This window comes from Pseudophryne corroboree, chromosome 10, assembly GCF_028390025.1.
Source record: "Pseudophryne corroboree isolate aPseCor3 chromosome 10, aPseCor3.hap2, whole genome shotgun sequence".
Taxonomy (NCBI): domain Eukaryota; kingdom Metazoa; phylum Chordata; class Amphibia; order Anura; family Myobatrachidae; genus Pseudophryne; species Pseudophryne corroboree.
The window spans coordinates 352442947-352587125 of NC_086453.1; the positions used below are offsets into that span (position 1 = coordinate 352442947).

General features: G+C 44.8%; 1 protein-coding gene across 1 annotated transcript; it reads right to left on the reverse strand.

Annotated features, from left to right (window-relative positions):
- Nucleotides 1-20335: 20335 nt before the first annotated feature.
- LOC134965629 (indolethylamine N-methyltransferase-like) lies at nt 20336-73388 on the reverse strand. The gene is made up of 3 exons (XM_063941968.1): nt 73201-73388; nt 57284-57491; nt 20336-21045 (listed from the first exon to the last, which is right to left on the reverse strand). Exons 1-3 carry the CDS (start codon nt 73349-73351, stop codon nt 20625-20627), a joined length of 780 nt encoding a protein of 259 aa, XP_063798038.1. The 5' UTR covers nt 73352-73388; the 3' UTR covers nt 20336-20624.
- Between the last annotated feature and the right edge of the window lie 70791 nt (nt 73389-144179).

A 144179-nucleotide genomic window follows, 5' to 3' on the forward strand; every position in this document is an offset into this window, starting at 1 on the left:
GAACATCTCCTGTGCTTCCAGCATTTCAGTTTGTCTCTAAGTGGAACGTCTCCTGTGCTTCCAGCATTTCAGTTTGTCTCTAAGTGGAACGTCTCCTGTGCTTCCAGCATTTCAGTTTGTCTCTAAGTGGAACGTCTCCTGTGCTTCCAGCATTTCAGTATGTCTCTAAGTGGAACGTCTCCTGTGCTTCCAGCATTTCAGTTTGTCTCTAAGTGGAACGTCTCCTGTGCTTCCAGCATTTCAGTTTGTCTCTAAGTGGAACGTCTCCTGTGCTTCCAGCATTTCAGTTTGTCTCAAAGCTGAACATTTCCTGTGCTTCCAGCATTCAGTTAGTCTCAAAGCTGAACATCTCCTGTGCTTCCAGCATTCAGTTAGTCTCAAAGCTGAACATCTCCAGTGCTTCCAGTGTTCAGTGTGCTTCTCCGTCGAACAGTGTTCTTCAGCATCGCTCTCAAGTCTTTTGCCATTCAGTGTGCTTCAGCATCGCTCACAAGCCTCACACCATTCCGTGTGCATTAGCATCGCTCACAAGCCTTTCACCACTCAGTGTTCTTCAGCATCACTCTCAAGTTCTGGTCAGTCTGTGAATCTCTAGCATCAATCACGAACCTTGGTTGCTGCTTAGTTCTGCATGAGGAAGACCTATATCCGGTCATCTCTATTCCGGCCAAGCAGTGGTTCCTCTTCCCGATCACCGGAAGAACCCCCGAGTTCTCAACACTCCCATCCCAGGTCAGTGACAGTATACTCAGGCCTAATGAACCCGGGGGATCGGAACACAGAGTCAAGTGCCATCCAAAATTTGGCGTTCAGAGTCAGGAGGCGGCACAGGACCAGGTGATGCAGTATCTCCAGGAATTGTCTAGTCGTCTGGATCAAATTCAAGCATCTCTGGCTTCAGTAGTTCCGGCTCCTGCTCCGGTATCCGCTCCTGTAGCCGTTTCCAGTAATGTCCAACCCTCGGCTGGAATTAGGTCATGCCTTCAACTCCCTACTCCCTCTCGCTATAATGGGAATCCAAAGAATTGCCGCGGTTTTCTAAATCAGTGCGAGGTGCACTTTGAACTTCTCTCACACAATTTCCCCACGGAACGATCCAAAGTGACATAAATTATTTCCTTACTTGAAGGTTCTGCGTTGGATTGGGTGTCTCCGTTATGGGAACGATCAGACCCATTGGTTTCCAATTACACCAATTTCATCATGTCCTTCCGAAGAATCTTCGATGAGCCCGGCAGGGCGACCGCCGCCTCTTCAGTCTTGCTCCGTGTCCGTCAAGGCTCCCGTCCCATGGGACAGTACGTTGTTCACTTCCCGACCATTGCCTCAGAACTTCGCTGGAATAATGACGCCCTCAGGGCTGCCTTCTGGAACGGGCTCTCTGATCGTCTAAAGCAGCCTTTTTCAACCAGTGTGCCGTGGCACACTAGTGTGCCGCGACCAGTTGCAAGGTGTGCCGTGGAGCCAGAGCAGCTTCCTGCACCTTCAGAGTGAACTGTTGCCCCAGGCTCCTCTTAGAGCAGCCTTTTTCAACCAGTGTGCCGTGGCACACTAGTGTGCCGCGACCAGTTGCAAGGTGTGCCGTGGAGCCAGAGCAGCTTCCTGCACCTTCAGAGTGAACTGTTGCCCCAGGCTCCTCTTAGAGGATCACTCGTGCTCCGGACGTGACCTATGCCTTGAAAACGGTGTGATATCATAGGTCACGGCCGCCGCGTCTCACCACCCAGCCAGCCCACCTGCCTGCATACACATCTTCCAGTTCCCACCTGCATACACATCTTTCCTTGCCAACCCACATCCACACCTGCCCGCCCACCCACTGCTCAGTATTCGCAGAACTCCACTATGAACAACCCCCGCCACTGAGGGACAGGGAGGAGGATAGCTGATAATATTTATTTTAATTCTCCTGTGGGAACAATAGGATTTCAATAGGATTTATGTGGGGAGAATAAGAATTTATGGATTTATGGGAGGAACAATGTGAATAATTCATGTGGGGAGCAATAGGATTTATGTGTGGAGAAATGTGATTGATTTATGTGTGGAGCAATAGGAATTATGTAGGGAGCAACATGATTTATGTGGGGAGCAATGTGATTGTTTTTTCTGTGTAGGCCAATGTATGTGTGGATTTTTTTTTTACTGTGATGTCCAATGTGTGTGTTTTTTTCTGTGGGGAACTGATGGTGTGCCTTGGCAATTTTAAAATATTGTTCGGTGTGCCGCGAGTAAAAAAGGTTGAAAATCACTGTCTTAGAGGATCACTCGTGCTCCGGACGTGACCTATGCCTTGAAAACGGTGTGATATCATAGGTCACGGCCGCCGCGTCTCACCACCCAGCCAGCCCACCTGCCTGCATACACATCTTCCAGTTCCCACCTGCATACACATCTTTCCTTGCCAACCCACATCCACACCTGCCCGCCCACCCACTGCTCAGTATTCGCAGAACTCCACTATGAACAACCCCCGCCACTGAGGGACAGGGAGGAGGATAGCTGATATTTATTTTAATTCTCCTGTGGGAACAATAGGATTTCAATAGGATTTATGTGGGGAGAATAAGAATTTATGGATTTATGGGAGGAACAATGTGAATAATTCATGTGGGGAGCAATAGGATTTATGTGTGGAGAAATGTGATTGATTTATGTGTGGAGCAATAGGAATTATGTAGGGAGCAACATGATTTATGTGGGGAGCAATGTGATTGTTTTTTCTGTGTAGGCCAATGTATGTGTGGATATTTTTTTTACTGTGATGTCCAATGTGTGTGTTTTTTTCTGTGGGGAACTGATGGTGTGCCTTGGCAATTTTAAAATATTGTTCGGTGTGCCGCGAGTAAAAAAGGTTGAAAATCACTGGTCTAAAGGATGAGTTGGTCACTAGGGATCTGCCGCCCCCACTAGAAGAGTTGATCTCACTCTGCGTCAAAGTGGATCTTTTCATGCAGGAGCGTGGTGGCGAACGTAGTTGGTTGGATCGATCTAGGTTCCAGCTCCCTTCTCCTAAGCAAGCGGCTGTGCCGAGTCCGGATGAACCTATGCAAATTAACCGATCCCGGCTGTCTCCGGAGGAACGACAGCGCCGTCGTGAGGGTAAACTTTGCCTCTACTGTGGAGCCGCGGATCACTTTATCAAGTTCCATAAATCTCGTCCGGGAAACGGGCAGGCCTAGCTTCTTCCGGAGGAGTCAAGTTGGGGTTCACAGCCAAATCTTCTCCGACTGTGGATTGTCTACTCTCCGTGTCTCTGTTTTCCGAGTCAGTTGCCAAACCTCTTAATGCCCTACTGGACTCTGGGGCTGCAGGGAATTTTGTCTCTCTTTCTTGTGTTCAGAGGCTGGGTTTAAAGCTGCAGCCTATCAAACGACCTATTACATTGACTGCTATCAACGGTACCAAAATAACCAATGGTCTTATTACAAGTCGCACAAAGGCCATCAAACTTCATGTTGGAGCTCTACATCAAGAGCACTTTGAGTTCTTAGTGATTCCGGAGATGCCACACGATCTTGTCCTCGGGTTGCCTTGGCTCAAAACTCATAATCCTCACGTCGACTGGAAATCGTTGCAAATATTGTTCTGGAGTTCGTTTTGTCACTCTAGCTGCATCACACCCGTTTATCCGCTCCGTGCATCTTCCAGGTCGGATGAAGAGCTCATTCCTGAGATCTATCGGGAGTTCACAGATGTCTTCTCTGAGCAGGCGGCTGATCAGTTACCACCCCATAGACCCTGGACTGTCCCATTGAGCTTATCCCAGGGAAGATGCCACCCCGGGGTTGCACGTATCCCTTATCATTACCTGAGACCCAGGCTATGTCGGAATATATTAAAACTAATCTTCTTAAGGGGTTCATCCGTCCCTCTACCTCCCCGGCTGCAGCAGGTTTCTTTTTCGTGAAGAAGGAGGATGGGGGGTTAAGACCATGTATCGATTATCGAGGCTTAAACGATATCACCATTAAGAATAAATATCCCTTGCGGAGCTATTTGATAGGGTTCGCAGAGCCCTCATTTTCACGAAACTCGACTTGAGAGGAGCCTATAATCGTATTCGCATCCGACAAGGGGACGAATGAAAGACTGTCTTCAATACCAGGGACGGGCATTATGAATATCTGGTAATGCCGTTCGGCCTCAGTAATGCTCCTGCCGTTTTCCAGGGATTCGTAAACAAAATCTTCCGAGATATGTTGTACCAAAGTGTAGTGGTGTATTTGGATGACATTCTGATATTTTCCAAGAATCTTGCGGAACACAGAGTACAGGTCAAAGAGGTACTTCTCCATCTACGAAGGAATCGTCTCTACGGCAAAATTTCCAAATGTACCTTTGTGGTCCCTTCAATTCCGTTTCTCGGTTATGTCATCTCGGGTACGGAACTTCGCATGGATCCGGAAAAACTCACGGCCATTCGGGATTGGACTCAGCCTCTTTCTCTGAAAGCAGTACAAAGATTCCTGGGCTTTGCAAATTACTACCGGAAATTCATTAAGGGATTCTCCACCATTGTTGCACCCATTACTGCGTTGACCAAAAAGGGGTTCGATCCAAGTCTCTGGTCTTCCGATGCCGTTGTAGCGTTTGCCCAGTTGAAATCAGCTTTTATGTCAGCCCTGGTACTCCAACAGCCAAATTTCACAGAACCATTCTTCTTGGAAGTCGATGCCTCCTCAGTCGGCATCGGAGCCGTTCTTTCACAGTACGCTTCTGATGGAAAGTTGCATCCATGCGGTTTCCATTCTCGTAAGTTCTCCCCTGCTGAATGGAACTACACTTTTGGAGATCAGGAACTTTTGGCAATAAAATCCGCCTTGGAAGAATGGAGATATTTATTGGAAGGTTCTAAACATCTAATTACTATTTACACCGGTCACAAGAACTTGTTGTACATCAAAACTGCCCAATGCTTGAACCCCCGTCAAGCTAGATGGGCGCTCTTCTTTACTCGGTTCTCGTTTGTTATTAAGTACCGGGCTGGGACTCTCAATGCCAAAGCTGATGCTCTGTCCTGTTCTCTAACGGCTTCAGATGAAGAGAATTCCTTTGAGAAGAGATTAATTCTCAGTCCAGTTTCCATTTCCGCAGCTCCCACTTCTCTAGGTCCTCCTCCTGGAAGAATGTCTGTACCAGTTGAATTTCGACCAAAGATACTGCAGTGGGCCCATATCTCCAAGTTCTCCGGTCACCCGGGAGTCCAAAAAATGTTCGAATTTCTGCGAAGGTCATATTGGTGGAACACCATGAAGAGGGATATACAAGATTATGCTAACTCTTGTCCTCAATGTGCCTAGCACAAAACTCCTCGTCTGCCTCCTGTTGGTTTGCTTCGTCCACTGTCCATTCCTAGGAAACCTTGGGCCCATATTTTTATGGACTTCATTACCAAGTTACCCCTCTCCAAGGGTTGCAATACCATCTGGGTGATTATTGACCGCTTTTCAAAAATGGCACATTTCGTTCCGTTGACAGGTCTACCAACGGCTCCCAAATTGGCTATACTATTTATCCGAGAACATTTTCGACTGCACGGGTTACCTCAGGAAGTAGTCTCTGATCGAGGGGTACAGTTCACTGCAAGGTTTTGGAAGGCTCTCTGCTCGGCCTTACAAATAAAACTCAAGTTCTCGTCTGCTTACCATCCACAAACCAATGGGCAGACCGAACGTGTCAACCAGGATTTAGAGACTTTTTTCTGCGTTTATCTCTCTCCGTCAAAGGACGACTGGGTGGAACTGTTACCCTGGGCTGAGTTTGCCCATAACCATCTGTATCACTCCTCCACTGGCGAGTCCCCATTCTTCATCAACTATGGATTCTATCCACGAGTTTCAGAATTACCACTCCTTCCTTCTGAGAATGTTCCTGCTGTAACTTCCTCTCTACGGCACTTCAGTCAAATCTGGAGTAGGATTCATGCTAACCTCAAGAAAATCTCCGTCCGATACAAATTCTTTGCGGACAAAAAACAGCGGACATCTCCTCAATACAAAGTTGGCGACAGGGTATGGCTCTCCACAAACAACCTTCATCTAAAAGTACCCGCTATGAAATTTGCTCCGAGATTCATCAGCCCTTACCCTGTTTTGCAAGTCCTGAATCCTGTTGTCTGCAAATTGGGTTTGCCCTCTCACTTTCAGGTACCAAATTCTTTCCATGTTTCTCTCCTTCGTCCCCTCATTCTAAATCGTTTCCATTCAGAGTTTCCTAGTCCAACCTCAGTGGAGACCGAGGCTGGAACAGAATTTGAGATTAAAACTATTCTTGACTCTCATTACTATCACAAGAATCTACAATATCTGGTAGAATGGAAGGGTTATGGGCCTGAGGAGAGAAGCTGGGTAAAGGCTTCCGAAGTCACTGCTCCTCGACTAGTTCGGCTCTTCCATTCTAGGCATCCAACGAAACCAGGAAAGTGTCCAGGGGCCACTCCTAGAGGAGGGGGTACTGTCACATCACCGGCGCTGCGGGCGCCACGCTTACCCCTCCGTGTGCGCTGGGTCTCCCGGCGGTCATCACCTCGGGTGGGCTCCGGGTCTCTGCGTCCCGTTGGCGCTGTCCCCGGTGGTCTCCCAGAGTGTGGACGCCGCCATTACACCCGGCGTCCATGGGAATGCAGGGAGCGGGTGACATCATCGGCCTCTTCTGCCAATCAAGCTAGAGCGGGGGATTCAAAAGCAGACGCCAGGCAGAGCCCCGGCGCCTGAGTATCGTCTTTTAAAGTGATCACCAGTGCTACCAGCGTTCAGCGAGTCTCCAAGCTGAACGTCTCCTGTGCTTCCAGCATTTCAGTTTGTCTCTAAGTGGAACGTCTCCTGTGCTTCCAGCATTTCAGTTTGTCTCAAAGCGGAACGTCTCCTGTGCTTCCAGCATTTCAGTTTGTCTCTAAGTGGAACGTCTCCTGTGCTTCCAGCATTTCAGTTTGTCTCAAAGCTGAACATCTCCTGTGCTTCCAGCATTCAGTTAGTCTCAAAGCTGAACGTCTCCAGTGCTTCCAGCGTTCAGTGTGCTTCTCCGTCGAACAATGTTCTTCTGCATCGCTCTCAAGTCTTTTGATATTCAGTGTGCTTCAGCATCGCTCACAAGCCTCACACCATTCCGTGTGCATCAGTATCGCTCACAAGCCTCTCATCACTCAGTGCTCTTCAGCATCGCTCTCAAGCTTTTGCCATTCAGTGTACTTCAGCATCGCTCACAAGCCTCACACCATTCCGTGTGCATCAGCATCGCTCACAAGCCTTTCACCACTCAGTGTTCTTCAGCATCACTCTCAAGTTCTGGTCAGTCTGTGAATCTCTAGCATCAATCACGAACCTTGGTTGCTAGAGTTCTGCATGAGGAAGACCTATATCCGGTCATCTCTATTCCGGCCCAGCTGTGGTTCCTCTTCCCGATCACCGGAAGAACCCCCGAGTTCTCAACACTCCCTACCCAGGTCAGTGACAGGGGGAGTGCGTTCCACTGAAGGGGTGCTGCACGGGCATAGAGGGTCATTCCGAGTAGATCGCACGCTGCCGATTTTCGAAGCGCATCGATCAGGTAAAAAAATGGCAAAACTGCGCATGCGTACCGATATGCGCACATGCATCGTACGGGTACAAAGAGGATTGTTGCTGTGCACTGCTTCTAGCGACGATTCCATTTGCACAGCCGATCGCAAGGAGATTGACAGGAAGAGGGCGTTTATGGGTGTCAACTGACCGTTTTACTGGGAGTGGTAAGGAAAACGCAGGCGTGACCAGGCGTTTGCAGGGCGGGTATCTGACGTCAATTCTGGGACCTCCGTCATTGGAATCATTGCACAGGATAAGTAACTACAGGGCTGGTCTTGTTTTGCACAAAATGTTTTTGTACCTCTCGTCTGCACATGCGATTACACACTTGCAAAGCGAAAATACACTTCCCCGTGGGCGGCGACTGTGCGTCTGTATGGCTTCTAAAAGTAGCTAGTGAGCGATCAACTCGGAATGAGGGCAATATTCTTGAACTCGAGCATGGGAAGCAGTGACCAGGGCGGTGGAGAGGCGACGGTCATTTGTCGACCATAAGGGGTGGGATAGAGTATGAAGGGAGAGGAGGTTGGAGATGTAGGGAGCAGTGGAATTAGAGATGGCCTTGCATGTGAGAGTGAGGAGTTTGAAGAGGATTCTGTAGGGGAATGGGAGCCTGTGTAGATTTAGTCGAAAGGGAGTGGCAGATGTTGAGCGTCAGGAGAGGAAGATAAGCCTCGCTGCGGAGTTCAGAACATACTGGAGGGGAGAAAGATGGGAGCAAGCGAGGCCAGTGAGGAGAACATTGCAGTAATCGATTCATGAGATGACCAGTGAGTGGATGATAAGTTTTCTTGCACTCTGGTAGAGAAATGGCCTGATACGAGCAATGTTGCATAGCTGGAACTGACAGGATTGTGCCATAGCTTGGATGTAAGGTGCAAAGGAGAGGGAGGTGTCAAGAATGACACCCAAGCAGCGGAGTTGAGGAACGGGGGAGATGGTGGTGTTGTCAACAATGATAGAGATATTGGTCCGGGGTGTTGCTCTGGATGGGGGAAAGATGATGAGTTCAGCTTTGTCCATATTGAGCTTCAGAGAGTGCACAGACATCCAGGAGGAGATTGCGAAGAGGCAGCTGGAAACCTGAGAGAGGACGGAGGGGGACAGATCAGGAGAGGAGAGGTAGAGTTGTGTGTCATCAGCAAAGAGGTGGTATTGAAGGCCAAAGGAGTTAATGAGTGCACACAGGGAAGAGGTGTACAGGGAGAACAGAAGGGGGCCATGGACAGAACCCTGAGGGCCACCAACAGGAAGGATGGAAGGGGTGTTAGGTGGTGCTGAAGGCAGACATAGAGAAGGAGCGTTTAGTGAGGTAATAAGAAAACCAGTCAAGGACAGTACTAGAAAAGTCAGCGTTTTGGAGTGTGCGGAAGAGGAGAGGATGATCCACAGTGTGAAAGGCAGCAGAGAGGTCCAGAAGGATGAGCAGAGAGAAGTGGCCCCTGGATTTGACGGAAAGCAGGTCATTGGTGACTTTCACCAGGGCAGTCTCAGTGGAGTGGAGAGAAGTGGGCGAAAGCCAGATTGTAGTGGATTGAGGATGGAGTTGTCAGAGTGGTAGCTTGTGAGACAGCTTTAGACCAGTCATTCAAGTAATTTGTAGGCGAAAGGGAGAAGAGAGATGGGGTCAGTAGAGATAACACCCTAGCTACTCCAAATGACCGAGAGATGAATGTAAAACTGTAAGAACTGCATTCTATTCATGGGTCCTATTCGTGGGGTAGGGTTGGGGCTAAAATGTCATGAACCATGTCATATTAGCCCCAACCCTTCCCTCGACCTACGAATCATGTCATTTTCCAGGTGTGGGGGTGGGGATTGATGATGTAACAGCCCGGACCCACCTCCAAAGTGCCCTGCACAGTAGGTAAGTATGCTATGAGTCTGTCTTTGATAACTGAACAAGATTGTGTACAGTACATACTGATTGCCACTGAGTGTTAGGAATATGCATTACATCAATATATCTGTCCAACCTACATTTTTGCGGCCCTGAAACTTGAACTGTTATGTGGGCCCCTTTGCAACCAGCAACAATAGGGAAACATCTGATGGTGAGAGAGTCTGCAGGGCAGATGTGGTGGGTGACAGGGCAAGAGTGTATCTTCGACTCCCTCCTCACCTTCAAATCATACATTCAGTACCTCTCACAGTCCTGCTGTTTCCATCTCAAAAATATTTCTAGTATTAGACCCTTTCTCACCCTTGATGATACTAAGACACTCATCCTCTCACTGGTCATCTCCAGATTGGACTAGTGTAATCTCCTCCTTTCTGGCCTCCCTGACATACACCTCTCTCCACTGCAATCTATCTTCAATGCTGAAGCCCACCTCCCCTCTCTTACAAGCACTTCACTTGTTCTCCTTCCCCTTCAGAATCCAATTCAAACTTCTCACAATCACCTTCAAAGCCCTTACCCACTATTCTCCCATTTACATTTCTGACCTAATTTCTCTGTACACTCCCACCTGTCCTCTCTGCTAATGCACACTAACTCTCCTGCCAACTGATTACCTCCTCCCACTCCTATCTACAAGATTTTGCACGTGCTCCTCCCTATGTCTACCTCTCCCATTCTAACTCTCCACCTCTCTACAAAACTTCAAACTGGCTCTCAAGACATACTTCTTCACCGAACCCAGCCAACTGTTCTCCTAACCCTCTTGTCCACGCTCATGGTCTACCCCTTATATGTCACCCAGGTCTTTTAGCCTTTCACCTTCTAGATGGTAAGCTTGAAAGAGCAGGGCCTTCTCCCCACATGTGCCTTTCCGTCTTTTACTTACATTATCTTATACTCAATACTCCTTTTGATGGCACCTAACCCCTGGTTTTCTGTATATACCGTATTCTTGTCCTGTATTGTCTCAAACTGTAAGTGCTTTTCTTGTTTTGCATGTTTGTTTATGTACTCTGTAATGTGGCACCATAGAAATAAAAGATAATAATAATAATAATAATAATAATAATAAAAAAATCATTAATTTAATTAATTATGACCGTTGGGATTCTGACTGTCATGATCCTGACAACATCTCATATAGAATAGATGCTATGTAATATATTACACTCTGTAATCACTGTGATCTTTCCTTGCAGGTAACATTAAGGGAGACCTTTTGATTGACATCAGTGCTGGATCCTTCATTCATCATCTCTATACAGCCAGTGGATATTTCAAACAGATCCTTGTGCTGAAGTGCTCTGAGCAATGTATTATGGAGCTGAACAAATGGATTAACACACATACCGGAGCGTTTGATTGGTCTCACATATTGGAATATATTAAATGTCTAGAAGGAAACAGGTAACGTATCTGCCCAGACATTTCTCTATCTAAAAGTAACCCCAGTGTCAGCACACACTAAACTATTCCAAATGTTTTACACACCAAAAACAAAGCATTGAGTTTCCACTTCATTTAGCCTGTGCTAAAAAAATTCTCTCTTTTGTGCACTACATGCCATGGTCTGCTGGTACATGTAGTTCAGCAGACTTAGCTACTATTACTAAACCCATTACTGTTTGATTCTTTTATTAAATCAAGTTTATTAAATTAACTTCCCCAAAACCCTGGGTTTCAATTTAATTCATCACCTAAATCTATATTCTAGATCAGTGATTTTCAACCTTTTTTCACTCGCGGCACACCGGACAATATTTTAAAATTGCCAAGGGCACCATAAGTTCTCCACAGAAAAAAAAAAAAACACATTGGCCCTCACAGTTAAAAGAACAACACACATACATTGGCCTACACAGAAAAAAACAATCCTATTTCTCCCCACATAAATCAATCACATTGCTCCCCATATTAATCATGTTGCTCACACATAAATCAATCACATTTCTCCCCACATAAATCCTATTGCTCCCCACATGAATTATTCACATTATTCCCCCCATAAATCCATAAATCCTTATTCTCCCCACATAAATCCTATTGTTCCCTTCAGGAGAAATAAAATAACAAATATTAGCCCCTACCGGTCAGCTGTCCTCCTCCCTGTCTTTCAGTGGTGGGAGTTGTTCATAGTGGGGTGCTGCAAATACTGAGCAGCGGGCGGTCGGGCAGGTGTGGTTGTGGGTGGGCAAGGAAAGCTGTGTATGCAGGCAGGAACTGAAGATGTGTATGCAGGCAGGTGGGATGACTGGGTGGTGAGACGCAGCATCCGTGACCTGTGATATCACACAGCCACATCTTCAAGGCATAGGTCACGGTCGGAGCAGATCTGATCCTCTAAGAAGAGACTGGGCCAACAGTTCACTCTGAAGGTGCAGGAAGCTGCTCCGGCTCTGCGGCACACCTTGCAACTGGTCGCGGCACACTAGTGTGCCACGGCACACTGGTTGTAAAAGCCTGTTCTAGATTTTTCTCTCGTGAAGTAGAGCCATATCAATAAAAAAAAAAACACTGAATACATTTATATAATGTGATAGTATTAGGGATGTTAGGGACCCATGTGATAAAATCACCTGGTCACGGTACATGGGCCCTCATATTTGCGCAAATGTGTGCTAAGAACTTCAATTATACTCCATGTTAATTGTGAGGGTTTATTTAAATTATTTTTACTATCAGTGTTCTTAGTGCTAGGAGTGTGCATCTGCATCTCTCTTCCTCCAGCATAGCATTAAAAGCCTCAGCATGATAGCTCCCCTTGACATCTGTAGTAATAGGGTTTGGAAAAGCAAGTGTTTGTGAAACTGATACAGCAGAGAAGAGGTTAATAGTACAAAAACTCAGTATGTGGCTGCTGAAGTGTTTGAATCAGTCTCATTTAAGAAGGCTGTGGTTAAAAGCAGGGCCGTAACTATAGTGGTGCGGACAGTGTCCAGCACACAGCACATTTGTCATATGTGCGCATCGTCTGCATTCACCTACGACCGTCCAATTATTTCTGCGCAACTGACCGCTTTAATGTATAATATGAGTGTTGCATTTGACTACTTCTCTGCTGGACACATCGCTGCTAATATACATTACAGTGGGCAGTTCTGAGCAGTTTCTCTCTTGTGTGCTCTCACCCCCCCTCCTCATCGCCTGCAGCAGATGGGAATGAGGGAATTCCTGGCTCTGCTGGTGCCCCGTTTATGAGGAGTCACAAGATTAATCAGCATGGCTGATCAACATGCACTGCAGTGTGTATTGCGGAATGGGGAGGGACTCTGTATGGTCTCAGCAGCTGTGATGATGGGAGAGGCATTGCCTGGATTGATACTGCCTTCAAGTGCTGGATCATCCCTTGACATGGTCTACCCTGTGGGGAGCTCCACCTGGCTGCAGGGAAGGGAGAGCAGACTGGATTCTGGGATCTCCCCAAACCGCTGGCCTGTGGATTGCAAGGAGGAAGCTAGAGGCCTCAGCGGACAGGGCCAGGAATTGCAGCAGCTTCATCCCGGGCACTGATTTGATCATCCAGCTGAATATTGGGAGGACCAGGTGCTGTATCTCCTGGGGTAGTACCCCATTGTTATACCTGTATTACCTTGTCACTGCTGTATTTCACGGTTATTCTTGTATTACACTATCATCCCTGTATTACATCTTGGACAGCACAGATTGTGTAATGGTTAGCATTGCTACCTCCAGGCCCAACGCTACTTGCTCAGCAAAGGGATACAAAGCAGGTATGCACCAGGTAGGAGAGGCATCCCTGCTTTGCATCCCTGTATGTGTCTGGCCTTCCTGCTGCTGCTGCCGGCTGCTGTGCCTGTCACACTGACAGGCAGCGGCGCCGGCAGCATGATGAAGCCTCCTCCTCCCCCTGACAGCATCATGTCACAGTCCACGGGCCAGCCTGAAAAGGGAGTGGAGCTACATGGCACCAAGGGGTGGAGCTACAGAGGGGGACAGACAGAAACTGCTACAGATCATGCCAGCCAGATGGTAAGATTGGGGATAGTGAGTGAGTGAGAAAGCGTGTGTGTGTCTCTGTGTGTGTGTGTGTGTGTGTGTGTGTGTGTGTGTCTACAGTATGTGTCTGTGTGAATCTGTGTATGTGTGTGTGTGTGTATCTATGTGTTTGTATATGTGTATGTGTATGTGTGTATCTACAGTATGTGTATCTATGTGTATGTCATAGGCAGAACTTCTGCCGGTGCACCCGCTGCATAGCACAGAGGCCCACAGCAATTAAGGGACCTGAAGCTGGCACCATTATAATGAGTCATCGTTATAAGCTGCCATTGCTGCGGCATCGCGCTTTCTGTCCATCCCAGACCTAGTATGGGTGTAGTATGGTATGCCGGCGGCCGGGATCCCCGGGGATGATCTGTCTCCACCCCATACAAAGAAAATGTCATCAATTTGACGACTCCAGGACACCAAACTCATGCCCATTCCATATGCACTGCTCCTCTCAATGGGCCATGAAAAGCTTTGCATAGCTTGGTGCCAGTCTGGTGCCCATGGCAGTCCCTGTTAGTTGCAGATAAAAATGATCATCGAACAAAAAAAAATATTTTGGAAAATAAGAGAAATACCATTGAATCTCAGTGATCTTATTGATAGTGATAATAGTATCTTTTAGGTAAGTAGGTGTAGATTTATCAAATGTTTGTAATATATGAGCTTTATACTGTACAAGGATACATTGGATAAGCAGGAATTGGTGCCTGCAACAATGGGCAGACCTGGGGGTTTCTCTTTACACTTATGAATATTAGGTAAAATATATATAATGGGAATAGATGGACTATCAATTACCATAAATAACCATTCCTCCTCGGTTATAACCCTCTTACAGGTATATAATGCCAAAAAGGTTTCACATTTTTTATTACACCCACAGTAAAATTAAGGAATAATGCCTTTTATGTTTCCTTATCCAAAGGTTGTATCATGACTTCCTCATTGTAATCTTCTATACTCATAAACACTATACTCCCGCCCTTGTTCGCTGGCTTTATTACATTATCCTTATTCTTACTCAAGGTTTTAATTGCCTCCTGTTCATCTTTGGTTAGATTTATTTTTCTATTAGGATTAAATTGAATGTACTGTATTCCAAATCTTCCTTTATCAGATTTTCAAAAGCTTCTATAAAACAGCCCTTTTTATATTAGGATAAAAAACGGATTTTCTTTTAAAATTAAAACATCCCATTTCTACCTCTCTACCACAATCCCCAGGAGCATCTTCTAAAAAGCATTTCAATGTTAAGTTCCTTATAACCCTTTCAGTGTCCACAAACACATAACATTTGTCACACTTATTTGAAGGAGCAAATTTTAGACTTGTTTCAAATACACTTTTTTCATGCTCAGTTAGCTAATAGCTACTCAAATTGTAAATTTTCATCTTATGTTCTTTTTCGCTACTTGCATTTGCACTTATAGGATCCCCCCTCTCAGTTTGATCTAAGGGTTCCTTACATTCTCTTGCAAGATTATTCTGTCTCCTTCTTCTGTTTACATTTTTTTCTTTCCTCCCCTAGTCCCTTGTTTTTTATGATGTGGGATTAGATTGGTAACTGAGGCATTCTGATATGTTTCCCTAAAAAATGTTCCTGTGTCTCTAATGCACTATACCTATTGTGCCTATAGTGGTAGGAATATAATAGTTTTTTTCATGCTTTCTTCTGTGCCTTGAGGCTTATAGTGGAAAAAAACCACTTATTAATTTAATTAATAAGGCTATTTTTTGGGAAGTTAATAATAGGGTAGCCTTATTAATACATATATATATATATATATATATATATATATATATATATATATATAATATCAGTATTATTCATATGCATGAGAATAATTTATTTATATGTATGAATCTAATACAATGTTACATGGAGCCTTATGATTAATGTACTGCCGATAGGAATACTTAAGTCTGCAGCACAGAATGCTCTCCATATGAATTAGTAAGATGAATGCTTAACATTACACAATCAAATCACCATACTTATTTTAATACATATTGGTGCACTCTGTGCTTAATAGCTTATGCTTGCTCTTAAGGGGTGTACTCACGGAGCGATATTCTAAGCAATCTGACTAGATTGCTTAGAATATCAGCATGATCGCTCCGTGTGTAGCCCCCTCAGCGATAGCGATGCGCGGCCCCGCACATCGCTATCGCTGCTGCTAGATTGGCCTGCATGCAGGCCAATCTAGCGGGTCGCTCACTTCACCCGCTGGGTGAAGTGAGCGGCACCCCCGTCTCCCTTCGCACGCTCAGCACAGATCGCGCTGTGCTGAGCGGCAGGAGAGATGTGTGCTGAGCGAACCGCTCAGCACACATCTCTCCTGCATCGGCCCGTGGGTACTGGGCTTTAGAGTGATCTGACAAATGCAGCTAGCTATTGAAACACTCTGGTTTATACAATAAATGTAAGCTGGGAGGAAGAAATTCAATCTTTAAGCAGCCTAATGAGTATTTGTAAACCCAGCCGCAGTACGTGTACTCAGTGAATTCACCCAATAGCTACATTTGTATCTACTTGTAGCAGCTGCAGTGCGTGTATTCAGGAAATCCATCTAAATAGCTACATTTGTACTTACTTACAGCAAATATTTATCACTGAACAGAAGACATACTGTATTAAGGAAGCATATGAAGGCTCAATCATTACAAATAGTACAAACTCCTAATATGAATAATCTTCTTATATTAATGAATTCAGTATAATACTATCTAGATTTATATATTGCCATTAGCAGCTAGAGAGCATGCAAGGCTGCAGCATTGCAATACAAATTAACAAGAGAGGGGATTAATACTGTATAATCAAATCACCACATATACTATAAGATCTATTGGTGTACATTACGCTGAAAACCCTGTGACTGTCCCTGGAGTGACGGCTGAATATTAAATCAAGCTACCAAAATCACTCTCTGGTATTATGTAATAGGCAATAACCATGTGGAATATATTCATTTTATGAGCAGCCCAGTGTGTATATAGTAAAATAACTGCAGTGAACATATTCACCTATACTGCATCTGCTAATTATCATATATGAATACCATGAATGCTTAGCTATAGGTATGTCTAGTGGGACTACAATTGCCAGCAAGCTATACTGCATCTGCTAATTATCATATATGAATACCATGAATACTTAGCTATAGGTATGTCTAGTGGGACTACAATTGCCAGCAAGCTACACTGCATCTGCTAATTATCATATATGAATACCATGAATGCTTAGCTATAGGTATGTCTAGTGTATTAATTATTAGCAGATTTAAGCAAGTTTTATTTTTAGTTATTTGGGGAATGTGTGATGGTTTCATACCCACACACCATTTGTTTGTGTAGTTTTCTTGCTTTAAATGGGTGATGGGCTAGGGGAGGGTCCAATCAATCAATGTGCTCACAAACACATGTTTGTTGGTCTTTATATTAGTGTGTAGTCTAGCTGAATCAGTGTGGGTTGAAAGATTTCAAAGGGAGAAAATTTCTAAGGGTGTCGTCTCTGACTTATACTGGACTTCTACTGGATGGAAACTGAAAGGAAACACCAATCAATTGCAAAAAAAAATCACAAAACACCAATACTTGGACTGCAGCTATAAATGTTTGTTCACTCCTAATATTCTCCAATCCTCACTTACTCTGGAAACTTTACATTCACTTTCTGCACAAACACCTGCAATGCAACTTCTACTCTGACCCTGCAAATACCTGGAAAACAAATGTTTCACTGAGAAGCCTATTTAATGAAGTAACACTGACTTGCAGTTTGCCAACACTGTGTAATTTTCCAACTAACATCAGCAAATATTTGAGTTACTGTTAACCTGTAGATACTAACGACAGTTTAAAAATTGAATTTATTTCTGCAAACTTCACTGCTCTCTTATTCAGCCACCACTCCTCCTCCTCCTACTCTCATTTTTCTACCACTATTTACCCCATCCACACTATGGCCAGGCTGGCAACATCCCTCATTAATCCTTGTCTTCCTATTCCTTTTTTCTGTCCCCTGCTACCACCTCTATCCCTCTCTCCCAGTCTCCTACATCTCATGCTCTCTCCTCTCCTCTGTCTGCCTCCCTTCCCCTCCTCTTCTGTTTCCCCATTGCAATTCACTTCTGCCCCTTCACACCATTTATACCCCACCACTCAACCCTGCTCTCTCCCTCCTTTTCCTGTCACCTCACCTCTCCTCCACCAGTATCATACTGCACTCCCTCCCTGCCTCACTCCTGCAGTCTCCCTTCCTAGCCAAGGCCCCAGCACCATCAATACACCCTCTTTATCCCTTCCTTCCACATTAATCTTACCTCAGCGCTACAGCAATCCTGATAATCTCATTCACATCTCTCCCACAAACTCCTACCCCCTAACCTGTGCACTCTGGAATGCCAGGTCTGTTTGCAACAAACTGGCCCCCACTCACTACCTTTTCATTTCCAACTCCCTGTAACCTCCTGGCCATTACTGAAACCTGGATTACTCTCTAAGACACCACTTCTCCTGCTTCTCTCTCTGCTGGGGGCCTCACATTCTCACCCACACCCCGTCCTGGGGGTCATCATGGGGGTGGTGTTGGGATCCTTTTACCCTCAAGCTACACATACCAACTTATACCTCCAGAACCATCTCTTACCATCTCTAAGGGCCACTACTCTCTGCTTATTCTTCTTGACCTCTCTGCTGCTTTTGACACTGTGGACCACCCTCTCCTTCTGCAAATCCTTCACTCTCTTGGTCTACACGATACTGCCCTCTCCTGGCTATCCTCCTACCTCTCTGATCGTTCCTTCTCTGTCTCCTCTCATGATGCTACCTCGCCCCCACTTCCACTAACTGTTGGTGTCCCCCAAGGTTTTGTTCTTGGTCCTCTCCTTTTCTCTATCTATACATCCTCTTTAGGTGAACTCATTAGTTCTTTTAACTTCCAGTATCACCTCTATGCTGATGACACTCAAATCTATCTCTCCGCCCCTGATCTCTCCACGGCTCTCCTCACTCGTACCTCTAACTGTCTTTCTGCTATCTCTTCCTGGATGTCCCAGCACTTTCTTAAACTCAACATGTCTAAGACTGAGCTGATCATCTTCCCACCCTCCCGCACAACCTCACCTCCCACAATCTCATTATCCATTGATGGCATGACTATCTCCTCTAGCCCCCAAGTACGCTGTCTTGGTGTAATCCTTGACTCCTCCCTCTCCTTCAAACCACACATTCAGCACCTCTCACAAACCTGTCATTTTCATCTCAAAAACATTTCCAGGATCAGACCTTTTCTCACCCAGGATGCCACTATGACCATTATTCACTCACTGATTATTTCCAGACTGGACTACTGTAATCTCCTCCTAACTGGCCTCCCTGACAATTACCTCTCTCCACTCCAATCTATCTTCAATGCTGCTGCCTGGCTTATCTTCCTCACCAAACGCACTACGTCCACCTGCCCTCTCCTACAAGCCCTTCACTGGCTTCCCTTCCCTTTTAGAATCCAATTCAAAGTTGTCACACTCACTTACATAGCACTCGCCCACTCCTCTCGCATTTACATCTCTGACCTTATCTCCCATTACTCTCCCACCCGTCCTCTTCGCTCTGCTAATGCACGCCGACAATCCTGTCTTCTGATTACTGCCTCCCACTCCTATCTCCAAGATTTTTCACGTGCTGCTACCTTCCTCTGGAATTCTTTACCTCTCCCACTCAGACTCTCCGCCTCTCTACAAAACTTCAAACGGGCTCTTAAGACCCATTTATTTACCAAACCCAGCCAAATCTCATCCTAACCCTCTGTTCCTCGCTCTCTATGTACCCCATCTGTGTCACCCCTGTCTGTCTACCCCTCCCCTTAGAATGTAAGCTCTCATGAGTAGGGCCCTCTTCCCTCATGTGCTTACCCTTTTCTTACTTTGATAATCCTCAACTGCTCAAATCACAGTTTTTTTGGCCACCTGGAACTTATCTCTGTCATTTACTGGTGTAGTTATGCTTAGTTACCCAGTACTTGTCCTATATTGTCTTCAACTGTAAGTCACTGTTTTCCTGTTTTGATTATGTGCATATGTACTCTGTAATTGGGCGCTGCGGAACCCTTGTGGTGCCATATAAATAAAGGATAATAATAATATTAATAATTTTATTTAATAGTTGCATTTACATACATTTGTAACATTAATAGTGATTGCTGAATAGATGATGCATTAAAGAGCATGTAATTGCTACAGACAACACAAAATCTTACTTGCTCCATACAATAGTTAGAGCCAAGAGCAATAAATGTCATTTACAAGTAGCTCAGTGAGCTTATGAGAATTTAATTGCAATAAACGTATTCAGCGACTCTAATAACTACATTGTTTTGCAATCACTATAGCCACTGTTGAACAAACAACATATTAAAGATCCTATAAAGTATCAATTGCTATAGAAAGCACAACAAGTGTGTTCATTAATTGAATATATGAATGTGATGCTTTGGATATATGAATGAGCTCGGTATAATACAATTTTGAGGTAATTGGGTAGTATTTATCAATATGAATTATAGAGCATATACTGTAGTACTGCAGTATCAGAAGCCATTTTTGAGAACAGATAAGAGATCTGCCTAAATAGCTTCTAATATAATCACCAGATATATTACACTACTTACTGATATATTATATGTGAAAGATTGAATAACTAATCTTGGGGTGATTACGGATTTTACAGCTGATGGCTGATAATAATCTCTTCTATAAATAATGGTTCAATCAGATATTGTTATTTGGACTTTTGATCTGCATCACTATATTCAAATCATTTGATAAATAAAGATACAACACAGGTAGCGTGCCTTGGTTTTAAATGTCACTTTATTGAGCACTTTATTCACAATAAGTGTATTTTTTGTCGTATTGTATTGTCTTTATCTCGTGTTTGGACACTCTTAACGAATATAATAAAAGTTATTTTTTAATTATTTCTTGCGCACCAGTGAAGAGACATTCTTTTTTTCTCTCTCCTTTTGTATTTTGACTCTGAACAAGCACTATCAGGATGCATGCGTATTGCGATTTAGATGCACACGCAGTCAAAATAAAACACTCAACTGCACCTGACACAGCGTGCAACTCAGAATCAGGCCCTTATTACTCTCTATGAGCTGTGATAAATATAGCTGCCTTATAGTCAGAAAGGTCACTCACTGTGGTTCTTTTCTGGACTGCACAGTGGTCAATAATAAACCCCTCATCAGCGAGAACTTTTCTTACAAAGTTCTCATCATATTTGAACATATGTATCTTGTCCTGCCCAATCATCGCATAAGTTGTATTTAAACCCCCCATCAATATCAGGTATCCATCAGGTTTTAGTAGCTTCACAAATTTCCGGAAATTCATTATATAATCATCTTGGTCTCTGCTGATGAAATCCAACATCCCTGTACTGATGACACAGTCTGCTGGTGGGAGCACATCCGGGTCTGTGAGATTCTCTTTGTCAGTGTCACATTTCATGATCTTTGTTATTGCTGTCTTCAATGTCATGTGTTTGTCCTGACACTGGTCACTGAAATATACAAGCACAATACGGTTCATTGGTATCTAGGACTTGCCATATGAGAAAGTAGATATAGAGTACAGTAGTTTTATGGGACAGGATTTTTAATGGAGATTCAATGTGTGGGAAAGTAAAATTTAGGGAGGCATTATTTGTTTTATGGAATGGTTCCTCAAAGGTGGTGGAGATTGGGCATTATTCTATACTGTACTTTCAATCAGACAACCCTTTGAATCTTTCAGGTGCATTTTATATGGCAGGGGCAGTGGCAGAAACTAATTTAAACTTCACGGAGGCCCTAAGCAAGGCACCGATTTGGGGCCCCACTACCTCAAACAATCCATAACAATATATTGTCATTGCTGTCAGTAAGCACCCGGCTTTGTTGTCTAGACATAAATTTGCTACTGCCCATCCAGAGTACATTGGAAGGAAAATTCAAAGTCAACAGTTATTAAATTAATGATCAATCCCTTGGATAAGTGCAGTAACTAAACGTGTGCTAGTTTTACATACTAATACCCCAGTTTTACATTCCCATTAAAGTAGTTCTGTACAGACACACAATGCCAACCACTGGAAACTGTGACTATTGGTCACTGTTTACTGGCCTGTGTGGGGCATTAGTGCTCATTTTTTGGAGCAGGCCACCAGTCCCTATACCTCCTCCCCCATTTGTAGCACGCAGGCAATCCTGTAATGACTGAACAGGGAAAAATAAAAATCATATACTTAGGCACAAAAACATTACATGTATTTATATCTCACATTTTACACACATTTAAAAGTAAATTATTTCAAAACTTACATGCCACAAAGCAAAACTACAGTAACAAATATGTCTTAACCTTTTTCTAAGCCTTGTTAGGATTGCATTATTTAGCACCAGCAAAACAACTTGAAATCTGGATCCAAGCCAAACCCTCCCCCCAACCCATCCTCCAACCTCCCCCCCCCCCCCCCCCCACACACACACACACACACACACACACACACACACACACACACAGATACACACAGCACATGCACACACATACATACATACATTGCATCCATACACAGTCACACATACACACATACATATACACAGATACTATATATATATATATATATATAAAAACACACACACACACACACACACACACACACACACTCACACACACACACACACTGTCACTCACTCACTCTCTTTCCAGACACTTACCTAATGAAGTCTTGCAGCTCATCCTTCTGTGTTGCAATCTGCAGCCTGGTCCTGTGTAGATCTGCCCCTTATTCCTGTGTAGCTCCGCCTCCTTTTAGGTCCGCACACAGCCTGTCACAGGGGAGGTGGAGAGGAGGCTTCACGCTGCCTGTGTTGTAGAGTGTGACAGGCGCAGCAGTTGCTGGCAGCAGGGTCATCAGCTCAGTACAGGGATGTAGAGCAGGGAGAGCACCTCTCCAGCCTGGTGCCTTCCTGCTTTGCATCCATTTGCGGAGCGGGTAATGACAGGCCTGGACCCTCACCTCACATACTCTTCCATCTCCACTTACACCCCAATTCCCCCCCCCCCCATGCCCAGCCGTCGTCGACATTGCCCTCACACACTGATTGTGATGCTCTTTTGCTTCACACGGTGAAGGAAGCTGCACTCAGTAGAATGGAGTTTCTATCCCCCATCTGGCAGCGCACATCTCTATCCTCTCTGCTCCTCTCTCCCTATCTCTGTGTGTGATACATACAGCGCTGTGCAGGAGAGGAGGAGACACTACTAAATGGAAAGAGTGGGCTGTGAGTGTGCCCTTGTGCTTACACCCCCCCGTAGTAGCTGTCCTGTGTAATCGGTGTGTGCTGTCAGCCTGCTGGGGACTGGCCGGCTCAGAAGAATTCTGCAAACACTGAGGTTCTCTGCAGCTCTTTCTGCTGCATCACCTTCGGCAGCCATGGCTGGCCCCCTGCTACTCCATAGGCCATAAGAGGCTGCCTGGGTTGCCTAGTGGTAAATCCACTCCTGGGCAGTGGTGGAGAACAGGTGGCCATTGGGTACCACTATCTAAAACACTCAGCTTCTTCCAGCTTTATTACATTGCACAGACGTATTCTCTGCTTAACACCCAGCTAGAATCAATTCTAAAACAGAGAATAAGATGGAACATGATCAGAGCATCAGATTTCTTAATCGCGTAACCTCTTTCATACAGTACATGTGGGTCTCAGACTTTTGTGTTAGTGGGAGAAATTTGTGTCATGTGCAATTATATGTGGCAAGTGGTCAGGGCTGGTGCGTGGTTTCTAGGTGCACTAAGCAAAGCTTTTCAGTACTGCCCCTAACACCCTAATTCACTCCATCAATCTATATACACAAAACCACACTTATGTCTTTTAGAGATGAGCGGGTTCGGTTTCTCTGAATCCGAACCCGCCAGAACTTCATGTTTTTTTTCACGAGTCCGAGCGACTCGGATCTTCCCGCCTTGCTCGGTTAACCCGAGCGCGCCCGAACGTCATCATGACGCTGTCGGATTCTCGCGAGGCTCGGATTCTATCGCGAGACTCGGATTCTATATAAGGAGCCGCGCGTCGCCGCCATTTTCACACGTGCATTGAGATTGATAGGGAGAGGACGTGGCTGGCGTCCTCTCCGTTTAGACACTTGATTTACTAATTTTGGGGAGCATTAGGAGTACTCAGTAGTGTACAGTGCAGAGTTTTGCTGATAGTGACCAGTGACCACCACTTTTATTTATAATCCGTTCTCTGCCTGAAAAAAGCGATACACAGCACACAGTGACTCAGTCACATACATACCATATCTGTGTGCACTGCTCAGGCTCAGGCTAGTGTGCTGCATCATCTATATATATATTATATATCTGTCTGACTGCTCAGCTCACACAGCTTATAATTGTGGGGGAGACTGGGGAGCACTACTGCTGTGCCAGTTATAGGTTATAGCAGGAGCCAGGAGTACATAATATTATATTAAAATTAAACAGTGCACACTTTTGCTGCAGGAGTGCCACTGCCAGTGTGACTAGTGACCAGTGACCTGACCACCAGTATATAATATTAGTAGTATACTATCTCTTTATCAACCAGTCTATATTAGCAGCAGACACAGTACAGTGCGGTAGTTCACGGCTGTGGCTACCTCTGTGTCGGCACTCGGCAGCCCGTCCATAATTGTATATACCAGTGACCTAACCGTGGTTTTTTTTTCTTTCTTTATACATACATACTAGTTACGAGTATACTATCTCTTTATCAACCAGTCTATATATTAGCAGCAGACACAGTACAGTGCGGTAGTTCACGGCTGTGGCTACCTCTGTGTCGGCACTCGGCAGCCCGTCCATAATTGTATATACCAGTGACCTAACCGTGGTTTTTTTTTCTTTCTTTATACATACATACTAGTTACGAGTATACTATCTCTTTATCAACCAGTCTATATATTAGCAGCAGACACAGTACAGTGCGGTAGTTCACGGCTGTGGCTACCTCTGTGTCGGCACTCGGCAGCCCGTCCATAATTGTATATACCACCTAACCGTGGTTTTTTTTTTTTCTTTATACATACATACTAGTTACGAGTATACTATCTCTTTATCAACCAGTCTATATATTAGCAGCAGACACAGTACAGTGCGGTAGTTCACGGCTGTGGCTACCTCTGTGTCGGCACTCCGCAGCCCGTCCATAATTGTATATACCAGTGACCTAACCGTGGTTTTTTTTTCTTTCTTTATACATACATACTAGTTACGAGTATACTATCTCTTTATCAACCAGTCTATATATTAGCAGCAGACACAGTACAGTGCGGTAGTTCACGGCTGTGGCTACCTCTGTGTCGGCACTCGGCAGCCCGTCCATAATTGTATATACCACCTAACCGTGGTTTTTTTTTCTTTCTTTATACATACATACTAGTTACGAGTATACTATCTCTTTATCAACCAGTCTATATATTAGCAGCAGACACAGTACAGTGCGGTAGTTCACGGCTGTGGCTACCTCTGTGTCGGCACTCGGCAGCCCGTCCATAATTGTATATACCAGTGACCTAACCGTGTTTTTTTTTTCTTTCTTTATACATACATACTAGTTACGAGTATACTATCTCTTTATCAACCAGTCTATATATTAGCAGCAGACACAGTACAGTGCGGTAGTTCACGGCTGTGGCTACCTCTGTGTCGGCACTCGGCAGCCCGTCCATAATTGTATATACCAGTGACCTAACCGTGGTTTTTTTTTCTTTCTTTATACATACATACTAGTTACGAGTATACTATCTCTTTATCAACCAGTCTATATATTAGCAGCAGACACAGTACAGTGCGGTAGTTCACGGCTGTGGCTACCTCTGTGTCGGCACTCGGCAGCCCGTCCATAATTGTATATACTAGTGACCTAACCGTGGTTTTTTTTTCTTTCTTTATACATACATACTAGTTACGAGTATACTATCTCTTTATCAACCAGTCTATATATTAGCAGCAGACACAGTACAGTGCGGTAGTTCACGGCTGTGGCTACCTCTGTGTCGGCACTCGGCAGCCCGTCCATAATTGTATATACCAGTGACCTAACCGTGGTTTTTTTTTCTTTCTTTATACATACATACTAGTTACGAGTATACTATCTCTTTATCAACCAGTCTATATATTAGCAGCAGACACAGTACAGTGCGGTAGTTCACGGCTGTGGCTACCTCTGTGTCGGCACTCGGCAGCCCGTCCATAATTGTATATACCAGTGACCTAACCGTGGTTTTTTTTTCTTTCTTTATACATACATACTAGTTACGAGTATACTATCTCTTTATCAACCAGTCTATATATTAGCAGCAGACACAGTACAGTGCGGTAGTTCACGGCTGTGGCTACCTCTGTGTCGGCACTCGGCAGCCCGTCCATAATTGTATACTAGTATCCAATCCATCCATCTCCATTGTTTACCTGAGGTGCCTTTTAGTTGTGCCTATTAAAATATGGAGAACAAAAATGTTGAGGTTCCAAAATTAGGGAAAGATCAAGATCCACTTCCACCTCGTGCTGAAGCTGCTGCCACTAGTCATGGCCGAGACGATGAAATGCCAGCAACGTCGTCTGCCAAGGCCGATGCCCAATGGCATAGTACAGAGCATGTCAAAACCAAAACACCAAATATCAGTAAAAAAAGGACTCCAAAACCTAAAATAAAATTGTCGGAGGAGAAGCGTAAACTTGCCAATATGCCATTTACCACACGGAGTGGCAAGGAACGGCTGAGGCCCTGGCCTATGTTCATGGCTAGTGGTTCAGCTTCACATGAGGATGGAAGCACTCAGCCTCTCGCTAGAAAAATGAAAAGACTCAAGCTGGCAAAAGCACCGCAAAGAACTGTGCGTTCTTTGAAATCCCAAATCCACAAGGAGAGTCCAATTGTGTCGGTTGCGATGCCTGACCTTCCCAACACTGGACGTGAAGAGCATGCGCCTTCCACCATTTGCACGCCCCCTGCAAGTGCTGGAAGGAGCACCCGCAGTCCAGTTCCTGATAGTCAGATTGAAGATGTCAGTGTTGAAGTACACCAGGATGAGGAGGATATGGGTGTTGCTGGCGCTGGGGAGGAAATTGACCAGGAGGATTCTGATGGTGAGGTGGTTTGTTTAAGTCAGGCACCCGGGGAGACACCTGTTGTCCGTGGGAGGAATATGGCCGTTGACATGCCAGGTGAAAATACCCAAAAAATCAGCTCTTCGGTGTGGAGGTATTTCACCAGAAATGCGGACAACAGGTGTCAAGCCGTGTGTTCCCTTTGTCAAGCTGTAATAAGTAGGGGTAAGGACGTTAACCACCTCGGAACATCCTCCCTTATACGTCACCTGCAGCGCATTCATAATAAGTCAGTGACAAGTTCAAAAACTTTGGGTGACAGCGGAAGCAGTCCACTGACCAGTAAATCCCTTCCTCTTGTAACCAAGCTCACGCAAACCACCCCACCAACTCCCTCAGTGTCAATTTCCTCCTTCCCCAGGAATGCCAATAGTCCTGCAGGCCATGTCACTGGCAATTCTGACGAGTCCTCTCCTGCCTGGGATTCCTCCGATGCATCCTTGCGTGTAACGCCTACTGCTGCTGGCGCTGCTGTTGTTGCCGCTGGGAGTCGATGGTCATCCCAGAGGGGAAGTCGTAAGCCCACTTGTACTACTTCCAGTAAGCAATTGACTGTTCAACAGTCCTTTGCGAGGAAGATGAAATATCACAGCAGTCATCCTACTGCAAAGCGGATAACTGAGTCCTTGACAACTATGTTGGTGTTAGACGTGCGTCCGGTATCCGCCGTTAGTTCACAGGGAACTAGACAATTTATTGAGGCAGTGTGCCCCCGTTACCAAATACCATCTAGGTTCCACTTCTCTAGGCAGGCGATACCGAGAATGTACACGGACGTCAGAAAAAGACTCACCAGTCTCCTAAAAAATGCAGTTGTACCCAATGTCCACTTAACCACGGACATGTGGACAAGTGGAGCAGGGCAGGGTCAGGACTATATGACTGTGACAGCCCACTGGGTAGATGTATGGACTCCCGCCGCAAGAACAGCAGCGGCGGCACCAGTAGCAGCATCTCGCAAACGCCAACTCTTTCCTAGGCAGGCTACGCTTTGTATCACCGCTTTCCAGAATACGCACACAGCTGAAAACCTCTTACGGCAACTGAGGAAGATCATCGCGGAATGGCTTACCCCAATTGGACTCTCCTGTGGATTTGTGGCATCGGACAACGCCAGCAATATTGTGTGTGCATTAAATATGGGCAAATTCCAGCACGTCCCATGTTTTGCACATACCTTGAATTTGGTGGTGCAGAATTTTTTTAAAAACGACAGGGGCGTGCAAGAGATGCTGTCGGTGGCCAGAAAAATTGCGGGACACTTTCGGCGTACAGGCACCACGTACAGAAGACTGGAGCACCACCAAAAACTACTGAACCTGCCCTGCCATCATCTGAAGCAAGAAGTGGTAACGAGGTGGAATTCAACCCTCTATATGCTTCAGAGGTTGGAGGAGCAGCAAAAGGCCATTCAAGCCTATACAATTGAGCACGATATAGGAGATGGAATGCACCTGTCTCAAGTGCAGTGGAGAATGATTTCAACGTTGTGCAAGGTTCTGATGCCCTTTGAACTTGCCACACGTGAAGTCAGTTCAGACACTGCCAGCCTGAGTCAGGTCATTCCCCTCATCAGGCTTTTGCAGAAGAAGCTGGAGGCATTGAAGAAGGAGCTAAAAGGGAGCGATTCCGCTAGGCATGTGGGACTTGTGGATGCAGCCCTTAATTCGCTTAACAAGGATTCACGGGTGGTCAATCTGTTGAAATCAGAGCACTACATTTTGGCCACCGTGCTCGATCCTAGATTTAAAGCCTACCTTGGATCTCTCTTTCCGGCAGACACAGGTCTGCTGGGGTTGAAAGACCTGCTGGTGACAAAATTGTCAAGTCAAGCGGAACGCGACCTGTCAACATCTCCTCCTTCACATTCTCCCGCAACTGGGGGTGCGAGGAAAAGGCTCAGAATTCCGAGCCCACCCGCTGGCGGTGATGCAGGGCAGTCTGGAGCGACTGCTGATGCTGACATCTGGTCCGGACTGAAGGACCTGACAACGATTATGGACATGTCGTCTACTGTCACTGCATATGATTCTCTCAACATTGATAGAATGGTGGAGGATTATATGAGTGACCGCATCCAAGTAGGCACGTCACACAGTCCGTACTTATACTGGCAGGAAAAAGAGGCAATTTGGAGGCCCTTGCACAAACTGGCTTTATTCTACCTAAGTTGCCCTCCCACAAGTGTGTACTCCGAAAGAGTGTTTAGTGCCGCCGCTCACCTTGTCAGCAATCGGCGTACGAGGTTACATCCAGAAAATGTGGAGAAGATGATGTTCATTAAAATGAATTCTAATCAATTCCTCCGCGGAGACATTGACCAGCAGCAATTGCCTCCACAAAGTACACAGGGAGCTGAGATGGTGGATTCCAGTGGGGACGAATTGATAATCTGTGAGGAGGGGGATGTACACGGTGATATATCGGAGGGTGAAGATGAGGTGGACATCTTGCCTCTGTAGAGCCAGTTTGTGCAAGGAGAGATTAATTGCTTCTTTTTTGGGGGGGGTCCAAACCAACCCGTCATATCAGTCACAGTCGTGTGGCAGACCCTGTCACTGAAATGATGGGTTGGTTAAAGTGTGCATGTCCTGTTTTGTTTATACAACATAAGGGTGGGTGGGAGGGCCCAAGGATAATTCCATCTTGCACCTCTTTTTTCTTTTCTTTTTCTTTGCATCATGTGCTGATTGGGGAGGGTTTTTTGGAAGGGACATCCTGCGTGACACTGCAGTGCCACTCCTAGATGGGCCCGGTGTTTGTGTCGGCCACTAGGGTCGCTAATCTTACTCACACAGCTACCTCATTGCGCCTCTTTTTTTCTTTGCGTCATGTGCTGTTTGGGGAGGGTTTTTTGGAAGGGACATCCTGCGTGACACTGCAGTGCCACTCCTAGATGTGCCCGGTGTTTGTGTCGGCCACTAGGGTCGCTAATCTTACTCACACAGCTACCTCATTGCGCCTCTTTTTTTCTTTGCGTCATGTGCTGTTTGGGGAGGGTTTTTTGGAAGGGACATCCTGCGTGACACTGCAGTGCCACTCCTAGATGGGCCCGGTGTTTGTGTCGGCCACTAGGGTCGCTAATCTTACTCACACAGTCAGCTACCTCATTGCGCCTCTTTTTTTCTTTGCGTCATGTGCTGTTTGGGGAGGGTTTTTTGGAAGGGCCATCCTGCGTGACACTGCAGTGCCACTCCTAGATGGGCCCGGTGTTTGTGTCGGCCACTAGGGTCGCTAATCTTACTCACACAGCTACCTCATTGCGCCTCTTTTTTTCTTTGCGTCATGTGCTGTTTGGGGAGGGTTTTTTGGAAGGGCCATCCTGCGTGACACTGCAGTGCCACTCCTAGATGGGCCCGGTGTTTATGTCGGCCACTAGGGTCGCTAATCTTACTCACACAGCTACCTCATTGCGCCTCTTTTTTTCTTTGCGTCATGTGCTGTTTGGGGAGGGTTTTTTGGAAGGGACATCCTGCGTGACACTGCAGTGCCACTCCTAGATGGGCCCGGTGTTTGTGTCGGCCACTAGGGTCGCTTATCTTACTCGCACAGCGACCTCGGTGCAAATTTTAGGACTAAAAATAATATTGTGAGGTGTGAGGTATTCAGAATAGACTGAAAATGAGTGTAAATTATGGTTTTTGAGGTTAATAATACTTTGGGATCAAAATGACCCCCAAATTCTATGATTTAAGCTGTTTTTTAGTGTTTTTGGAAAAAAACACCCGTATCCAAAACACACCCGAATCCGACAAAAATAATTCGGTGAGGTTTTGCCAAAACGCGTTCGAACCCAAAACACGGCCGCGGAACCGAACCCAAAACCAAAACACAAAACCCGAAAAATTTCAGGCGCTCATCTCTAATGTCTTTACCAAAGTCTATGACACTGGGTTGGGAGTCATTTGTGATATGCACATCCATTTATCAATTCACCCTCACCGCACCCATTTACACATTTGTCCACACTGTCAGCACCCATTAATTAATTCACCCTCACAACACCCATTTACACATTTGTCCACACTGCCAGCACCCATTTACACATTATTCCACACTGCAGGCACCCATTAACTTCCCCCAATCCCCAACCATGCATTACCCCTTCACAGCACAAATTACACCCCACCCAGCACCTTTTAATCCATTATCCCCAGGCACTCATTAACCTCATGTGCATGCATGTGGGGGCATGTGTGTCCAGTTGTGATTTGAGAGCATGTGGGGGAGTTTTCTGGTCAGGACAGTGTCTGAGTTTAATATGGAAGAAATAGCAGCATATAGTGGTATTGTGAAATGCAAATGGCTGATGTGGGGGTGCAGAAGTCATCTGGGATATGTTTTTTATTTTATTTTGAGGATTAAGTGTAATAGCTGTGCCAGAGGTGCACATGCAAAGTATACAGGGTGCTCATCCCATTTTTGCCAGAATGCATAATTTTAGACCAATCTTAACACAAACAGAGAAATGTGTTAAGTTAATTATATTTCCAAGTTATGATTACAGCATTTTGGAAATGACTTGAACCAAAATTCTGATAAGAAGGGTCCTGCCATACAGTGAGTGTGGAGCCCTATATGTATACCTGGGAGCAGTAATAACTTATGCAGTTCTTGATTGTTTTTTATACAAAGATTCACTATTAGACAGAAGGGACAGTTTAGGGTTCCAATATAAAAAATACAATTATTGGTGAATTTATGAACATTATGGGCACATCTAATAGTCTCAGGGTTGGAGAGTTTGTGATATCTCAGTGACTTATCCACAGGGGTTTTATCAATAAAATAGTCAAATCCTGAAACTGGACGCTATTACATGTGGCCCTGTGATACTCTTCCTTACACCCACTGCACAAACTGCACCCATTATAAATACGCCAGTGGATTAACCTGTATTGCTTGACCATCTAATGGAAGCTATAACTTGTTTATCTTTCTTAGTTATAATAAAGTGTGAATTGATGTCACTCAGTTCAATTTTCACTTGTAGTATTATTTACTTTGATTAAAAGAAGACCCACTGGTGCATATCAACAGATGTAATCCACTGTAAGAGCGGTGTTTGTTGTATATCCTGATTATGATCCAGAGGGATCGAAACGTCGATTGAACCATTCTTTTGAGATGTTCTGATAAGTATGAATTAAAATCAATGCTTTTTTAAGTGCAAAATTTTCTGGTGAGTGCCCCTTTAATTTGGCTTTCTATATGTGGATGTCTGGACTCAAACCCTGGACTTCTTGGGAGTCAACCCAGTTGATGCCTGACAGTTTTTGTGCGAGTGCGACCCCATATAGACTTATTTATTTATATATATATATATATATATATATATATATATACACACATACACACACACACACACACACACACACACACACACACACACATCATGCAGAGGTGTGGCAGATGCTTGTAATAACAACACTGAAGTCTGTGGACTTTTGATCAATGTTTCAATATTATGACTATTGGGGTTATTCCGATTTGATCGTAGCTATGCTAAATTTAGCACAGCTACGATCAGGCACTCAGACATGTGGGGGGACGCCCAGTACAGGGCTAGTTCGCCCCGCATGTCAGTGCCGCCCCCCCCATTCCCCCCACAGAAATGCAAAAGCATCGGACAGCGGCGATGCTTTTGTATCTCAGGAGTTACTCCCAGCAAGCGCAGCTCCTGCAGCTGGCCGGGAGAACCTCTTCACTGCCCCAGGTTGCAGCGGCAGCGTGTGATGTTATGCAGACGCTGCGGCCCACCCCCCCAATGGTCAGACCACGACTGCGTTGGCTGGCCCGTGACCCCTAAATGGCGGCTTGACGCCGCCATCCAGCCCACTCCCACCCAGTGACAGCCTCTGCCACTGTGGCTCCGGTGCATGCGCAGTTCCAACCAGATCGTAATATTTCAAGTATAATGGAGAGAGATAAAAGCTCCTCCCTAAGTTCCTGGATGCCAAGTCACCGCAATTAGTGTCTCTGTACAGTATGTTCTATTACAGTACAAAATAGAACAAACAGCTTGTAACATACAGCGGCAAGTATAATATTTATAAGTATAATGGAGAGAGATAAAAGCTCCTCCCTAAGTTCCTGGATGCCAAATGACTATCCTTAGTATCTCTGTACAGTATGTTCTATTAGAGTACTAAATAGCATGTACAGCTTGTAACGTTCCAGGATGCCAAATCACCATCCTTAGTACAGTATCTCTGTACAGTATGTTCTATTAGAGTACTAAATAGCACAAACAGCTTGTAACATACAACGGTAAGTGTAATATTTCTTAGTATAATGGAGAGATATAAAAGCTTCTCCCTAAGTTCCTGGATGCCAAATCACCGTCCTTAGTATCTCTGTACAGTATGTTCCATTAGAGTACTAAATAGGATGAAAAGCTTGTAATGTACAGCGGCAGGTGTGATATTTCTAAGTATAATGGAGAGAGATTAAAGCTCCTCCCTAAGTTCCTGGATGCCAAATCACCTTCCTTAGTATCTCTGTACAGTAAGTTCTAATAGAGTACTGAATAGCACAAACAGCTTGTAACGTACAGCGGCAGGTGTAATATTTCTTAGTTTAATGGAGAGAAATAAAAGCTCCTCCCTAAGTTCCTGGATGCCAAATCACCATCCTTAGTATCTCTGTACAGTAAGTTCTATTAGAGTACTAAATAGCACGAACAACTTCTAACGTACTTCGGCAAGTGTAATATTTCTAAGTATAGCGGAGAGAGATAAAAGCTCCTCCCTAAGTTCCTGGATGCCAAATGACCATCCTTAGTATCTCTGAACAGTATGTTCTATTAGAGTACAAAATAGCACTAACAGCTTGTAACGTTCCTGGATGCCAAATCCCAGTACTTAGTATCTCTGTACAGTGTGTTCTATTAGAGTACTAAATAGCACGAACAGCTTGTAACATACAGCGGCAAGTGTAATTTTTCTAAGTATAATGGAGAGAAATAAAAGCTCCTCCCTAAGTTCCTGGATGCCAAATAACCATCCTTAGTATTTCTGTACAGTATGTTCTTTTAGAGTACTAAATAGGATGAAAAGCTTGTAAGGTACAGCGGCAGATGTAATATTTCTAAGTATAATGGAGAGAGATAAAAGCTCCTCCCTAAGTTCCTGGATGCCAAATTACCATGCTTAGCATTTATGCACAGTATTTTCTATCTAGCCAGAAACCCTGCATCCCGTGCAAGCTGGGCGGACAGTTGGAGGGGACCCAACTCATGGTTGCTTGCAGTTTCCCTTTGCAGTGTCACATAAACTTGTGGTCTGCCCCAAAAGCCAAGAGTCTCCTCTTTTGTATGGTACTAGTCCTGAGTCTCTCATCCACCCAGAACCAGAGATTTCAGCATGCAAATTGGACCCATTTTCCCATAGACTATAATAAGTCCATAAATTCAGACCCACTATGGGTTCTGATGCTTGCCATGAGCTTTGTGGGGGTCACAGAAATGTGACGTTTGTATAATATGGTAGCTAATTGTCTCCCCTTCCATAACAACTTGATTCTGATCCGATTGGACCCTCGGAACCGGAATTTTTAAGCTTTATGTCCATTATAATTGAATTCAATTTAATAGCTCACATAAACAGAACATCAATGGACCATTGCTTTAACACGTTCTTTTGTCTGTCCACACTACTTTTAATTATTGATTTGTTGGTTTCTTTTTTTGGGTCACCAACAGACAATTATTTTTTTCAATAGCGTCTCTGACCTCCGCTAGCTATTCCCCACCTCCCCCCTCACCCTTCCCTCTCCCCTTTATGCTGTCAAGGAACTCGGACGCTCATATCGCAAAACACAGTATTTTCCACAGCCTCCCCCTACCCCCATCCCCCTTCCCACTGCCTCGACCTACCTCCATCCCCCATCATTGTGTTATGCCGGACATAACACAATAAAGCCAGGCCGGATCAGTGAGATCCGTGCAGGGCTTCATTGTATACAGTATTAAAAGAGTAAAAAGAGTTAAAAGTCTTAAAAAAAGTTTTGCGTGTGGTCCCCCTCCTAAGCATAACCAGCCTCTGGCTCTTTTAGCCGGCCTTGGTTGTTTAAATACCATGAAAAAAATTGGACAGGGGTTCCCCGTATTTAGCCAGTCAGCACCGGGCTCTGTGTCTGGTCCTGGTTCCAAAAATATGGTGGACAAAAGATGTAGGGGTCCTCCATATTTTTAAAACCAGCACCGTGCTCCACTTGCCAGAGAGGTCTTGCCACAGCTGGGGGACACTTTTGTACTGGTCCCTGCGACCATGGCATTACCCTACCAACTAGCCACCCCTTTCCAGGGTACCCTGGGGGAATGGGGACCCCTTAAATCAAGGGGTCCTCCCCACCAGGTATCCAAGGACCAGGGTGAAGCCCGAGGCTATCCCCCCATCCCTGGGCCGTAAATGGAGGGCTGATAGCCTTTGTTTGTGTAAAATAAAGAATATTGTTTTTTGTCATAGAACTACAGGTTCCAGCAAGCCTGTACTTGTGGAGCCACAATTGCCTGCATGCGGGAAAATAACGGGCCTGCTGATACCTGTAGTTCTACCACAAAAAAATACCCAAATAAAAGCAAAACACAAACACCTTGAAAGTATAATTTTATTTAAACACACTTTTACACTCATACATACTTACCTACATCCCACGCCGAGAACCACGTCCACTTGTCCAGTAGAATCCACGGGGTACCTGTAAGGAATAAAATTATACCTATGGACCATCCAGTGAAGCTCAGTTCTCTTAGGTCATGTAGTAATCCAAAGGGTTGATTAAAAAAAAATCCCACTCCACGCAACTAAAGGGGTTCCATGAATGGGGGGGACAGCCTCGGGATTCACCCCTGGCCCTTGGATGCCTGGAATGTGGGACCCCTTGATTTAAGGGGTCCCCACTCCGCCAGGGTACCTCGACCAGGGGTGACTAGTTGGGGGTGGTAATGCCATGGCCACAGGGACCTATATAAATGTGTCCCCCAGCTGTGGCATTATTTCTCTGGCTAGTGGATCCCGGTGCTGGTTTTAAAAATACGGGGGTTCCCCTACATCTTTTGTCCCCCATATTTTTGGAACCAGGGCCGGCCCAAGAACCCAGTGCTGGTTGTCTAAATACAGGGGGACCCCAGTCAATTTTTCCCGGTATTTAAACTACCAGGACTGGCTCAAGGAGCCTGAGGATGGTTATGCTTAGGAGGGGAAACCCCAGTCATTTTTTCCTTTTTTAAAACTATTTCTGACCCTTTTCCACAGAGAAGCATGCACGGATCTCACTGATCCGTGCATGACTATCTGAACATGTCAGCAAAAAGCAGGTCTATTTGAAAGCTCATTTTTTTTTACGAATTCTATGCTTTCCCGGCAATGTTTGGCTATTGTCGGCAGTGATTGAGAATACAAATTCTTAGTTAATTACTGAGCTGTATAAAGTACAACAGAGATTCTCTAATGCCGACGATCTACAGTACTGTGCTGCTCGAACAGTTAGTTGCGTCAGAATACACTCATTTATATTTACTGGTATGTCTACAGCTGCTCATTACTGCTGTTACATAACGGAATGAGTCGCTCCTGCAGATTTACCCTGATTTATGTGAAACCTGTGTGCACCCTTCCATTGAATTTTTTACAATAAATTACACAGAAAAAAACTGAATAAAGTGAATTTCAGGGGGAAAAAATAGATTGGCACTTTGGGAATCAAACCCGGGACCCTCAGCGTGGGAGGTTGTAGCCTTCACCGCTAGCCTACGGCGCTGCATGGAAGATATACAAGTTCATGTGTAAAAGTAATGCAACAGCGATTCCTTCCCATTGGTGTTCGTTTATGCCGTTAGGGGACTCGGACACTCATTTAGTGCACTGTACATACTAGTGATGAGCGAGGTTCGGTTTTACTCGGTTTTACTCGGTTTTACTCGGTTCTCAAAACGGCATCTTATTGGCTATCCAAAACACGTGACATCCGTGAGCCAATAAGATGCCGTTTTGAGAACCGAGTAAAACCGAGTAAAACCGAGTAAAACCGAACCCGCTCATCACTAGTACATACTGTAAAGTCAATGAGCTACATTATTCCTTTCACACATTAATTGCATCTGCATACACAAGTGTTTTAACACGTTCATTTGCGTCTGTATAAACTATTCACACAGTGATTTGGCATCCAGGAACTTAGAGAGGAGCTTTTATCTCTCATCCATTATACTTAATACTACAGGTTTTGGATGCTCACATATTCCTAACATCAATAGACCATACTGTATCTGTAATACATTTGTTTGCATCTGTATATGCTGTACTACTTGCACCTGAACTGTATATACTGTTATACACTGTATGACATACTGTATCTTAATGTAGCGTAATTAGATGCACCAGTAAAGTAGTTCTTACGTTGTAGTTCAGTATTGTATTTTAATGGAGACCACACGCATGCGCATTGGTGATTTTAAAAAGTGACATCTGGTGGATGATCTTAGGTATGACACTCAAAGGTAACGCCAAATGCTCTGTGTGTCTCCCTTTGACTAGGCACGCCTCCTTGCGCCCAGGCACGCTGCATATGCCCGATCGCAACTAACGTCTCAGTCAGCCAAGATAACGGAGGACCCATTTGTATAAAGGTAGGACCTTTACATGTGTTTTGTGTTGTGTTTCTCCTGTATACACTTTGTTAAAGTCCTGCGTGCTTTAAAACGTTGACGCACCTGATTACTATGTTGATTCTGCATGGCCGCAACTGGGGGGGCTAAAGGGCCATGTGCCCTGGGTGCAGAATCGGAGAGGGCGTAGAGATGGGTACTCTGCCACCCCTCCTTCTTCTCAGCCCTAAGGGGCTACCTTCTGTGGGGTACAAGAACCCTCACTTTCTTGTGTTCCTATCCATTTTCCTAAAAAACGTGTGTTGGATGAACCCTGACGGTGCTGGTTGTCACTTTGTCAACTGTTTATTACTGTGTTTTTGACATGGTTCCAAAGTGTGTGTGTGCGTGCATAGGGGACGCCAAATTACTGACTTGCCCCGGATGGCAAAAATCCTAGTTTAAAGCCCTGGATTCTGTAGTAAACAAATTTTTGGACTTACCTGGGAGTGCTGCCTTGCTCTTCTTCATAAGACATTGATAATTATATATATATATATATATATATATATATATATATATATATATTAGTGATATGCACCGGAAATTTTTCGGGTTTTGTGTTTTGGTTGTGGATTCGGTTCCGCGGCTGTGTTTTGGATTCGGACGCGTTTTGGCAAAACCTCCCTGAAATTTTTTTGTCAGATTCGGGTGTGTTTTGGGTTCGGGTGGTTTTTTTTTTTCAAAAAACCCTCAAAAACAGCTTAAATCATAGAATTTGGGGGTCATTTTGATCCCATAATATTATTAACCTCAATAACCATAATTTCCACTCATTTCCAGTCTATTCTGAACACCTCACAATATTATTTTTAGTCCTAAAATTTGCACTGAGGTCGCTGGATGACTAAGCTAAGTGACCCAAGTGGCTGGCATAAACACCTGGCCCATCTAGGAGTGGCACTGCAGTGTCAGACAGGATGGCACTGAAAAAAATGGCCCCAAACATCACATGATGCAAAGATAAATTAAAGAAAAAAAAGGTGCAAGATGGAATTGTCCTTGGGCCCTCCCAGCCACCCTTATGTTGTATAAACAGGACATGCACACTTTAACAAACCCATCATTTCAGCGACAGGGTCTGCCACACGACTGTGACTGAAATGACTGGTTGGTTTGGGCCCCCACCAAAAAAGAAGCAATCAATCTCTCCTTGCACAAACTGGCTCTACAGAGGCAAGATGTCCACCTCCTCCTCATCGTCAGATTCCTCACCCCTTTCACTGTGTACATCCCCCTCCTCACAGATTATTAATTCGTCCCCACTGGAATCCACCATCTCAGGTCCCTGTGTACTTTCTGGAGGCAATTGCTGGTGAATGTCTCCAAGGAGGAATAGATTATAATTCATTTTGATGAACATCATCTTCTCCACATTTTCTGGAAGTAACCTCGTACGCTGATTGCTGACAAGGCTACCGGCTGCACTAAACAGTCTTTCAGAGTACACACTGGAGGGGGGGCAACTTAGGTAAAATAAAGCCAGTTTGTGCACGGGCCTCCAAATTGCCTCTTTTTCCTGCCAGTATACGTACGGACTGTCTGACGTGCCTACTTGGATGCGGTCACTCATATAATCCTCCACCATTCTTTCAATGGTGAGAGAATCATATGCAGTGACAGTAAACGACATGTCAGTAATCGTTGGCAGGTCCTTCAGTCCAGACCAGATGTCAGCACTCGCTCCAGACTGCCCTGCATCACCGCCAACGGGTGGGCTCGGAATTCTTAGCCTTTTCCTCGCAGCCCCAGTTGCGGGAGAATGTGAAGGAGGAGCTGTAGACAGGTCACGTTCCGTTTGACTTGACAAGTGTCTCTCCAGCAGGTCTTTGCACCTCTGCACACTTGTGTCTGCCGGAAAGAGAGATACAACGTAGGCTTTAAACCTAGGATCGAGCACGGTGGCCAAAATGTAGTGCTCTGATTTCAACAGATTGACCACCCGTGAATCCTGGTTAAGCGAATTAAGGGCTCCATCCACAAATCCCACATGCCTAGCGGAATCGCTCTGTTTTAGCTACTCCTTCAATCGCTCCAGCTACTTCTGCAAAAGCCTGATGAGGGGAATGACCTGACTCAGGCTGGCAGTGTCTGAACTGACTTCACGTGTGGCAAGTTCAAAGGGTTGCAGAACCTTGCACAATGTTGAAATCATTCTCCACTGCGCTTGAGTCAGGTGCATTCCCCCTCCTTTGCCTATATTGTAGGCAGATGTATAGGCTTGAATGGCCCTTTGCTGCTCCTCCATCCTCTGAAGCATATAGAGTGTTGAATTCCACCTCGTTACCACCTCTTTCTTCAGATGATGGTGGGGCAGGTTCAGGAGTGTTTGCTGGTGCTCCAGTCTTCGGCACGCGGTGGCTGCATGCCGAAAGTGGCCCGCAATTCTTCGGACCACCGACAGCATTTATTGCATGCCCCTGTTATTTTTCAAAAAATTCTGCACCACCAAATTCAATGTATGTGCAAAACATGGGACGTGCTGGAATTTGCCCAGATGTAATGCACGCACAATATTGGTGGCGTTGTCCGATGTCACAAATCCCCAGGAGAGTCCAATTGGGGTAAGCCATTCTGCAATGATGTTCCTCAGTTTCCGTAAGAGGTTGTCAGCTGTGTGCCTCTTCTGGAAAGCGGTGATACAAAGCGTAGCCTGCCTAGGAACGAGTTGGTGTTTGCGAGATGCTGATACTGGTGCCGCCGCTGCTGTTCTTACTGCGGGAGGCAATACATCTACCCAGTGGGCTGTCACAGTCATATAGTCCTGAGTCTACCCTGCTGCACTTGTCCACATGTCCATGGTTAAGTGGACATTGGGTACAACTGCATTTTTTAGGACACTGGTGACTCTTTTTCTGAGGTCTGTGTACATTCTCGGTATCGCCTGCCTAGAGAAATGGAACTTAGATGGTTTTTGGTACTGGGGACACAGTACCTCAAACAATTCTCTAATTCCCTGTGAATTAACGGTGGATACCGGACACACGTTAAATACCACAGCAGCTGCCAAGACCCGAGTTATCCGCTTTGCAGCAGGATGAATGCTGTGATATTTCATCTTCCTCACAAAAGGACTGTTGGACAGTCAATTGCTTACTGGAAGTAGTACAAGTGGTATTCCGACTTCCCCTCTGGGATGACGATCGACTCCCAGTAGCAACAACAGCGCCAGCAGCAGTAAGCATTACACTCAATGATGCATCAGAGGAATCCCAGTCAGGAGAGGACTCGTCAGACTTGCCAGTGACAGGTCCTGCAGGACTATTGATTTTCATGTCTAATGAGGAAATTGACACTGAGGGAGTTGGTGGTGTGGTTTGCAGGAGCTTGGTTACAAGAGGAAGGGATTTAGTTGTCAGTGGACTGCTTCCGCTGTCACCCAAAGTTTTTGAACTTGTCAATGACTTCTGATGAATGCGCTCCAGGTGATGTATAAGGGAGGATGTTCCTAGGTGGTTAATATCCTTACCCCTACTTATTACAGCTTGACAAAGGCAACACATGGCTTGACACCTGTTGTCCGCATTTCTGTTACAATAATTCCACACCGAAAAAGTGATTTTTTTTTTTTAATTTGACCAGGCATGTCAATGGCCATATTTGTCCCACCGACAACAGGTGTCTCCCCGGGTGCCTGACTTAAACAAACCACCTCACCATCAGAATCCTCCTTGTCAATTTCCTCCTCAGCGCCAGCAACACCAATATCCTCATCCTGGTGTACTTCAACAGTGACATCTTCAATTTGACTATCAGGAACTGGACTGCGGGAGCTCCTTCCAGCACTTGCAGGGGGCGTGCAAATGTTGGAAGGTGCCACCTCTTCCTGTCCAGTGTTGGGAAGGTCAGGCATCGCAATCGACACAATTGGACTCTCCTTGGGGATTTGTGATTTAGAAGAACGTACAGTTCTTTGCTGTGCTTTTGCCAGCTTAAGTCTTTTCATTTTTCTAGCGGAAGGATGAGTGCTTCCATCCTCATGTGAAGCTGAACCACTAGCCATGAACATAGGGCAGGGCCTCAGCCGTTCCTTGCCACTCCGTGACGTAAATGGCATATTGGCAAGTTTACGCTTCTGATCAGACGCTTTTAATTTTGATTTTTGGGGTCATTTTACTGAACTTTTGTTTTTTAGATTTTACACGCTCTCTACTATGACATTGGGCATCGGACTTGGCATACAACATTGATGGCATTTCATCGTCTCGCCCATGACTAGTGGCAGCAGCTTCAGCACAAGGTGGAAGTGGATCTTTCCCTATTTTACCCTCCACATTTTTGTGCTCCATTTTTTAATGTGTGGAATTATATGCCAGGAATATATCAATAGCAATGGCCTAATGTACCGTACTGCTATATATATACTGGTGGTCAGCAATATTCTGCACTGTCCTCCTACTATTAACTGCGCACAACTACAATGCAGCACAGATATGGATTGTATACTTGACGACACAGAGGTAGAGCAATGGACTACTATACCGTACTGCTATATATATAGTGGTGGTCAGCAAAATTCTGCACTATCCTCCTACTATATACTGTGCACAACTATAATGCAGCACAGGTATGGATGGATAGTATACTTGACGACACAGAGGTAGAGCAATGGACTACTGTACCGTACTGCTATATATATATATACTGGTGGTCAGCAAAAGTCTGCACTGTCCTCCTACTATATACTGCGCACAACTACAATGCAGCACAGATATGGATGGATAGTATACTTGACGACACAGAGGTAGAGCAATGGCCTACTGTACCGTACTGCTATATATATACTGGTGGTCAGCAAAATTCTGCACTGTCCTCCTACTATATACTGCGCACAACTACAATGCAGCACAGGTATGGATGGATAGTATACTTAATGACACAGAGGTAGAGCAATGGACTACTGTACCGTACTGCTATATATATACTGGTGGTCAGCAAAATTCTGCACTGTCCTCCTACTATAATACTGCACACAACTACAATGCAGCACATGTATGGATGGATAGTATACTTGACGACACAGAGGTAGAGCAATGGCCTACTGTACCGTACTGCTATATATATATATACTGGTGGTCAGCAAAATTCTGCACTGTCCTCCTACTATATACTGTGCACAACTACAATGCAGCACAGGTATGGATGGATAGTATACTTGAAGACACAGAGGTAGAGCAATGGCCTACTGTACCATACTGCTATATATATCTACTGGTGGTCAGCAAAATACTGCACTGTCCTCCTACTATACACTGCGCACAACTACAATGCAGCACAGGTATGGATGGATAGCATACTTGACGACACAGAGGTAGAGCAATGGCCTACTGTACCGTACTGCTATATATATACTGGTGGTCAGCAAATTTCTACACTGTCCTCCTACTATATACTGCGCACAACTACAGTGCAGCACAGGTATGGATGGATGGTATACTTGATGACACAGTGGTAGAGAAATGGACTACTGTATTGTACTACTATATATGTACTGGTGGTCAGCAAAATTCTGCACTGTCCTCCTACTATATACTACAATGCAGCACAGATATGGAGCATTTTCAGGCAGAGAACGTAGATATTTGCAGCACACTGAGCACAGATATTTGCAGCACACTGAACACTGAAACTGAGAGAATGCAGCCACGTCCTCTAGCTATCATCTTCAATGCACGAGTGAAAATGGCGGCGACGCGAGGTACTTTATATGCAATCCGAATCTCGCGAGAATACGACAGCGGGATGATGACGTTCGGGCGGGCTCGGGGTAATCAAGCAAGGCGGGAAGATCCGAGGCTGCCTTTGAACCGTGTAAAATAGGTGAAGTTCGTGGGGGTTGAGATCTCAATGAACCTGCTCATCTCTAATATATATATATATATATATATATATATATGTGATTGCAAGGGAATGCCGCGCCACTTGTGATACCACAAACTCCCAATTAGAAAAAACACTCCCAGTTATTTGGGCGTCAGCTGCCCCCTAAGGAAACGCAATGTTACGTTGCCGCAAAACAAAGGGTAGGGATACTGGATAGGGGTATAAGCGACCTGAGGTGTTTGTATGTGGCCAAGTGTAATAAACATATAAAATATATAAAAAAAGATATATAAAAATATAATATCAATTTATTTCACAACATTAGGAATGAATTTAAAGTGCAATACACATGAGAGAGACAATTAAAAAATTAGAGTCCTTTACATAAAATAAGCTAATTAAAAAAGTGGAGTAATAGCATATATAATCTTAACTGATATAGTAGGAGGTCTCTGGGTGAAGGCCCAACGCGTTTCGTCTCCAATACTTCTTCATGGGGTCATGAATAAGTCTTGGAGATGAAACGCGTTGGGCCTTCACCCAGAGACCTCCTACTATATCAGTTAAGATTATGTATGCTATTACTCCACTTTTTAATTAGCTTATTTGCACAGACAATTTGCACTTTCATTGAGGATTGAACATATGTCCATTCCTTTTTTAAAAAGAACTGTCTTTTTAGAACCATATTTTATGTAAAGGACTCTAATTTTATAATTGTCTCTCTCATGTGTATTGCACTTTAAATTCATTCCTAATGTTGTGAAATAAATTGATATTATATTTTTATATATCTTTTTTTATATATTTTATATATTTATTACACTTGGCCACATACAAACACCTCAGGTCGCTTACACCCCTATCCAGTATCCCTATATATATATATATATATATATATACACATACACACTGTATATATTGAGGAGGCTTCAGACGCTGTAACCCTGGATTCTGATAAAATATGTTAAACTTGACAGGTCATATTTTCCGTACGTTATTGTTATCTCACTGCGATTTGGATTCACCATTTCTCCTCACTTATTTGTTTTATTGTTTAGTGGTTTCTGAATTTCTTCTTTGTCTGCTCGCTGGGACGGACCAAAGAAGTCACTTCTGTGGTTCATCTTCCCTAGAGATGGAGTTGGCTAGTATTAATCTCCCCATTACCTAGCTCATCTCATATAACCACTAAATGGAATATTAAGTTATTGTCTTGGAATGTAGAAGCTTGAACACGCCAATAAAGAGAAAAAATGTATTGACACAGCTTAAAAATTTTCGCCATGACGTTGTCTTCTTAAAAGAGATGCATTGGAAACTGTCTGACCCCAACACTCTGAAAGATAGATGGATGAGGGAATTTCACAGTGGTTCTTTTATTACCAAATCACGTGGAGTGCTGTTGTTGTTTAGTACCTCACTTAATTATACCATTAAAGATGAGTGGATAGATCAGGATGGTAGATTCCTATTTTTGAAAGTAACCATGGAAGAAGAGACTGTCATTTTTGCCTGTATGCTCCCATGTGTCCTAATGCCACCTTTTTATCTGATGTTTATGCAAAGTTACAGACTTGGGTGGAAGGGTCTCTGATCATGGGTGGAGACCTTAATGTCCCTCTAGACTCTTCTTTAGATGCATCTGAAGGCCCCAGACAAATAGGTCATGGGCATAACACCCCACCATCTCTTTCTCTGTTAATTGACTCATTGCAACTATTGGACCCACGGCGATATCTACACCCAGTGTCTAGAGAATACTCCTTTTTTCCTAACCCCTACAATTTTAGATTATTGGCTAATATCTCACACTCTCCTGCATCATATAAAAGATGCTGTTATTGCTGATATTCTGGTATTGGATCATACCCCGATTTGGTTGACCATCAAATTAAATACCTGTGCTTCTGTTAATTGGAGATTTCCAGATTATCTTGCCCATTCTACTGATTTTAAAAATCATTATCTCAGACCTTCTGGAATTATACTATAGATAATTTGGTCCATGAGGACGATACTAATCTATTTTGGCAGGCTTCTAAACCAGTGTTACGGGGGCATGTTTTGTCATATGTGTCCAGTAAAAAAAGGAAACTCAGAGACAGCTTCACCTTAGCTGCTACTACAGTAACATCCGCTTACTCTGCCTTGTTGGCACATCCTACTGAAATCAATAGGTCCTCTTACAGAGATGGCAAGTCTTTATATGACAACCTATGCACTGAACAAGCTGATATGAACTTGAATTTCCAAATAAATAAATAATTCAAATGGGATAATAGACCGGGGAAACTATTAGTGAATTTGGTGAAATCTTCTACAGTTAATAAACCCATAATTGCAATTCGAAATTCACAGGGATAGATCACTACCCACCCAGATAGTATTAGTGAAGAATTCCTCTCCTTTTTTGCAAATTTGTATCAAGCCCCTCCAGCTTCTCCAACGGCAGGTTTGGATTTTATGGCTCAGCCGGGACTCCCTAAACTCAGCAATGATGACAGGGAATATTTACTTTCCTCAATCACTGATAAGGAAATAGAATTAGTCATTAAATCATTGCCCACAGCTAAGACACCTGGACCTGATGGGTTCTCTTTGGCATACTATAAACTTCTTTCTCCGCAAATTCTCCCTTACCTTACTAAGCAGGTAATTCAGATCTGATCACTGGGCTGTGTTTTTGGCTGCCCTGCGATCAGATAGTTGCCGCCTACAGGGGGAAATCACTGTGTAAGTGTGTGATCACTTCGTTTGCAGAGCAGCACAAAAATCAGTTTGTGCAGTTTCTGCACAGCCCAGGATTTACTGCTGCGATGTAATCCTGCTGATCGTGGCCGGAGCTGACGTCAGACATGCTCCCTCAAAACACCTGAGCCCTCATGAGTTTTCCCGGACACTCCTGAGAAACACTCCTGGTCAGTTGCCACCCACAAATGGCATCTTCCTGTCCATCTCCTTGCGAACACCCGTATGTTTGGATTTTTTGCACTATCCCATCGCTAGGCAACGATGCCTGTCACTGTTGTGCAGGGATGGGGGGATAGCCTTAGGCTTCACCACTGGTCCTGGGGTGCCTGGAGGGGGGACCCCTTGATTTAAGGGGTCCCCACTCCTTCAGGGAACCCTGACCAGAGGTGACTAGTTTGGGGGGTAATGCCACGGCCGCAGGGACCAGAATAAAAGTTTCCCCCGGCTGTGGCATTAACTCTCTGGCTAGTGGAGTCCTGTGCTGGTTTTAAAAATACAGGGGATCCCTACTTCTTTAGTCCCCATATTTTAAGAACCAGGGACAGCCCAAGAGCCCGGTGTTGTTTGTCTAAATATGGGGGACCCCAGTCAATGTTTCCATGGTATTTAAAACAACCAGGACAGGCTCAAAGAGCCCGAGGCTGTTTATGCTTAAGAGGGGGACTCCACGCATTTTTCTTTTAAACCATTTCCGACCCCTTTCCACCGATAATCATGCATGGATCTCACTGATCCATGCATGACTATCTGAACACGCCAGCAAAAAGCAGGTCTATTTGAAAGCTCCTTTTTTTAACAAATTCTATACTTTCCCAGCAGTGTTTGGCTATTGTCGGCAGTGATTGAGAATACTAATTTTTAGTAAATTCCAGAGTTGTACTAAATAACAGCCATGTTTGACCGATGGTCTATCCATTCATATTTGTGATCACGGATGTGTAAAAAAATACGAATGCAACAAACACGGACGACTTTCTTGGTTAGTAAACTCCCAAGATGCCCCTTAGGGGGTGATTCCGAGTTGTTTGCTCATTGACGATTTTCGCTATACTGCGATTATCCGCTAACTGCGCATGCGCAATGTTCTCAGAGCGCATGCGCTTAGTTATTTTACACAAAAGTTAAGTATTTTACTCACGGCATTACAAAGTTTTTTCATCGCTGTGGTGATCGTAGTGTGATTGACAGGAAATGGGTGTTTCTGGGCGGAAACTGGACGTTTTATGGGAGTGTGCGGAAAAACGCAGGCATTCGAGTTCCAAAATGCGGGAGTGGCTGGATAAACGGGGGGAGTGGCTGGGCGAACGCTGGGTGTGTTTGTGACGTCAAACCAGGAACGAAAAGGACTGAGCTGGTCGCAATGGCTGAGTAAGTCTGGAGCTACTCAGAAACTGCGGGGTAATCGTTATGAGAAAATTAGCGAAGCTTTCGTTCGCAATTCTGCTATGCTAAGATACACTCCCAGTAGGCGGCGGCTTAGCGTGTGCAATGCTGCTAAAAGCAGCTTGCGAGCGAACAACTCGGAATCACTCCCTTAGAGTACAAAACGGAACTCAAATGGATTCAAAATAATTCAGCACCTTAGTAAATATACCGCCGGGTGGGGGTAAAAAAAATGATTGAGGATCTAGGTAGACTAGAGTGTGGCAATTACAGTTTAATGCCAAAAAATGCTAAATCATGCACTTGGGTCTCAAAAATCCAATGGGTAAATATAGTATTAATGGCACTACACTGGGAACTACTGAGGAGGAAAGGGATATAGGAGTCACTATTTCAGGTGACTTAAAGGCAGGTAAGCAATGTAACAAAGAAATGAGGAAAGCTAGTCAGATGCTTGGATGTATTGGGAGAGGAATCAGCAACAGAAAGAAGTACAGGTTGAGTATCCCATATCCATATATTCCGAAATACGGAATATTCCGAAATACGGACTTTTTTGAGTGAGAGTGAGATAGTGAAACCATTGTTTTTTGATGGCTCAATGTACACAAACTTTGTTTAATACACAAAGTTATTAATAATATTGTATTAAATGACCTTCAGGCTGTGTATATAAGGTGTATATGAAACATAAATGAATTGTGTGTATGTACACACACTTTGTTTAATGCACAAAGTTATAAAAAAATATTGGCTAAAATGACCTTCAGGCTGTTTGTATAAGGTGTATATGATTCATGAATGCATTCTGTGCTTAGATTTAGGTCCCATCACCATGATATCTCATTATGGTATCTAATTATTCCAAAATACGGAAAAATCCGATATCCAAAATACCTCTGGTCCCAAGCATTTTGGATAAGGGATACTCAACCTGTAATAATGCCACTGTATATGTCATTGGTACAACCTCATCTAGAATATTGTGTTCAATTCTGGAGGCCATATCTTGAAAAGGATAGTAATACATTAGAGACTGTACAAAGAAGGGCAACTAAAATGGCTTACATCACAAAACATAACCAGACAGACTAAGAAATCTCAATATGTATAGTGTGGAGCAGAGAAGGGAAAGGGAGGACATGATAGAAACTTTCAAATATATCAAGGGTTTTAACAAAGTCCAGGAGGGAAACATTCTCCAAATGAAGAGAAGCAATAGGACACGAGGACATGAACTGAGACTGGAGGGGGGGAGGGTCAGGGGAAATTTGAGGAAAAATGACTTCACAGAAAGGGTAGTGGAAAAGTGGAACAGACTCCCATCACAGGTGGTAGAGGCTAAGACAGTAGAGCAATTTAAACATGCATGGGATAGACATAAGAATATCCTTACAAATAAATAAGGATCAAATAAGGTTTGAGATAAAAATATGGTAAAAAAAAAAGGGGCAGACTAGATGGGCCAAGTGGTTATTCTCTGCCGTCACATTTTATGTTTCTATGTTTAAATACTGGCTGCTTTATTTTTACACTGCAATTTCGATTCCAGATTGAACACGCCCCACCCAAATCTAACTCTCTCTGCACATGTTATATCTGCCCCCCCCCCTGCAGTGCACATGGTTTTGCCCAACGGCTAACAAATTTGCTGCTGCAATTAGATCTGAATTAGGCCCCAAGACTTTAAAATATTTACAAAATTTCTGGCCACACGTCTTCAGTTTATTTTACCTAAACTTTTACATCCCGCACAAACAGGCTTTATTAAGAATCCGTGCATAATGTACGTACGCTTTTAGCTGCCATGCTGAGAACACACCAAGACCACGAATTGTGATACTGATAAAGGCATTTGATCGTGTCTCTTGGGCTCACCTGACTCGCGTTTTTCATTTTCAAGGTTTTGGCCCAGACTTTATACATATATTTAGCACACTTTATTATCAACCTAAAGCCTTTCTGACTATTAATGCTTTAAATACACACCCCTTTTGTTTTCATTAAAAGGCACTAAACAGGGCTGCCCCCTTTCCCCCTTCTTATTTAATCTAGCTCTAGACCCCATTCTAAGACATGTTGTCAAGGAATCTTGATGGCGGGGCATTCAGATAGCCCACTCTGAGATCAAGTTTTCAGCTGATGATCTTCTACTCTATTTTGCAAATCCAAAAACAGCAGTGCCTCTGTTAACTCTTTTGAGTTAATAGCTTGATTTAATATGATTTATTACAAAACTGAGGCACTATCCTTCTTTCCTCAAGCATATTTGGGGTGGGGTACATCCTTTCCATTTTGCTGTACATCCCACGATTGTCTTACGTACCTAGGTGTTAAAATCCTTTCCCATCCTTCGCAACTCTATGATCTCAATTACGGGCCCCTATTTTCGAAAGCATTTACTGATATGGCACACTGGGCTCATCTACCTTTAACATATACGGGCAGATGTCACTTATATAAAATGTGTTATGATACCAGTACGTCTGACCAGAGGAGATCTTATGACGGAGGTCAGAATACTGGAAGGGAATGCTGGTTACGGGAGCAGGAAAGCCTAGTAACCCCTGGCGCCCTAACTCCGTTGTCTCGCCCGTGTTATCAGAAATCCCCTGCGAGACTATGGTTGCTTGAGCCCATGGCAGCCGCGTTTGAAGGGCGGATTATGTCTGCCCAACTCCGATGCCCCCTCAGGTCTTAATGGGAGACAAAGGAAAATCCGAGACAGGGTGATAACAAGGGGCCCTCTGACTAAGCAACCAGGCCAGGGGCTACAAGCTAACTAACTTAAACCAGAAGTATGTGCGGACAAACCGCCAGGGAAAAGGACAACCAAAAATCCACGAATCCGTTACTCCTATCCAGCACCGCTGGATACCAGAGTGGATTTGTGGGAGCGGAATCCTCCGCAAAAGCTCCGAAACACAATATAACCAAATAATAAATAGTAAGCGGTCAAGCCGCAACACACGGCTACGCCGCGACTCACGAACACCACTGGATGTTAAAGGTGCTCGGTCTGGACTCCAGGAAAGGATGACAACTTCCGAGTATTGGACCACTGAGGACAGGAACGACCGGATAGACAGGACTGGAAAACTCTCTGCAACAGACACAGCAAACAGGAAGCTATTACCGGCGTCTGTGAGAAGTCCTGAGAGTGCTTTTAATTGGGAGCTCTCCAATCAGGAGCCAGACAGGGTAATTAACAATCATGCCGTGCAGCTGCATGCTGCACGGCCAGGATACCAATGAGGTGATTAATCTAGACCCAGCAACGGGGAACGCGGTCCGACAGTGGCGTCCCCGTTGCTAGGGTCTGAGCGGCTCCGTGCGCCCGGCGTCTAGCGTTGCTAGGGAGCCGGCGGCTGTCCGCATGCGGCGTCCCTAGTTGCTAGGCGCCGGGCCGCACTGACGGGCGGACCCTCGGCGCCTAACAGTACCCCCCCCTTGAGGAGGGGTCAAGGAACCCCTAAGGCCAGGTTTCTGAGGAAATTCTCGAAAAAATGCCTTTTTGAGCCTCGGGGCATGGAGATCCTTATCCAGGACCCAAGACCTTTCTTCTGGACCATAACCTCTCCAATGTACCAAAAAATAAAGCCGACCCCGGGACAACTTGGAATCGAGAACCTTCTCCACCAAGAACTCCTGCTGACCCTGTACATCTATTGGTGATTTCCCCTGAGAGATCTTCCGAGGAAATCTACTGGAAGAAACGTATGGTTTCAACAAGGAGCAATGGAAGGTTTTTCCGATCCGGAGAGTTCTTGGTTAACGTAACCGGAAAGCAACTGGATTGATTTTTTTTATAATATGAAATGGTCCAATAAATTTAGGGCCCAATCTGGCTGAGGTTTGTCAAAGTTTAATGTTGCGAGTCGACAACCATACCCTATCTCCAACTTTAAAAGTGCACGGCCGCCGGAGCCTGTCAGAAATTTTTTTCTCCCGAAATGCCGCTTTTCTGAGAGCAAGGTGCACTTTTCTCCAAATGAGTCTGAGATGAGCGGTCAAGGTCAGTGAGGAGACAGAGGAATGTTGAAGAAAGGAATTAGCTCTGGGGTGAAAACCGAAAACTGTAAAAAATGGAGACACATTGGTGGAGGAATGACAGGCATTGTTGTAAGCAAACTCCGCCAACGGAAGAAACTCGGACCAGTCATTTTGGAGTTTGGCCGAGTACAAACGCAAATATTGTTTTAATGATTGATTAACTCGCTCAGTCTGCCCGTTGGATTGGGGATGGTAGCCAGACGTTAAAGACAATTTCATCTTTAAAGAGGCACAAAAAGACTTCCAAAATTGTGCAATGAATTGTGGACCCCGATCAGAAACAATATCAGTGGGTAACCCATGGAGTCTGAAAACATGGCGGAGGAACAAAACTGCCAATCCCTGGGCAGATGGCAATCGGGGAAGAGCAATGAAATGGGCCATCTTGCTAAAACGGTCAACTACCACCCATATGACTCGGCATCCGGCTGACAGAGGGAGGTCCACCACAAAATCCATGGAAATATGAGACCATGGCCTGAGAGGAACATTCAAGGGCATAAGTTGACCGATAGGCAAGGAACGGGGAACTTTATGCTGTGCACAGACCTGACACGAAAAAACAAACTCCTTAATGTCTTTGGAAAGACCAGGCCACCATACTGAGCGGGAGACTAATTCCAAAGTCTTAGCGATCCCCGGATGCCCGGCAACTTTGCTATCATGAAACTCCGTCAAAACAGTTGCTCTCAAAAACTCAGGGACAAAAAGACGACCAGCAGGAGTATTTCCAGGAGCTTGATGTTGAAGCTGCTTTAACTGGGTAAATAAATCTTGTGTGAGGCCTGCCCGAATGACTGAAGACGGAAGTATGGGAGTAACAGGAATGTTATCATGAACTGGAAGAAAACTGCGTGATAGGGCATCCGCCTTGGTATTCTTGGAACCTGGCCTGAAGGTGATAAAAAACTTGAAACGAGTAAAAAATAAAGCCCAACGAGCTTGCCGGGCATTCAGCCGTTTAGCTGATTCAATGTACTGAAGATTTTTGTGATCAGTCAAAACTGAAATGGTATGTGTTGCTCCCTCAAGCCAATGCCTCCACTCCTCGAAAGCCCATTTAATAGCCAGTAATTCCCGGTTACCAACATCGTAGTTGGATTCAGCAGATGAGAATTTCCTGGACATAAAGGCACAAGGATGTAATTCTAGAGAATCCGGATCCTTCTGAGATAGGATAGCCCCTACTCCAACCTCCGAGGCATCAACCTCAACAATGAAAGGCAATTCTGGGTTGGGATGTCTGAGGACTGGGGCTGAGATAAAGGCTTGTTTCAAGGCCTGAAAAGATAATTCAGCTTCACGTGACCAGTTGGTTGGATCCGCTCCCTTCTTAGTCAGTGCCACAATGGGAGCAACTAGGTCGGAGAAAGAGTGAATAAATCTTCTATAATAATTCGCAAACCCTAAAAAGCGCTGAATTGCTTTTAAGTTGGTGGGTTGCGCCCAACTAAGGATGGCTTGGAGCTTCTTCGGTTCCATACAGAATCCCCGAGGGGAAATAATGTACCCTAAAAAGGATACCTCCGTGACATGAAATTCACACTTCTCCAGCTTGGCATATAGGTGATTTTCACGTAATTTTTTTAGAACCTGACGCACCTGGGTAACGTGTTGTTCAATAGAGTCAGAATATATCAATATATCGTCTAAGTAGACTACTACGAATCTTCCAAGAAAATCACGGAGCACATCGTTAATGAGATCCTGGAAAACTGCCGGAGCGTTAGACAGGCCGAATGGCATAACCAGATACTCATAGTGACCCGACTGAGTACTGAATGCCGTTTTCCACTCATCCCCTGACTTGATTCGGATGAGGTTATATGCTCCTCTTAGGTCAATCTTAGAAAAAATCACAGCCGAACGTAGCTGATCAAAGAGGACAGAAATCAGCGGCAAAGGGTAAGTATTTTTTACTGAGATTTTATTCAAGGCTCTAAAGTCAATGCAAGGTCTGAGTGATCCATCCTTCTTCTCCACAAAGAAGAAGCCTGCACTTAAAGGGGATTTAGATGGCCTGATAAATCCTTTCTCTAGGCTTTCTTTAACATACTCATTCATGGCCACAGTTTCTGGACCGGATAATGCATATAACCTTCCCTTAGGCAAAGTGGCACCAGGAATTAGCTCAATAGCACAATCATAAGGCCGATGGGGAGGCAGAATGTCCGCATTGCCCTTGGAAAATACATCAACCAAATCCTGGTATTCCACAGGAAAGGGTGCGGGAATGACAGCAGCTATTCTGATGGGAAGCGTAATACATTCCTTATTACAGATGGTACCCCATTGTGAGATCTCCCCTGACTGCCAATCAATGATGGGATTATGAAAGGCCAGCCAAGGGTGACCCAGAACCACTGGAACTGCTGGGCAATGGGTAAGGAAAAATTCAATTTTTTCGGAATGAAGAGCTCCTACCGAAAGTAGTACAGGGGGTGTACAGAGAGAAATAACCCCATTGGACAAGGGACTCCCATCTAAACCATGCATGGTGATACACCTACCCAAGGCTAACTGAGGAATACCTAAGGCCTTGGCCCATGTTAAGTCCATAAAGTTCCCTGCAGCTCCACTGTCAACAAAAGCCGACACCGAGGAACAGAGGCTGCCAAAGGAAACTTTAGCTGGGACTAACAGTGAATTATTTGAGGAGATAAGCTGCAGACCAAAGTGAACCCCCTCACAACTCACTTGGTCGAGGCGTTTCCCGACTTGTTCGGACAATTACGGGCAAAATGTCCCTTACTCCCACAGTACAAACAAAGACCAGAATTTTGCCTTCTGGTTCTTTCTTCAGGAGACAGCTTGGAGAGACCTATCTGCATGGGCTCCTCTATGTCCACAGGAATGGAAAAAACACAAGGAGTAGACCCGACAGGTGCTCCTTTTTCAGCCCTCCGCTCTCTGAGACGACGATCAATCTTAATAGAAAGCTCCATGAGTTTATCAAGAGTCTCAGGAGCGGGATACTGAAGGAGACTGTCTTTTATAGACTCAGATAAGCCGAGGCGAAACTGACTGCGCAGGGCTGGGTCATTCCATCCACAGTCGTTCGACCAACGGCGAAACTCCGTACAATAAATCTCTGCGGGATTCTTACCCTGTCTGAGAGCACGCAAATGACTCTCGGCGGATGCCTCTCTATCAGGGTCAACATATAGTAGCCCTAAAGACCCCAGAAAGGCGTCTACAGACAACAATGCCGGATCGTCTGTTCTTAAACCAAAAGCCCAGGTCTGGGGATCCCCCTGAAGTAAAGAAATAATAATTCCGACCCGCTGAGATTCCGTACCTGAGGAGACTGGTCTTAAACGAAAATAAAGTTTACAAGACTCTTTAAAATTAAAAAACTGCTTTCTATCCCCAGAAAAACGGTCAGGCAAATGCATTTTCGGTTCAGGAACGACCCTCTGGGAAGTCCGTAACAGATCTTCCTGTGACCTCACCCGAAGGGATAGATCCTGAACCATCTGAGTAAGTTCTTGAATCTGACTGACTAGAAGCTGGCCAGAATTTGGCCATACACCATTGGGATTCATGAGGCCGACAAATCTTCCAAACTGAATAAGGGAAAAAATCAAATCCTGTTTTAATTTTAAATTTTAGTCTGGCCGGTAATAATGTTATGATACCAGTACGTCTGACCAGAGGAGATCTTATGACGGAGGTCAGAGTACTGGAAGGGAATGCTGGTTACGGGAGCAGGAAAGCCTAGTAACCCCTGGCGCCCTAACTCCGTTGTCTCGCCCGTGTTATCAGAAATCCCCTGCGAGACTATGGTTGCTTGAGCCCATGGCAGCCGCGTTTGAAGGGCGGATTATGTCTGCCCAACTCCGATGCCCCCTCAGGTCTTAATGGGAGACAAAGGGAAATCCGAGACAGGGTGATAACAAGGGGCCCTCTGACTAAGCAACCAGGCCAGGGGCTACAAGCTAACTAACTTAAACCAGAAGTATGTGCGGACAAACCGCCAGGGAAAAGGACAACCAAAAATCCACGAATCCGTTACTCCTATCCAGCACCGCTGGATACCAGAGTGGATTTGTGGGAGCGGAATCCTCCGCAAAAGCTCCGAAACACAATATAACCAAATAATAAATAGTAAGCGGTCAAGCCGCAACACACGGCTACGCCGCGACTCACGAACACCACTGGATGTTAAAGGTGCTCGGTCTGGACTCCAGGAAAGGATGACAACTTCCGAGTATTGGACCACTGAGGACAGGAACGACCGGATAGACAGGACTGGAAAACTCTCTGCAACAGACACAGCAAACAGGAAGCTATTACCGGCGTCTGTGAGAAGTCCTGAGAGTGCTTTTAATTGGGAGCTCTCCAATCAGGAGCCAGACAGGGTAATTAACAATCATGCCGTGCAGCTGCATGCTGCACGGCCAGGATACCAATGAGGTGATTAATCTAGACCCAGCAACGGGGAACGCGGTCCGACAGTGGCGTCCCCGTTGCTAGGGTCTGAGCGGCTCCGTGCGCCCGGCGTCTAGCGTTGCTAGGGAGCCGGCGGCTGTCCGCATGCGGCGTCCCTAGTTGCTAGGCGCCGGGCCGCACTGACGGGCGGACCCTCGGCGCCTAACAAATGATATGCTTCCCAAGATTCCTCTATGTTTTACAGATGCTCCCTGTGATCCTGCCCAAATGTGCCACAGATGCTTTGAATAAAGCTTTAACAAAATTTATCTGGGCAGATAAAAGACCTCAAATATCCCTTTATAAATTGCAACAAAAGAAGGAATTAGGAGGAATTAACCTTCCCTGGCTCAACCTCCAAGATTATATAAGTAACCAACAAAAGCTTTAATTCACAATTGATAAAACATGGGTTTTTGGGAGCATTTACTCCAAAGAATACACCATTCCAAAGGTAATCGATTATTTTTAATAAAATTGGCAGCTACCACTAAAAAGACAATACTGTCACAATGGATCTCTCTGGATCCTTTACCTGTTTATTTGATACACCCTAGGAAACACCCTAGAATATTATTATTGTTTTTAATGGATTGGACAGAGACCTCAATGCAGAAATAAATAAAGGCTGGAAAATTGCGCATACGCATGCACAGTTGTTCCATAATCGGACGCTGTGTGATTTTGCACAACGGCAATCAAGTCTGAATCGGGCCCCATATCCTTTCCTCATATACTGGTTCCCACTAATGCATCCCAACTGTAAAAGTAGACACCAGCCTTTACATTGATCTGACTTCATAATATGCTCATTCATTGACCATTAAAGGTCAAAAACATACAGCCAATAGAATGGTTTCCCATACTGCAGCCAGACTCGTGCCTGGTTGGTTATGTTCTACAAGGATCATTTGATCATTTCATGTCTGTATTCCACCAAGAGCAAGTTCATGTCCCTCACTAAGGGTTTTTTATTTGCTTTTTACCTGTGGCTCCACATCAGGAGAGAAGAATCCATATAGATTTAGGTGATGAATGAAATTGAAACCCAGGGATTTGGGCAAGTAGATTTAACAAAAGAATCAAACAGTAAGGGGTTCAGTATTTTTACCTAAGTCTACTGAACTACATGTACCCGCAGACCATGGCATGTACAGCTGTAGCCACACTCATTGTTTCTAAAACTCAGCATAGTCACACCTTGTTAGACGTGACCATCTGCGCACATATTAACTGCAAATGGGGAATGTGCGCTTAGATGCGCATATGCCCCATTTGCAGAGAATGGGGTGGCTAAATACGCAGGTTGGTCCACGAGCGGGACTATGACAGTTGTAGACATTATGTGCGTGGCTGCAGCTGTAGTGGACGATAGAAAAAAAATTCAGCCCAGGCTAAATGAAACCCAATGAAAACTCCATGATTCAGTCTTGGCATGTAGAGCATTTGGAATAGTTTACTGTGTACTGACACTGGAGTTACTCTGGATAGATGTTTTGGAAGATACGTTACCTGTTTCCTTCTAGGCATTTCATATATTCCATTATGTGAGACCAATCAAACGCTCCTGTATGTGTATTAATCCATTTGTTCAGCTCCATAATACATTGCTCAGTGCACTTCAGCACAAGGATCTGTTTGAAAAATCCACTGGCTGTATAGAGATGATGAATGAAAGATCCAGGACTGATGTCAATCAAAAGATCTCCCTTAATGTGACCTGCAGGGAAAGATCACACTGATTACAGAGTGTAATATATTACGTAGCATCTATTCTATGTGGGATGTTGTCAGGATCCTGACAGTCAGAATACCAACTGTCATAATCCTGATGGATCCAGACGGTTAGTACTGGGGTTAGGGTTAGGAAGTAGGGGGAGGGTTAGGGTTAGTCTTCAGGGGTCGGAGAGGTTAGGGTTAGGTTGTGGGAATTTGACCATTGGGATGCAGCTGTTGGCATCTTGAATGTTGGGATTGTGGCTGCCAGGATTTCATACCCAAGCCTTCTATGCGTCATTCTTTAATGTCATGTTACAGATAAGTAAATGCCTCACCACCTACCTGTTGCTCCTTTCTTGTAAAGTATGAGGAAAATAAGTAGTTATTTGAGCAGCATTATCAGTATCTGGGGTCACCTACCCTAACAAAACACACAGACATTTACAGACCATAATGTGCCATAATGTAAACTCTTAGAAGAAATGCACACTTACTGCAGATATCAATAATGTTCACAGTTGTTATGATAAATGAAATCACTATTGGACATCTCAATCCTTGTACATTTAGTACATGGCTGTACACCAGGGAAGGGTTTGTAGCGAAGTCTGCAAAAAGTCGCACAAGCAAAACCAGCAAATAACACAGGAATGGATACTGCAGGATCCAACTGAGAACCAGGTGCTTGGTGAGCTTTTATTCAATACATACATACCTTGCCCACTGGTTATACTTACCCAGCATGTATGCTCTCTTGTACGTAACACCTACTGTACATAGACTCTTTAGACACTTGTACTATATTGACCCTCTACTTAGCAGAGCCGTAAAAGTAGGGAAGGTTAAGAGAGGAAGTGTGCGGGATGCTGGAGGAGTACTCACTCTTCCAGGGATGCCGGGGACTACCAGAAAAATTGGGAGTCTCCTGCAACTTCCAGGAGAGAAGGTAAGTATGGCACAATGTTACAAAATAGTGCCGAGGGAACAGGTAGATTAATGCTGGGCACACCCTGTGGACACATCCTATGGGCACCAAGCTCTGGAATGCGATACATGCACCATGCTCTGGAATGCAATATATTGCGAAATGTGGACCCAGTAGGTAGCGCCATCTTTATATGGTATTACCTAATGGAAGCCTATGTGATTTTCCCTTTTCCTCGCATTTTCCCTTTGAGAGGATACCCAGCACAACCAGCAGTGCATGCATTAGCCAACACAAGTGTAGATAGGACTCTTGGGTCATAAATACGGTAGTCCTTCTATCACATAAGACAGCTCTTACTGAGAGAGCTATCCTTTGGGATTTTCTTTAAGCATATGGCATTAGTAAATACCATCATGTTTGCAGAGTGGCAGGATGCATTGCATGCAAAATGCAATACTTGATGCATCCCACCCTAGGCACTGCACAAGCTGTAAGAGTACGGTAGCGCATGGTCATGCAAATGCAAGAACATACTATCAAATTTCCAACATCTGCAAGGCAGGCACAAAAACAGTACAGTATGATGAGGGCAGTGACATGACCATTGATTGTCATTGGATGACTGCTGAATCACCGAATCAGCTGACAGCACTGCAGACATTGAGCACAACTATATTAGAATGTACAGCGCTGCCATTTCTGTGGCTCAGCAATACCACAGCTGACAATATTATTTTCTGCTATGTTTCTGTGTCTGTGTCCCTATAATTGTCCTGGCAGGAATTTTGCAGACTTCTTTCAGGCAGGTGCTCAGGTGAGTACAGAGGACATTCCTTTCACATGCCACCTTTCAATAATTTTAAGGGCCTAACGCTGATAGCTGAGGGTCCCCTTTTCTCAGGGGTACCAGATTTTTGAAAATCGTCAGTAGGTAACAGGAGATATCTGATTTCAAAGCAGTAGTCCCCATCTGAGCCTGTTATGTGCTCTTCCCAGCCAGAAATCTCAGGTTCTGTCTGACTTTTTTTTTTACTTAGAGTTTTTGAAAGTTAAGAAATCTATTTCCAGAAACTGGAGATATCTGCAGTCAAGCAAGCTGCCCTCCCACCAGAAAATGATGAATATTAAGCCTACTACACTATCCAACCCTCCCCTGCATATTAAACACCCTCTACCACCCTAGTAGTCATGTACCAGGGCCTCTTCATTCAGTCCAATGGCCACTTCTACAGTTTAGTGTTCTCCCTCCTGCCCCATCTCCCACTATCTGTGTAGTAAAGGATTAATTAGCAGAAATTACTGCTCCAGGTCTTACATGCTAAGTGGAAGATAGAATAAACCCTACCAACTGTTGAATATCAAAGCTGTCACTGACAGCACCCCCCACCCCTACTGCTGGAGGATGGGTGGGGATCCCAGTGCATTGTTGGGCCCAGGGGCCTACACTGCTGATAAGACGACCCTGATTGGATGAGGATTCCTTTGTGCCCATAAAACTGCAGTTTTAACTAGAGATGAGCGTGTTCGGTTTCTCGGAAACCGAACCCCCCCGAACTTCACGCTTTTTACACGGGTCCGAGGCAGACTCGGATCTTCACGCCTTGCTCGGCTAACCAGAGCGCGCCCGAACGTCATCATCCCGCTGTCGGATTCTCGCGAGGCTCGTATTCTATCGCGAGACTCGGATTCTATATAAGGAGCCGCGCGTCGCCGCCATTTTCACACGTGCATTGAGATTGATAGGGAGAGGACGTGGCTGGCGTCCTCTCCGTTTAGAGTAGACTAGAGAGTAGTAGAGAGTAGAGACACTTGATTTACTAATTTTGGGGAGCATATTAGGACGGAGTACTACTTGCTGATAGTGTGACCAGTGACCACCAGTTTAATTAATCCGTTCTCTGCCTGAAAAAAAAACGATACACAGTGTGACACAGTCACATACCATATCTGTGCTCAGCCTCAGTGTGCCCTCAGTGTGCTGCATCATCTATGTAATACTGTATATCTGACTGTGCTGAGTGCTCACTGCTCACACAGCTTAATTGTGGGGGAGACTGGGGAGCAGTTATAGCAGGAGTACATATTTTAACAGTGCACACTTTTGCTGCCAGAGTGCCACTGCCAGTGCCAGTGTGACTGACCAGTGACGACTACTACTTGCTGATAGTGTGACCAGTGACCACCAGTTTAATTAATCCGTTCTCTGCCTGAAAAAAACCGATACACAGTGTGACACAGTCACATACCATATCTGTGCTCAGCCTCAGTGTGCCCTCAGTGTGCTGCATCATCTATGTAATACTGTATATCTGACTGTGCTGAGTGCTCACTGCTCACACAGCTTAATTGTGGGGGAGACTGGGGAGCAGTTATAGCAGGAGTACATATTTTAACAGTGCACACTTTTGCTGCCAGAGTGCCACTGCCAGTGCCAGTGTGACTGACCAGTGACCACTGACCACCAGTATATTGTGATTGTCTGCCTGAAAAAGTTAAACACTCGTCGTGTGGTGTTTTTATTCTATAAACGCATTCTGCTGACAGTGTCCAGCAGGTCCGTCATTATATAATATATACCTGTCCGGCTGCAGTAGTGATATATATATATTTTTTATATCATTATCATCCAGTCTATATTAGCACTGCAGCAGACGCAGTACGGTAGTCCACGGCTGTAGCTACCTCTGTGTCGGCAGTCGCTCGTCCATCCATAATTGTATACCACCTACCCGTGGTGTTTTTTTTTTTTTTCTATCTTCTTGATACTAGTAGCTTACTTTAGGAGTCTGCAGTGTTGAGCTGACAGTGTCCAGCAGGTCCGTCATTATATAATATATACCTGTCCGGCTGCAGTAGTGATATATATATATATTTTTTTATATCATTATCATCCAGTCTATATTAGCAGCAGACGCAGTACGGTAGTCCACGGCTGTAGCTACCTCTGTGTCGGCAGTCGCTCGTCCATCCATAATTGTATACCACCTACCCGTGGTGTTTTTTTTTTTTTTTCTATCTTCTTGATACTAGTAGCTTACTTTAGGAGTCTGCAGTGCTGAGCTGACAGTGTCCAGCAGGTCCGTCTTTATATAATATATACCTGTCCGGCTGCAGTAGTGATATATATATATTTTATATCTCATTATCATCCAGTCTATATTAGCAGCAGACGCAGTACGGTAGTCCACGGCTGTAGCTACCTCTGTGTCGGCAGTCGCTAGTCCATCCATAATTGTATACCACCTACCTGTGGTGTTTTTTTTTTTTCTATCTTCTTGATACTAGTAGCTTACTTTAGGAGTCTGCAGTGCTGAGCTGACAGTGTCCAGCAGGTCCGTCTTTATATAATATATACCTGTCCGGCTGCAGTAGTGATATATATATATTTTATATCTCATTATCATCCAGTCTATATTAGCAGCAGACGCAGTACGGTAGTCCACGGCTGTAGCTACCTCTGTGTCGGCAGTCGCTAGTCCATCCATAATTGTATACCACCTACCTGTGGTGTTTTTTTTTTTTCTATCTTCTTGATACTACTAGTAGCTTACTTTAGGAGTCTGCAGTGCTGAGCTGACAGTGTCCAGCAGGTCCGTCATTATATAATATATACCTGTCCGGCTGCAGTAGTGATATATATATATATTTTTTATATCATTATCATCCAGTCTATATTAGCAGCAGACGCAGTACGGTAGTCCACGGCTGTAGCTACCTCTGTGTCGGCAGTCGCTCGTCAATCCATAAGTATACTAGTATCCATCCATCTCCATTGTTTACCTGAGGTGCCTTTTAGTTGTGCCTATTAAAATATGGAGAACAAAAATGTTGAGGTTCCAAAAATAGGGAAAGATCAAGATCGACTTCCACCTCGTGCTGAAGCTGCTGCCACTAGTCATGGCCGAGACGATGAAATGCCAGCAACGTCGTCTGCCAAGGCCGATGCCCAATGTCATAGTACAGAGCATGTAAAATCCAAAACACCAAATATCAGTAAAAAAAGGACTCAAAAATCTAAAATAAAATTGTCGGAGGAGAAGCGTAAACTTGCCAATATGCCATTTACCACACGGAGTGGCAAGGAACGGCTGAGGCCCTGGCCTATGTTCATGGCTAGTGGTTCAGCTTCTCATGAGGATGGAAGCACTCAGCCTCTCGCTAGAAAAATGAAAAGACTCAAGCTGGCAAAAGCACAGCAAAGAACTGTGCGTTCTTCGAAATCACAAATCCACAAGGAGAGTCCAATTGTGTCGTTTGCGATGCCTGACCTTCCCAACACTGGACGTGAAGAGCATGCGCCTTCCACCATTTGCACGCCCCCTGCAAGTGCTGGAAGGAGCACCCGCAGTCCAGTTCCTGATAGTCAGATTGAAGATGTCAGTGTTGAAGTACACCAGGATGAGGAGGATATGGGTGTTGCTGGCGCTGGGGAGGAAATTGACCAGGAGGATTCTGATGGTGAGGTGGTTTGTTTAAGTCAGGCACCCGGGGAGACACCTGTTGTCCGTGGGAGGAATAGGGCCATTGACATGCCTGGTGAAAATACCAAAAAAATCAGCTCTTCGGTGTGGAAGTATTTCAACAGAAATGCGGACAACATTTGTCAAGCCGTGTGTTGCCTTTGTCAAGCTGTAATAAGTAGGGGTAAGGACGTTAACCACCTCGGAACATCCTCCCTTATACGTCACCTGCAGCGCATTCATCATAAGTCAGTGACAAGTTCAAAAACTTTGGGCGACAGCGGAAGCAGTCCACTGACCAGTAAATCCCTTCCTCTTGTAACCAAGCTCACGCAAACCACCCCACCAACTCCCTCAGTGTCAATTTCCTCCTTCCCCAGGAATGCCAATAGTCCTGCAGGCCATGTCACTGGCAATTCTGACGAGTCCTCTCCTGCCTGGGATTCCTCCGATGCATCCTTGCGTGTAACGCCTACTGCTGCTGGCGCTGCTGTTGTTGCTGCTGGGAGTCGATGGTCATCCCAGAGGGGAAGTCGTACTCGTAAGACCACTTTTACTACTTCCACCAAGCAATTGACTGTCCAACAGTCCTTTGCGAGGAAGATGAAATATCACAGCAGTCATCCTGCTGCAAAGCGGATAACTGAGGCCTTGGCATCCTGGGCAGTGAGAAACGTGGTTCCGGTATCCATCATTACTGCAGAGGCAACTAGAGACTTGTTGGAGGTACTGTGTCCCCGGTACCAAATACCATCTAGGTTCCATTTATCTAGGCAGGCGATACCGAAAATGTACACAGACCTCAGAAAAAGACTCACCAGTGTCCTAAAAAATGCAGTTGTACCCAATGTCCACTTAACCACGGACATGTGGACAAGTGGAGCAGGGAAGGCTCAGGACTATATGACTGTGACAGCCCACTGGGTAGATGTATGGACTCCCGCCGCAAGAACAGCAGCGGCGGCACCAGTAGCAGCATCTCGCAAACGCCAACTCTTTCCTAGGCAGGCTACGCTTTGTATCACCGCTTTCCAGAATACGCACACAGCTAAAAACCTCTTACGGCAACTGAGGAAGATCATCGCAGAATGGCTTACCCCAATTGGACTCTCCTGTGGATTTGTGGCATCGGACAACGCCAGCAATATTGTGTGTGCATTAAATATGGGCAAATTCCAGCACGTCCCATGTTTTGCACATACCTTGAATTTGGTGGTGCAGAATTATTTAAAAAACGAGAGGGGCGTGCAAGAGATGCTGTCGGTGGCCAGAAGAATTGCGGGACACTTTCGGCGTACAGGCACCACGTACAGAAGACTGGAGCACCACCAAAAACGCCTGAACCTGCCCAGCCATCATCTGAAGCAAGAAGTGGTAACGAGGTGGAATTCAACCCTCTATATGCTTCAGAGGTTGGAGGAGCAGCAAAAGGCCATTCAAGCCTATACAACTGAGCACGATATAGGAGGTGGAATGCACCTGTCTCAAGCGCAGTGGAGAATGATTTCAACGTTGTGCAAGGTTCTGCAACCTTTTGAACTTGCCACACGTGAAGTCAGTTCAGACACTGCCAGCCTGAGTCAGGTCATTCCCCTCATCAGGCTTTTGCAGAAGAAGCTGGAGACATTGAAGGAGGAGCTAACACAGAGCGATTCCGCTAGGCATGTGGGACTTGTGGATGGAGCCCTTAATTCGCTTAACAAGGATTCACGGGTGGTCAATCTGCATTTTGGCCACCGTGCTCGATCCTAGATTTAAAACCTACCTTGGATCTCTCTTTCCGGCAGACACAAGTCTGCTGGGGTTCAAAGAACTGCTGGTGACAAAATTGTCATGTCAAGCGGAACGCGACCTGTCAACATCTCCTCCTTCACATTCTCCCGCAACTGGGGGTGCGAGGAAAAGGCTCAGAATTCCGAGCCCACCCGCTGGCGGTGATGCAGGGCAGTCTGGAGCGACTGCTGATGCTGACATCTGGTCCGGACTGAAGGACCTGCCAACGATTACGGACATGTCGTCTACTGTCACTGCATATGATTCTCTCCCCATTGAAAGAATGGTGGAGGATTATATGAGTGACCGCATCCAAGTAGGCACGTCAGACAGTCCGTACTTATACTGGCAGGAAAAAGAGGCAATTTGGAGGCCCTTGCACAAACTGGCTTTATTCTACCTAAGTTGCCCTCCCACAAGTGTGTACTCCGAAAGAGTGTTTAGTGCCGCCGCTCACCTTGTCAGCAATCGGCGTACGAGGTTACATCCAGAAAATGTGGAGAAGATGATGTTCATTAAAATGAATTATAATCAATTCCTCCATGGAGACATTGACCAGCAGCAATTGCCTCCACAAAGTACACAGGGAGCTGAGATGGTGGATTCCAGTGGGGACGAATTGATAATCTGTGAGGAGGGGGATGTACACGGTGATATATCGGAGGATGATGATGAGGTGGACATCTTGCCTCTGTAGAGCCAGTTTGTGCAAGGAGAGATTAATTGCTTCTTTTTTGGTGGGGGTCCAAACCAACCCGTCATTTCAGTCACAGTCGTGTGGCAGACCCTGTCACTGAAATGATGGGTTGGTTAAAGTGTGCATGTCCTGTTTATACAACATAAGGGTGGGTGGGAGGGCCCAAGGACAATTCCATCTTGCACCTCTTTTTTCTTTCATTTTTCTTTGCATCATGTGCTGTTTGGGGGGTGTTTTTTGGAAGTGCCATCCTGCGTGACACTGCAGTGCCACTCCTAGATGGGCCAGGTGTTTGTGTCGGCCACTAGGGTCGCTTAGCTTACTCACACAGCTACCTCATTGCGCCTCTTTTTTTCTTTGCGTCATGTGCTGTTTGGGGAGTGTTTTTTGGAAGGGCCATCCTGCGTGACACTGCAGTGCCACTCCTAGATGGGCCAGGTGTTTGTGTCGGCCACTAGGGTCGCTTAGCTTACTCACACAGCTACCTCATTGCGCCTCTTTTTTTCTTTGCGTCATGTGCTGTTTGGGGAGTGTTTTTTGGAAGGGCCATCCTGCGTGACACTGCAGTGCCACTCCTAGATGGGCCAGGTGTTTGTGTCGGCCACTAGGGTCGCTTAGCTTACTCACACAGCTACCTCATTGCGCCTCTTTTTTTCTTTGCGTCATGTGCTGTTTGGGGAGTGTTTTTTGGAAGGGCCATCCTGCGTGACACTGCAGTGCCACTCCTAGATGGGCCAGGTGTTTGTGTCGGCCACTAGGGTCGCTTAGCTTACTCACACAGCTACCTCATTGCGCCTCTTTTTTTCTTTGCGTCATGTGCTGTTTGGGGAGTGTTTTTTGGAAGGGCCATCCTGCGTGACACTGCAGTGCCACTCCTAGATGGGCCTGGTGTTTGTGTCGGCCACTTGGTTCGCTTAGCTTAGCCATCCAGCGACCTCGGTGCAAATTTTAGGACTAAAAATAATATTGTGAGGTGTGAGGTGTTCAGAATAGACTGAAAATGAGTGGAAATTATGGTTATTGAGGTTAATAATACTTTGGGATCAAAATGACCCCCAAATTCTATGATTTAAGCTGTTTTTTAGGGTTTTTTGAAAAAAACACCCGAATCCAAAACACACCCGAATCCGACAAAAAAAATTCGGTGAGGTTTTGCCAAAACGCGTTCGAACCCAAAACACGGCCGCGGAACCGAACCCAAAACCAAAACACAAAACCCGAAAAATTTCCGGTGCTCATCACTAGTTTTAACATACTGATGATTTTCCACAGGTGCAGTTGTAACACCCCGGTCTGAAGGTGTTTTGAATTTTAAAGCCACAGCTGCTGAACTTCGGAAATTTTATTGTTATCAGCACACCATAACAGAGAGGCAAGCGTAAAATTCCCCTTACTTGAGCAGACACAGAATGACCAGCAATAGATACAATACAATTGTGCTGTAGCACACTATAAGAAATCACAATAATAAAGGTGACATGACAGAGTATGTAAAATGTTGTTTAGAATTCTTTGTTTACATGCACAACTGTAAATTTGAAAATAAGCTGGCGTTGTCTTTAGATAGCAGTGATGAGCGGATTCGGTTTTACTCGGTTTTCAAAACCGAATCTTATTGGCTATCCAAAACACGTGACGTCAGTGAGCCAATAAGATTCGGTTTTGAGAACCGAGTAAAACCGAATCCGCTCATCACTAGATAGCACAGTGCCGTATAACCAGCAATGACAAATAGGCAGGTAAGTTGCTGGAACAGGTAAGCAAGTTGGCGTTGTCGTAGCACAGTCTCATATAACCAGCAATAACAAATAGACAGGTGAGTTGCGGGAACAGGTAAGCAAGCTGGCGTTGTCTTTAGGTAGCACAGTCTTGTATAACCAGCAATAACAAATCAGCAGGTAAGTTGCGGCAACAAGTAAGCAAGCTGGCGTTGTCTATAGGTAGCACAGTCTCGTATAACCATCAATAACAAATACGCAGGTAAGTTGAGGGAATAGGTTATCAAGCTGGCGTTGTCTTTAGATAGCACAGTCTCATATAACCAGCAATAACAAATGGGCAGGTAAGTTGTGAGAACAGGTATATAAGCTCTAACTAACACTGCTGGGCAGAGCTTGCATAAACAATCAATAATAACCCAGCATTTGTAGTAATAAGCACATAGGTATAAGCTTTAACAGACATTGCTGGGCGGAGCTTGTATAAGCAGTCAATAATGAGCCCGCCTTTGTAGTAGTAAGCACACAGGTATATAAGCTTTAACTGACACTGCTGGGTGGAGCTTGCATAAGCAATCAATAATAAACCAGTATTACACAATCCCCTGTACACTCCATTTCTAAGCACAAGCTATAACAACAGTTCTAATGAATGGCAATCATTAGCATAAAACACATTGCCTCTGAGAGCGCTTAACAAAAAAAAAATCACTTTTGCAATACTTCAGCAGTAAATACCAAGGAGGGTACACACCCCTACCCCCATAGTAATGTCTGCAAATACTGGGTGGAGGAAACGAAGAGGAGACCAACCCCCTTTAATAAGTCTTGTAGGAAAAAAATGTGGGGCCACAGATTGAGGGGAGCCTATCCCCCTGTATTTACTATTACCCCAATGCAGAGTTTATGCTGTGGAAAGGGTAAATCCGGGGGCACAATATAGGGAAGCCTACCTTCTATTTAAAATTAACAAGGGATGGGTGATGGAATTTAGGGGAGCCTACCCCCTTAAACCCTCAATGCATAGCGGTGCAGCGTAAGGGATACAGGGGCAGAGTGTGGCAGTGGAAGAGCAATCAGGGTCTCACCACATGCTGCGGTTCTTCTGCCACCTTGGAACCGAACCCAACTTCAGTGCCACCCGGGATGCTGAGCACTGCACCGAAGATGCACTCTTTCGTTGTAGTCTGCTGCATCCCTGGGTGTTCTCTGGGACCTTGGCCTCTTCCGTTTCCCAGGGGTCCTCCAGCGGTCCTACTACAAGGTGTATTGGGTTTCCTCCATGGTGCTCGTGCACCCGTCAACTACAGGTCCTCTCTTCCTAGGCTGAATGGCGTCTGGCACTGCTGGTCGGGATCTCTGCAGGGTCTTTGGCCACACGTCTGGTCCTTCTTCTCCCCGAGTTTTCAGCGATGAAGCACCGCCGTCCACTCCACACCATCAGGCACCTCCACAGGCAGCTCTCCTCCTCTGTGAAGTCCTTCCTGATGCCGTCATCCACCACAACACAGGATCCACTTCTTCTTCGTAGCTTTGCTCTGGTTCCCGGATCTTTGGTCCTGTAAGTCCTTCAATCATCGCTCCAATTCATTGCTCCACATATTTAGCAATACAGTCCTGGCCAAATGTTTCCTCTCACGCTGGGGACCCGCTTATATTGATCCCTAACTCCTAGAACCTGCCCTGCCTTGGGGCCTAACTGGTCCCCTAGCCCCAGCAAAAAACCACTCCAGGTGTCTTTTGCCCTGCATCCTGGGGGGGTCTAATCAGTAGTGGACTATCTTCCCATGCTTGGCTGTTGCTGGCCTGAGGGGAAGATAGATCTACTTTAATGGCGCCAAATGTCTCTGTCCAAGGCTGACAGGGTCACCTAAAGTTTAAAGCTACAGGTTTGCCAGCCGCACAAGCTCAATATATTAAATCAGTGTGTCATGATCAGTGACCCATATTCATCTGTAACATTCATGTATCTGGAAGTTCTTAGATGTGTTCCGGAATATGTAAGGATATTTGGGGTGCTACCTAAGAGTGAAAACCATAGACAAATATGCAGAAAGTGCCTGAAGAGCACGGCACTAGACTCTCATAAGGGGAACCCTCAAACTGATCTTTGTTATATTGAGGACAAGGGTCTGCTCAGAGAGAATTAGTAAAACTTAACTTTTAATGTTAAATCATAAAAGTGAGATAGGGATACTCACAAGAACTTTTAAAGGTGAAATATTTGACACACAACATTAACACACAATGTAAAAGAATCACAGTTTCCAAAAATTTGCAATATAATAATGCTCTATCACTGGTACGACTGTGCACCTTATTTTTTAGTATATTAATGTTATATCAAAAGTATGACTGTGCACCTTATATATTAGATCATAGGTTCTCAAACTCGGTCCTCGGGACCCCACACAGTGCATGTTTTGCAGGTAACCCAGCAGGTGCACAGGTGTATTAATTACTCACTGACACATTTCGAAAGGTCCACAGGTGGAGCTAATTATTTCACTTGTGATTCTGTGAGGAGACCTGCAAAACATGTACCGTGTGGGGTCCTGAGGACTGAGTTTGAGAACCTGTGTATTAGATATTTAATATGGAAAAAGAGCAGGCATGGCTTTAAGAAAGTGGCTTCCAGCATCTGCTGCCCCACATCTGCTGGTGCATCGAATGCGAGGTGAGAGATCCGTTCTGGCACCAGCCAATGGAAAAATGGATGAATCACCTAGGTCTTTGCATGTGAATTTTCGTTTCTGCTGTCGGCTGATAGCAAAAAGCCAGCACAGCCGATGAGAGAACTACTACACAGCAAGGCCCCTGTGATAGAAGTGCAAAGTATAATTGGCTTATTTAGGCGAAGAAAAATAGTATTGTGATTAAATGGCTAGATAAATTGAAGCAAGTCAGGTGAACATGATTTATGGCCTGCTGTTGAAAGAGGATAACCCATTTAATGCATAGAGGTGATGCCCTGCTAATGAGATTCAATTAACGTCATCTGCAACAATTGCACATCAAAAGAATTTTGTAGGCATAAACATTGTATTAAATCACACCCCTGGTTGTTGTTGTTAAGTGACTCATGAATACAGTATAAGTTTCACAGAAAAAATATTGATACAATTGTATCCATTCACCAATTAGTGTATCATTATGTAATACATTATTGCTGAGACATAAAGGAAAAGTGTAATGTCCTATACGTTATTGCCACTGTGAGGCGTGTTGTGTTCTATTGCCTTTAAAGTAGCCGCATATTCAATATACACAAAAGATTTATCCTACTGGATAAGCTAAATAGTGTATAACTTTAGCAGAGATTGATACAGTAAATCAGTCTTTATATTGCATAAAAGCAGGTGCCTTAATGTTCAAACCATATATTTATATATTTTTATATATATATATATATATATATATATATATATATTGGTCACAAGGATAGAATAAAGTACAATTGTATCAAATTGCCAGTCACTGCTGTGGGTTATATCAGCATAGGTTCTTGAACTAGAAAGCCATGGTATACCACATATATTCTATAGCTTTCTGCCCAGTGTACTTATGCATATAAGAGGTGATTATGCCTGCTTAAGGTGCTCAGATAGATGAGCTTGTAGCTGCATCTAACATTAGCCCTTAGTAAACAGCATAGGCTTCATAGTCACGGAGGACTAGGAGACTGTATACGGAACCTGTGAGATGGGCTCCCCTGCTCTGCGCAGATAGCCGGGACGATGAGGAAAAGGCTTCTGACATACGTTTCACCAGAGGGCTTTGTCGAAGGAGAAAGCAGCTCACACTAGGGGTCATTCTGAGTTGATCGTAGCTGTGCTAAATTTAGCACAGCTACGATCATGAACTCAGCCATAGGGAGGGATGCCCAGCACAGGACTAGTCCGCCCCGCATGTCAGTGCCACCCCCCCACAGCGGCGATGCCTTTGCACTTCAAGAGTAGATCCCGACCAGCGCAGCCATGCGCCGGCGCACTGCGGTGCATGCACATTTCTGACCCGATCTCACCACTGCAAAAAACTACAAAGTGCGATTGGGTCAGAATGACCCCCATTGTTTGTTAATGTTGTGTGTCAAATATTTTGCCTTTTAAAATTCTTGTGCGTTTCCCTATCTCACTTTTATGATTTAACATTAAAAGTTAAGTTTTACTAATTCTCTCTGAGCAGACCCTTGTCCTCAATATAACAAAGATCAGTTTGAGTGCTCCTCCTGTGAGAGTCTAGTGCCGTGCTCTTCAGGCACTTTCTGTGTATTTGTCTAGGGTCTCCTAAAGGGCAGCCTATATTATACTGTGGGCTCTTTGGATTTTTCTCCATATGTAAGGGAATAATAAGAACCAGGGGGACCCCTGTATGTTTAAATAAAGAAAAAAATTGCCCATACATATGTATGGGTATTACACAGTTTATGGTACCTACGTAGCTTTTCCATTCCATCAGTGTGATGGTTACAGTATACATTATTCAATACATATCTCCTAATCTTGGTTGTTAATGGGAGACATAAGAAACTGCATAGAAAATGGTCAGGTCTTCTGATAATGTCCACGTCTACACCTTAGGTTGTTTAAGAAAGTAGGGGGCCCAAACAGAGACTGCACATGGGCCCTCTACTCTCTTAAACTGCATAGAACCTCTACATAAAATGGTGACCACCTTGTTTTCCTGGTGGTTTCTGTCTGCAGGGCCAGCTCCCATGTGACTTCAGAGGGGTAAGTGTAGTAAGTGTACTATATTGATGCGGGGTGTGCGGTTTGGGCACTTAAGGAGCCCACACACAGTGCAATTCTGGCTAAAGGCCGGTTTGCCCTATGCAATTTCCCAAAGGAGCCCCAAACCACCGATATTGACTGTACACATGGTGCAATTTTGTCTGTGTACAATTTTGACTATATACAATTTTGATTATACTATATACTAGATTGTACACTTTCTACTCAAAATTGTCCTGCTTGCACAGTCTAGTCTATTTTTTCTTGAGATACCGACCCTGTGGGACCGCACATAGGCATCGCAAGCTGTATACACATGATGTGATATGCACTATGTTTTCATGCGATACAGACTATATAGTCTATATTGGTAGAAATATTGCACCATGTGAATGCCTCTTACATCTTGGAGTGAGATAACATAGAGATAGATGAAATACCAACCAATATATTGCAGTCACTTTTTTAAACTGTGGATCAAATAGACTAAGACTTGGAGAGTGATAAGTGGAGAGAGATAAAGTAACAGCCAATCAGCTCCTAAATGCTGAGTCACAGGCTGTGTTTTAAAAATAACAATAAGGATTTCATTGGTTTGCACTTTATCTCTCTCTACTTTATCACTCTGCAAGGCTTAGTACATCTGCCCCACAGCCTGTTACATGGCAGTTAGGAGCTGATTGACTGAAGCTTTATCTCTCTCCACAGCTTAGTACATCTTCCTTGTGGTCTAAATTCCCTAACACACCTGTGTACAAGGGCATAACTACCATAGGTTCAGGCAATGCTGCTGCTATGGGGCCCAGAGCTGAGAGGGGCCCACCTTCCCTGTCAAAGTTACACATGTTATATAAATTTTTCACCATTGGGTGGTACGTTGGGGTACTTTCAAACTTTTTCCTTGGGGACTGAAAATATCTAGGTATGCCCCTGGACCTGTTCATTGTAGTGTGGTATAAACTGAACTGGAGGGCATCTTAATGTTATATAATATGAATCGGGGCACTTTAATGAGGCACAATATGAACAAGGAGCACTATATATCATAATGTGAATTGGGGGTACTGTGCGGCTTAATGTGTACTGGCAGCTCAGAAATGTGACATAGGGTGAACTTAAGCACTACTGCGATTCATAAAATAAACTGGGGCACTACTATGGGGCATAACATTAAATAAGGCTCTACTATAGTACAGAAAATGAACTAGTGCACTATTAAAAGGCATAAAATTAACAACTGCTTAAGAGAAATGTCTCTTTAGAAGCATTGGGATGGGGGCACCTTCAAAATGTTGCCATGGGCCCACAAAGTTCTGGGTACACCCCTGCCTGTATACATGCAATCACTCACACTAGGGTAAGTTGGTCAGTATAGTATACATACTGTCAGTATAATATACATACCCTCACTGAAAGCACGGTGTAAACATTCCATTGGAAATTTCATTGAATCGTCTCCAAATCCAATTTCTTGTTGGCTAGAAAAATATGTTTCCAGATGTTCTCTAGAATCAAAGCCGTGTTCATGATAGAATTTATGTGAGCTGGAATCCATCTTGTATTCCTGTATCACAGACTGTCTGACTCTCACATCTTCCCTCTTATATGTGACTGGCTCAGGATATCTGTGTACAGTATATTCACCAGGACCCAGTTATGTATTTTCATCAGTAACCAGGATATCAGTGTTATCATATGATGGTTTATCAGCCTCAGGAGCTGTCATGGGAATGCAGGTGACAGAATGATTATCTCCTGAAAATATTTAAGCAAAATTGCTAACCGCACTGATTAAGGTCAATAAATTGTTCAGAATTAATTTGGCCTAGTTCATTTTCAGCTCAAAAGAGTTACACTTTGTTATTAGTACCACTTTCAGACAGAAATATCTAAAAAACCTGTGTTTTTCCCAGATTTGTGAAACCAGGGAAAACCCGGGTTACAGTTCCTAACCCCCACAGCACAGGATTATTCCCAGGTTGACTCCTTTCAGACACAACTCGTGTCAGCCATGTAATAGACTGTGTGTCATAAGAAATGGACTGTTTTTATGGCACACAGAAATTAGGTCATGAAAAGTGGGTGGTGACTGCTCACTGCATTGCTTTAACCATGGCCAACGAGTTACTGCAGAGCAGCCTGAAATTCTGAGTTCTTGCTGTTTTTTGTTGGTTTACACAGCAAATGAGAGCCTGATGCAGCTGCTTGCTCTGTGCTACCTGGCACAGTCTTATGCCAAGAGGAGAACGGGGCAATTTGAGGCGAGGAGAGCTTATACTTGATGTCGTTTTTTACGCAGGAGGAGAGCCCTGATTTTGGGCAGCATGACATCCACCCTGAGATTTACCAGCACGACCAATCGATCATTGCGGACCAGAGACTGCAGGCATGGACAAGCTCTCTGGGAAACCGTGGAAGCCTATAAGCCAGAGCAGTGGATGGCACACTATCAGATGTTGCATGCAACACTAGGGGAATACCACACCATCTCCAGCTTATTCGGTCTAGGCATATCGATGGTGTGTGTGCTAGTGCGGGAAGTGACCCAGTAATTGCTGGAAACCCTTTACAACCGCTTCATCTCCTTACCGCAAGGCGACCAGCTGGATGATACCACAAAAAGTTTCCTGTGACGTGGATATCCTCAGTGTGCTGGAGCCATAGATGGGACCCACATACCCGTTATTGCCCCCAGAGACAACCCAGTGGATTACCACAACAGAAAAGGCTGGCACTACATCATCCTGCAGGCTGTAGTATTAGTAAGTAGTATGGTGTGTTTTAATGTGATAATCTGGGCCCATGATATGTATTGTTAAACACAGTTCAGTTTCACAGATGTCTTCATTGGCTGGCCGGGTCTTGCTCATGACTCTTAGGTATTTGGTAACTCAAATTTGTTTTCGGAGGAGGAACAACATGGCTGGTTGTTCTCTAGAGAGGTTAATATTAGAGATATGCGGCTGGAACTTTTCGTGTTTTGTGTTTTGGTTCTAATTCCATTTTTGTGTTTTGGTTTTGGCTTGGTTTTGCCAAAACCACCCTTTCGTGTTATGGTTTTGGGTCTGGATGATTTAAAAACAACAAAATAAAAACAGCTAAAATCACAGAATTTGGGGGTAATTTTGATCCTACTGTATTACTAACCTCTATAACATTAATTTCTACTAATTTCCAGTCTATTCTGAACACCTCACACCTCACAATATTGTTTTTAGGCCAAAGGGTTGCACCAAGGTTTCTGGATGACTAAACTAAGCAACATAAGTGGACAACACAAACACCTGGCCCATCTAGGAGTGTCACTGCAGTGGCAGACAGGAAGGCAGATATAAAAAAGGCCCCAAACAACACCTCATGCAAAGATGTAGAAGAGGTGCAATGAGGTAGCTGTATGACTAAGCCAAGCGACACAAAAAATTCCCGCTGGAATTATACAGCAATATCACTGGAACTATATGGCAATACCACTGGACATATATGGCAGTAACACTGGAATTATATGACAGTACCACTGGACATATATGGAAGTGTCAGACAGGATAGCACTTTAAAAAAATAGTCCCCAAACAGCACATGATGCAAAGAAGAAAAAGAGGTGCAAGATGGAATTGTCCTTGGGCCCTCCCACCCCTCCCACCCTTATGTTGTATAAACAGGACATGCACACTTCAACAAACCGAGCATTTCAGCGACAGGGTCTGCCACACGACTGTGGCTGAAATAACTGGTTTGTTTGGTCCACACCAAAAAAGAAGCAATCGATCTCTCCTTGCACAAACTGGCTTTTCAGAGGCAAGATGTTGACCTCATCCTTAGCCTCTGATTCCTCACCCCTTTCACTGTGTTCATCCCCCTCCTCACAGAGTATTAATTCGTCCCCACTGGAATCCACCATCACAGGTCCCAGTGTACTTTCCGGAGACAATTGCTGGTCAAGCTCTTCCTGGAGTAATTTATAATTTTGATGAACATCATCTTCTCCACATTTTGTGGAAGTAACCTCCTACGCCGATCGCTGACAAGGTGACCGGCTGCACTAAAACACTCTTTTGGAGTACACACTGGAGGATGGGGCAACTTAGGTAAAATAAAGCCAGTTTGTGCAAGGGCATCCAAATTCCCTCTTTTTCCTGCCAGTATACATACAGACTGTCTGACATGCCTACTTGGATGCTGTCACTCATATAATCCTCCACCATTCTTTCAATGGTGACAGAATCATATGCAGTGACAGTAGACATGTCAGTAATCATGGGCAGATCCTTCAGTCTGGACCAGATGTCAGCTTTTGCTCCTGACTGCCCTGCATCACCGCAAGCGGGTAGGCTAGGAAATATTATCCTTTTCCATGCAGCCCCAGTGGTGGGAGAAATTGAAGGAGGAGCTGTTGACGGGTCACATGCTGCTTGAGTTGACAATTTACTCACCAGCAGGTCTTTGCACCTCTGCACAGTTGTGTCTGCCGGAAAGAGAGATACAGCCTAGGCTTTAAACCTAGGATCGAGCACGGTGGCCAGAATCTAGTGTTCTGATTTCAACAGATTGACCACCCTTGAATCCTGACTAAGCAAATGAAGGGCTCCATCCACAAGTCCCACATACTTTGCGGAATCGCTCCATCTTAGCTCATCCTTTAATTTCTCCAGCTGCTTCTGCAAAAGCCTGATGAGGGGAATGATCTGACTCAAGCTGGCAGTGCCTAAACTGACTTCGCGTGTGGCAAGTTCAAAGGGTTGGAGAACCTTGCACAAGACAGAAATTATTCTCCACTGCGCTTGAGTCAGGTGCATTTCCCCCCCTTTGCCTATATCGTAGGTGGATGTATAGGATTTAATGGCCTTTTGCTGCTCCTCCATCCTCTGAAGCATATAGAGTGTTGAATTCCACCTCGTTACCACATATTGCTTCAGTTGATGGCAGGGCAGGTTCAGGAGCATTTGCTGGTGTTCCAGTCTTTGGCACGCAGTGGCAGAATGTTAAAAGTGGCCCACAATTTTTTTGGCCACCGACAGCATCTCCTGTACACCCGTCATTTTTTAAAAATTTCTGCACCACAAAATTAATTGTATGTGCAAAACACACTACGTGCTGGAATTTGCCCAGGAGAGTCTAAGTGGGGTAAGCCAATGCACGATGATGTCCCTCAGTTTCCGTAAGAGCTTGTCAGCCATGTGTGACTCTAATGGAAAGCGGTGATATACAGTGTAGCCTGCTTAGAAACGAGTTCGGATTGCGAGATGGTGTTACTGGTGCCACTGCTGCTGTTGTTGCTGTGGGCTGTCACAGTCATATAGTCTGCCCTGTTCCACTTGTCCACATGTCCATGGTAAAGTGGACACTGGATACAACCGCATTTTTTTAGGACACTGGCGACACTTTTTCTGATGCCTCTGTACATTCTCAGTATCGCTTGCCTAGTGACGAGGAATCTAGATGGGATTTGGACCAGGGACACAATACCTCCATCAGTTGTCTAAATCCCACTGCACTAATGGCGGATACCGGACATATGTCTAATACCAACATAAGTGTCAAGGCCTCAGTTATACGCTTTGCAACAGGATGACTCTTGTCATTTTTCATCTTCCTCACATAAGGACTGTTGGACAGACAATTGCTTAGTTGAAGTAGTACAAGTGGTCTTCCAACTTCCCCTCTAGGATGATGATTGACTCCCAGCAGCAACAACAGCAGCAGTAAGCTTACCTGTCAGGAATCTGCATTTTGAATCTTGTCACTTACCAGTGCTCTGATGTACTGGCCTCCTGTGGTCATGTTCTCTGCCTGGCAGCATGTTCCATGATTGCCTGCAATGTGCAGAGACTCTCTCCAGTGTGTACCCCGCTCGCCATACAGCATGTACCCTGATGTATTCCCACCACTCCTGAGCATTGGAGCACTCACATAACTTGATTCTCCAATCCCTGCTGACCAGGGGGTATATACTCAGAGTTCCTGCTCAGTATCATTGCCTTGAACAACGTGTCACATCCTGTGAACAAGCATCTCCTGGCTCTAGTCTCCTGTCTTCAGAGATTCCCCTGTGTATTAACTCCTTGGAACTACAGGCTCCAGCCATACAGTTTAGTGCAGTTCCATCTGCATTCAGATCCAGTCACCAGCGGTCTCCAGTGACTTCCTAGCTTCAGTGTCTCTGTGGAACTATAGGCTCCAGCCATCCAGCTCTGCTACAACTCCTTCCACAGTCAGCTTCCACTTCTACATGCAGTAAAGGGCCCTACACACTTGTAGATTCGAAAGATTTAAAAGATGATAGATGAAAGATTTCACTTCAACGATTATGTGCATCCACACTGACCAATCCATATGAAGGATATGAAAGATATGAAAGATCTGCAAGATTTGAAAGATTGAGGTTCATTTAAATACTGGGCATGGTTTCATAGGAAGGTAGGCAGGACTTCTGAGTACAATAAATAACAGCATCCATTTTAAATCACTGCGCATATGCTCTGTAGTTTGTTTGGTGAGGTGTATACCTGCTAAACCTTCTAGCACTGCTATTTTGCCTACACTTTGATTTTGGTTTGCCCTATCAAAGTGCCTTGTTTGTCCTCTGCAATGTCTTCAAGATATCGGTATCGTGTTGCAGTAGCATATGCTGCTGTCGCTGTGATCAAGGATAGGGAGAGGTCTAGGAGGAGGCTGCGGTCATACTGGACCAAGGAGTGGCTGATGAGGAGGGATAATCTCTGTCACATGCCGCTTGTTATGGAGTTACAGGAGAACAACCCCGATGACTTTTGTAACTTCTTACGGATGGATGACGCCACATACCAAGAGTTGCTGGGACTGGTGAGGCCTTATATTCAGAGGCAGAATACTCACATGCGGATGGCCATATCTGCCGAGGAGAGGCTGATCGTCACCCTGCGCTACCTGGCAACTGGCTGTTCCCATCAGGACCTCAAGTTCAGTTCCATCATATCCCCTCAGGCTATAGGACTGATTATACTGGAGACTTGTAAAGCCATATTTACTGTACTGAAACAGCAGCAGGTTATCAAGGTAACACCTAATTTTAGATGCCCAACATACTGTAGTCTGCAGCTTTTTTGAATACAAAGATCAAAATTATGCTTTCCATGTGTAGTAATGGTGCTGGCCATCACGGTATGCCATAAAATGCTTGTTTTTTCCCCCTGCTGTGTATCTATTTGGACAATCTTGCTCGTATGATCCCGTGTGGCCTCATCTGGCTTTCGCACCCTAATTTTAAAAATATAGAACATTGTCTGTTTTTCAAAGTATGTGTCAGTCAGGTATTGAATGTGCAGATTTCTCTCTCAATTGATTTGCAGTCCATGCATAAGGTTCTAATTTTATGGTGTTTCCTTACTTTTTATGACAGCTCCCTTCAACAAAGGAGGAGTGGACAAGCATCGCTGCGGAATTTGAAACCACATGGAACTTTCCCAACTGTGGGGGGGGCCATTGATGGCAAGCATGTCCGAATAGCACAGCCTGCAAACAGTGGCTCACAATACTATAATTACAAAGGGTTCTTTAGCATTGTTACGATGGCGGTCGTTAATGCTAATTATGAGTTTTTATTTGTGGATGTTGGCAAAAATGGACGTGCATCGGATGGAGGGTCTTTACGGGACACTGTGTTTTACCGGAGGCTGCTATCTGGAAGCCTCAATCTCCCACCTGCTGAGGAGTGTAAATATTGTTTGAATTACGCGTTTGTTGCAGATGAAGCCTTTGCATTGCACGAGCACATAATGAAGCCATATGCTCAAAGGGTCCTCACAACTGAGAGGCGTATTTTCAATTTTTGGTTGGCTCGTGCGCGGCGCGTTGTTGAGAATACATTTGGCATTCTCAGCAGCCGTTTCCGGCTCTTCCATACTGAAATCAATAAGAGGGTGGATAAAATAGAGTGGGCAGTCCTGGCAGCATGTGCCCTTCACAACTTGCTGAGGCAGAAAAGCACCAACAGGCCCGTATTTACAGCCTTACCAAATGAACAACAACACGTTGAGAATACTGACTTGTGGGACTCAGTGAATTATGGCAGAAGTGGTGTAATTGCATCTGCTCGTGCAAAAAGGGTCAGGGAGGACTATGTGACCAACTTCAATGGGGTGGGTGCAGTGGAGTGTCAAGATGAGGGCCTAAATAATTGAGCATTTCATATGCATATATTCTTCTATAAATCTTGAGTTTGTTGAATGTTTTATGCCTTTTTTTTCAAACAAACATGTTTTTTGTCTTAAGAAATACTGCTTTACATTTGTTGACAAGCCGTTTCACTACACATTCTGGCACACCTTAAAATAAGTCTGGTAATAATAGGGGGACCATTGGGATGTTTCTCATGGTATGTTGTGCATGAATCCGAAATCAGTGGTTCACAAACTGTGTGCAGTGGCACCCTGGATAGCATCAGGCCACTAATACACCTTTCACACCAGCACCTCTGAACACAGGTTTATGTGCAGTATGAAAGGGTGCCAGGGTTGAAATACCGTGTCAAGTGACCCGGTATTTCAACTCTGCTCTTGACCAGGGTTCAACTCGTGTTCAACCCGTTTCACTGTGCGGTGTGAATGGGAGACGGGGCCATGCGCCCCGGCTCCCGTTTACTCTCTATTTACTGGCAGCGTTTTGAGATCATGGGATCTCTAGTGCAGCCCCGCTGACTCAACACAATATTCCGGCCTGCTGACTGGGGTATGCAAGGCGTCTTCCCCGGGAATGTCCCTGCATGATCCCGGGAACGGATTCTGGGTAAGACCCTGCATTTTTGGTAAGAAAGAGGTATACCTTGGATTGGTGGTCCTTGTACTAATAAATTTATTTTTTGCCAAAACCAGTGCTGGTGGCTGCACAATATGGTGCCAAACAGAATACCACATAACTGAGTCCTGAGGATGTCTCTATTTACTTATATAAATATATTTTAACAAACGTCAGCAATTTTATTTACTAGGACTAGGATTGTCGTACCAAAAACTCATAATGTAGTTTGCCTTGACTCACCAAAGTTTGTGAGCAACTGCTATAAATGTTCACATGTGCTCTAGGGTGTTCTGGGGGTGCAATAAATGTGTGGTTTATTGACAATACTTTACTGTACTAAATGGTGGTTCCTTCAAAATTAAAAGTGGTGATCTATTTTAGGAATTATGTAATAATACTTTTCAATACATCAATTTAGAAGATATGAGTTTCAAAGATTAATAAGGACTTTGTGATAGCAGGTGTCATTATGGGGACACTGTCATCCAACCGGAACAATTTCCTATAACAACCCACTCCAACTGGTTCAGAAACCACCCAGGAATTGATACTCAATTTCTTGATCTTCAGTGATATTTCTCTGTAGTCTTGATTTTGAACTAAACTGTAAACCTGCTCCTGTGTTGTGTCAGCTGTTGGTATCCTGGTGTTGGTTTTAAGGCTGGCGGCATAACAATAGCAACCCTCTCCTTAAATTTTCATTTGGACAATTGTTAGACACTCCACGCAAGGGTACCCAGAAATAAAGATTACACACATTTTTTTTAGTGTCAAATTTTACTGTTAAATCTTTAAAAAATAATATTTTGCAAACTGTCTGGGCTGGATTCACAGTTTTTTGGGCCAATGAGTGCCATGAAAGCAGGGATTACCCCAATAGAGACATCAGGCATTACAACAATTAGCCAGATACCGTGCAGCTAAAAATAGTGGCACCAACATAACTTTGGGTGAAGAAGAAGATTTTGAATTTGAGGACCTTATTAGTAAAGTGCACAAGAAATTACAAGAATTACCAACATTCTATTACAGGGGCAAATGAAGTGTCAAAAAACAACATTATGGTAGAATTGACTTGCATATAAAACATATTGGCTGAAGGCAGCAAACTAAAAACGCAAATTCAAAAACCACCCCAAAAAATTAGTAAAAATTTGGCCCGCCATGAACAGTTGAGTGTGCACTCAACAGAGTGGTGTACACTCCACTTGATGAGGTGCCAGGGAAGGGGGATTGTGGCATTTTGTAAACCGGCGCAGGATATGTGGGGTATTGATGAAAGTCACATAAATCAAAAGACACAAAAAAGCCAAACTACATTCTGAAAAAAAACTCAGAAATGGGGCAGATTATTAAGTGAACAAAGTAAACACAAAACAGTGACCTATGTATTGAACGGACACTTACCGGATCCACATTCTCCTCTTCCTCAGGCTCGAACATCTCTGGCGTGTTCGGCTCCTCCGTGCTCCGCACTGTCCTCGAAGGCTCCTCATCCAATACGAACTTCATCAAGTCATAATACCATAATGTTGGCTTCTTTACTTGATCTGCCCCCGCACCAGAACGTTGGGAATCTTTGTATTTCTTGTTCTCCTTTTGAAATACTGTCCTCAGATTCTGTATCTTCTTCTTCACCCACTTGACGTCGGCGTCACTATCTTGGACAAGGCTGTACCTGGCCAATTGCTGGTATGCCAGATTTTTCTTTACTCTATTGGCATAATCCCTTGTTCCCACATGCCACAAGCACTCATTGGCCTGGTATTGATCGATGAATCCAGCCCAGTACTCACGGTTTGCATCCATGTCTCTGTGAAAGGTGGCATTTAAAATTAAAATATTTAAATCTGAACTAAACACAGTAATCAAATTGAATATGATCAACTAATTAAATATATATATATTGGCTCACCACAATTGCCCACATTCTGGTGTGATCAGCTCCCTCCAAAGGAAAAGAACACAATTCCAGCACATTCTGCAGAGCTGCAGGTGGATAAACAGAGGTCCATGTTTTCCAGCTCACCCAGAGACAGCATGAAGTCAAGAGCACGAGAGGGGTTTAAAAACCCCGCTTACCCACAATGTATTAGGCTGGTGACTATTAGAGGCCAATGAGCAGGGCTGAGTTTATAGCACCAGGGACTGTGCAGATTGGCCGTGCTAGGAGACGGCAGGAGATGTCATGTGTAACTGAAAGGTACTGCAGCAGAGTGGCTTTTCAGCACAGAAATTGCTAGGACCTTTTATGTTTGTCTGTTTATTTTCTATATGTACCTCTGTGACCAGGGCCAAGCCTGTGCATGCTGTGCTACAGTGTCTGTTGCCATTAAAGACACTTTGTTTGTAAGGTGAAAATCTGCCTACGCGTCCTTCTTGACAATACCTGTGTTAATATATAAATATATATATATAGAGAGAGAGAGAGAGAGAGAGAGAGAGAGAGAGAGAGAGAAAATCGAGATCCACAAACTTTCATTTGTGTTTCAACACATACAGATGGTGCTCAGCTCCAAGGAGATGAATCCATAGATATATATGCCAAAACAGACTCCACTCCTCAATTCCATAAGTAATAATTCACGACATGACCACCTATGTATTTCTGAAATCAATAAATGACCTACTGAATTTTTACTTATGTAATTGGCGAGTACCCTCCGTTTTTGCATACAGTATATATATATATATATATATATATATATTTATAGAAATCCATCGGTGCACCATCCAGCTAGAAAAAAAAAGAAAGGAGACCGGGTAGTGTTTTGTAGACAGTTCAATTTAATGCACTATCATCAGGTTACACAAAACAAGAATACAAAAACCTACCTTATATAGCAGATCAACCCAGTGAAGTGCCGCAACGATGGATGTGTATCCAAGTTTTATTTCTGCAGGCTTGGTATACTTCTTGTCCAGACTGGCAGTCCTTTGCTCCTGTAAATAAATATATATATATATATATATATATATATATATATATATATCAATCATTTAAATTTAAAATAGTAATTTCTATAGAAACAGATGCATATAACGTCCCCAGTATAGTGCCAGATACACTGTATGCCCCCATAGTGCCAGACACACATATGGCCACATATAGATGTGACTATTAGAGGCAGCACGTTTAGGTACACTTCTAGAGGCAGCAGATATCCCCCACCCCCGTGTAGTTCCTCACCAGCAGGGATACACAGTAATGATCACAGCATGCAGCAGTCACTGTATTTTGCGCTGGGGTCTGGCAACGCACAACACCACACTACAAACAAGAAACTATACATAAACTACACCTCCTAGTGGCCCTTGCTGACTGGAGATCCTTGCAACAAGGGCTGCTAGGAGGTGTAGTTTATGTACAGTTTCTTGATTGTAGTGCGGTGCGGTGCCAGACCACGGGGCCAATTACAGTGGCTGCCACTGCTGCATGCTGTGATCGTTACTGGGCATCCCTGCTGATGAGGAACTGCACGGGGGTGAGAGAGTAGCTGCTGACTCTGAAAGTGAATCTACCTACTGGCAGCGGGTGACACTGCTTGACCGCGCTCCTCCTCGGCTGCCGCCCCTGGCGAGTGCAACCCTGGCCAATAGGTCAGGCCCGTAACTATGTGTGTGCCAGGTGTGCCTGGCACACAGCGCAATTGCTCTGAACGCACAAAGGCCAGCGGCATGTAATGAGTCAAATTGACTCATTACATGCCGCTTCTGCTGTGTGCGCCGCGCTGGTGAGGAGAGCAGCAGCGCCGGAGAAGGAGGGAGGGGGACTGGAGCAGCAGCAGCGCTATGTAATTGGTCAAGGCGCCGCTGCAGCAGTCCCTCTCCTTCCGTATTGACTGCCAGGCGCTGCTGTGAATGCTGGGATGCGGTTCCTTCATCCCAGCATTCACAGCGGCGGCGGGCAGCCAATACGGAAGGAGAGGGGACTGCTGCAGCGGCGCCACTACCAAGTACATAGCGCTGCAGCGGCTCCAGTCCCCCTCCCTCCTCCTCCTCCTCCCCTGCCTGCACCGAGGGAGCTGCCAGCACGAGGAGCCTGACTGCCAGCGGGGAGAGATGGTAAGTATCTCTCTCTCTCTTTCTCGAACTATTCTGTCTGCCATAATGTGTAAAAACAAGCGCCGTATTGTGTAAAAAGGGGACGCTGTCTGCCGTAATGTGTAAAAAGGGGGACGCTGTCTGACGTAATGTGTAATGCTGCCTACTGACTGCCTGGGGACATCTTTATAAAACATTGGTTGTCAATGTTAATTTTTAGATACATTGGTGGACAGTGTGTATATGTCCCCAGACAGATGCAGCCAGCATATGGGCTCAGGTCTCAGTACATATGCTGTGTACTGAAAACACATACAATATGCATACTGGCTGGGGACATATTTATGTCATTGGTGGCCAGTGGGAATCTTAAAATACATTGGTGGACAGTGTGATTAATAAAATAATGCTGTGTCCTGTTTTTTAATTATTATTATTAACATTTGTGGACAGTGTGTGCCCCGTGTCATACATTGGTGGTCAGTGGGTAACCGTTTCTACTTACCTATTGGCTCAGCTCCTGCTGCTCCTCTGTGAAGCGCTCCTCTTCGCTACGGTGGCAGGTATCCTGTGCAGCGGCGGCCGGCGGGGAGTGTCCTGTGCGGCGGTGGGCGGCGGTGAGGAGTGCCCTGTGCGGCGGTGGGTGGCGGTGAGAAGTGTCCTGAGCGGCGGGTCCCCGGCGTCTGGCGGATCGTCATCGGCTTTATATATAGACTAAGCAAAACGCATATCGTATAGTGCGTTATCGTTCAGATTGTCCTGCATGTATGGCCGATGATAGACCAAAGATGAACGAGCGCGGGGACGCCCATAGTTCATCGTTGGTTCCTACACACTGAAAGACATGAACTATATCTCGTTCATTAATGAACGAGATTGTTCATATCTTTCAGTTTTATCTGCTAGTGTGTAGGACCTATAAGAGACTCTCTCCAGGTGCTGCCTCATCATTCTCACCTGTGTGTTGTTAATCTGCATTCAGCACTGTGCTATTGCATCCAGCACTTAAACAACCAGCTAATATATTTCCAACTGTCTCCTGCTATAGCCGTGCTTGGCTCTGTGGACTTTGTGCATATACAGTATTCTGACTGTGTAAATATATTGCTGTCGGTTTCCAGACTGATTACCGGAGTCACTTATTGTTTGTATTTACTAGTGATGAGCGGGTTCGGTTCCTCGGAAACCGAACCCCCCCCGAACTTCACCCATTTTACACGGGTGACGGGTCCGAGGCATACTCGGATTCTCCCGTATGACTCGGTTAACCCAAGCGCGCCCGAACGTCATCATCCCGCTGTCGGATTCTCGCGAGATTCGGATTCTATATAAGCAGCCGCGCGTCGCCGCCATTTTCACTCTTGCATTGTAAATGTTAGGGAGAAGACATGGCTGGCGTCCTCTCCGTTTATTCATTGTTGATGCAAATATTTGTGCTTGCTTATATCTTCTTAATTGTGGGGACTGGGGAGCAGATGTATTATTAATATAGGAGGAGTACAGTGCAGAGTTTTGCTGATCAGTGACCACCAGTTTCATCCGTTCTCTGCCTGAAAAAAACGCTCCTTATCTGTGCTCAGTGTGCTGCATATATCTGTGCTCACACTGCTTAATTGTGGGGACTGGGGAGCAGCTGTATTATATAGGAGGAGTACAGTGCAGAGTTTTGCTGACAGTGACCACCAGTATACGTTGTCTGCCTGAAAAACACTCCATATCTGTGCTCAGTGTGCTGCATATATCTGTGCTCACACTGCTTTATTGTGGGGACTGGGGACCCACAGTATAATATTATATAGGAGGAGTACAGTGCACAGTTTTGCTGACCAGTGACCACCAGTATACGTTAACTTGTCTGCCTGAAAAACACTCCATATCTGTGCTGTATTGTAGTATATAGTAGGAGTACAGTGCATAATTTTGCTGACCACCAGTATATAATATATAGGAGTACGGTACAGAAGGCCACTGCTGTACCTACCTCTGTGTCGTCAAGTATACTATCCATCCATACCTGTGGTGCATTTCAGTTTTGCACAGTTTGCTGACCACCAGTATATAATAAATAGCATTACGGTACAGTAGGCCACTGCTGTACCTACCTCTGTGTCGTCAAGTACATTATCCATCCATACCTGTGGTGCATTTCAGTTGTGCGCAGTATATATAGTAGTAGGCAATTGCTATTGATACTGGCATATATTTCCACACATTAAAAAATAGAGAACAAAAATGTGGAGGTTAAAATAGGGAAATATCAAGGGGGGTCATTCCGAGTTGTTCGCTCGTTATTTTTTTGTTGCAACGGAGCGAATAGTCGCTAATGCGCATGCGCAATGTCCGCAGTGCGACTGCGCCAAGTAAATTTGCTATGCAGTTAGGAATTTTACTCACGGCATTGCAAGGTTTTTTCTTCGTTCTGGTGATCGTAATGTGATTGACAGGAAGTGGGTGTTTCTGGGCGGAAACAGGCCGTTTTATGGTAGTGTGTGAAAAAACGCTACAGTTTCTGGGAAAAACGCGGGAGTGGCTGGAGAAACGGAGGAGTGTCTGGGCGAACGCTGGGTGTGTTTGTGACGTCAAACCAGGAACGACAAGCACTGAACTGATCGCAGATGCCGAGTAAGTCTGGAGCTACTCAGAAACTGCTAAGAAGTGTCTATTCGCTATTCTGCTAATCTTTCGTTTGCAATTTTAATATGCTAAGATTCACTCCCAGTAGGCGGCGGCTTAGCGTGTGCAAAGCTGCTAAAAGCAGCTTGCGAGCGAACAACTCGGAATGACCCCCAAGATCCACTTCCACCTCGTGCTGAAGCTGCTGCCACTAGTCATGGCCGAGACGATGAAATGCCATCAACGTCGTCTGCCAAGGCCGATGCCCAATGTCATAGTAGAGAGCATGTAAAATCCAGCTTAGTCACACAGCTAATTCATTGCGCCTCTTTTTTTCTTTGCATCATGTGCTGTTTGGGGACTATTTTTTTGAAGTGCCATCCTGTCTGACACTGCAGTGCCACTACTAGATGGGCCAGGTGTTTGTGTCGGCCGCTTGTGTCGCTTATCTTAGTCACACAACGACCTTGGTGCGCCTCTTTTTTTCTTTGCATCATGTGCTGTTTGGGGACTATTTTTTTGAAGTGCCATCCTGTCTGACACTGCAGTGCCACTCCTAGATGGGCCAGGTGTTTGTATCAGCCACTTGGGTCGCTTAGCTTAGTCACACAGCTACCTCATTGCGCCTCTTTTTTTCTCTGCATCATGTGCTGTTTGGGGACTATTTTTTTGAAGTGCCATCCTGTCTGACACTGCAGTGCCTCTCCTAGATGGGCCAGGTGTTTGTGTCGGCCACTTGGGTCGCTTAGCTTAGCCATCCAGCGACCTCAGTGCAAATTTTAGGACTAAAAATAATATTGTGAGGTGTGATGTGTTCAGAATAGACTGAAAATGAGTGTATATTATGGTTATTGAGGTTAATAATACTATGGGATCAAAATGACCCCCAAATTCTATGATTTAAGCTGTTTTTGAGGGTTTTTTGTAAAAAAAACACCCGAATCCAAAACACACCCGAATCCGACAAAAAAATTTCAGGGAAGTTTTGCCAAAACGCGTCCGAATCCAAAACACGTCGGCAGAACCAAATCCAAAACCAAAACACAAAACCCAAAAAATGTCCAGTGCACATCACTAGTATTTACTACCATCAGTTGCATTACCTACCTACTACATATTGATCCTGTTACCATCAGCTTCCAAGCCAGCCATGGATGTTCACCATCGGCTTCCAGGCCGATCATCGCAGTTTGCTAATTACATTGGTTCCCAGACCAGTTCATTACCTGTGACTGTTATTATACCATTTGAATTACCTTCAGAGTACTGATCTCAGTTACCATCGGTTCCCAGGCCGACCATCGTTATTTGGAAGTTGTTAACAGTTTCCAGACTGAATACCAAAAAGTTACTTATTGCCTCTGTTGTTCCATCACATTCTCCCATTGGTTTCCAGGCCGATCCTCTGTGTCATTTATCCTCAGGATATAGACTGCTTCACATCGGCTCCCAGGCCGACCATAATTGATTGCCTTTGGCTTCCAGGCCGGTCATTACTGTTCTCTAATCACCGCTGGTTTTCAGATCACAATAACTTAAACCAAGAGAGCGCAAAAATATTCCATATTTATTATAAAAAAACACAGTGGATATAACAATTACAAATTATATTAAAAAACTAAAAAGTCTCAATATCGGATTTAAACTCTCCAAACCATTAATCTCTTATGGGATTCCTAATATTGTGATCACATCATATACCACAGTTTTTCCTTTTCCACTTCACTATATTATATAGCTGTGGGTAGGAATATCAGCAAAATAAGGATTTTATTATTTGTATCCAATTAGTCCGTGAGCATTTAAACATCATTTGGTGATGACAGTCTCATTAAATGAATATGGTTAGATATTAAATAGTGATGAAACCGATATTGCCTGAGAACGGAGAAATGCGTTAAGAGACATCAAATATCGGAGACAGACTGCCATCCATTTAAACCCTATCTAAACTGCTGCGGAGAAAGCGCCCTCCCTCCTTGTCGTACCATATCTGCAATAGGTACCGTAGCCGCAATACTATCAAGCAACCCAGAGGTAACGGGGAAACACGCTGACAACACCCGCCTCGTGGGCTCGCAAAAGCCAGCATTGGCCGGAGCTGATTGCTCTTAACACGGCATTAGAGACACCGGTATATGGACATACACTCAGAGATTGAGTTTAACGGAGGTGAAGCACAGCGCAGTACTGCGCACTGAAAAGGATGAGAACTTAATTACAATCTGGGACTGTGTGATACACACTATTTAATATCTAACCATATTCATTTAATGAGACTGTCATCACCAAATGATGTTTAAATGCTCACGGACTAATTGGATACAAATAATGACATCCTTAATTTGCTGATATTCCTACCCACAGCTATATAATATAGTGACGTGGAAAAGGAAAAACTGTGGTATATGGTGTGATCACAATATTAGGAATCCCATTAGAGATGAATGGTTTGGAGAGTTTAAATCCGATATTGAAATTTTTTAGTTTTTTAAGACAATTTGTAATTGTTATATCCACTGTGTTTTTTATAATAAATATGGAATATTTTTGTGCTCTCTTGGTTTAAATTATTGTATATTTGTAACTAGTAGGATATTTCAGACTACTTTGTGGGAGCTGCATGGTTTCTAATTGTATGTAATGGTAATATTATTCTAATACAGCCTTGTGGAAAACTGTTTTGCGCCCGAAATTGATCTTGCGCGTACATAGTCCGGTGGACTAGTATTCTATACTCCGCCTGTGTATGTATGCGCAGAGTCAAAATATATTTTGGGTTTTCAGATCAGCTCATTCTTCCTGATTGTACTTAAAACCAATGTCAGCTTCCACGCTGTGAAACTTCTGTATTGTTATTCCTGTTCCAGTAATCATTATAGTAACATAGTAACATAGTATCTAAGGTTGAAAAAAGACAATTGTCCATCGGGTTCAACCTATTTGTGGTCTCCTATGCACGATTATTTTGTATAAAATTTTGACTGAAGTTGCCGACTGCCGTTCCGATTAACCCCTCTTTTTTATAATAACCATAGTGCGTGACTATGCCCCATAACACTGGATATCCTTAACCATTAGGAATTTATCTTACCCATTCTTAAAGGTGTTGACTGAGTTGGCCATTACAACTCCCTCAGGCAGGGAATTCCAAACACGTATCGTCCTTACCGTAAAAAAGCCTTTACGCCGTATTGTGTGGAATCTCCTCTCCTCTAACCTGAGCGAGTGTCCACGAGTTCTCTGTGTTGATCTAACCAAAAACAGGTCCTGCGCAAGATCTGTATATTGTCCCCTTATATATTTGTAAATGTTGATCATGTCCCCTCTTAATATCCTCTTTTCCAGTGTAAACATGCCTAGTCTTGCAAGCCTTTCCTCGTATTCCAGCGTCTCCATACCCTTAATTAGTTTGGTCGCCCGCCTTTGAACCTTTTCTAGCTCCAGGATATAATTTTTGTAGTAAGGTGCCCAGAATTGTACACAGTATTCAAGGTGTGGCCTCACAAGTGATTTATATAACGGGAGTATAATACTCTCGTCCCTAGCATCAATTCCCCGTTTTATGCATGCTAATATCTTATTAGCCTTCTTTGCTGCAGTCCTACTTTGGGTACTACTGCTTAGTTTGCTATCTATGAGGACACCTAAGTCCTTTTCCAGTACAGAATACACTAATTTTACCACATTTAGTAGGTAGGTGTTATTTTTGTTCTTGCTACCACAGTGCATTACCTTACACTTGTCTGTATTGAAGCGCATTCTCCATTTCGCTGCCCAAGCTTCTAATTTAACTAAGTCATTCTGAAGCGACTCAGCATCCCCCTCTGCATTTATAACTTTACACAATTTGGTATCATCTGCAAAAATTGACACCATGCTCTCTAAACCTTCTGTTAGGTCATTAATGAAAATATTGAACAATAGCGGTCCTAACACTGAGCCTTGCGGCACACCACTTAGCACTTCAGTCCAAGTTGAAAAAGATCCATTAACCACAACGCGCTGCTCCCTATTATCTAACGAGTTTTTGACCCAAGTGCATATTGTGCTTCCTAGCCCTGATTCTTGTAGCTTGTAGATAAGTCTCATGTGTGGTACAGTATCGAACGCTTTGACAAAATCTAAAAAGATTACATCCACCTCTTTACCCTGATCTAGGTTTGCGCTTACTGTTTCATAAAAGCCAAGTAAGTTGGTTTGACAGGATCTGTCCTTCATAAACCCATGTTGATTCCTTTTAATGACCTTATTGACTTCAAGGAACTTCTGAATACTATCTCTTAGAATACCTTCCAATACTTTCCCCACTATAGATGTAAGACTAACTGGTCTATAATTACCTGGTTCAGGTTTACTTCCCTTTTTGAATATAGGCACTACTTCCGCTATACGCCAGTCTTTGGGAAACATACCTGATATTACTGAATCCTTAAAGATCAAAAATAGTGGCTTTGCAAGTTCAGAATGAAGCTCCATTAGAACCCTTAGGTGAATACCATAGGGACCTGGTGACTTGTTAATCTTTAAATATTTTAATCGGTCATAGACTACTTCCTCGCTTAAATAAGTACCTATCAGTGGGACATTCTCATTATTGAGATTATATGTGTAACCTTATCTTATCTCTAGATATAAATCACCAGTGCCTCCACCCAAGCTAATTGTTATTTTGGCTTGCCTGGGAAAGCCCTGCTATTTAAATAAAGTGTGCTAATTAACCTATACACATTTACTAAACAAATCACCTTAGTATAATAACATGTTTAATACCTGTTCTTCTTTCTTCTTCCTTAGGATCCAGAGAAATCACCACAATAACTTTATGGTAAGTATAATTTTATATAAGATATATATTTATAGGTATACTCTAATTACATACATATATAATTACTAATTGACAATATTCCTCTATCTAATCAACAATGCATATAATACACAATGACAAATATTATATGCTCTACTTGAGTTACCCGGGTACTCTCAGTCTTTAATTGCGCAGTTGGGGCCCAATGAGTGTATTTTATCCTTTTGGATAAGTGTCAGTAAATTAATCCTCCTTTCTAGCTTAGATTCAATATAGATGGTTACAATGCATTGCAAAGGATTGAAGATTACCATTACTTTGTATCCTGAAGCTTAAACTTGTTATTTAGTTATTTATAGTGGTCTTATACAGTCTTCTCACTATAATAAATTCTTTCTGTAGAATATAATGCCTCTAATATCCTTGCTTTCCTTTCCTTGTATTCCCAGTGATGAATCTCTCTCTACTATGTAGCTAACAGATGGTAAGTATATTATTGTATACTTAATTGTTTATTATTGCTCGTCTGTAGATGAAGTCTCTTTACCAGTGTGAATATAAATATATACTATCAATATCTCCATCTCCAAAGTATGCTGCGTTCTATTTAACTGGAATAAATATTCTATTCTTCTCCTGCAGTTTTCCTTTATCTGCTGTAGGGCTTATCCATATAACTCAACTGTAGTTAACTGTAAGCAGAACTAAGATTCCTCTACAATAAATACTTTGTTTCTCTTGTAGTAATGTGTATCCATTTGCTGCTACTGTGTTTGTATTGCCACATATTTTGTAATTGTATCCATTCTGACTAGACTAGCTGGATGCATCGGGATGAATTATAAATCCTGTGCTTGTCTGCAGTTAAATCATCCCTAGCAGCGTTATACAGTATGTCTCTGGGGCTAGTCAGTTATAGATTTGAGCTGAATACACTGAGATATATATTTTTTACCACTGTATGATTGTTAGAGTTCCTACTGGAAAGTGACTAAAACTAGGCAGTACGCAAAGCCGTTGGTGAATAATAATGAATAAATAGTCACTATAGCTGCCTGAACTGTAATATGTTCATATGGTAGTGTAACTGGTGAATAGGTGCACAGTAGATATAACTTTACAGACCTTAGATGCCTTCCGTAAGTGCCTCCTGACACTCACTATCATTCAGGTAGATAGCCTCGCCCCAATAGCCTTTCATTGGTGGGCAGTGGATTCAGCTATAGCTTAATTAGTAGAGGAGTGCTGTGATTCAGCGTCGCTGCTGTTTCTGGCTGAGCCTATTATCTTCGTCAGCACAGGAGGATTTCCAGGGTGCTGCTTCCCCCTTACTTTGGTGACTACTGATGTAAAGCCGGTACCTGTTGCTTGCGCTGTTCATCGACCGCTCTCCTGGCTCTTCTCTCTGCACAGCTCTGACAGCGGGTAGCTGGTCATACAGGTCTCACAGGTCCCTGTTTCCTCGGCTCTTCAATCAGCCCGGCGCCGGACAATAGCCGCTGCTCACACCGGTCACTGCTCTCCTTATCTTCACGGCTCTTGCTAGCCGCACCGGTATCCGCTCCCCCGACTCTTCTATCTTCACGGCTCTTGCTAGCCGCGCCGGTCTCAGCTCTCACCAGCTCTCCTTATCTTCACGGCTCTTGCTAGCCGCGCTGGTCTCAGCTCTCACCGGCTCTCCTTATCTTCACGGCTCTTGCTAGCCGCGCCGGTATCCGCTCCCCCGGCTCTCCTTTCTTCACGGCTCTTGGTTGCCGCACCGGTCTCAGCTCTCACCGGCTCTCCCTGTATGGCTCCGCTACTTGGTCTCTCTCCGGCAGCTGCTGTAATGTTTACAGCGGTTACAGCTCAACAGCGCCAGAGATACCAAGTGCAAGCACTACAAGGGCGATCTGCATTCTGCCCTCTCACCGGCCGAACTCGCCCTATATACTCTCCTTCACACTGGCCTCGCGGGTCCTTCCTTTGCACCCGGCTCCCTGACACTAGCCTCGCGGGTCCTTCCTTTGCACCCGGCTCTCTCTGTCCCTCGGCTCGTGGTAGCCGACTATGCACACGGCTCCCAGCGCGTGGTCGGTGATTTCTCTCTGGCATATAGCTGTCTCTTAGCTTGTGGTAGCCGACTATACACACGGCTCCCTGCGCGTGGTCAGTGATTTCCCTCTGTACTATCTCTGCCATAAATCAAACATCTATGTACATGTAGAAATAAAACAACTATTTCCATCCTCTACACACCCTTCATCTATTTACATTACATCATACCTTGCTTTCATATATATATGCCTGTATTATAATAATTATACGCACTCTACTACCTACAATTCATATATACACATTCATATAATACCCATTACTCTATAAACACATATATCAAATAAAATCAATATTTCCGCTACATTCTCCCCCTGGTGATCAATTGTATATTGATAATAACAACAGATCACCACTTTAAACTTATTAATTCTATTTAGTAATAGTAATAATTATTATAATAGGGCCATACATTTATTATATGAGGGTGTACTACCCTAGGTACAATGCTAGGTACTCCTAGTTCGTCATAAGTAAGAAAGTTTGGGGGTTGACATATTCTCCTTGGTCTTTCTATAGCCTGTTCCCCCATGTTCTCATTCTCAGTATATACTGTAGATCTACAATCTGATCTTTCAGGCACATTTTCCTCCAGCTCACTTGTATTATTACTATTTTCTGAGTGAAACTGGGCAATATTAACCTCTGGGTTTTCATCAGAAAAGAATCCAATGGGGCCATCGGTACTCCCCTCTTGAACGAATCCCTGTAAGTCGACATTCCCATCCTTAAAGTAACATCCTTGCCCTGTAAATTCATCCTCTAAATTTTCCATATCATCAATCTCATTACTTTGCTGAGTTCCATTTTCCATAACCCCTGTATCAAAACTAGGCTCAACATCATTCCTATGATTGTCTAAACGAACTTCACGTCCGATTGGGAGTAAGTGCTGTCTGTGGAAAGTTAATACAATTTCATTTCCATTTTCTGGCCTAATTTTATATACAGGTAACCCGGGAAACTTTTCTATTATTACGAAGGGATCTTCTCTCCATCTATTACTAATTTTAAATTTTCTAGGGGTCCCAAGTTGTTTTAATAATACTCTATCCCCAGGAGCCAAGACCTGATCTCGTACTTTCCTATCATAATGACTTTTATTTTTTATTTCTAGTTTGGTAGCAGTTTCATTAGCTAAATCGTATGCCTCTTTTAATTCTTTCCTTAGTTTCGTAATATATTTAAAATGAGAAATAACAGGTTTGTCACTATAAGATATCCCCATACACACATCTATGGGAAGTCTAGCCTCTCGCCCAAACATTAAAGCATATGGAGAATACCCTGTAGCCTCATTTCGTGTACAATTATAAGCATGTATTAAACGATCAATATGCCTTTTCCAATTGTTCTTATCAAATGGGTTTAGAGTCCCCAACATATTCAACAAGGTTCTGTTAAACCTTTCAGGCTGAGGATTTCCCTGAGGATGATAAGGGGTGGTCCGTGATTTAGTGATCCCACAAATCATACAGAGTTCCTTAATCAGCTTACTCTCAAACTCTCTCCCTTGATCAGAATGTAATCGGTTAGGTAAACCATAATGAACAAAATATTTGTCCCATAGAGTATTGGCTACAGTATGAGCTTTCTGATTTGGTGTAACGTATGCTTGGGCGTATCTGGTAAAGTGATCAGTAATTATTAATATGTGGCATTTCTTTCCGGGTTCTACTTCTAATGTTAAAAAATCCATACAGACCAAATCCATGGGACCATTACTCTTGAAATTTACTAGTGGGGCAGATTGACTACTTACAGTTTTTCGTACTATACAATTCCCACAATTTTGGCAATATTCTTCTACCTCTTTCCTCATGCCAGGCCAATAAAACCTATCATATATTAGATTTAAGGTCTTATCATTTCCTAAATGGCCATGGTCATCATGTAATGCTTTCATTACCATAGATCGATATATCTTTGGTAATACTAGTTGGTATTTTTTTTTTTTACTCCTTTCAATTACCCGGTATAACAATCCATTGATTATCAATAGATGTTTCCTTTGTCTCTCCAATAACCGTACTTCCTCAGAAGCATTAGATATTACAGGGTCATAGTTTTTGTTACTTTTATTTCTTGTTATTTCAGATATGATAAATCCAATGTCCGGATCTTTCCTCTGATCTGCCTGTATCTGGGTTTTCCTAAGTTTTGGCAACCCTTCTAATTCTAAATGACTCAACCAACAGTATGATAAAGGCAGAACTTTTTCAGTGGCACCCAATGAACTTAATGATTCTCCTGGGGTCATTTCTTTAATCTGAATATGATGGCACATCCCCCTCACTTCCCCAGCAGGTACTTCAATCCATTCATCAATAGCAACACAATTATTTTGATTAGGTATTCGGGATAATGAGTCAGCATCGATATTATTGACTCCGGGCCTATATCTTAAAGAAAAGTTATATAGAGCCAAAGCTGCAAGCCAACTGTGTCCTGTTGCGTCTAATTTTGCAGTCGTAAGGATATATGTTAAAGGATTGTTATCTGTGTGAATCTCAAATGTTACTCCATATAAATATTCATGAAATTTTTCCACCACACACCACTTTAAAGCTAAAAACTCCAATTTGTGTGTGGGGTAATTTCTCTCACTAACAGATAACCCCCTACTAGTAAAGGACACAGGCCTCAACTCTTCTTGATGTTTTTGATACAGTACTCCCCCAATACCTTCTTGTGAAGCATCTATATGAAGTACATATGGAAGTGAAGGGTTTGCATAAGCTAAAACTGGAGCCCTAGTTAGCTTTGTTTTTAAAGTCTGAAATGCCATTTCACATTCCTGAGTCCACCGATTTCCAAAAGGTTCATTAGGTTTAAACCAACACTTAGGGGTTATTTTGGTTTCTTTTCCCCGATTAATAGGTGGATATCCTTTTGTCAAATCTGTAAGAGGTTTTGAAATCTTAGAATAATTTGGAATGAATCTGCGGTAGTACCCGCAAAAACCTAAAAAAGATCTGAGTTCTTTTAACTTATTAGGCTTAGGCCAATTTACTACAGCTTCAACCTTTGCAGGGTCAGTGGCAATTCCCTCTCTATTTACAATGTGTCCTAAATATTTCACTGAGGATTGGCATAACTGACATTTGTCTATAGACAACTTCAATCCCCCTTCAATTAATCTATCTAGAACTTTAATAAGACGGGTATTATGCTCTTGAAGGGAACTCCCAAAAATAATGATGTCATCTAAGTAGACAATGACCTCTCTATAGTTCATATCCCCAATTACTTTATCCATTGTCCTCTGGAATGTAGCTGGGGCTCCCTTAATTCCCTGGGGCATTTTTAGGAATTCGAAAAAACCCAAAGGGCAAATAAATGCAGTTTTATCTCTATCTTCAGGGCGCATGGGGATCTGGTAGAATCCATTCCGTAGGTCTAATACCGAAAACCATACACTTCCTTGCAAGCAGTCAAATGCTTCATCAATTTTAGGAACTGTGTACTGGTCTGGGATAGTTCTTGCATTAAGGGTCCTGTAATCTACGCACATGCGAATTTTCCCATTTTTCTTTTTAGCAATTACAATTGGAGAAGCATAAGGACTTCGGGATTCTATTATAATTTGATTCTCTAATAATCCTTTTAAATGTAATCGGACATCTTCAAAATCTGCAGGAGCTATCCTGCGAGATCTTTCACGAAAAGGACTTGTATCTGTGAGTTCTATTATATGTTCTACTCCTTTTGCCTCTCCTAAATCCCATTCATCAGATGAAAAAGCCTTCCTCCTAATACCCAATTCACTTATCAATGAATCTTTGTCCTCTTGTAGAATATCGCTATTTTGAAAGCAAACTTCAAATTGACCCTTCTCCACCTCAAACTTATCTCTCGGTTGAATTACCCAAGCCTGTCCTGCTTCAGTAATCTGTTCCTTCCTATGCATATCCTGACACCATTTTGATAATTCATTGTACAATTGGGTATTAGTACCTATAATTACAGGAAGTTCATTCCTGCCCCCTTGGATCTCAGGACAAATTAGTGCAATAAAAGGGACCTGCAATGGCTTTCCAGGGATTTCTCTATCAAATTCGAGAGTAACTTGTACATATCCTAAGTAAGGATATTTGTTTACACTTAAACCCCAAATTATTAATCCATTAAGGGGTTGTATTTTCACATCTGATATGTGTTCATTATACCAGGATTCAAAAATAATCGACACTTGAGACCCACTGTCTAATAATACTTTACATTTATTCCCATTAATGGACGCATAGACTATTGGTGTAGGACCCATCAGACCTTCTGGTATTTTCCCATTCTACCAGGAATTCCCCATAGCGCAGTAGCTGACTTCTAGGGGGACTGAGAGGGGTTCACAGTCCTCCCCCGCCCGTTTCCCTGCCCAGTAAGATTATTGCTATTCAATGCTGCATTATCATCACTAACTCTTTGCGAAAAGTACCCAGTGTCAACAGTGCATTCATAAGCCCTATGCCCTGACCTACCACATTTGAAACATCCTCGGCCTCGATTATTATAATTACTCCCCCTTCCCCTCACAGATATATTATTGTTTGTCCTTGATGAGGATAGGCTAGAATTACTGTTGGTTTGTAAAACCATGAACTGCTCTAGTTTTTTATTTTGTTCCTCAATTATTTTCAGTATTTTTTCTTCAAATGGATTCACTTCCACCATAGGTTGTATTACTTTTACTTTTTTTATAGTTTTCTCTCTCATTTCAATTAATGCCTCCTCTTGCTTTACCTCTTTTAATAGACCATTAAAAGTGGGATGAGTCTTTCTTATCCCTGAACATCTTAACATTTGAGCCACAAAGTCAGTAGTCAAAGCTCCTCTAAGGAGCTGCTTCATCCTATTTCCATCCACTTCCTCTCTAGTTATACCTCCTTTATCAACTATTTTATACAAGAGTTTATCTATCCTAATCAAATAAGCACTAAATTTCTCCCCAGGTTCTTGGAAAGTATGATGGAATCTAGAGGTCAAATCTCCCACATCCTCTAAAGTGCCATATGCATAATCCAAAGCTTCAAAATAAGTTTCTAATGTGGCTTGCGAATGGCTTCTTCTAGCTGCCTGAATAATCCCCATGGCTGGCCCCCTTAAACTCTCTACTACTCTTTGCCTTTTTATTTTATCAGGACATTGCCACTCTTCAGCTTGCTGAACAGCAGCTTCTTTCCATGCTTCATACGTTTCTTCCCCAAGTGGCACAGGCACTATTCCTGAAAATATTCTTAACCTCCTGTAGCTTCCCTCATAGTGCCATCTCTCTAACTGTGTGACCACTCTATCTACCATGGTCTCAAACTGCCCTCCATTTACATTGGCACCATCCCCCTGGGTATTGCTGCTCTCATTAACCCTCTCTGGGTTTTCAGCAGATGCTGAAATATGAGCACTAACTATTTCTTCCTCACTACTTTTAGGCCATATAATGCGCCACAATCTTCCAATTTCTCCCCCAGCTACAATCATTGTGGGTATCAACCTCGCATCTAACTCTTTTTCTGTTTCTATCAAAATAGCCACAACTCTCCCAGAATCCTCTCTCCATTTATCTATGATTCGAGGTTTACTTACTCCATACAATCTGTCTAAAGTCTCTAATACCACATCATCATGAATGTCGGAAAAATTTCCCCCTACTCCCATACATTTTTTTAAGCTTGTTCCTCTCTGTATACACCAATTGTATAACTCTTCTTCTGAAATCCTCTCCATTATAGTGTCCTGAATATTTGTCCAGCAGTGCCTCCAAAATGTAACCTTATCTTATCTCTAGATATAAATCACCAGTGCCTCCACCCAAGCTAATTGTTATTTTGGCTTGCCTGGGAAAGCCCTGCTATTTAAATAAAGTGTGCTAATTAACCTATACACATTTACTAAACAAATCACCTTAGTATAATAACATGTTTAATATCTGTTCTTCTTTCTTCTTCCTTAGGATCCAGAGAAATCACCACAATAACTTTATGGTAAGTATAATTTTATATAAGATATATATTTATAGGTATACTCTAATTACATACATATATAATTACTAATTGACAATATTCCTCTATCTAAACAACAATGCATATAATACACAATGACAAATATTATATGCTCTACTTGAGTTACCCGGGTACTCTCAGTCTTTAATTGCGCAGTTGGGGCCCAATGAGTGTATTTTATCCTTTTGGATAAGTGTCAGTAAATTAATCCTCCTTTCTAGCTTAGATTCAATATAGATGGTTACAATGCATTGCAAAGGATTGAAGATTACCATTACTTTGTATCCTGAAGCTTAAACTTGTTATTTAGTTATTTATAGTGGTCTTATACAGTCTTCTCACTATAATAAATTCTTTCTGTAGAATATAATGCCTCTAATATCCTTGCTTTCCTTTCCTTGTATTCCCAGTGATGAATCTCTCTCTACTATGTAGCTAACAGATGGTAAGTATATTATTGTATACTTAATTGTTTATTATTGCTCGTCTGTAGATGAAGTCTCTTTACCAGTGTGAATATAAATATATACTATCAATATCTCCATCTCCAAAGTATGCTGCGTTCTATTTAACTGGAATAAATATTCTATTCTTCTCCTGCAGTTTTCCTTTATCTGCTGTAGGGCTTATCCATATAACTCAACTGTAGTTAACTGTAAGCAGAACTAAGATTCCTCTACAATAAATACTTTGTTTCTCTTGTAGTAATGTGTATCCATTTGCTGCTACTGTGTTTGTATTGCCACATATTTTGTAATTGTATCCATTCTGACTAGACTAGCTGGATGCATCGGGATGAATTATAAATCCTGTGCTTGTCTGCAGTTAAATCATCCCTAGCAGCGTTATACAGTATGTCTCTGGGGCTAGTCAGTTATAGATTTGAGCTGAATACACTGAGATATATATTTTTTACCACTGTATGATTGTTAGAGTTCCTACTGGAAAGTGACTAAAACTAGGCAGTACGCAAAGCCGTTGGTGAATAATAATGAATAAATAGTCACTATAGCTGCCTGAACTGTAATATGTTCATATGGTAGTGTAACTGGTGAATAGGTGCACAGTAGATATAACTTTACAGACCTTAGATGCCTTCCGTAAGTGCCTCCTGACACTCACTATCATTCAGGTAGATAGCCTCGCCCCAATAGCCTTTCATTGGTGGGCAGTGGATTCAGCTATAGCTTAATTAGTAGAGGAGTGCTGTGATTCAGCGTCGCTGCTGTTTCTGGCTGAGCCTATTATCTTCGTCAGCACAGGAGGATTTCCAGGGTGCTGCTTCCCCCTTACTTTGGTGACTACTGATGTAAAGCCGGTACCTGTTGCTTGCGCTGTTCATCGACCGCTCTCCTGGCTCTTCTCTCTGCACAGCTCTGACAGCGGGTAGCTGGTCATACAGGTCTCACAGGTCCCTGTTTCCTCGGCTCTTCAATCAGCTCGGCGCCGGACAATAGCCGCTGCTCACACCGGTCACTGCTCTCCTTATCTTCACGGCTCTTGCTAGCCGCACCGGTATCCGCTCCCCCGACTCTTCTATCTTCACGGCTCTTGCTAGCCGCGCCGGTCTCAGCTCTCACCAGCTCTCCTTATCTTCACGGCTCTTGCTAGCCGCGCTGGTCTCAGCTCTCACCGGCTCTCCTTATCTTCACGGCTCTTGCTAGCCGCGCCGGTATCCGCTCCCCCGGCTCTCCTTTCTTCACGGCTCTTGGTTGCCGCACCGGTCTCAGCTCTCACCGGCTCTCCCTGTATGGCTCCGCTACTTGGTCTCTCTCCGGCAGCTGCTGTAATGTTTACAGCGGTTACAGCTCAACAGCGCCAGAGATACCAAGTGCAAGCACTACAAGGGCGATCTGCATTCTGCCCTCTCACCGGCCGAACTCGCCCTATATACTCTCCTTCACACTGGCCTCGCGGGTCCTTCCTTTGCACCCGGCTCCCTGACACTAGCCTCGCGGGTCCTTCCTTTGCACCCGGCTCTCTCTGTCCCTCGGCTCGTGGTAGCCGACTATGCACACGGCTCCCAGCGCGTGGTCGGTGATTTCTCTCTGGCATATAGCTGTCTCTTAGCTTGTGGTAGCCGACTATACACACGGCTCCCTGCGCGTGGTCAGTGATTTCCCTCTGTACTATCTCTGCCATAAATCAAACATCTATGTACATGTAGAAATAAAACAACTATTTCCATCCTCTACACACCCTTCATCTATTTACATTACATCATACCTTGCTTTCATATATATATGCCTGTATTATAATAATTATACGCACTCTACTACCTACAATTCATATATACACATTCATATAATACCCATTACTCTATAAACACATACATCAAATAAAATCAATATTTCCGCTACATATGTTAGTCCCTGAATGGGTCCTCTCTAGTAAATACTGTTGAAAAAAACTCATTTAGTGTGTCCGCTATGTCATTATCATTTTTGTTTAAGACTCCCAACTTGTCTTTTAAAGGGCCTATACTCTCCTTCCTTAATCTCTTGCTATTAATGTATTTAAATAATTTTTTGGGATTCGCTTTGCTTTCCTTTGCTACTAGTTTTTCAGTTTTTACTTTAGCCGCTCTTATTTCCTTTTTGCGTATTTTGTTACATTCCTGTGTGTATTTAATAAACATCATTACGCACATGTGCAGGAACTTACTATGGCCTCCTCGTTTCCTCCATCCTACCACCAGTGACCCACTAGTGTCCCCTCCGGGAACAGACAATTACACAGACATGACAGTTTGTTCAAGGCCCATGGACTCGGACGGCGGTAAGAGTGTGGGGTCAGGGGCCCTCAAAGGTCTTGCATCACTACTCGATGGTCAAGAGGCTGCACATCAGCAAGTGATCCTGTTTCTATAGGGAAGGTCTACCCGCTTGGATACTTTGCAGCAATCGCTTCCAAGTTCTGTTTCTCCTCTGGTTCCTGTTCAAGTCACTCCTGCTCCAGTTATTCCAGTTTCTCCTGCACAATCCATTCCTATGGATGGACTCTCTGAACATCAGGAATCTGTTTATAACGACTCAAGTATCAATGGACCTAACCTGGTTCCAGCCATCGGTCCAAAGATTCCGCTGGTTCCAGCCAGCCCGAGTAGCTCTGTTTCCAGTGCTGAGCTACCTCCTTTGGTTCCAGCCGATTCCAGCATCTTCAGCTCTAATCCGGTCCTATCCGTCAATCCAAAAAATCCTCCAGTGCCAGCCGGTTCAAGCTTTTCCAGACCCAATCCGGTCCCATCCGTCTGTCTGGTTCAGCCTCCTTTGGATCCAGATGATTCCAGCATCTTCGGATCCAATCCGGTCCTATCAGTCAATCTGAAGACTTGTCCGGTTCCAGATGGTTCAACCTTTTCTGGACCCAATCCGGTCCCATCCGTCTGTCCGGATTAGCCTCCTTCGGTTCCAACCAATTCCAGCACCTTCGGATCTAATCCGGTCCTATCCGTCATTCCGAAGACTTCTACGGTTCCAGCCAGTTCAAGCTTTTCTGGACCCAATCCAGTCACACCTGTCTGTCCGGATCAGCATCCTTCAGTTCAAGTCAATTCAAGTAGTTTTGGACAAATCCCGGTTCCATATGTCTGTCCAAAGTTGCCTTTGGTTCCTACCGATTCCAGTTCCTCTAAACCCGGTGTGGTTCTCTCCAATGTTTCAAGTAATGAACTCCTGTCGATATGTCCAAAGTCCACAGTTCTTGCAGATATTGCAGTTGCCTCAACCCAGATGGAGGCTCTAAGCATGACACCCCAAGATGAAGCTTCTAGTGTTCAGTCAACCTCAGCTGGGAACTCCTGTCAGTCAGTTCTGGAGATGACATCCTCTCTCCACCCTAGAGCATTTCAAGTTGATTCTACTCCTGCTTTTGAATGCTTATTCCAGTCCTCTACTCTCAAGTGTCCTACATTGTCTCCTGAGACTTCAATTGACATTCAATTTTCCAAGTGTCCACTTGATACTCAAGCTCCAATTTACTTTGATGATGATTATGCTCTGTTCTGTGCATTAGCGAGCCAATACCTCACTTTTACTGAGTCTGGATCTTCAATGAGTATTACTACAGTCAATGCAATCAGATATTTTCTCCTGTTTTTCAAAGGTAAAGCACTGGATTGGGCAAATCCTCTCGTTGAATCTAAAGATCCGCTATTGAATGATCTTGTCACTTTCCTCGAAGCAGTAAAACAGGAATTTGCTCCATAGTTAGTCCATTCAAAGCCATCTGGGCATGCTGCCCAATTTGTCAACAGTCTGCCTACTGCTAAATCCTCCCAAGCATCTCTGTCTGTGCAAGATCAGGCTACATTAGACCACGCTATCAAAGATTTCCAAGCCGCAAAGAAAGGAAACCTTACAAAGTCAAAACAAGGATCTCAGACTTTGGATTTGAAAGTTGCATATACTTCCGTGTCTCCATTTTACAGCATCACTTATGAAAGTATTGACTCCCCGGGATCAGCATCTACTCATTCTTCTGATCAGTCTTCCAGTTCTCAGTTTTTTTTTTCGATTCAACTCTTTCCAAGCATAATCAAGCTTTGTTGAATCAATGCACCAGAGATTTCAAGAATTACAGGAATTAGAAAGCTTCAAAACCAGTTCAAAGTCTACCATCTGTTGACTTAAGAGTTGGCTATGCTTCCGTTAACTCCATTCCTGGTGTCTCACATAGTTTCAAATTCACTGGACCACAGGTTGACTGAGATATTGTTGTTCCTAAACAGAAGACTCCCATGACCACACTAGACCTGGACTCTGAAAGTGAGTTTGTTGATGACGACTCAAGTTACATTATGGGAGGTTCGATCCTTCCTAGCTATGTCTTCTCCCAGGAAGTAAATTCTGTCTCAAATGATTGTGAATGGTCTACTTGTTCTGATGAGAAAAGTCTTTCTTCTTCTGAAGAAAGTTGGGAAGACTTTTGAGGACCTCTGCTTTTGTGTATTCCTAAGTTCTTCTTCAAGGATCCTCAAGTTCCAGCATGGATGTTCGGTGCCCACCCATAAAAGGGAGGGTACTGTCAGGAATCTGCATTTTGCATCATGTCACTTACCAGTGCTCTGATGTACTGGCCTCCGGAGGTCACATTCACTGCCTGGCAGCATGTTTCATGATTGCCTGCAATGTGCAGAGACTCTCACCAGTGTGTACCCAGCTCGCCATACAGCATGTACCCTGATGTATTTCCACCATCTCCACAATATGGGTGCTGCATTGACACCTGCAGTAAGCTGACTTGGTGCTATTCACTCCTAAGCATTGGAGCACTCACATGACTTGATTCTCCAATCCCTGCTGACCAGGGGGTATATACTCAGAGTTCCTGCTCAGTATTATTGCCTTGAACAATGCGTCACATCCTGTGAACAAGCATCTCCTGGCTCTAGTCTCCTGTCTTCAGAGATTCCCCAGTGTATTAGCACCGTGGAACTACATGCTCCAGCCATCCAGTTTGGTGCAGTTCCATCTGCATTCAGATCCAGTCACCAGCTGTCTCCAGTGACTTCCTAGCTTCAATGTCTCTGTGGAACTACAGGCTCCAGCCACCCAGCTCTGCTACAACTCCTTCCACAGTCAGCTTCCACTTCTACATTCAGTAAGAGACTCTCCAGGTGCTGCCTCATCATTCTCACCTGTGTGTTGTTAATCTGCATTCAGCACTGTGCTATTGCATCCAGCACTTAAACAACCAGCTAGCATATTTCCAACTGTCTCCTACTATAGCCTTGCTTGGCTCTGTGGACTTTGTGCATATATTCTGACTGTGTGAATCTATTGCTGTTGGTTTCCAGACTGATTACCAGAGTTACTTATTGCCTGCATTTACTACCATCAGTTGCATTACCTACCTACTGCATATTGATCCTGTTACCATCGGCTTCCAAGCCAGCCATCGATGTTCACCATCGGATTCCAGGCCAATCATCACAGTTTGCTAATTACATTGGTTTCCAGACCAGTTCATTACCTGTGACTGTTATTATACCATTTGTATTACTTACCTCCAGATTACTGATCTCAGTTTCCATCGGTTCCCAGGCTGACCCTCGTTATTTGCAAGTTGTTAACGGTTTCCAGACTGAATACCAAAAGTTACTTATTGCCTCTGTTGTCCATCATATTCTCCAATTGGTTTCCAGGCAGATCCTCTGTGTCATTATTTATCCTCAGGATATAGACTCTGCATCACATCGGCTCCCAGGCCAACCATCATTGGTTTCCTTCAGCTCCCAATGAAACTGCTGGTTTCCAGATCAGCTCATTCTTCGTGACTGTACTTAAAACCAATGTCAGCTTCCACGCTGTGAAACTTCTGTATTGTTATTCCTGTTCCAGTAATAATTACATTGCTGTGTGTATTTAATAAACATCATTGCGCACATGCGCAGGAACTTACTACGGCCTCATTGTTTCATCCATCCTACCACCACTGACCCACTAGTGTCCCCTCCGGGAACAGACAATTACACAGACCTGACACATACCACTCAAGGATCCTCCTGAGGAATCCTGGTTAGGAGAGGACTAGTCAGTCTTGCCAGGGGCATGGCCTGCAGGATTACTGACAATCATGGCTGAGGAGGAAGTTGACATTGAGGGAGTTGGTGGTGTGGCTTGCAGGAGCTTCGGTACAACAGAAAGAAGGGATTTAGGTGTCAGTGGACTTCTTACACTCTTACCTTGACACTGACTTCTGATGAATGTGCTGCAGGTGACGTATAAGGGAAGATGTTTCTCGGTGATTAACGTCCTTACCCCTACTTGTTACAGATTGACAGAGGCAACACACGGCTTGCCACCTGTTGTCTGGATTTGTGGAGAAATAATTTCACACCGAAGAGAGGGCATTTTTGGTATTTTCCCCAGGCATCACAATGGGCTTCTTCATCCCATGGACAACAGGTGTCTCCCCCGGTGCCTCTTTTAAACAAACCACATCACCATCAGAATCCTCATCGTCAACTTCCCCCTCAGCATCAGCAACACCCATATCCTCATCCTGGTGTACTTCAACAGTGACATTTTCAATTTGAATATCAGAAACTGGACTGTGGGTGCTCCTTTCAGCACTTGCAGGGGGCATGAAAATGGTGGAAGGAGCCACCTCTTCCCGTCCAGTGTTGGGAAGGTCAGACATTGCAACCACCGACACACCTGGACTTTCCTTGGGTATTTGTGATACCATCTTAGAATGCACAGTTATTTTCTGTGCTTTTTTCAGCTTAACTCTTATAATTTTTCTAGTGGGAGGATGAGGGCTTCCATCGTCATGTGAAGCTGAACCACTAGTCATGAACATAGGCCAGGGCCTTAACCATTCCTTGCCACTCCGTGTCATAAATAGAATATTGGCAAGTTTATGTTTCTCCTCAGACCATTTAAATTTCTTTTTTTGGGGTCTTTTTACTGAACTATGGCTTTTTGGATTTTACATGCCCTCTATCACATTGGGCATCAGCCTTGGCAGACGACATTGATGGCATTTCATCATCTATGTCATGGCTAGTGGACAGTGGCGTAAGTTCGTCCCAGGTGCCCGGAGGCAAGATAAATGTTGGTGCCCCCCCTTCCCATGCCGACTCTTTGTAAAACAAATTTGAACCTGATTTACGGTTATGCAGGCAACAAAAATACAAGTAAGCATATCTAGTATACAAAATGACGTACAATTGAAAGTCCAGGGAAGAGTCAAACAAATTATGATTTATTAACATGTAACTGAACACGTTATCAATTATATTTAAACAAAGTGAGTTGAACATAGTGATTCAGTATAAAGTCTTCTACACACAAAATATAAATAATCCAGCAATGTAGAGTTGCTCAGAAAGGTTTTTGACGGGCCCTTGAGTCCGCGAAAATGTCAATTAGTTTTTCTGTGTCCACACTATTTAATCGTTGGTTCTCTATTGATAAAATTGCAAGGGAGCTCAATCGGGTTTCAGACATCGTGCTGCGCAAGTATGTTTTAATGAACTTCAACTTCGAAAAGCTTCTTTCTGCTGATGCAACTGTGATAGTAAGTGTTAAATACAACAGGCTTGCAGTGATCACTTCTGAAAAACTGCTGGACAATTCCGGATGATTGATCAATAGGAACTCACCTAATTCTTTGATAGAATTAATGGTAGTAAGTTTTACACTAAGTGTCAATTTAAATAGCACTAACTGGTCAGCAAGCTCATCAGAAATATCTTCAGAATACTGGTTCGTGAGAACCTTTGAGAGCCCGATCAGTTCCTCAACACTCTTCTCAAGAATGATCTTCGGCTGTATGCACATAAACAGTTTGTATGTTTTCTGCATTGCCTGAAACCGGGTTTCCATTTGAGTAATAGTGATGTCGATAACTGCATTAAAAACTTCCACTTGAAAGCATTTCTCAGCAGACTGTAGCCTAGAATCCCTTGAGAGGTCATCGTGGAAGCTTTTGACTTGACAAATCCGTTTTGATGGAAAGAACATGCATTCTATGCCCCAACTACTTGCTAACTCCTTTGCCAAGGACAACGTAGTTTCCCAGTTGTTGCGTAATTCAATCATATTCTGCACAAATGACTGCAGTAGCACAACAGCAGTGTTTAGATCACTTGACTGTGACTACATTGTCTTTGATATTATGTCCAGTGGTCCAAGTATCTTTGACAGCAATATCACTGTTACAACAGTGGAAAAACTTTCAAAATATTTCTTTAGTGACAATGCTTCACACTTTTCCTCACCGATCTTCCCGGTAAATGACAAGATGGTCAGCAGCTTCATAACATCAAAAAATCTGGTCCGCAGAGCAAGTAAAGCTTGATTCCTGGATGACCAGCGAGTAGGGCAAAGTCGCTTTAGAGTAATTGAGCAGTTGCCTTTCTTTTGTAGACGATGCGACCTACTGATTGCACTGAAGAAGACGTATAGTTTTTCAAGCAGATCAAAAAAATGCCTCAAATCCTGTACATGCTTCACTGCATCGTTGATGACCAGATTTAAAGCATGAGCACAACAATGAATATACTGAGATTTTGGTGCTTTCTGCTTCATCAGAGTCTGGACTCCACCATATGCCCCACTCATGTTGGCTGCCCCATTGTATCCTTGCCCTCTTAACTTCCGAAGTTCTGTGATATTTTTAATTTCTTCCATTATGACTGCTGCCAGATCATCTGCTTTTTGACTTTTTACTTCACTGTATCCCACAAAAGATTTGTTAATTCTCAGAGTGACTGGTATACCGTCATCATTCTTCTCAATTGTGACATAACGAAATATCTTGCTCAGTTGGTCTGTCTTTGAAATGTCCATTGTGGTGTCCATAATAACAGAGACAAATGGAGCATGTGCTATTTCAGCTATGATTTGCTGCTTCACATGATTGGCAAGAATTTCAACAATCTCATTCTGAATGGACCCTCTTAAATATTTTGTGGATCCCTTTGGCTTGCTCAGTAGGTTTTCAAGTACTGGATCATATTGTTAGGGTCTCCTGCTCTGTGCTGCCACGTCGTCATGGCAACCGGGAGACAAGTGCTAGCGGAGTAACCTGAGCGTAGCTGATACTCCGGTTCGGGTCTTTTGCTGTGCAGTGGTTACAGGCTCTGTGCACGGCAGGGGATCCGGTGCTGGTTTTTGTGTTCACAGTCTGTGAGGTCTGAGTGGAGCGTGGACAGCACCTGCTATATAAACCCTCTTCTCAGGTTAGGCAGATGCTGCTGAATCTTTGTTGGTTAGTCAGTTCCTGAAAGCTAGCTAGTACTGTGTAAACTTTGTATTTGTTTGTTGCTTACTGCAAATAGGCCTTGGGATTTGGTATTACACTCTGCCAATCCAGACCTAGCAGTAAGACTGGAGTCAGTCGTTTAACCTGCTGGGGTTCTTTTTAGAGATGAGCGCCGGAAATTTTTCGGGTTTTGTGTTTTGGTTTTGGGTTCGGTTCTGCGGCCGTGTTTTGGGTTCGAACGCGTTTTGGCAAAACCTCACCGAATTTTTTTTGTCGGATTCGGGTGTGTTTTGGATTCGGGTGTTTTTTTTTAAAAAACACTAAAAAACAGCTTAAATCATAGAATTTGGGGGTCATTTTGATCCCAAAGTATTATTAACCTCAAAAACCATAATTTACACTCATTTTCAGTCTATTCTGAATACCTCACACCTCACAATATTATTTTTAGTCCTAAAATTTGCACCTAGGTCGCTGGATGACTAAGCTGGGCGACCCTAGTGGCCGACACAAACACCGGGCCCATCTAGGAGTGGCACTGCAGTGTCACGCAGGATGTCCCTTCCAATTAAACCTCCCCAAACAGCACATGACGCAAAGAAAAAAAGAGGCGCAATGAGGTAGCTGACTGTGTGAGTAAGATAAGCGACCCTAGTGGCCGACACAAACACCGGGCCCATCTAGGAGTGGCACTGCAGTGTCACGCAGGATGTCCCTTCCAAAAAACCCTCCCCAAACAGCACATGACGCAAAGAAAAAAAGAGGCGCAATGAGGTAGCTGATTGTGTGAGTAAGATAAGCGACCCTAGTGGCCGACACAAACACCGGGCCCATCTAGGAGTGGCACTGCAGTGTCACGCAGGATGTCCCTTCCAAAAAACCCTCCCCAAACAGCACATGACGCAAAGAAAAATTAAAGAAAAAAGAGGTGCAAGATGGAATTGTCCTTGGGCCCTCCCACCCACCCTTATGTTGTATAAACAGGACATGCACACTTTAACAAACCCATCATTTCAGTGACAGGGTCTGCCACACGACTGTGACTGATATGACGGGTTGGTTTGGACCCCCACCAAAAAAGAAGCAATTAATCTCTCCTTGCACAAACTGGCTCTACAGAGGCAAGATGTCCACCTCATCATCATCCTCCGATATATCACCGTGTACATCCCCCTCCTCACAGATTATCAATTCGTCCCCACTGGAATCCACCATCTCAGCTCCCTGTGTACTTTGTGGAGGCAATTGCTGCTGGTCAATGTCTCCGTGGAGGAATTGATTATAATTCATTTTAATGAACATCATCTTCTCCACATTTTCTGGATGTAACCTCGTACGCCGATTGCTGACAAGGTGAGCGGCGGCACTAAACACTCTTTCGGAGTACACACTTGTGGGAGGGCAACTTAGGTAGAATAAAGCCAGTTTGTGCAAGGGCCTCCAAATTGCCTCTTTTTCCTGCCAGTATAAGTACGGACTGTGTGACGTGCCTACTTGGATGCGGTCACTCATATAATCCTCCACCATTCTTTCAATGGTGAGAGAATCATATGCAGTGACAGTAGACGACATGTCCGTAATTGTTGTCAGGTCCTTCAGTCCGGACCAGATGTCAGCATCAGCAGTCGCTCCAGACTGCCCTGCATCACCGCCAGCGGGTGGGCTCGGAATTCTGAGCCTTTTCCTCGCACCCCCAGTTGCGGGAGAATGTGAAGGAGGAGATGTTGACAGGTCGCGTTCCGCTTGACTTGACAATTTTCTCACCAGCAGGTCTTTCAACCCCAGCAGACTTGTGTCTGCCGGAAAGAGAGATACAAGGTAGGTTTTAAATCTAGGATCGAGCACGGTGGCCAAAATGTAGTGCTCTGATTTCAACAGATTGACCACCCGTGAATCCTGGTTAAGCGAATTAAGGGCTCCATCCACAAGTCCCACATGCCTAGCGGAATCGCTCCGTGTTAGCTCCTCCTTCAATGTCTCCAGCTTCTTCTGCAAAAGCCTGATGAGGGGAATGACCTGACTCAGGCTGGCAGTGTCTGAACTGACTTCACGTGTGGCAAGTTCAAAGGGCATCAGAACCCTGCACAACGTTGAAATCATTCTCCACTGCGCTTGAGACAGGTGCATTCCACCTCCTATATCGTGGTCAGATGTATAGGCTTGAATGGCCTTTTGCTGCTCCTCCAACCTCTGAAGCATATAGAGGGTTGAATTCCACCTCGTTACCACTTCTTGCTTCAGATGATGGCAGGGCAGGTTCAGGCGTTTTTGATGTTGCTCCAGTCTTCTGTACGTGGTGCCTGTACGCCGAAAGTGTCCCGCAATTCTTCTGGCCACCGACAGCATCTCTTGCACGCCCCTGTCATTTTTTAAAAAATTCTGCACCACCAAATTCAAGGTATGTGCAAAACATGGGACGTGCTGGAATTTGCCCATATTTAATGCACACACAATATTGCTGGCGTTGTCCGATGCCACAAATCCACAGGAGAGTCCAATTGGGGTAAGCCATTCCGCGATGATCTTCCTCAGTTGCCGTAAGAGGTTTTCAGCTGTGTGCGTATTCTGGAAACCGGTGATACAAAGCGTAGCCTGCCTAGGAAAGAGTTGGCGTTTGCGAGATCCTGCTACTGGTGCCGCTGCTGCTGTTCTTGCGGCGGGAGTCCATACATCTACCCAGTGGGCTGTCACAGTCATATAGTCCTGAGCCTTCCCTGCTCCACTTGTCCACATGTCCGTGGTTAAGTGGACATTGGGTACAACTGCATTTTTTAGGACACTGGTGAGTCTTTTTCTGATGTCCGTGTACATTCTCGGTATCGCCTGCCTAGAGAAGTGAAACCTAGATGGTATTTGGTAACGGGGGCACACTGCCTCAATAAATTGTATAGTTCCCTGTGAACTAACGGCGGATACCGGACGCACGTCTAACACCAACATAGTTGTCAAGGCCTCAGTTATCCGCTTTGCAGCAGGATGACTGCTGTGATATTTCATCTTCCTCGCAAAGGACTGTTGAACAGTCAATTGCTTACTGGAAGTAGTACAAGTGGGCTTACGACTTCCCCTCTGGGATGACCATCGACTCCCAGCAGCAACAACAGCAGCGCCAGCAGCAGTAGGCGTTACACGCAAGTATGCATCGGAGGAATCCCAGGCAGGAGAGGACTCGTCAGAATTGCCAGTGACATGGCCTGCAGGACTATTGGCATTCCTGGGGAAGGAGGAAATTGACACTGAGGGAGTTGGTGGGGTGGTTTGCGTGAGCTTGGTTACAAGAGGAAGGGATTTACTGGTCAGTGGACTGCTTCCGCTGTCGCCCAAAGTTTTTGAACTTGTCACTGACTTATTATGAATGCGCTGCAGGTGACGTATAAGGGAGGATGTTCCGAGGTGGTTAACGTCCTTACCCCTACTTATTACAGCTTGACAAAGGCAACACACGGCTTGACACCTGTTGTCCGCTTTTCTGTTGAAATACCTCCACACTGAAGAGCTGATTTTTTTGGTATTTTCACCAGGCATGTCAACGGCCATATTCCTCCCACGGACAACAGGTGTCTCCCCGGGTGCCTGACTTAAACAAACCACCTCACCATCAGAATCCTCCTGGTCAATTTCCTCCCCAGCGCCAGCAACACCCATATCCTCCTCATCCTGGTGTACTTCAACACTGACATCTTCAATCTGACTATCAGGAACTGGACTGCGGGTGCTCCTTCCAGCACTTGCAGGGGGCGTGCAAATGGTGGAAGGCGCATGCTCTTCACGTCCAGTGTTGGGAAGGTCAGGCATCGCAACCGACACAATTGGACTCTCCTTGTGGATTTGGGATTTCGAAGAACGCACAGTTCTTTGCGGTGCTTTTGCCAGCTTGAGTCTTTTCAGTTTTCTAGCGAGAGGCTGAGTGCTTCCATCCTCATGTGAAGCTGAACCACTAGCCATGAACATAGGCCAGGGCCTCAGCCGTTCCTTGCCACTCCGTGTGGTAAATGGCATATTGGCAAGTTTACGCTTCTCCTCCGACAATTTTATTTTAGGTTTTGGAGTCCTTTTTTTACTGATATTTGGTGTTTTGGATTTGACATGCTCTGTACTATGACATTGGGCATCGGCCTTGGCAGACGACGTTGCTGGCATTTCATCGTCTCGGCCATGACTAGTGGCAGCAGCTTCAGCACGAGGTGGAAGTGGATCTTGATCTTTCCCTAATTTTGGAACCTCAACATTTTTGTTCTCCATATTTTAATAGGCACAACTAAAAGGCACCTCAGGTAAACAATGGAGATGGATGGATACTAGTATAAAATTATGGATGGACTGCCGAGTGCCGACACAGAGGTAGCTACAGCCGTGGACTACCGTACTGTACTGTGTCTGCTGCTAATATAGACTGGTTGATAATGAGATGTAGTATGTATAAAGTAGAAAGAAAAAAAAAACCACGGGTAGGTGGTATACAATTATGGATGGACTGCCGACACAGAGGTAGCTACAGCCGTGGACTACCGTACTGTACTGTGTCTGCTGCTAATATAGACTGGTAGATAATGAGATGTAGTATGTATAAAGAAGAAAGAAAAAAAAACCACGGGTAGGTGGTATACAATTATGGATGGACTGCCGAGTGCCGACACAGAGGTAGCTACAGCCGTGGACTACCGTACTGTACTGTGTCTGCTGCTAATATAGACTGGATGATAATGAGATGTAGTATGTATAAAGAAGAAAGAAAAAAAAAACCACGGGTAGGTGGTATACAATTATGGATGGATTGCCGAGTGCCGACACAGAGGTAGCTACAGCCGTGGACTACCGTACTGTACTGTGTCTGCTGCTAATATAGACTGGATGATAATGAGATGTAGTATGTATGTATAAAGAAGAAAGAAAAAAAAAACCACGGGTAGGTGGTATACAATTATGGATGGACTGCCGAGTGCCGACAAAGAGGTAGCTACAGCCGTGGACTACCGTACTGTACTGTGTCTGCTGCTAATATAGACTGGTTGATAATGAGATGTAGTATGTATAAAGAAGAAAGAAAAAAAAAACCACGGGTAGGTGGTATACAATTATGGATGGACTGCCGAGTGCCGACACAGAGGTAGCTACAGCCGTGGACTACCGTACTGTACTGTGTCTGCTGCTAATATAGACTGGATGATAATGAGATGTAGTATGTATGTATAAAGAAGAAAGAAAAAAAAAACACGGGTAGGTGGTATACAATTATGGATGGACTGCCGAGTGCCGACACAGAGGTAGCTACAGCCGTGAACTACCGTACTGTGTCTGCTGCTAATATAGACTGGTTGATAATGAGATGTAGTATGTATAAAGAAGAAAGAAAAAAAAAACCACGGGTAGGTGGTATACAATTATGGATGGACTGCCGAGTGCCGACACAGAGGTAGCTACAGCCGTGGACTACCGTACTGTACTGTGTCTGCTTCTAATATAGACTGGATGATAATGAGATGTAGTATGTATAAAGAAGAAAGAAAAAAAAAACCACGGGTAGGTGGTATACAATTATGGATGGACTGCCGAGTGCCGACACAGAGGTAGCTACAGCCGTGAACTACCGTACTATGTCTGCTGCTAGTATAGACTGGATGATAAATAATGATATAAAAAATATATATATATCACTACTGCAGCCGGACAGGTATATATTATATAATGACGGACCTGCTGGACACTGTCTGTCAGCAGAATGAGTTTTTTAATTTTTATAGAATAAAAAAACACCACACAAGTCACACGACGAGTGTACTTTTTCAGGCAGACATTCAATCACAATATACTATACTGGTGGTCAGTGTGGTCAGGTCACTGGTCACAGTGGTCAGTGGTCAGTCACATTGGCAGTGGCACTCTGGCAGCAAAAGTGTGCACTGTTTAATATGTACTCCTGGCTCCTGCTATAACCTATAACTGCTCCCCAGTCTCCCCCACAATTAAGCTGTGTGAGCACAGTCAGATATTAATGACGGACCTGCTGGACACTGTCTGTCAGCAGAATGAGTTTTTTAAAGAAGAAAAAAACACCACACAAGTCACACGAGTCCACGACGAGTGTACTTTTTCAGGCAGACAATCAATAAATATAGTACTATAGTACTGGTGGTCAGTGTGGTCAGGTCACTGGTCACAGTGGTCAGTCACACTGGCAGTGGCACTAGTCTCTCTCTGGCAGCAAAAGTGTGCACTGTTTAATATGTACTCCTGGCTCCTGCTATAACCTATAACTGCTCCCCAGTCTCCCCCACAATTAAGCTGTGTGAGCACAGTCAGATATTAATGACGGACCTGCTGGACACTGTCTGTCAGCAGAATGAGTTTTTTAAAGAAGAAAAAAACACCACACAAGTCACACGAGTCCACGACGAGTGTACTTTTTCAGGCAGACAATCAATAAATATAGTACTATAGTACTGGTGGTCAGTGTGGTCAGGTCAGTGGTCACAGTGGTCAGTCACACTGGCAGTGGCACTAGTCTCTCTCTGGCAGCAAAAGTGTGCACTGTTTAATATGTACTCCTGGCTCCTGCTATAACCTATAACTGCTCCCCAGTCTCCCCCACAATTAAGCTGTGTGAGCACAGTCAGATATTAATGACGGACCTGCTGGACACTGTCTGTCAGCAGAATGAGTTTTTTAAAGAAGAAAAAAACACCACACAAGTCACACGAGTCCACGACGAGTGTACTTTTTCAGGCAGACAATCAATAAATATAGTACTATAGTACTGGTGGTCAGTGTGGTCAGGTCACTGGTCACAGTGGTCAGTCACACTGGCAGTGGCACTAGTCTCTCTCTGGCAGCAAAAGTGTGCACTGTTTAATATGTACTCCTGGCTCCTGCTATAACCTATAACTGCTCCCCAGTCTCCCCCACAATTAAGCTGTGTGAGCACAGTCAGATATTAATGACGGACCTGCTGGACACTGTCTGTCAGCAGAATGAGTTTTTTAAAGAAGAAAAAAACACCACACAAGTCACACGAGTCCACGACGATTGTTCTTTTTCAGGCAGACAATCAATAAATATAGTACTATAGTACTGGTGGTCAGTGTGGTCAGGTCACTGGTCACAGTGGTCAGTCACACTGGCAGTGGCACTAGTCTCTCTCTGGCAGCAAAAGTGTGCACTGTTTAATATGTACTCCTGGCTCCTGCTATAACCTATAACTGCTCCCCAGTCTCCCCCACAATTAAGCTGTGTATCGTTTTTTTCAGGCAGAGAACAAGAACAGAACGGATTATTATTTAAATATTAATAAATTATAAAACTGCACTGGTGGTCAGGTCACTGGTCATCAGTCACTAGTAGTATAATATAATAACTCCTCCTAAGCTCCAGTAAGTATAGTAATGAACGTGTCTCACTCTCACTCTCCTATTTTAATTTCTAAACGGAGAGGACGCCAGCCACGTCCTCTCCCTATCAATCTCAATGCACGTGTGAAAATGGCGGCGACGCGCGGCTCCTTATATAGAATCCGAGTCTCGCGATAGAATCTGAGCCTCGCGAGAATCCGACAGTGTGATGATGACGTTCGTGCGCGCTCGGGTTAACCGAGCAAGGCGGGAAGATCCGAGTCGCTCGGCCCCGTGTAAAAAAAACTGAAGTTCGGGCGGGTTCGGATTCAGAGGAACCGAACCCGCTCATCTCTAGTTCTTTTGCTACTCTGTGAACCTAGCAAGTTTGCGGCTGTATTCTCAGACTTGCCTGCCAAAATCCTTTCTCACTGTGCAAGGTGTTCAGGTGTCAGTTTAGTGGCAGTAAGCTGAACCAGTGCACTGCAAGTGAGGACTAAGATTGTGGAGACTCTTCTTGTGTCTATTATTCCATCTCTGACCAAGGAGTTTACTGCCACACCCGTTGGTAACCCTTTAGGGTTTTGCTGTTGCCCTTAGCAACAGCATTTCGGGTTCTCTACGTATTAAATCACTACATCTTGCTTCTTTCCATCTGAGCATTCCTAATACTAGGGAGACACCCAGTTTCTTAGCCTTTGGGCTTCTCTGTTCACTTTGTGTTTATTTTGTTACCCTATCACCTTCTGTGTATGTAATGTCATATTCCCCAGTCTGTCTGTGAGTTCATTTGTTTTGCATCCCTCACCGTTCAGACACCAGTACATTCCTGCTGGCACTGGTGTGCATAACATATTCAGCAGCCTAATACTCCTGTTGAAATTTTGTGGGAATATGGAGCATACCCCTCAAAATACTTTGCAACAGGTGGTCGATCAGGTGCAGGTCCTGACTCGACAATTTAATGATTTGTCCATTAAAATGCACACCTCGCAGGCCACTGGCGGAGCTCCCGCAGCAGCAGTACCTTCAGGGGTTAAGGAGCCGAAAGTAAATCTCCCGGATCGTTTTTCTGGAGATCGCTCGCAGTTCTTTTGTTTCAAGGAGAGCTGCAAGCTATATTTCCAGCTTAGGCCTCAGTCTTCTGGGTCAGAGATTCAGCGGGTGGGCATAGTGATTTCCTTGCTACAAGGAGACCCACAGGTCTGGGCATATGGGTTGCAGCCTGACTGTCCGTCGCTTAAAAGTGTTGATGCTTTTTTTACGGCACTGGGCATGTTGTATGATGACCCTGACAAGACGGCCTCAGCCGAGGCTCAGATTTCGATCCTTAAGCAAGGGCGAAGGCCAGTTGAGGTTTATTGTACGGAGTTTCGGAGGTTGGCCCATGATACCCAGTGGAATGACCCAGCCCTGAGACACCAGTACCGAAGAGGTCTTTCTAACCAGTTAAAAGACCAACTGGTTCAATATCCCTTGCCTGATAGCTTGGATCAGCTCATGCAGTTATCCATTCGGGTGGATAGATGGCTGAGAGAGCGCAGGCTTGAAAGGGATACCGAGGTTTCCTTCTTTCCCAAGGGAACCTCAGACTCTGAGGAATTTTCCGAGGAGCCTATGCAGATTGGGGCTACCCGCCTCTCCTCGCGTGAGAAGACACGGAGGAGACAGCAGGGGTTATGTTTGTACTGTGGGAATAAAGGTCATGTGGTAGTATCATGCCCAGAAAAGACGGAAAACTTCAGGGCCTGAGGGTGATGGGAAATATCCTGTCAGGCCAGAAGTCAGAATTTCCCAAGAAGACTTTTATCATTCCGGTGACCTTGAAGATCCTCGGTCAAACTGTCAAGACTGTGGCCTCTGTCAGGGCCAAAACTAGACTTTTCAGCACCCGGGGCAAGGAAGCATTTTGGCTCCCCCCGCCCCCCCCCTCTCATTACACAAAAAATTATCATGTTATCAAATATTTAGAAAGGGGATACCATTGAACAAAATTGCGCCTCATGTTCTCCAAATGTCCGAAGCATCTGTCACATAGCCCCTGTGTGTCCCCACACATTGCACCACATCACTGCACTACATGATTACACTAAATGCCCTTTATATTGCACTACACTATGTACATGCCCCTATATGCTGCACTACATTACTACACTATCCCCCATACACTGCACTACATGCTCCTAACACTACGTACATCCCCCTATATGCTGCACTACATAACTACACTATCCCCTATACACTGCGCTACATTACATGCTCGTATACACTACACTACGTACATGCCCCCTATATGCTGCACTACATTACTACAGTATCCCCTATACACTGCACTACAATACATGCTCCTATACACTACACTACGTACATGCCCCTATATGCTGCACTACATTACTACACTATCCCCTATATGCTGCACTACACTACTACACCACCCCCTATATGCTGCACTACATTACATGCTCCTATACACTGCACTACATACCTATATGCTGTACTATATATTACTTCATTACACTACACTACATCTGCATTACCAACAATAACACTACATTACTATTACTACACTATCCCCTGTACTACAATACATACCTACCGTGAGGAAGATCTTTACTTCTTTGTCCTGTGGAGCCCTGGACACAGTTGAATGATGGACTCAGTGGAGGGACGGGGACGGGCCTGGTCTGCAGCAGCACATGGGTGGCTGGTCCTGGAACAGGGACCAGCCACCACATACAGCAGATCACTTGCAGAGGAGGCGGGTGCAGCAGAAATTGAATACAGTCCACTCACTGATACTCTGCTGTCCCGCCACTTCTCCTCCAGCCGGACTGTCTTCTAGTCACTGGAGGGCGGAGGGTCGCTGCCGTATAGCTGGGACAGCGTGCAGGGATAGAACAGTGTCCCTGAGCGGCTTTGGCAGGCGGAGCATCGAGGGTGAGTGGCGGCTGTGAAAGGCGGACTCGGGAGGCGCGGCTTCAACCAGTGCTCCAAGGAGAGCCCGGCTTCTGTGTAACAGCTCCACCCCGCGTCCGCCTCTCACAGCTGCACAGCTCCGTGTCCTGTGTCCTTTTGCTTCACAGTTCACTGACAGGCACCAAGCGGAGCTGCGCTTGCATTGCAGCTGCTTCCTTTGACTGTACCCGCCGGGTCTCTCAGCGCCCCTCTAAATCCTGCGCCTGGGTCACATGCCCCCCTAGCCCCCCCCCTAGTTTCGGCCTTGCCTTTGTGGACAGTGGGGCCGACGGGGTTTTTATGGACCGCCAATTCGCCCTGAAACACTCTGTTCCCTTAGTACCCTTGGCATCGGAAATTGAGATTTGTGAGTTAAACGGGGAACCATTATCCCAGGGTAAAATTACCTCTTGCACTAGCCAGATTTCTTTGTTTATTGGAGCCACACACTCTGAAAAATTGTCCTTTTATGTAACTGTCTGTACTTTTGCCCCATTGGTGTTGGGGTTACCCTGGTTAAGGGCCCACAATCCTCAATTTGACTGGGTCTCTGGGGAGATTCTTAGTTGGGGTACTGATTGTTTCAGGAGTTGCTTGAGCCTTCCAGTCAGGCTTTCGCAGCTAAGTTTGCCAGGATTGCCAGGATGTTATGCAGATTTTGCGGACGTGTTCTCCAAAAGAGTTGCAGAGGTACTACCTCCCCATCACCCCTATGACTGTGCCATTGATTTGTTGCCGAATGCTAAGCTTCCCAAGAGCAGGTTGTACTCCCTGTCACGTCCTGAGACTCAGGCTATGGCAGAGTACATTCAGGAGAACTTGGCTAAGGGATTTATCAGACCTTCACAGTCTCCAGTTGGGTCGGGGTTCTTCTTCGTGGGTATAAAGGATGGTTCGTTGCGACCTTGCATCGACTTCAGGGAATTGAACCGTATCACGATTAAAAACTCATACCCACTGCCTCTCATTTCGGTCTTGTTTGACCAGCTTCGTACTGCCACCATTTTTTCTAAGATTGACCTACGCGGTGCGTACAATCTAATCCGAATAAGAGAGGGGGGTGAATGGAAGACTGCCTTTAATACCCACTCAGGGCATTATGAATATTTGGTGATGCCTTTTGGGCTCTGTAATGCCCCGGCAGTCTTCCAGGACTTCATGAACGATGTGCTCAGGGAATATTTGGATAGATTCTTAGTTGTATACTTAGATGACATCCTAATCTTCTCCCATTCCCTGAAGGAACATCGGAAGCATGTACGCTTAGTCCTCCAGAAACTCAGAGACCACCGGCTTGGGGCGAAGCTGGAGAAGTGCGAATTTGAAGTTCAGCAAATCGCATTTCTAGGATATATTATCTCCCCAGAAGGTTTCCAAATGGAGGGTTACAAGGTACAGGCAGTCCTGGATTGGGTGCAGCCCACTAGTTTGAAGGCGCTTCAGCGTTTTCTGGGCTTTGCGAATTTTTATAGACGATTTATCGCTGGATTTTCATCTATAGTGGCGCCCTTGGTGGCACTCACTAAGAAAGGGGCGGATGTTGCTCACTGGTCTTGTGAGGCCAAAGCGGCTTTTGCCCGTCTCAAAAGGGCATTTGTCTCGGCCAAGGTGCTGCGACACCCAGATCCAGAGCGTCCTTTTGTGGTGGTGGTGGAAGCCTCTGAGATGGGTATTGGGGCAGTGCTCTCTCAGATGGGGGTGTCTGATAATCGCCTTCATCCCTGTGCTTACTTTTCCCGTAAATTTTCGCCTGCCGAGATGAATTATGACGTGGGTAACCGGGAATTGTTGGCTATTAAGGATGCACTCGAGGAGTGGAGACACTGGCTTGAGGGGGCTAAGTTTGTGGTCTCAATTCTCACCGACCATAAGAATTTGGCATATTTAGAGTCAGCAAAGCGCCTCAATGCCAGGCAGGCACGATGGGCTTTGTTTTTTGCTCGCTTTAATTTTTTGATAACATATCGCCCTGGGTCAAAAAACATCAAGGCTGATGCGCTCTCGCGGAGTTTTGCTCCAATCCAGGAGACCACCGAGGAGCCATTGCCCATTGTGTCCCCATCATGTATTAAAGTGGGCATTACCCAGGACCTCTTGTCATTAGTCCTTAGAGCACAGGAGCAGGCTCCTCCAGACCTTCCGGTAGGTCTTTTGTTTGTGCCTCCTAGGTTAAGACAGCGAGTGTTCCTGGAATTCCATGCCAAGAAGTTGGCAGGTCACCCGGGTATTGCCAGAACTCGGGAGTTGCTATCTAGGGCGGTGTGGTGGCCCTCGGTGGCTAGGGATGTGGATCAGTGGGTTCGGGCATGTGACATCTGTGCCCGAAATAAGACTCCTAGAGGGGTTCCTGTTGGCCCATTACATCCACTCTCTATTCCATCTAAGCCATGGACCCACATTTCAATGGATTTTGTGGTGGACTTGCCCAAATCCTCGGGGATGACAGCCATCTGGGTTGTCGTTGACAGGTTTTCGAAGATGGCGCACTTCGTTCCATTGGTTGGGCTGCCATCGGCCAAACGCCTGTCTGAATTATTTATGCTGCATGTTGTGCGCCTCCACGGGTTGCCACTTGATGTGGTCTCTGACCGCGGATCCTAGTTTGTGGCCAAATTCTGGAGGGCATTTTGTTCCGATCTCCAGATTTCTGTCAGCTTGTCGTCAGGCTACCATCCGCAGTCTAATGGGCAGACTGAAAGGGTGAACCAGTCCTTGGAGCAGTTCCTCAGGTGTTATGTCTCCAAGTGTCATACTGACTGGGTTGCTCATCTGTCCATGGCGGAGTTTGCCTATAACAACGCGGCTTACTCTGCTACAGGGATCTCTCCCTTCCTTTGTGTGTATGGGCATCATCCTAAGGCCAATTCTTTTGACCCCCTGGACTCCACGCCTGGTGGTTCCTCTGTGGTTTCGGTCCTTAGAGGTATTTGGAGGAAAGTGAAGAAAGCGCTTGTGTCTGTGTCATTAGTGACCAAAAGGGTTTTTGATAAGCGGAAAAGACCCTGCAGCTTCAAATTAGGAGACTTCGTCTGGTTGTCTACCAAGAATTTGAAGTTGAGACAGCCATCTCATAAGTTAGGCCCCCGGTTCATCGGTCCTTATAAGATCACTAGGGTTATCAATCCGGTGGCATTTCAGTTAGATCTACCCCGTTCTTTGGGTATCAATAAAACATTTCATTGTTCCCTTTTAAAACGGGCGATCAGTAATCCTTCTTCCAGTGGAAGACCTTCCCCTCTTCTGATACGTGGCCAGAGGGAGTTTGTTGTTGAAAGGATTCTTGACTCCAAGATGGTTCGGGGTCGGCTGTCATTTTTGGTGCACTGGAAGGGGTATGGCCCGGAGGAGCGGTCGTGGGTGCGCAGTTGTGATCTTCATGCCCCCAGACTGTTACGCTCTTTCTTCTCACAGTTCCCCGATAAACCCGGTGGTAGGGGTTCTTTGACCCCTCGTCAGAGGGGGGGTACTGTTAGGGTCTCCTGCTCTGTGCTGCCACGTCGTCATGGCAACCGGGAGACAAGTGCTAGCGGAGTAACCTGAGCGTAGCTGATACTCCAGTTCGGGTCTTTTGCTGTGCAGTGGTTACAGGCTCTGTGCACGGCAGGGGATCCGGTGCTGGTTTTTGTGCTCACAGTCTGTGAGGTCTGAGTGGGGCGTGGACAGCTCCTGCTATATAAACCCTCTTCTCAGGTTAGGCAGATGCTGCTGAATCTTTGTTGGTTAGTCAGTTCCTGAAAGCTAGCTAGTACTGTGTAAACTTTGTATTTGTTTGTTGCTTACTGCAAATAGGCCTGGGGATTTGGTATTACACTCTGCCAATCCAGACCTAGCAGTAAGACTGGAGTTAGTCGTTTAACCTGCTGCGGTTCTTTTTGCTACTCTGTGAACCTAGCAAGTTTGCGGCTGTATTCTCAGACTTGCCTGCCAAAATCCTTTCTCACTGTGCAAGGTGTTCAGGTGTCAGTTTAGTGGCAGTAAGCTGAACCTGTGCACTGCAAGTGAGGATTAGGATTGTGGAGACTCTCCTTGTGTCTATTATTCCATCTCTGACCAAGGAGTTTACTGCCACACCCGTTGGTAACCCTTTAGGGTTTTGCTGTTGCCCTTAGCAACAGCATTTCGGGTTCTCTACGTATTAAATCACTACATCTTGCTTCTTTCCATCTGAGCATTCCTAATACTAGGGAGACACCCAGTTTCTTAGCCTTTGGGCTTCTCTGTTCACTTTGTGTTTATTTTGTTACCCTATCACCTTCTGTGTATGTAATGTCATATTCCCCAGTCTGTCTGTGAGTTCATTTGTTTTGCATCCCTCACCGTTCAGACACCAGTACATTCCTGCTGGCACTGGTGTGCATAACACATATCTAGCTATCAGATTAATAAATTCAAGAAAGTTTCCACGTGAGCCAGGCACAGGATTATCCCCTTCATCATAAACATACTCGCGATGACCTCGAAATGCTAGATTGCATCTTGAAAGCGTAATGACATTTACAACGCGATCCAGTACAAGACGCCAGTATTTCCGGTTTTCATATATTTGCTTGTTGGCCAAGAGATCCACAGTGGCATCATTTTTCCAGGTATTGTACACCAGACATGCTTCTGAATGTGCAGAAGAATTCTCATGCCTCTCGACGCTGCGTGGCAGATTTTTTCAATCATTTGTTCCCTCAGTCCATGCTTGATTCTGTGTTGTACTAAATAGCCAACATGGAGTGCAGTAGCATTTGTCAGCAATTGGACTGTATGAAAGCCATATTCTTGGTAAACTTAAGCCAGACTTTGTGTGGCATGTGTAAAAGTGTTCGCTGAAACTGCGACCTTTGTTAGAGCCATCTTTCTGTTTTGGGAAAGGGCCCTTTGGCTGATACAAGCCACTCTGAACAACAAATTGCTTTTCGAAAGACTTCAGTGCTCTCGCTCCAAAATGAGCTCTGTCAGCAGACGGTGGTAAATTCTCTGCTGTTGTAGTATTTTCACATTCTATTTCACATGTGTTTCAGCATGTGTTTCAGCATCCTTCTGTCCTTAAATTGCTTCTTCGGACCCATCAAGTAGTTCTATAGTTGGCTCTCCTGTATCTTGCTGAATCTCTCCCTCATTCTGCTCTTCCTGATATTCTTCAGTCTCTTCTGATGATGTACCAGTGTCCAAAGTTTTCTGAGATGGGTTACCAAAATAAGTACTAAGTTTTGGAATCTTTTGCAATAGTTCTCTTTCTGAAGTTTGTTTGCGTTTGTTAATTCTCCTTCGTGCAGCACTGCTGAGTTTTCCTTTACCAGGATTTGCAGACATGGGCCCTCATTCCGAGTTGATCGCTCGCAAGGCGAATTTAGCAGAGTTGCTCAGGCTAAGCCTACGCCTACTGGGAGTGTATCTTAGCTTCTTAAAATTGCGACCGATGTATTCGCAATATTGCGATTACAAACTACTTAGCAGTTTCAGAGTAGGTTCAGACTTACTCGGCATCTGCGATCAGTTCAGTGCTTGTCGTTCCTGGTTTGACGTCATAAACACACCCAGCGTTCGCCCAGACACTCCCCCGTTTCTCCGGCCACTCCTGCGTTTTTTCCGGAAACGGTAGCGTTTTTATCCACACGCCCCGAAAACGCCGTGTTTCCGCCCAGTAACACCCATTTCCTGTCAATCACACTACGATCGCCGGAGCGAGGAAAAAGCCGTGAGTAAAAATACTATCTTCATTGTAAAATTACTTGGCGCAGTCGCAGTGCGATTATTGCGCATGCGTACTAAGCGGAATTTCACTGCGATGCGATGAAAATTACCGAGCGAACGACTCGGAATGAGGGCCATGGTCCAGGTTAGCTTTTCTTAAAGTAGTCTGTAAATTCTAATAAGTGGAGGACAATAAGCTGACAGAAATAATAATAAATGTACAAGTCTCCCACAACACTGTGCAACATTTAAAGTGTTTCCGATATGAAAATAGGTACTTCGTTCTAAATGTGTTAATATTGCTGACAACTTTGGTTGTGTGCTGTGATTTTCCACCCAGAAATGCCAAATGACTTCAAACGCAAAGACAGCCTACTATCACATTTTAAATTATATTAAATTCATCAACTTCTTAAGGCTGAAAACTTCTACTGAGTCCTACACGATAATGAGAAAATGACATGGGAAGCCTTTTAAATGTGTTGTGCATGGCTCTTCTACGTTGAGATTGTAAACAACCTTCTAGAAAAGTATCATTAGGTTGCAACATGTCCCTCATAATCCACTCTCTTGACTCTTATGTTAACTTCTTCACTGACAACTGTCGTACAGTGAGTGAGTACGGTGAGCAATTCCACCAAGATATGGTGTCCTTCTTCCTCCTATTAGACAAAGCACTCCCAAGGGGCAATAGAGATGACAAAGAAATGACTGGGCTGCAGAAGATATCCAGAGCTTTAAGGTCCAATGGCCTTCACAGATTAGCCACACCGCTACTGTTTCTCTTCTTTGTATGCAACCCGCCTATTGACTTCAGTTTACACATTTTCCGGGCTGCACACACCCTGTGGAATGCTCTCCCACGCACAATAAGACTCTCCTCTAGTCTCCAAACCTTCAAGCGTTTCCTGAAAACTCACCTCTTCAGACAAGCTTATCAAATTCCGGGCTCACCCCCATAATCTTCAGTGTCTCCTCTCTAATTACAGCTATACAATCCACACAACCTCACATATTTTGTCTTTCTTCACTTAGACACCCTCCAGACCCCAGGCAAATATTTCTGAGTGACCATATCATACAGCCCATTAAGAACCTTTGCAATCTGGAAAGACCTATCCTTGTGTATCAATGTCTATTTCCCTGTAGAGTGTAAGCTTGCAAGCAGGGCCTTCCAACCTCTAGGTCTGTCTGTTATTACCCAGTTTTGTTCTATTACTGTTGTTCCAATTGTAAAGCGCAACAGAATATGCTGAACTATATAAGAAACTGTTAATAATAATTTTAGAAGCAAACTCTAATTAACTGGCAAGCCACCATACAATATTAACAGCGCTTAAGTTACCTATTTCTTAAGCTGGGTACACACCTGAGCGATGGATTGGCCGCAAGCCTGATGGGCTCAACCGATCCAATTATTTGTTAAGTGCTATGCACAAATTATATTGTGCATACACACCAATATACAGGCTAACATGTCTGGTCACAGTAACTGGTAGCTACGTCACTCTCTGCAGTTCTTTGGCCAGCATATGGGTTGGTTGGTTGGTGGGTTGGTCATACAGACAGCCAGATGTACTGATTTATCTGCAACATATATTGGCATCGGCTGTGCTGCAGAGCTGACGCAAAATGTCTGTGAACGATGTCGTTCACAGACATATCTTTGTGATATGTCGTTTGTCAGCTGAACAAACAACATATCACATAGTGTGTACCCAGCATTAAACATCACAGTGACCTGACCGTAACAATGGCAAAAAAGACTCCTGCTTACCGCCACCTACGGCTATGCAGGATCTTAATACCCAGTGAAGCTGATCCTGCTTCTGCACGCCCGGATGCACTTGGCTCCTCTTTCAGGGTGTAATCTTATTTGGTTGGTGTCAATTCCAAAGCTCTGTCTGTACAGGGATGAGGATTTAAATTAAATACAGTAGCAGTTATTATTGGTTATATTTTTATCACTGCATTTACAGTGTACTCCACCTATAGCATATTTTCATATCCACAAAGTGCACACATTTATATCCGACACATTATCATGCCACAACAATACATTCCCATTTTTGTTCCCCAGCCATAAGCCCCCATAACATAAAAACACAAAATTGATGGCAAATAATAAAACCACTTGGCCCAGCTAGTCTGCCCTAAACACAAGTACACACACACTTACACACTACGGTTATTTTTTTATTGAGAGCCAATTACCCTACCAGCATATTTTTGAATTGTGGGAGGAAACTGGAGAACCCAGAAGAAACCAACGCAAGCACAGGGAGGATATACAACTCCACACAGTTAGGGCAGGAATAAAACCCATGACCTCAGTGCTGTGAGGCAGTAATGCTAATGCTGGGCGGCAACTCAGCGTTTTCCCAGCATTCGTTAAAAAACGCTGGCGTGTCAGGGAAAAACGCTGGAGTGTCTGCAGAAACAGGGGAGTGGCTGGCCAAACGCAGGGCGTGTTTGCGACGTCAAACCAGGAACGAAACGGGCTGAGCTGATCGCAATCTAGGAGTAGGTCTCGAGCTACTCAGAAACTGCTAAGAATTATTTATTCGCAATTCTGCTAACCTTTCGTTAGCAATTCTGCTAAGCTAAGATACACTCCAAGAGGGCGGCGACCTAGTGTGTGCAATGCTGCTAAAAGCAGCTAGCGAGCGAACAACTCGGAATGAGGGCCCATGTTTCAGTGCTTCTTTTATTACACTATCATCAGGTTAACAAAGGTCTTTGTCAGCCTGATGATAGTGCAATAAAAAAAACCCACTGAAACGTTGTTATCTATATCCAAGTCTGCTGGCTACTTTTTATGCCGAGTGCCGCACCGCAGAAAGTGTGTATATGAACCACGGTATATGTGATAGCACCAGCAAAGCATATGTAATAATTGGAATGCCGGTTCTTTGGGGTGGGGGGGGGTGTATATATATATATATATATACACACATACAAACTACCATTTTCTCAGAGGGCACCGGGGCAATTGTTTGAAACAGTGGGAGTGCAGGTCCATGCAATATCTATATATATATATATATGAATGTATACATCCGGCACTCAATGTAAAACAGGGATATGCCTGGGTGCCATCCTTAAATTAGTACAGATAGCATGCCTTTCCCACCTGTGGCTCAGGTATATCTGGAAGGGACAGAGGCGGCACTCCAAGGACTTAGAAAATACTTTATGTGCAAAGCATGGCAATTCCAAACAACTGTGCAAACAATCAAAACGTAAGACCTCCATGTTTTGATTGTTTGCACAGTTGTTTGGAATTGCCATGCTTTGCACATAAAGTATTTTCTAAGTCCTTGGAGTGCCGCCTCTGTCCCTTCCAGATATACCTGAGCCACAGGTGGGAAAGGCATGCTATCTATATATATATATATATATATATCTATATCTATCTCTATCTCTATCTATATATATATATATATATATATACACACACAAACACATATTTTGGGGTCAATTCTATTCAGCGACAGTTGAACAGCGCCGGGAGTTCAATACAGCGCCAAGTGACACCAATTGTCAGGAATTCTTCTCTCAACCTCGGGGGATGAGAGAAGAAACCCAACAAAAGTGCTGCCGCGCGAGGCTGATTCTGTTGGGAATCAGCATCGCATCGGGGAGTTAAGTCGGAGAATACCCGTTCTCCCAACAATTCAACCTGTTAAGTCGGCGAGAACAGGCCTTCGCCGACTTAACTTGAGCTGAATTGAATAGTGACGGGAGCTAACTCCCGGCGCTATTCAACTGTCGCTGAATAGAATTGACCCCATAGACAAAAGGTGGGTCTAGCACTGCCACTTAAACTTACAGCCTTCAAAATGAAGAAATGGATAGGTGGATAGAGGTGTGGCACTCCAATGAAGGATCCAACGGGTGTAATATGGTTTGCCGGCGGTCGGGGTCCCGGCGACCAGCATACCGGTGCCAGGATCCCGACCGCCGGCATACCTCGGCGGCTCGGCGAGCGTACATGAGCCCCTTGCGGGCACGGTGGCGTGCATCTCCCTTCAGGGGGGTCGTGGACCCCCAAGAGGGAGAAAAGATGTCTGTTTGCCGGCGGTCGGGATTCCGACGCCGGTATGCTGGTCGCTGGGACCCCGACCGCCGACAACCAGAAGACCACCCTAATCCAACAGCAAGTGAATAGTGGGATAAAGTAGTTGGGCATCTGCTTATAACAAAATACTAGCAATCATCTAAGAATACAGCACCCCAAATAAGACATTGTGACAGTGATGCTAGTTATGCCACTGTGACTGTGTCTTATTTGGTGATCTGCATTTTTAGATGATTGCATATATTATATATAAAAATAATATTATATAGCTTTTAAATAATCATTTGGTAGCACTATGTCCCCTTTCCCCCTCTCTCTCCCCCCCAAAAGTGCTTGCAGATGTATAGTACATACTGGTACTTCATTTTTCTGGAGTCTGTCAGCGCCGCTATCCCGCACTCTCTCCTGGCGGCTTAGCGGCTCTTAGGTGTCCTGGGCGGCGTGCAGCGGCTCTGGGTCACGTGATATCTGTGACCCAGGCCAGAGCACACAGCAGCAGGAGGAGCGAGCGCCGCTGATGCTAATAGGCGCTGCGCTCGTTCGTCCGTCGGCTGCTCCTCTAGCAGCTCCTGCTGCACTACGGAAATGTCCTGTGTGAATGGAGAGCGGGGGTCAGGGGACAACGGGGCAGCTGTAGCTGTAGGTGCCATGCCCCCTTCATGGCCAGGAGCCCGGCGGCAACATACTCCGCTGCCTCAGAGAGTTCCGCCCCTACTAGTGGCAGCAGCTTCAGCACTAGGAGGAAGTGGTTCTTGATCTTTCCCTATTTTATCCTCCAAATTTTTGTTCTCTATTATTTTTCTGGAGTTATATAACACAATATGCAGCACAGCAGCACTGGACATATGGCAGCAGAGGATACCACTGTGACTGGTCACTGGACTGACTGATGCACAGGAAACTACCACTGGTCTGATTCAGGACAACAAAGCAACACTGTAAGGGTCTTGTTATTATACAGCAGCACTGGACATATGGCAGCAGAGAATAGCACTGTGACTGGACTGATGCAGCACAATCAGTAGCGGATCTGGCTACGGGCACACAGGATTTTTGCCCGGGGCACTGCCTTCCAGAGGTCACCGCCACCATCCGTCATGGCAAGATCTGCTACTGGTGGTGCCCCCCAGTGCTGTGCTGTGCGGTGCGTCATGAAGTCATCGCACACCGCACTGCATTGTGGGAGCGGCACATAGACACTAGTGGTCATGATGTCTCTCCCATAGATCAGAGGAGCGTTGCCGGCAGCCAGACACAGAGGGCAGCAGCGGTCGGGAATCAGGAGCGGGGATTGTAAGTAATAATTTTTGTTTTGTTTTGTAAGTGGCACAACTCTACGGGGGGCAATACTGGAGGCACAAACTAGGGGGCACAAGTCTACTGGGGGCAATACTACTGGGACACAAACTAGGGGGCGCAATAACTCTACTGGGGGCAATACTACTGGGGCATAACTGACCATGCCCCTTCAAGAAGCCACAGCCCTATTTTTTCACCCGGGGCGCAACAAGGGCTAGATCTGGCCCTTAGCACAATATACCACCACTGAACTGATGCAGCACAACACAGCACCCTATACAGTAGCACTGGACATATGGCAGCAGAGGATATCACTGTGATTGGACTGATGCCTCACAATACACCACCACTGAATTGATTCAGTACAAAACAGCACCCTATACAGCAGCACTGAACATATGGCAGCAGAGGACACAACCAATGTGACTGGACAGATGCAGCACAAGACACGGACACTGAGGACACTGAGAATGGAGACACGTCCTCTCTCTGTACACTCCCCAATGCCGGAGTGAAAATGGCGGTGACGGTGGCTGCTTATATGGAATCCAAACCCTGCGAGAATCCAAAAGTGGGATGATGACGTTTTGTCTCATTCTGGTTTCTGAGTCAGGCGGGAAAACCTGAGCCTGACTTGAATCTGGACTCGGAGCATGAAGTCCGGTAGGGTTCGGTTCTCTGAGGACCGAACCCACTCATCTCTAGTTAGTATACAGTATCTCTTTTTATGTCTTATGTTTTTCACAGCAAAATAATAATACAATATAGATGGAGCCACGCTAATCGTGGCTCCGTCTGCAGCTAGCCACGTCCAGCCAGGTGGACCACCGGGTACGAATGGGATGCGCATGTGTCGTAGATGGGCACATATCCCATTCACTATAAATGGCAGCGTCTCTGTGTACTTGGCGTCGGGCCAGGCCACAGGCGCAGCTAGTCACACCAATCACCCCCGTCTGACTCAGTGAGTATGGCTCCATCTGTATATTGCAATTATGGCATAGGGCCGGCATATAATGTTGTATAGCAGGGGTGTTAAACTATAGCTGTTGTGGAACTAAACTTCCCAGCATGCCCTGTCATAAAACGTTCTATTTGGGGGTGCTGCAACTGTGGCAGGGCATGCTGGCATCTGTAGTTCCACAACAGCTGAAGGGCTGCAAGTTTGACACCGCTGTTGCATTTGACCATGCCTTGTGGGAAAGGGATGTGGTGAAGATCCTCACAGCAATGATCCTGAAGGTGGGCATGGAAGGAGGGTAGGGTTAGGCACCAAGGGGGCATGTTAGGGTTAAGCTGCAGAAAGGGAGGGTTAGGATACTTACCTCACCAATGCCAGGATTAGATTGTTGGTAATCCTAATTATTCCCTGTACTTTCCTGAACATTATATGTGCCACCTATACTATATATTAAAAAAAATTTACCATTAAAATTTGCACCTTATTGGAGATGCAGCGTACCCTTTCAGGCGATGGCTCATCAAAGGCTTCACACAGCATCTCCCACTCTCTCCAGAACAAGTGCAGTTCACCCACACTCTATGCTCAGCCAGGATGGTGGTGGAGAATGCCTTTGGTTGACTGAAGGTGTGCTGGTGGTGTCTACTAGAGCATAATGACATTGCCATCACCCTGGTGTAGGATGAGTTTGCTGCTTGCTGTAATCTCCACAACTTCTGTGAGATACAGAAAGAACACTTTTTACCAGAGTGGAATGTTAAGGACTCTGACCTGTGCGATACTCTGGTAGAAGCAGCAGCCTATGAGGGTGAGACAATTAGTGGCAGTGCCGAGGAAATACGCAACACCCTCACTGCTAACTTAACTACTATGACACAGTAGAGGACACAAGAGATATGTTGCAAACAAGTGCAGAGCTGCATTATGACTTCGGGGGACCAAGGGCACTTGAGACAAGGGGGCCCTATCTCATTTATGTGTCTGCTGTGGGTTCGGGGCATGGCCTAATTGCGGGATGTGGGCCCATGCCCCCTTATGCAAATTACGGAGATCTGTATTTTTGGGGAGATTTTGGCCCCTCAGCTAGGGGTAAATCCAAAGGGGTGAGCGATCACATTGATCACTCCCCCCTACACACCTGCACAGGCAAAAGAAACTGCTGTGGCTGCTAAGTAATAGCAGCCTCCCTGCAACACCACAGACCAGCCCGCACACAGCAGCCTCCCTGCAACTCCACAGACCAGCCCACACACAGCAGCCTCCCTGCAACTCCACAGACCAGCCCACACACAGCAGCCTCCCTGCAACACCACAGACCAGCCCGCACACAGCAGCCTCCCTGCAACTCCACAGACCAGCCCGCACACAGCAGCCTCCCTGCAACTCCACAGACCAGCCCGCACACAGCAGCCTCCCTGCAACTCCACAGACCAGCCCGCACACGGCAGCCTCCCTGCAACTCCACAGACCAGCCCGCACACAGCAACCTCCCTGCAACTCCACAGACCAGCCAGCACACAGCAGCCTCCCTGCAACACCACAGACCAGCCCGCACACAGCAGCCTCCCTGCAACTCCACAGACCAGCCCGCACACAGCAGCCTCCCTGCAACTCCACAGACCAGCCCGCACACAGCAGCCTCCCTGCAACTCCACAGACCAGCCCGCACACAGCAGCCTCCCTGCAACTCCACAGACCAGCCCGCACACAGCAGCCTCCCTGCAACACCACAGACCAGCCCGCACACAGCAGCCTCCCTGCAACTCCACAGACCAGCCAGCACACAGCAGCCTCCCTGCAACACCACAGACCAGCCCGCACACAGCAGCCTCCCTGCAACTCCACAGACCAGCCCGCACACAGCAGCCTCCCTGCAACACCACAGACCAGCCCGCACACAGCAGCCTCCCTGCAACTCCACAGACCAGCCAGCACACAGCAGCCTCCCTGCAACACCACAGACCAGCCCGCACACAGCAGCCTCCCTGCAACTCCACAGACCAGCCCGCACACAGCAGCCTCCCTGCAACTCCACAGACCAGCCCGCACACAGCAGCCTCCCTGCAACTCCACAGACCAGCCCGCACACAGCAGCCTCCCTGCAACTCCACAGACCAGCCAGCACACAGCAGCCTCCCTGCAACACCACAGACCAGCCAGCACACAGCAGCCTCCCTGCAACTCCACAGACCAGCCAGCACACAGCAGCCTCCTTGCAACTCCACAGACCAGCCCGCACACAGCAGCCTCCCTGCAACTCCACAGACCAGCCAGCACACAGCAGCCTCCCTGCAACTCCACAGACCAGCCAGCACACAGCAGCCTCCCTGCAACTCCACAGACCAGCCCGCACACAGCAGCCTCCCTGCAACACCACAAACCAGCCCACACACAGCAGCCTCCCTGCAACACCACAAACCAGCCAGCACACAGCAGCCTCCCTGCAACTCCACAGACCAGCCAGCACACAGCAGCCTCCCTGCAACACCACAGACCAGCCCGCACACAGCAGCCTCCCTGCAACACCACAGACCAGCCAGCACACAGCAGCCTCCCTGCAACTCCACAGACCAGCCCGTACACAGCAGCCTCCCTGCAACTCCACAGACCAGCCCGCACACAGCAGCCTCCCTGCAACACCACAGACCAGCCAGCACACAGCAGCCTCCCTGCAACTCCACAGACCAGCCCGTACACAGCAGCCTCCCTGCAACACCACAGACCAGCCAGCACACAGCAGCCTCCCTGCAACTCCACAGACCAGCCAGCACACAGCAGCCTCCCTGCAACACCACAGACCAGCCAGCACACAGCAGCCTCCCTGCAACACCACAGACCAGCCCGCACACAGCAGCCTCCCTGCAACACCACAGACCAGCCCGCACACAGCAGCCTCCCTGCAACTCCACAGACCAGCCCGCACACAGCAGCCTCCCTGCAACACCACAGACCAGCCAGCACACAGCAGCCTCCCTGCAACTCCACAGACCAGCCAGCACACAGCAGCCTCCCTGCAACTCCACAGACCAGCCCACACACAACACCGTGTGATGACTGTAGCACAATGCTAATGCTGTTGCTGGCAGGATGGAGAGAGCTTCAGATCTGGGACAGAGCTGCTCCAGCTGGAGGGCTCCCTTAAAGCTGTGGGGCCTATGGTACCCTCTGGCACCCCCCTTAATCCGGCTCTGCTAATATGTCTCACTTTAAATATAACATCTTAACAGTTTAAAAAGTTTCTTTCATTTTTGTACATAAATAGGCCAGAAGGCATAATGTGTGTTAATTCAACCTAACGTACACCCCCATCTGTAGAAGTGGCTGAGGTAATGGCCAGGTATGGCCTAGGCACTTGACAGTCCTGTAAAGTGCAGAATATACATGAAGATTTACAAAAACACAAAAGACATCAAAAAAATATTATTTGCCTCTGTAGACATCAATGAAATACAAACTGTACAGCGAACTTGAATTAGAAGAAAATAAGTGTCTACAACTGTCTGTAAACATACTGCTAACTGGACGGTTATGAATAGTGCCATCTGGATAAGTATGCACAGTGCCATATGGAGTATTATTCCTTGTGCCATCTGGATAAATACTACAATGGAAGTGACTCTGTGCACTCCCGTAGCGGGGCAAGGCGCCATATCGCCTAGTCCTGCCAGGAGTGCACATTTGTGATGGAGCCGCACTAGATGAGTGCAGCTACATCTGTACATGCACAAATTCACAATTATCCTACCAGTATATTTTTGGTGATTGAGGGAGAATACCGGAGTACCGACAGGAAACCCACCCAAGCATGGGGAATTCACAAAGTTCACACAGTTAGGGCCATGGTGGGAATCAAACCCATGACATCAGTGCTGTGAGGTAGCAATGCTAACCGTTACACAATCTGTACTGTCCCAAATGTAATACAGTAATGACAGTGTAATACAGTAATGACAGTGTAATACAGGAGTGACAAGGTAATACAGGGTCCTTTCCAGGAGATACAGCACATGGTCGTCCCGATGTTCAGCTGGATGATCTCATCAGTCCTCAGGATGAAGCTGCTGCAACTCTTGGCCATGTCTGCTGAGGCCTCTAGCTTCCTCCTTGCAATCCTAAAGCCGGCGGTTTGGGGAGATCCCAGAATCCATATCAGAGTTTGCTCTCCCTTCCCTGCAGACCAGCATCCAGATGGAGCTCCCCACAGGGTGCACCATGTCACAGGCTGATCCAGCACTTGAAGGCAGAGTTAATCCAGGCAATGCCTCTCCTATCATCACAGCTGCTGAGGCCATACAGAGTCCTTCCCCATTCCGCAACACACACTGCAGTGCATGTTGATCAGCCATGCTGATTAATCTTGTGACTCCTCATTAACGGGGCACCAGAAGAGCCAGGGATTCCCTCATTCCCAGCTGCTGCAGGCGATGGGGTGGCAGATCAGAACACACAAGGAAGAAATTGCTCAACACTGCCCACTGTAATGTATATTAGAAGCGATGTGTCCAGCAGAGAAGGAGCCAAACGCAACACTCATTATTGTATAATTATACAATAAAGTGGTCAGTTGCGCAGAAATAAGTGGGCGATCGTAGGTGGATGCAGACGGTGTGCACATATGGCAAATGTGCTGCGTGCTGGACACTGACTACACCACTATAGTTACTGCCCTGCTTTAAACCACACCCTTCTTAAATGAGACAGATTCAAACACTTCAGCAGTCACATACTGAGTTTTTGTACTATTAACCTCTTCTCTGCTGTATCAATTTCACAAACACTTGCTTTGCCACATTTTTAGCAAATTCACAGAAAACTTTAAGGTTTGCCAGGCTCACCACCCTGGATCTGTTTACTGGGTAGACAGCAAGATCTGGTGGTCCTTTGCAAATCTTATGATGACACTACTTGTGACAATCCCGGTAATATATGACTGCTTACACACATGGCAGCTTACTGTTGTTTATTCAGGATTGTCAGGATGGCTTCAGCATCACACCAGCAAAATATACCCGTGACCCTGTCACTGGCTAGACCCAGCAGTTAACTCACTAGTCATGGCCAGCTAAGTGGCAATGGTCACCCAACCCCCAACACAAAACTAGAACTTTTACCTCTTCCCAAACAAAATGCAGCTAATTAATCAAACACATGTGATCCACCTGTGCAGCTGAGCTGTGTGTGCAGGATTAACCCTGTCTGTAACATGAGTCTGTGGACTCCCACAGAAAGCATTATTCTCTTTCATAAGAGACAGAGCCAAACTACCCTTTTAAAGGAACATGCAAGAAATAATTGAGTGACAATATCTAATTTTACATCTGAGGTATGTTATGATCCATAAGATTGGTTTACGCTTCCATTTGGCCAAGTTGACTTTTATGGCTCTAGGGAGTCAGGGAAAAATTAGCATATATAAGTTTCTGTAGTGTTAAATGATCTGTATTAGGAGGATATTGAGCATGATTTGTGTTTTGTGGGTTGTCATGCTAAACTCCATAAAGAAGGATATTACATATATTTCTCAAATGAATGCTTAAAAGGTCACTGTGTACGTGGATTGTTGTAAATGCATCTGGACTGACCATTGGGATCACCTCTATTGTGAGATTGTGTTAGTAAGCGTACCCCATTGAAAATTCATGATGTGGGAAAGGTGTCAGCTACAGAGATATTTGCAGACACATTGAAATGTTTCTTGTACTGTTTAGTGTTGCCAAGGTGGGATCTTGTGGTTTCGCCTTGAATTGGGATCCGACCCCTACTCAGATTGACTCAGATCCTGGAAGTTCGAGGTGGTTCGTATTTCGTAAAATCAAAACCATTCATCTCTAATGAAAAAGTTTAATGGCTACAAAATAAATAGTGAAACAGACATTTAAGTTCTGTATGGATTATATCCTTTCCTCATATACTGCTTCCCACTAATGTAGAATGCTGCACCTAGAATGATCCACCTCTAACAGTAAACCTCATAATTGTCACAACTGAGGGCCTGAGCTGACGGAAGGCAGCCTCAGTTGTAGGGGCTGAGATGTACCGGAACCTGGGAGGTTGTATCAGACCCCTGGACATGTAAGTAACATGAAGAGAAACCGCCCGAAGGCGTGACCACGACAACTTGAGTAAAAGTCAATGATATTTATTTATGACAAACTCCATGCATCACAGTAGCAGTAAAAAGTAACATAAAAATCAGCAGAGAAATAATAATACAGTTCCTGGGTACTACAGGGTGGCAGGGGCCACAGAGCTCTGGTGGTATGAGACAGTTCTTATTATCTGCAAGTTGGTAAGTCCTTACCAGGCTCAACTGTAGCAATGAGGAAAGCCCAGGGTCGTACCAGCTGGTGTTCCAGGGAAAGCTGGACTGCTGTAGATAAAATGCTGCTGTGGGTACTGGTTAGAACTAGACAGGTGTTGGCACGGAGTGGATACTGGCTGGAACCAGTTAAATAATAAATAAAGCTTGAGAGCGATGCAATATAGATGAAATGTAGAATTTGAGAGCGGAGAAATAATAATACCGGTGGAGAGTGGTAAACTGCAGAAAGGACACCGGCCCTTTAAGAGAAGCTGTACACTGCTGGAAGCTGAGCTGGAAGCAGGTGATGTTGTAGCTGGAAACAGGTGAGTCCAGAATGGATCGGAGAGTCAGGCTACACCGCAGATGGAATGCTGGTGCTGGTCTCTATAGCAGAAGTCTGGAAACAGGAGCTGGAACCTGGAAGACAATCACAGTAAAGAGACAAACTGGAACTAGGTTTGACAACCAAAGCACTGACGCCTTCCTTGCTCAGGCACAGTGTATTTATACCTGCAGCAAGGAAGGGATTGGCTAGGCAATTATGCAAATTAATAATACTGACAACGGATTGGTAGGAAAGATCAGCTGACAGAATCCAAGATGGCTGCGCCCATGCAGACACTTGGAGGGAAGTTTGGATTGTAATCCATGTGGTCTGGAAAACAGTAATGGCGGCGCCGGCCACCGGAGACAGGAGACGTCAGGCTGACAGATGCACATCCGACCACGCGGACACAGCGGAGGCCGCGGCTGACGTAATCGCCACTCTGAATGCAGAAGCTCAGGGACGGCGGCGGAGGCCGCGGGAGACGCCATGCCAGATGTATAAGGCGTTACTGTGACTGCGTCCAGAGAGACAGGAGAGGATGCGGGAATGTGCACATCAGGATGACAGATGGGATCCGGTCCTGGAGCGCTGAGCCAGCCTTAGAAGGCATCTGATAGGTAAGAAATGGCGTCCAGATACCCGGATCGTGACAATAATATGTTCATTCATTGACCATTAGAAGTCAATAACAAAAAGCCAATAGAATTTTTTCCCACACTGAAACCAGACTCATGCCCAGTTGGTTATGTACTAAAAAGAACCTTTTGATTATTTCAGGTCTGTACTCCGCAATGAGCAAGTTCATGTCCCTCACTAAGTGGTTTTTATTGATATGGCTCTACTTAAAGAGAGAAGAATCCATATAGATTTAGGTGATGAAGGAAATTGAAACCCAGGGTTTTGGACAAGTTTAGTTAATAAAAGAATCAAACAGTAATTGGTCTAGTAATATTAGCTAAAAGTCTGCTGAACTAAATGTACCAGCAGACCATGGCATGGAGTGCAAAAAAGAGAATTTTTAGCCCAGGCTAAATGAAGTGGAAACTCCATGCTTTGTATTGGTGTGTAGACAGAGCCGGCCATAGGCATAGGCAAACTAGGCAATTGCCTAGGGCATTTGATATGCCTAGGGGCATCAGCAGCTTCTGCTGATTAAAATTATATGCATCATGCCTATATTCTGTGTGTAGCATTTCATATGCAGATACAGCCACAGTCTCACACAATATATAGGCATGCTACATATCATTTTAATGAGCAGTAGCTGCTTGTGCATCCTAGCCACATGGCAATGCAAATAAGATGCATTTTCATTAAAAAAGTGCCTGACATTAGCATTGAGGCAAGATTTATGAGGACACATCTGTATCCAAGCAGAGGCAGAGGTCACAGTGTTAGTGGCAGTGTGAGTGCTGTGTGCATGTGAGTGGGTTGGTTGAGCAGTAGTGTTCAGAATATGTGTAAGGAGCATTATGTGTGTCATGTAAAAATGCATTAATAATTTGCAACATATGTGTAAGGGGCACTATGTGTGTCATTATGTATATAAGGGCATCAATAATGTGCGGCATATGTGTAACAGGGTACTGCTGTATGTGTGTCATTATGTGAATAGGGGCACTAATAATGTGCAGCAAATGTGTAGGGGCACTATGTGTGTCATTATGTGTATAAGGGCATTAATAATGTGCGGCATACGTGTAAGGGACATTATGTGTAAAAGGGCATTAATAAAGGTTGTCATAATGTGTAAGGTACATTATGTTTATAAGGACATTAATAATGTGTCTCATATGTGTAAGGGGCATTACTCTGTGGCATTATGTGTATAAGGTGCTCTACTATGTGGCGTTGCATATAGAAAGGGCACTACTGTGTCATCTAATGTGAATAAAGAGCAGTAGGGTGTGGTGTAATGTGAATAAGGAGCAATTCAGTGTGATGTAATGTGAAAAGGGGCTATACTGTGAGGAGTAACTTTTATAAGGTAAAGTGATACTACTATGGGATGTAATATGTAATTATGGACACTATCGCATGATCAAATGTGAATATAGTTGCAGTACTGTGTGGCGTAATTGGAATTGGGGTTATTATTGTGTGGCCATGCCCCTTGCCAGCAAAAACACACCCCTTATTGGGCTGAGTACCAAATGTGCGAACTGTTCCTATTTAAAATATAGGGGGTACAAACACCAAAATAAGGACTGCTATGGGTGAGGGGTGATGGTGCTGGGAAAGAGGTGCAAGGTCAGAGGCGGAACCAGTGGTGGTGCTAGGGGGCACCAGCCAAAATCTTGCCTAGGGCATCATATTGGTTAGGGCCGTCTCTGTGTGTAGAGCATTTGTAATAGTTTAGTGTGTGCTGACACTGGGTTTACTTTTAGATAGAGAGCTGTCTGGGCAGATACGTTACCTGTTTCCTTCTAGACATTTAATATATTCCATTATGTGAGACCAATCAAACGCTCCGGTACGTGTGTTAATCCATTTTTTCAGCTCCATAATACATTGCTCTGAGCACTTCAGCACAAGGATAAGGTTGAAATATCCACTGGCTGTATAGAGATGATGAATGAAGGATCCAGTACTGTCAATCAAAAGGTCTCCCTTAATGTGACCTGCAGGGAAAGATCACAGTTATTACAGAGTGTAATATATTACGTAGCATCTAGTGGGAACTTGTCAGGATCCTGACAGGATCCCAACAGTCAGAATACAGAAGGAGCCATCTTTATCTTGGCCTTTAATAGGATTAATTGAGCCAGGGCAGTCAGACTTAGTCCCCTGCTGTAATGACGTAATCCCCTGATGTATTGTTCTCTCTGTATTGTATTGCAGTTGAGAACAATAGATGAAAGGCTTATGGTAATAAACCATGGTGTGCATAGGCGCAGCAGAGAAGCCAAGATGAGCATGGCTCCATCTGTACCTACAGTCAGAATCCCGATGGTTATTATTATTATTATTATTATTATCTTTTATTTATGTGGTGCCTCATTACAGAGTACATAAAAAATTAGCAAAACAAGAAAAGCACTAACAGTTTGAGACAATACAGGACAAGTATAAGGTATATACAGAAAACCAGGGGTTAGGTGCCATCAAAAGGAGTATTAAGTATAAGATAGTGTAAGTAAATGATGGAAAGGCACATGTGGGGAGAAGGCCCTGCTCTTTCACTCTTACCATCTAGAAGGTGACGGGCTAAAAGACCAGGGTGACACAGAAGGGCTAGATCATGAACGTGGACAAGAAGGTTAGGAAGACAGTTGGCTGGATTTGGTGAAGAAGTACAGGACCTCAAGAGAGCTTGTTTGAAGTTTTGTAGAGAGTTGGAGAGTCAGATGGGGAGAGGTAGAGATAGGGAGGAACACGTGCAAAATATTGTAGATAAGATTGGGAGGAGGTAATCAGTTGGCAGGAGAGTTGGCATGCATTGGCAGAGATAACGGGTGAGAGTGTAGAAAGAAATTAGTTCAGAGATGTAAGAGGGAGAATAGTGGGTTAGGGCTTTGAAGGTGAATGTAAGAAAATTAATTTGGATTCTGAAGGGGAAGGAGAGCAAGGCTTGTAAGAGAGGGGAGGTGGATTTAGTAAGTTTGGTGAGGAAGATGAGATGGACAGCAGCATTGAGGATAGATTGGAGTGGAGAGAGGAGTATGTCAGGGAGGCCAGAAAATAGGAGAAGATTACACTAGTCGAATCTAGAGATGACCAGTAACAGGATAAGTGTCTTAGTATCATCAAGGGTGAGAAAAGGTCTTATGCTAGAAATATTTTTGAGATGGAAACAGCAGGACTGCAAGAAGAACTGAATGTATGATTTGAAGGTGAGGAGGGAGTTGAAGATTCCTCATGCCCTTTCATCCACCACATCTGCCCTGCAGACTCTCTTACCATTGGATGTTTCCCTATTGGTGCTGGTCGCAAAGGGGCCCACATAACAGTTCAAGCTTCAGGGCCCTAAAAATGTAGGTCCACCACTGCAATGGACAGATGTATTGATGTAATTCATATTCCTAACACTCAGTGGCAATCAGTATGTACTGTACACAGTCATGTTCAGTTATCAAAGACAGATTCATAGCATACTTACCTACTGTTAATTTCTCCTCTCTGGGAGAAGCCTAGAGAGGAGACTCTGCAAGGCACTTTGGGGTGTGGGTCCGTGCTGTTCCATCATCAAGCCCCGCCCCACACATGGAAAATGCCACGATTCGTGAGTTGCGGGAAAGGGGGTGGGGCTAAAGTAAATGTGGTTCATGTCATTTTAGCCCCAACCCTTCCCCACAGATCCACGAATAATGGAGAGCATCTCTCCATCCTGCCCACTTCACTAGAAGGCAGGCAGGATTCGGGAGATCTGCCTGCGCTTCTGGGGGTGCGGGGGGCAACCGAAAAAAATAATAAACATCCTACAACTTCCAGGAGAGTAGGTAAGTATGACTCATAGGCACTGCAAAAGTAATTCTTCACTTTAACAAAGGCATCTAAAAATTAGGGATGTGCACCGGACATTTTTCGGGTTTTGTGTTTTGGTTTTGGATTCGGTTCCGCGGCCGTGTTTTGGATTCGGACGCGTTTTGGCAAAACCACACCGAAATTTTTTTGTCGGATTCGGGTGTGTTTTGGATTTGGGTGTTTAAAAAAAAAAAAAAACTAAAAAACAGCTTAAATCATAGAATTTGGGGGTCATTTTGATCCCATAGTATTATTAACCTCAATAACCATAATTTCCACTCATTTCCAGTATATTCTGAACACCTCACACCTCACAATATTATTTTTAGTCATAAAATTTGCACTGAGGTCGCTGGATGGCTAAGCTAAGCGACACAAGTGGCCGACACAAACACCTGGCCCATCTAGGAGTGACACTGCAGTGTCAGGCAGGATGGCACTTCAAAAAAATAGTCCCCAAACAGCACATGATGCAAAGAAAAAAAGAGGCGCACCAAGGTCGCTGTGTGACTTAGATAAGCGACACAAGTGGCCGATACAAACACCTGGCCCATCTAGGAGTGGCACTGCAGTGTCAGACAGGATGGCACTTCAAAAAAATAGTCCCCAAACAGCACATGATGCAAAGAAAAAAAGAGGCGCACCAAGGTCGCTGTGTGACTAAGCTAAGCGACACAAGTGGCCGACACAAACACCTGGCCCATCTAGGAGTGGCACTGCAGTGTCAGGTAGGATGGCACTTCAAAAAAATTGTCCCCAAACAGCACATGATGCAAAGAAAAATGAAAGAAAAAAGAGGAGGTGCAAGATGGAATTGTCCTTGGGCCCTCCCACCCACCCTTATGTTGTATAAACACGACATGCACACTTTAACGAACCCATCATTTCAGCGACAGGGTCTGCCACACGACTGTGACTGAAATGACTGGTTGGTTTTGGCCGCC

Coding starts and splice junctions, on each gene's coding strand:
- LOC134965629 (XM_063941968.1), bottom strand. CDS start 73,351: ATGGATTCCAGCTCACATAAATTCTATCATGAACACGGCTTTGATTCT. Junction 57,492..73,200: donor ACACCGTGCTTTCAGTGAGG/GTATGTATATTA, acceptor CTTTCCCTGCAG/GTCACATTAAGGGAGATCTT. Junction 21,046..57,283: donor AAATGCCTAGAAGGAAACAG/GTAACGTATCTT, acceptor TGTATATTTCAG/TGACCAGTGTCAGGACAAAC.